This window comes from Argopecten irradians, chromosome 11 (genome assembly GCF_041381155.1).
Source record: "Argopecten irradians isolate NY chromosome 11, Ai_NY, whole genome shotgun sequence".
In the NCBI taxonomy this organism is placed as follows: domain Eukaryota; kingdom Metazoa; phylum Mollusca; class Bivalvia; order Pectinida; family Pectinidae; genus Argopecten; species Argopecten irradians.
In genome coordinates, this window is record NC_091144.1 from 23,903,970 (window position 1) to 24,048,148 (window position 144,179).

The 144,179-nt window shown below is 34.0% G+C and overlaps 8 protein-coding genes across 11 annotated transcripts in view; 7 read left to right on the forward strand and 1 right to left on the reverse strand.

Annotated features, from left to right (window-relative positions):
* Positions 1 to 7,857: 7,857 nt before the first annotated feature.
* Positions 7,858 to 18,940, reverse strand: LOC138335062 (uncharacterized). Of its 3 annotated transcripts, XM_069283965.1 has the most exons (4): positions 18,780 to 18,940; positions 15,581 to 15,704; positions 8,596 to 8,719; positions 7,858 to 8,035 (listed from the first exon to the last, which is right to left on the reverse strand). In XM_069283965.1, exons 2-4 carry the CDS (start codon positions 15,624 to 15,626, stop codon positions 7,873 to 7,875), a joined length of 333 nt encoding a protein of 110 aa, XP_069140066.1. In that variant the 5' UTR covers positions 15,627 to 15,704; positions 18,780 to 18,940; the 3' UTR covers positions 7,858 to 7,872. The 3 variants fall into 3 exon arrangements, 2 of the variants coding, with proteins under 2 accessions (XP_069140066.1, XP_069140067.1); XM_069283966.1 differs by lacking the exons at positions 15,581 to 15,704; positions 18,780 to 18,940 and adding an exon at positions 11,078 to 11,630; XR_011210228.1 differs by lacking the exon at positions 8,596 to 8,719 and having other exon boundaries at positions 7,879 to 8,035; positions 18,780 to 18,939.
* Positions 18,941 to 31,435: 12,495 nt separating this feature from the next.
* LOC138335063 (uncharacterized) lies at positions 31,436 to 44,089 on the forward strand. The gene is made up of 7 exons (XM_069283967.1): positions 31,436 to 31,629; positions 34,471 to 34,594; positions 35,826 to 35,968; positions 36,189 to 38,929; positions 41,303 to 41,426; positions 41,985 to 42,139; positions 42,813 to 44,089. Exons 4-7 carry the CDS (start codon positions 38,884 to 38,886, stop codon positions 43,004 to 43,006), a joined length of 519 nt encoding a protein of 172 aa, XP_069140068.1. The 5' UTR covers positions 31,436 to 31,629; positions 34,471 to 34,594; positions 35,826 to 35,968; positions 36,189 to 38,883; the 3' UTR covers positions 43,007 to 44,089.
* Positions 43,872 to 48,885, forward strand: LOC138335064 (uncharacterized). Its single transcript, XM_069283969.1, has 5 exons — positions 43,872 to 44,011; positions 45,473 to 45,566; positions 46,284 to 46,413; positions 47,536 to 47,642; positions 48,025 to 48,885. Exons 2-5 carry the CDS (start codon positions 45,521 to 45,523, stop codon positions 48,189 to 48,191), a joined length of 450 nt encoding a protein of 149 aa, XP_069140070.1. The 5' UTR covers positions 43,872 to 44,011; positions 45,473 to 45,520; the 3' UTR covers positions 48,192 to 48,885.
* A 3,409-nt stretch (positions 48,886 to 52,294) lies between these two features.
* On the forward strand, positions 52,295 to 65,911 carry LOC138335065 (protein shisa-4-like). Its single transcript, XM_069283970.1, has 4 exons — positions 52,295 to 52,452; positions 61,715 to 61,838; positions 64,360 to 64,511; positions 65,434 to 65,911. The coding sequence occupies exons 1-4, from the start codon at positions 52,404 to 52,406 to the stop codon at positions 65,694 to 65,696; spliced, it is 588 nt and encodes a 195-aa protein (XP_069140071.1). The 5' UTR covers positions 52,295 to 52,403; the 3' UTR covers positions 65,697 to 65,911.
* Positions 65,912 to 70,507: 4,596 nt separating this feature from the next.
* Positions 70,508 to 79,437, forward strand: LOC138335066 (uncharacterized). 2 transcript variants are annotated; one of them, XR_011210229.1, is made up of 4 exons: positions 70,508 to 70,998; positions 75,038 to 75,110; positions 75,818 to 75,966; positions 76,503 to 79,437. XR_011210229.1 is itself a non-coding variant. In XM_069283971.1 (4 exons), exons 1-4 carry the CDS (start codon positions 73,420 to 73,422, stop codon positions 76,646 to 76,648), a joined length of 414 nt encoding a protein of 137 aa, XP_069140072.1. In that variant the 5' UTR covers positions 73,309 to 73,419; the 3' UTR covers positions 76,649 to 79,437. The 2 variants fall into 2 exon arrangements, 1 of the variants encoding a protein (XP_069140072.1); XM_069283971.1 differs by lacking the exon at positions 70,508 to 70,998 and adding an exon at positions 73,309 to 73,465.
* Positions 79,438 to 90,059: 10,622 nt separating this feature from the next.
* On the forward strand, positions 90,060 to 94,001 carry LOC138335771 (uncharacterized). The gene is made up of 4 exons (XM_069284937.1): positions 90,060 to 90,194; positions 90,887 to 90,974; positions 92,508 to 92,656; positions 93,242 to 94,001. Exons 1-4 carry the CDS (start codon positions 90,146 to 90,148, stop codon positions 93,256 to 93,258), a joined length of 303 nt encoding a protein of 100 aa, XP_069141038.1. The 5' UTR covers positions 90,060 to 90,145; the 3' UTR covers positions 93,259 to 94,001.
* Positions 94,002 to 96,309: 2,308 nt separating this feature from the next.
* LOC138335067 (protein shisa-5-like) lies at positions 96,310 to 107,473 on the forward strand. Its single transcript, XM_069283972.1, has 4 exons — positions 96,310 to 96,518; positions 103,771 to 103,906; positions 104,420 to 104,571; positions 105,869 to 107,473. The coding sequence occupies exons 1-4, from the start codon at positions 96,473 to 96,475 to the stop codon at positions 106,090 to 106,092; spliced, it is 558 nt and encodes a 185-aa protein (XP_069140073.1). The 5' UTR covers positions 96,310 to 96,472; the 3' UTR covers positions 106,093 to 107,473.
* A 24,612-nt stretch (positions 107,474 to 132,085) lies between these two features.
* LOC138335068 (uncharacterized) overlaps positions 132,086 to 144,179 on the forward strand; it is a 14,145-nt gene continuing 2,051 nt past the window's right edge. The window contains exons 1-4 of the mRNA XM_069283973.1: positions 132,086 to 132,255; positions 135,008 to 135,143; positions 135,843 to 135,994; positions 141,164 to 144,179. The exon at positions 141,164 to 144,179 is cut by the window's right edge and continues 2,051 nt beyond it. Coding sequence (XP_069140074.1) covers positions 132,210 to 132,255; positions 135,008 to 135,143; positions 135,843 to 135,994; positions 141,164 to 141,348 — 519 coding nt within the window. The 5' untranslated portion in view covers positions 132,086 to 132,209 and the 3' untranslated portion in view covers positions 141,349 to 144,179. The remainder of the gene's footprint in view (positions 132,256 to 135,007; positions 135,144 to 135,842; positions 135,995 to 141,163) is intronic.

The following is a 144,179-nucleotide window of genomic DNA, read 5'->3' on the forward strand; positions in this document are numbered from 1 at the left end:
GGGGTCTCTGCAATTATCAGTGGTTTAAATGTTATATGTTAAATTGTTATATATTAGAATTGGCAAGTGAATGTTAATTAAATTTTGACCCCCTATATAATATGATTTATATATATATATATATATGCGAGTCAATATCGTTATGCTTAAAGAACACCTCTTTGCTGAACATTCAGCCCGTTGTTTTGGTAGGTTTTATCAATTTAAACGTACTATATTATCAACCCGGGTGATGAAAGATGTTGCCAGGTTTGTTGGTTAGGGAAAATTGAAGTATTCGGCGATAAAACCACCGACCAGCAGGTCATGTACCTGACAACTCGCAACCCAGAGATGGATCGCTGTGTAACATATGTCGGGCACATCGCGGCCCAAACTGCAGTTAATGGCTTCAGAAAACTGTTGGACACATAATTACTATGTCTTACATTTTTAGTTTGACTGTTGACACATTTAGTAATGATCTATGTAGGAGGGTGATTATGGTTAATTAAACATCTCAAACTCAAAAATATTACAAAAAAAATGTGAGAATATTTTTAATTAGCAAACGTTTGCGAACATCTTTAGTAAATCTTTATTGTAACATTACTCACTGAAACACATTTTTGAAAGAAAAAAATACTTAAAACATGACAACATGTTAATCGGCTTTTTCAGTAACGGAATCAACTCCCATGATATTGATATTAGGTTCTACTAAAATAAAATATACTCGGCCCCCCGTCCCCCCGCCCCCGCGTCGTTTCTTTGAAATCCGAGAGGTTCTAAGGGTAGTGTCAGCATCACGGAGGACTTTCTGATAGTTACCTATTACCATTGCGGGTACATGTAGGTTTTCGATTTGAGGTCTGCCATGTCTTTGTGAAGCGTATCGTCATAACATTTAACGAGGAAATCGACGTGGGTTTCACTCACTAAAATAATGACGTCACACTGGTAACATATTAGCGTAAGGGGGTTGTTATATGCTAAAGACGGAATATGCCAAACATAGCAGATTGGACAGTTCAGCTATTTATGAAATGCATGTTGCAAACAAAATCCCCTTTTTACATCACATTACAAATCACCACCTTCTGTTGAGTTACATAAGGTCATGTTTGTTATTTAAACTTATTTTTCTATTTACATCAATACACGCAATTGTATTTCGGATGTTTCCTCTGTAAGATCCATCTGTAGAATAGATTCGGGAACATAAATACCATCTTGTAAGATTAGACTCACTGTACTCAGTAATCTAACAACTATCAGTGACATTTGCAGTATATCTCCAATACACTAAAATCAACCATGACAACGTCAAAATAGACAATACTTACAAACACATGCTATGTCAAACTAGGTATCATATAAAGTTTTTGGATCGTATGGCATGATCTAACAAGGTCGTGGGTACGGGCCTGCTTTAGGAATAGCGCTGGTGGAGGCTCCAGTATGGGAAACTTGTTCTTCAAGAGTCGGCCGCTAAGCAAATCCCTAGACTCGGTACTGACTGGTCGGGTACCACAGGATAGTCATGGCCAGGGCGGGAGGGGTGTGCACTACAATTAAGGATTTAGCAATTGAGTTCATTTAGTTCATGGGACGGAATTCATATCTGGGTTCTACACGGCATCACAAGGTTGCCCGTAGATATGATTGAACATTGTAAGACCAATTTTACCTTATGTTTAATGTCATCAATTGTGAAATGATTATTTTAGTTAAAATCAATTTAATTTATTTAAGCCATCTTATTTATAAATATTTTTGATATTTACCTTTTTTATTATTCCTTTCATTTTCAAATTTGTCGTAAAATTGGTTTAATGCATATCATTTTTATTCTTCTCCACTAAAAGTGTATGTAACATCGATATTGGCTACTGAATTTGACACCACGCAATAGGAGGTAAAAGTAAGCATTTTCAATTAAAACATTTAACGATATTTAGATAAATTTACTTACTCAACTTTGTGTGTGGATTCTTATTGCAGGATCACACATACAAATATCCAAAAACCCAATGCCGATCAGAAAGCAATCAATGCCCCTCCGCAACGCAGCCGATCACAAGTGGATCGCTTGAAAATGGTAGCAAAGATAAGGATAACATAGATGAAAGTTATCATGATGGAAAGCTTTACATTGATTAGATGAAGTAATAGGAATAATTAATGCTAGTGTGAATATTCTCGAAACTTGCACTATTTTCTGAGTTTCCAGATGGTACAAATGTCGTTGGGGATTTTGTTGTTGTTTTGTTTTAAAAACCAGTCTAAATGCAATATTGTATGGTCCTGTCTAGTGGGCAAGGCTATCTCTACCCACGAGTAATAAATGGCTTTAGTCAAGCCGAGGCTTGCAGAGTGTTGATAGACAAAAATTTTTCACTAAAGTTGGAGATATCCTCTGTCCTCTTGGAATATATGTGTTTTATAGCATTTTCTTCCGTGACTTAAATAAGAAAATATACGATTTCATTGATTTTCAGCTTTTTCATCGAGCCCAATTTCACAATAACTGATGGGACGTCATTAACTATTTCACGACGCGGTTCGCGCAGCATGTATCAGTGAAGGTCACGTTGTTGTCGATGCGGCGGTGTGAGATGTTCTTACAACAACAACAACCCCGCACCCCTAGGTAAAATTGATGTAACCCATCATCACCCTTGGGGAGTAAGAAGCAGAATTCTATACTCCTATGGGATACAATTCTTAAAGTTGTAAAGCACGAGGTTAGCCGACTGTTAGACAGCGGAATATTCGTATCCTCGTGAGTGAGATCTGATGTCTCACTCTAAAAAAGGGGGAATGATTGTTTCTCTCTTTCCACTATGTGTGAGCAACTTTACCCTATTAGGGGTGAGATGGGAAAAAACTCACATCGAATAGCCCTGTCTCCAGGTATGAGTTTTCCGCAAAATTTACCAGACAGTCAGTCTGATATTTTTCTGTTCGCACCTTGGGATCTTTGCATTGCGCACACATTTAAAAAAAAATACCTCCTCTTTGCGGGTGAGAATAGGAGAATCTTCAACTTATGGCATGTAGATTATCTAAGAAACACTCTCGGTTTGATATTCTCCTGTCTCGCCCAACCAGGGATGAAAGCTTTTATCTTTATTTAGTAGATTTCTTTGTTTTTATTCACTGAATATTTTCAAAATCCAAAAACTTTTTTAAACTTCTATGAAATAATTTTGTTTTAGAAAACGGAAAATAGACAGCAAATGCGCGAGAAGCCAGTTGGATGATTCCATTTTTATAATTTACGTACTTTGAATCGGTACAACATGCCCTGTAGTAGTAATATCCACAGCAACCATGCTCACACTCCACCGTGTACCTGGAGTGGTAATTTAGATCGTAGGATGTGTAGCATATCTCGGCATAGACCAAACATTCACCTGAGTGAAAGAAAAACATGTATTTAATCTTTATAATGTGTTATCTTGTAAGTATTTTATTGGTAATCATTAATGGCTGACTCCGCCTTTACTGTATAACTCCTTTTTTTAGGGGGTTAGCTTTTTATTATTTATTTTTGTCCTTCTTTTACGTTTTTATTTTGTTTGTTAATGACTTATAAATCGCTTCCATTCATTTATTTGATTTTTCATACGTCTTTTATCGCTTTTAATCCCTGTCAAAATTAACACAAAGCATTTTTGAAATCACAATTTCAAAAAATTGAGGAAATCTGATAACGGCATAAAAACTCGATTCAGATAGCTGATTCTGTCTCTTCGGTTAAAAGACAACCATATTCTTACCTTGAACAACAAATCGTAAATAAACAACTTACTTTTTCTTTTCTCTGTATAATCTTTGCATCTTTCAAAGTTTGTTGGATGTGTGTACATTTAAAAATTCCATGTTTTCTTAATTATTTTGTAAGCAGAGTTAATAAGACTTCTTAATGGCGTTTTCGAGTAATGGACATTTTTATTTCCAACTAATCTATAATCACATATCCCTTTTTAAAATCGGACTTCGGAACTACAAACAGAAATTAGTGGATATCAGATTTCAAATAGAGTCTCGAATATTTTAGGTGTTTTGTACGTTAAAGTAGTAGCATTGAATATATTTTCTACATAAAATATCCATAAATTAAAATTACCTGTAATGGACAGGATAACAACAATAACACTCCAGGCCTCCCACATGTCGTTCAATGGTTCCGACCTCCGGTACCATGCGTAGTCTATATAATTCTATATAAATAGCGTAATTATCTTTACAATGCTGATATATTCTCTATGAAGAAAATTGTTCTTAGCCTTGTAAAATAGAAATCATCGTTAATCATTCAAATTGTAAATGTTTAAATCCTTACAGCGATTCCTACTCACAAGTCTTATGATTTAATAGTAATTAAAGTACATTAAACCTCCGGCTATCAGTGGTATTCAACTTATACGCTACAATACTTCTCCAGATAATTTACAGACATATCTAAAGCCTGTAACCTAATTAACTGACGGACCATGACTTGTGATACAATGGCTCCGAATCTAAATGCTCTGTTTTTACCTGCGGAGACAATTATGGGTTGACTTAAACAAGGCAATTTAAAAATTTGAATGGGTTTTTACATATTTTGTTTCAATAGCCAGAACTCGTGTTTTGTAATAGAACTACCTGACACATCCAACACACAGATGACCATAAATTGACTTTCCAAATATTTAGTATTCCGATGTGTTTGCGTTTCTGAAAACATTATGTTGATTACTGGTGCGTTCCTTTGAAGTCGTTTGAATAGGAAAATTCAGGTTCTTTAATTGGTGTCATAATTTGTATTATATCTAAAGTCTGTTTATGCACCGTAAATAGCGCAATTATATTATGCAAAACCATTTACGTTAACCAACACAAGGTTCGATAAAACATGTCTTTATCACATAACTGACTTATGAGATTAGTTATATCTCTAATGATGGAAAACACATTATTCAAGTATTCATTTTTACAATTTTTAAATCAAACGTACTTATAAAAGCATAAATATGTATTTCCTATAATCATTTTAATATATTTTGTTTAGAACATATTCGTGGGGAATTCATTTTGTTGCCTTTGAAAGTTGACAGGCTATACATATGTAGCATATAAAACTAGGAGTTTGATAGATTTCATGAGGTATTTGATATCGCGGATTTGAATGAATCTGCGAATTTAGCCCCCTCCCCCATGTTCCACGTATTGTAGGGATGACATGTTCAGATCTTTTCTTCTTACAAAGCTTGCGAAATATGCGAAATTTATTCGCATCATACTCTCGCAAAATTCGTTCGTTTTTGACAGCTACTTTTTCATATACACAAAAACAGTATTCAGTGTATAACTTCACACATTTAATAGCCGAATCAAAATATCATTGATTTATTAATTGGCACTAAAATTGTTATAGACAATAAATTTTCCTTTTGTTACTCATCTTAAAGTTTAAAATGTTTTCAAGCTATTATCGCTATTCTAGACATATTTTATTAACGTGATAGGATTTCAGGGTCCCTGATAAAAAATGTCAGTAACACAAACATAAACTACACGGAAAGCATATAAAGAATAATACTGTACTATTTCTGTAAAATTAAAAAAATACTAACGCGTCGTTTTTTTTTATGTAATTGAATGTATTAAATGTTAAATACCTTGAGTATTTAGGGGCGGATAAATCTCTATCCGAGGTGTCAACGATTCGTGATCATCTCTAGACTGTCCCAGTGAATCTCTCCGGGCTATAGTATTTTCCTTGTCCTACTCTCTAGGTAGGGGAATGATCCTTTTCTCCACCAATAATTACCCACAAAATTTTTAAAACGATTCTAAGCGATATAAAAAAAGAAGCGAAGACATTTATTTACTACACAGTATCAAATTGGATATTTTTCAGCATTGAAAAACTTTGTTAAGCTCGTTGCACTGTGACAAACAAGAATCAAAGAATCAAAATAATTTTGACATATCTAAATATCTAAATTATATTTAAAATTTATATTAGTTTCAGTCGAATAAATATACCATATATTGTATCAAAGTATTTAAATAGATCTTCAGATTTTCACTGGGAAAACATTAGAAAATATGCAATATGATGATCTCTTGGGGGTTTCGATCACGGGCACGCTCTTTTCAGTGTTATTAGCGAATCGGAAATGACGTTACAAACGGTGATTTTTGGACAAATGAATATTGTCGTTACAAGCAAATTGAATTACTTTAATTAAATTAAATCGTCTTCACACTGTCATTATGCTTAAGATAAACGTAATTTTCTAAATAACTTCAAGAATAATTAATGTATGGAATAGGGACTTTTCAATAAATCCAAATACCCGATTACCATTTTTGAAATTCCCAAGGTGGGTTAGTAGAAAACATGTTTGTGATTCGTACCAAATGTGTGGCTTAAATCACACATCTAGCAAACAACCATTTAATGGGATAGTTAATTAAAGTATAGAGTTTATACGAAATACTACTTCAGTAGAAAAATCTACATCTTTTATCGACTGATTCAATGACAAATTCTAAGTATTCCATTTTTATTCTCTTAACAAATACACTTTCCGATGTATCATAAAGATGTCACTTCACTCCACTACTCAGCACACAGAAAAAACAAAAACGGTCAAAACAAAATCTTTGACTTAAGAATAAACAATGCAATATCTTCTTTCGGGTTCGTCAGTTCTTTTTCGGTTCTTTCGGCACCGCTAGTTAATACGTATGTGTTAGTTCCAAAGGAGTGTCCAGGTCAGTCCCATAATTGCACTGAAGAAATGAAAACATCTAATGTTTCTCCCAGGTTTCTCCTGGTTCTGGTCGGTCGGGCGGGGGGGGGGTTATCTGGCACTCGGGGGGCGGATACTCGTAGTGTTGTAGGTTATACGGGGGGAGCGGAGTGATGGTTGGGGTTGGTTGGTTTTTGGTTGGGAGCGGTCAATTGTACTTATGGGTTTACGGCCCCCAAGGGTGCTCTGAGTTGTAACGTAATGGGGAGCGCGGGGGGGCGTTGGTGGGTGTGGTCAGAACGTGGTTTGATAACGTGTCCGGGTGTTTGGTAAGCCAGGGGCTGTTGATAGTAGGGAAACCGATGTAGTCAATCTGATCTACTAACTGTAAAAAGGAGCAAGATTGTAAATATTATCTGAGCACATTAGGATCCATGCATAATTTCTATTTCAAACACACTATCAATTATCATACATCAATGTCTATATCGTCCGATATGCTACTTTATATTCTGACTCACAATCATTTATGGACATCGTCTTCTACGTAATAAAGGTTTTCACTTCCCCTCTAAAATATGAAACACATGTCTCTTAGTATAAGGTTTTCAAAAATACAAGTGATCACGGCGTAACAACAATTCAGACTTTAATAAAATGATGTACTATATGTTCATGCCTGTGTAGACTTGTTCACGAATTTATGTAACGCAACATAAATTAGCGTTGTAGTTCAGCCCTCCAAGCAGCGTTTCCACGAAAAGGAAATTCTAATCTACGTACCTAACGTGATAGCATTAATGCTTGAGCGACGGAACTATTGTTTCGGATTATGATGTAAATTACGTCTAAAGACGATACCCCCGCGCTAACATCACTTTCGCCGGAAGATTAGCACACAGAGTACACGTTCCATGCACTGTGAGCTGGAGATACTTAGATCCCGCACAAACATTATCGGGAATCACGTGGTACGTGAATTAGTCCAATTATTCCCTTTTGTTTTACTTGTGTTTAAAACAATATTTCGATGATAAATATTCGCGATTCATAACGCCCGCAAAATAGGCGGAAACGTATCACACGCGAAAATAAGCTGGTTTACAGCATGTTTGATAAAGTAGTATTGGTTATTTGGTTACATACCAAAATTGACGTTAGTCCCACCAGGTTGAGCTGGCTGGGTCATGATCACACCGACAGTCTTCTTCTTGTTACAGTGGTGACATAGGCATACCAGGAAGATGATACCCCCGAAAAATAGGACTGCACCGATCACACATCCAACGATAAGGCCAGTGCTGAAATAATGATCCTTGTGTTATAAAGAACTATGTAGTAAGTTTTCTGTCATTGTTGTTGCTATTGTTGTGGTGGTGGTGCATTCATAACGTTTAAACATTGAACCAGTCTGAGTGAGCTCATTCTTACTTTTTTTCTTGACAATTACAAATGGCTATACTGTTGTGTATAGAACTAGCTCCAATATTATCTCATTCCGATACCAATGGTTATTGTAAACGAAAGAGGTATTTACAAAAATATCATGTGCTTGCTTTTTACCTATTCTCTTTTGTTTAAATAAAAATGGGATGGAGGAAGTTCAGTATATATTTTAAAGTTACATATATTACAGCTTCAACTGTATGTTAGATATGGATACGTCATGTACATAATCATTTGCATATACAAATGCATGCAAATTATTCTTGTGTATAGGTTTATTTTCAATCAGAAACAGATCTGAACATCGACCACCACGGACCCTAAAATGTATGTAATATGTTTATACAAATGAATTTAAAGTTGTAATGTATGATGCATACGTAAATAAACGGTTAACAATTATCTGACTACTTACAAGTCTGCACAGCACTCCTGATCATAGTAAGTCCCACAGCAGTCATGTTCACAGTAAATGTAGTAATGCCAGGTACTACTTCCGCCAAAAGATTGTTTGCATTCTTCTGCAGCTATGGCCCCGTCTGGTAAGGAAAAGAGTAATTTTTCATGGGATATGACAAAGTTATTTATTACATAACTGGCCCGTACAGCTATGTCATACGACCATGTTATAAGAATCGTAAGACACATATGTAATAGAAATATTATGACTTCGTATTAAATATATACTGTATGATGTTGCAGAATTGTCTCAGAAGACGGAAACGTCACATCCAAGCTGGATTTCTACTGTTTGATATAGAGACACAGTCTTACTTATATTTCTATTAATTAAAAAAAAAGTTATATGATAAATATAATCTTATACTCGTGACTATGTGATATAACATTATCAAACTCGTTAAATAATTGTATATGCCACCTGCCTAAAGGCTCATGGCTTATAATATTATTGGATTCGTTTTATAAATTTTATATCACATAGCCACTCATGTAAGATCCTCTACGAATACTTTGTATAGAAACTCAAACCACTACTAGATGTGACGTAGACATATCAACTAGCGTTAACTATTAGAGTGATCAGGATGGATGGACAGTGACCATCGAAACTCCCGGTAAAGGTATGTGACGAAGGTATAATTTAGGTATTTTATCAAACGGAAATAGTGTACCAAACGTTATAAGGATATCAAAATTCCACTGAAACAAAAATGACTGTAGCAAACTAAGTATGTCTCATTAAAGCAATCCATTTGATCCTGGTATTATATATCATTTCTTTAGTAAAACAATTGCATAAGGTTGGTTTCAATAATCTAAAGAACAGCCATAAAAAATGTTAGAATTTGTAATTGCACTGGTCTCGGATGTGAACTATTCTTTACCTTCTAAATGTAGTTCGTATTACCTTAAGGTTATTAGGGGATGATCTGATCATACAAATAACTTCATTCATATTTAAATAGAAAGTGATGCCATTGGCTACTCTCGGCGTCACAGATAAACCATGAAGGAGCAAATGTCAAACAAATTATCTCATCTTAAATGATTATCTGGTAAAGCACCATATCATCGGTGATTATTTTTCTTATTTCAATACTTGTGTTATTAATGCGTTCCATGTTTTACCTTGAAAACTATGTCATAAGATTTTCACGGTATTAAGTTTCTTGGCTTTTGCACGGATAGCCATGGTAGCATAGTGACAACATCTCTAATGTTAATAGCTTATCATATCCGCCATCATGAAAATGATAAAAAGCATAAAGTCAAGTTTAACCTTACCTGAAATGTTCAGATCAAAAATCAAAAGTAGGATGAAAAGTGAAAGTGTGTACTTGTGCTTGACATGGAATATAAACATTTTAAATATTTTTTTAGTAATTGAAATCTGGATATTAGTCTTTAGCAAAGACAATACTAGCACAACACACATAGGCAATAGTTTTAGCCTTTATTATAGCTACATAGACACGACAGGCTGTCGGGTACTTTGGGTGTTGTGTCTTTTGGGTCTAATGGTATTTTGTAGATTAGTCCTTCTTTTTGAACTCTTAAACAATTGATCGATCGCTAGGAAGCATGTAGCCACGCCTCGTGCTCGCACACGCACGTGTTTCCATTTAATGTTGGAGCAAATATAATCGTATCCACAATACAAAATTCAAAGTCACGTGCTGTTTGATTGACACCGGAATTATTCAGTCTTGCATATTATTGTGGCTGTATGTCCTGTGAGTATTATTGAAGTTATCGAAAACAGAAGACATACCACCATTGTCTCGATGTGTGTTGTATAACTGTTTTTGTTGTCGTTACCGTTCCGCATTGGTGTTGGTGGCTCATTGTGATAAAGATAAATAATATTTCCAAGGAATTGTGTAGTTTTATTTTACAAAAATCTACAATGTTTTTTAATCGTGATACATATTAACAACTAGTGTGACAAAAGAAGACTACAGAAACACTTAACTAAAACGAAAAACAATATTTCTTCACGTCGACTCAAGTTAACAACGTGTTTTTTTTCACGTGAAATTAACTTTTTTGCCCCGGTCCAGGTGAAAGAAATATTGCCTGTGTAGATAGTACTAAATTCATGATATGTTTTCAGTGTTAGTTATAGCTTAATTTGAGAATACTTCACAAACTATGAAAATATTAGAGGAATTTAAAATATGTCTATCACATGTCATGTAACTACAACATTTTTTGTTCGAAAGCAACATATATTTTTTGCCCTTTTTACGTGTTATCCTTGCTAGAACAACCTCTTCTCGATTACAAGTCTTGTAAGAAAAATGACAACTATTCGCATGTGTTCAACCTATCATCACGACACAAACTTAACCCATGCTTTATAGTGATCTGGTGAATTTCATTACGTTTCAGACATGAAATAGAAATAATTTTCCCAATTAAACATGTTTACTTACTTGCCAATATTCCCAGTGCAAATGATATAAAAAGTATATCAATCATTGTGATAGAATAAGATCCTTAAAAGCAGATTTAGTCCAGTGTTGTCCAAATCTTAAATCATATGCTAATGACGACGCACATGTATACTGCCAATAACAATTGAACTCCTTAACGCAGATTTAAACAATATACCAGACAAACGGTTGATTGATCTGACTTCACGTGACTGACGCTATTCACAGAATAACAAAGATGATATTTATATAAAGGCCCTGTCCCACTGAAGAGCGGATTAATCACGAATGAATTGAGTTTACAAATTTCAGCCGTTCGTTGTCATCCGCAAAAAAAATGGCCAAAGACAACAAATTTTTCAGTATAAATTACGGATATATTAATAACCTAGAGCACGTGGAGCAAATTCATGACAAACAAAAGCGGATATTGCACGAATAAAAATCGAATACGATAAGTGATGCTCTCCCGTGTGGGGCCCAATAGGTATTTTTTTCCAATATTGCGGACATGTAAGAAACAATTACGAATATATAACGCATATATTGAGGAAACAGGTAGGAAGTATTGCGAAATTCTAACGGTACAACATACGGATCTAATTGATATTGTGCTATTAGCGGCCAACTGTAGCGCGGAAACTGAAACGGTTGTGTTGACGCAGTACTTGGTATCTGAATTGCGGTCGGTGCACAGAAACTCTGCTTTCGATCCTTTCGATATTGGCTTTTCACACCTACATCATTACTTCAACAAAGACATCAGCAGACTGCAACTCCAATCCTACCTCCTTAAAAATACAAACAAGGTTCAGTCTGTTTCAAACTGCAAATCAAAACAGACAATTGTTTTCTTTTCTGTGCTTGAAACAATTACGTTGGCTTGAACATCTATGTTTGCCGAGGTCCCATTACTAACGACTGTACTTCCAGTTGACAGACTAAAAATAGATATACGGACCAAGGAGATATGTGATATTCTGCCATATTCTACAACAAGGTAGCTTTTGGTTTACGCAACACGTTTTGTTTTGTATTCCGCAAACATTACATCTTCGTTTGTTCTCAAATCAAATGGAAAAGCAGACGTAATATAAAACGCTGAACTCAATATGCATTCGCTACAAATTACATTAATTCGTGATGTCGACGTGAAAGGTACGCAAAAATATCAGTTTTACAAACTGTCCCCAGTTCGCTATCAAAGTTGTTAAAACCCTGTTCAGTTGCGGAATATCAGGCGAATAACAGCGGATAAATTACAGCGCATGGTAAATAAGCAAATAGTCGTATGTAAATCTGAATGATTTTCCACAATCAAAATTGTGTGCTGTTCAAAATCCAGGGAACGGACAAACATGCATTTTGCGGAAAATTGCGGACGAGTGCGATATTGAAACGGCCCGTTATAAGACCTGAGTACATTCAGCGAATACCAGCCAATGTTTGTGCGCAAAGCCCAGTTCGCGAAATCTTCATTAACTGCCAGTGGGTACCGGCCTGTTTTTTTAACAAAAACCCTGATGGCACAAACATAACACACCCAAGAAGATTTTTTTTTTTTTAACGTAATGTAACATATATTGAATTTTCTGCGAAAATTTAGTTCGTGTACTGTAAGTTAGTCCTACTTGATAGACGTCCATGTGTAATACACCTCTTTGAGTAGTACATACAGTACTTTACGGAAATGATATAATGGCCTGACAGGAATTGGAGATAACTCGCTATAGGTTAATCGCACAATTGTTAATGTATCCTTTGTGAATTATAATATATTATTATACTATAACTAGTAAGGATCAATCTTAACAATTAGATCAAGCGGTGACTACAGTAATAGTAAAATCATACACAACGAAAATACAATTCAGTCATCCAAAAATTGCTCCACTTGATTGTATAAATGGAATTTTATCTTTCAGAACTTTTAAATCGCTTATTATATGCAAATGCTGTCTATTGAAATATTTTGCACAATATGTGTTAATTCTAGTACGTACATTACATTGGATACTAATCTTCACTGAATAAAACCAAACTGTATAACGTTACGACTCGCAAACACATGACAATGAAAATGAATAAAATCGAGTAATTAATAATTTTTATTAAACATTAAATGTTAAAGGACCGCCTAAGTTCTAAATCAACACAGGTTACTTGAATATCACTGTCACAAGACGACAAAACAGCTAGATGGAATCATATATTACACATATGGATCCATTTTGTTAGGGGTTATGCAATCTCCATAAGGCCTTTGATATAGATCTTTCTTATGATTTAACTTTTAAGAAACTTTTAAATGTTTGTTTCGGGAAACATTGGGGGCCTTATACATTTATTGGAAAAATTGGAGGAAAATTGGAAAATCAATATCCATTTTGTTGAGCGGCCTGTCCCCAGGTTCTATTCTGATAAAAGATTTTTACATCATATCGCATCAGGGGGACGTCTTTAAGTTCCCTTTTAAACAGCACCGTAAAAGGATATTTTTTGTTATTATCTGTTGGAAACATTTTATCAGCGCGCCATTTAAATTATCACGTCTTACAAAACATTCAAGAGAACCACAAAATTAAAACACAAACAGTATATCTCACTTTATAATATACATAAGATATTGTCACAAAGTCACAGTTAGATAGTAAACAGGTTTATTTTGCTGGTGGCGCTCCGCCTCGTTAGCTTTCCTTATAGTGCACGGGGTGTGTATGAAGTCGATCATTGATTTGGGGTGAGGATAACGCTGGATGACTGGGTGTTGGGGTGCCCATGTGTGGCTGTGTAGAATGGTAGGGGTCCCATGGTTGTTAGGTAGCCAGGCTGTTGGTAGGTGACCTGGTTGCTACTGTAAAATAGCAATAATTTCAATGCATGCATTAGCTAAAGGCATTACATTGAATGTTTTTTATATCCTTATATAACGGGGTAATACTATTGTTTACCAAAATCAAATCGGTGAGTTAAAATTGCTAAAATTAATTAACCGTGAATTTGGTCAGTTTTAATTATATTTGTTCTAGTTTTTCTCTCTATAGTTGTCCACCATTTTGTTTAATTAAATAGCGAAAAGAACCATCAGTTACGTTACCCATATTGACGATTATTGCCTGGGGTTGTGCCATGACACACGACAGTCTTTCTTCTTGTTACAGTGGTGACACAGGCATACCACGAGGATGATACCCCCAAAAAATAGGATTGTGCAGCGATCACACATCCAACGATAAGGCCAGGTGCTGAAACCAGCCGTCCGAGTCTTATAAAAACTATATGATAAGTGACAGATAGTTGGCGTTGTTGATGGCGGATATGATGATGGGGTAGTAGTGATTTATGATATATGTATTTGTAGTTGTCGTTGGTTACTGTTGTTGTTGTTGTTGAGAGGACATATGTTTTTATAGTGTAAAAGGGAGCGGGTCGGTGTGGTTTGTACATAGTGTTAAAATAGGTCTCTTTCACTCAGCTGACTGAACATGCTCTACTTTGGCTCAGTCGGTAGAGCCGAAGTTTTTCTCACACGAAGACACTCGGATTCGATTCCAGGTCGGTGCACTCGGACAAGAATCATAATGTGCAGTTTCCCTGTTCTTCTACAATAATATGCGGTGTTAATTTGAAGAAGTTTATCAATGGAAAGGTTCAAAATATACTGTGAGGGTTCAAGAGGTTGTCTTTAAAAATAATATATCTAAGAATAAACGCAGCTTTTCTGAAGCTTTTCTGAATTGAATAAATTTTCAAAAAGATTATTATTCTATTATGGCCCTTTCCAGAGGAAATTGTTCTCCTATAGTGTTGTCCTGGTGCGGTTATAGTCCCCTCATCATTTCATTATGACGTCATATATTTGGGTCACGTGCTCATCTCCCCGGGGACTATTACTTAAGTATATTTCTCGTAGTCTGGTATAGTCTCCCGTAGTCAGGAAGTGAAAGAGAACTGTCGCAAAATATACCATGGCTATTATCCAATCGCATTCCTAGTTCATGTATTTACGTTACATATTTACGGTACGAACAAAGAAGTCGTTTGTGTGTTTATAGCGGGTGGCAATGGGCAAGAAGGACTTTTAAACAATCTTGTCTGTCCTGTTTGTTATAAACGAATAACTTCTATTGGTTAGATCTTTGAAGCTACTTCTATAGACCAAAAGAACAGTACGTCGATATTATGACGTCATACTTATATGATTTTTTCGCTGGAAATTTTATATGCAGCATAGTCATTGGCCAAACTAAACTATTGTATAAGATATCAATTCGCAATAATTGAATCTGTTCTATTGTAAAAGCAAAGTACAAACATGGAAATTAACGCCTTATAAGTATCACATAGTGTTAATCACATGAAATTATAAGCTTTAATCTCAATATTTTTGGGTTCGTGGAGTTTAGACTGAAAACAGGCGGAGATTCTTTTCACAGGACGATTCTCGTCTATGAAAGAATACCATTCCATGATTTTATGAAGTCTATACATACATATACTTACTAGTTTGCACAGCACTCCTGATTGTAATAGGTTCCACAGCAGCCATGTTCACAGTAGACGTAAAAGTGCCAGGTATCACTGCCTCCTAGTGAAGCTTTGCAGTCTTCAGCAGACACCAGACTATCTGTAGACACAAGCATAAATACTAATTCTAAAACACGAAGTTAACATGTCCTTAAATAACTGCTTAAGATCAAAAGGATAATTAGAAGAAAGAATTCTGTCTGAAAGACACAATCGACGATTTTGACGTGATTTAGGATTATCTTTTTTTAAATTACATAGAAAAGTATAATTTGATACATTATAATGACCAAATAAGAACCAATGGATTTTGAAACAACGTTGTTTTTAAGTTTTTTGGTTTGTTTCATTGATTTAAATACATAAAAAAATAATTTGATACGAAATTTGGACAGTCAGGTCCATTTAAGAATATAAATTGTTAATGGAGGAGGTAAAAGCTGGAATGTCCGGAGAAAGCAAGCTACCTATATTCAGAATCGAATGAAGATTCGAAAATCTTGTTTACTTGTTATATTATTTCATCAATTTAACCATTGATGTCGCTATTTTTTAACTTCATCGGGTATGAAAGAAATTATCGATTGCAAACTGGTGTAAATCCGCAAGGAATAACCCGATGAAGTTAACAAATAGTTACAGCAATGCCTCTAATCATTTTTCAGACTACTTGCTAACATAAATTATGTTTAAATGTACGTATGATTTTCGATTTTTTTTCCAATACGCAATGTCGACGTCCTCTATAGTGACGCCATGATAACGTTGAGTTTTCGTGCCATTCTCGGATATTTTAATAGTATGAAGAAAAAAGAATCTGCCAATTAGAAAGGCCGATTAAGTATGAACACATAAACTGATTATTTAAATTTGATTTTTAGTTTTTTCTTTCTTACTTTCATTCATTATTTTTTCTCGGTCCGTTAAGGGCATATCATTAATCTCTTGATGTACAGCAAAAGTGTTACAGTTCATCTACCATAGAGGGAGGAAACATTAAAAAAACTATTTAAGAGGGACATTTTTCCAAAGAAGAAACAGATAAACCCCTGTTGAAGGAACAATCTGCCACTTTATCTTTCTACCTAAAATGTCAGCAACTCTTTGTTTTACTTGAATGAATTGAAACAATATGTGTTTATTAAAGTCTAAGGCTCTATCTATTAATTCTGTCTTATTGTTTTCTATCCAATCAAATTATCGCTACAAATTATTATAATGTATCCGTCAACGGTCCCTCGATAACAACAAGTAGTCAATTAACAAAAATGACGATAAAAATACATAATGGCAAGTTTAAACCTTTTTCTGAAAATGTGAAATCAAACTTAAGCTCAAAACTTTTCCCAAAAAAAAAATCCGTATTTTTTCTACGTATTAGGGGCGTGTCCTTAACACGGTTTAGAGGGAATTACAGAACGCATTTGTAAAAGTTTCAAACTATTGTCGATTTCAGAAGTAATTCCCCATGTAGTACACATTTTCAATGACTGCAAGTTTAATTCACCAACAACGAACCCCCAAACAACAGTATTATTTCTTCATAAACAGTTTTGGACTTACGGCGAGACATCAGATAATGTAGCGACAAACGAGAAATGTTTATTATGACAACATTCAAGCATGATCATAATTGAAAGAGCTAATGTCTTTGTCTCACGCACATGAACTGATAAAGACGGTCATGCCGTTTGGATATTTCATTATAATACAATATAAATAGACTACAATGTATGCCAAATTTACGGTTTTGAACTTAAAAACAAAACGTATGTACCCGTGTGTTATAGTTTTAGTTCAGGACATTGTGTAATTCAGCGAGGATTTAATTATATACGTTAGGGATTTGGCGTCTGACAAATACAGACCTGAACATTATTCAGGTGGCACGAACCCATTGTCTCAAGACACGTTATATACCGGGCCTTATTATTGTTACCATTCTTTGGTTTTTTTGTGTATTGTTCTCGTACCGATAGAACGAACATACGTACCCGGCCTCCTATACCTTTCGGTCTTTTCTAAAGACGACACCATTATCTGTTTAGAAGTCTTTATAGTTACAATATTGCAGCTATCGTACCGATAAGAGCGGTTGTCCTACCCCAATGTTTTATAAAGGGACAACTAATAGACACTTTTGTGTTCAAATAGTTTTCAGACAAAAACGAAAAAATGACTTCCATTTTTTGAAATATCTCTTTTGGTTCCTAGTTTTCAGAATAAAAAGTGAGTTCCTCGCCTATTTGAAAAAAAAAGTTCTAAAAAAAAAAGGTTTGCCGTTCAGAAACAAAATAAGCATTCATATCGTATGGATATTTATAGTAATGTGTCTGAAACCCTACAAAGGCAATATAATCTGCAGGTCAAGTTGACCCCAGGTGACATGAAAAAATCTTGACCTTTAATTGACCTGAAATTGATCTGAAATGCAACCTGAAAACTGAGGTAAATTTCACATGAAGCTGCAGGTCTCACTTTCATTCTAGCAGTCCAATATAAAAACAAGAGGGGCAATGTTTTAAGTATTTATCGGCCTAACGGCCTCCAAGTGTTCTTTCTACACCAACAAACTGTATATGTTTGCCTTGTATCTGCTTATAATCTATACTTAATACCCTTGTTTTTAACTTAAACAGTAAAAAGTACTGAATAAACGGAGGAAATAAGCATTTACATGCTCTCATAATTCTATATTTCATAAATAAAGTGTTTTTCGTATTCAATCACAAGTCAAATGTGCCATCATTGTCATACTCACCAATCAAGAAGAGTTTTTAATATGTTATTCATCACCAAAAATTACAAACATTTTGTTAACCACAATACTTATAATGTAAAGGTTTCAATTTTACAATGTCAATTAATAGTTCAAAGTGAATATTTGCAGTACAGCCAAAAATCGTGGTATTTACTCCTACGGTGCACACAATCAAACTAAGAAACGTCTACCATTTCATTTCATATTTTAAAAATAATATCAGTAATTGCAAAGTGACCTAACATAAAGCATAAAAAACAAGAATTTTTACGGTCAATTAATTCTAAATTGCAACTCATGTCTATAAAGCATTATATATGCAGTGTCCATGTCGTTTTGAATGATTTCAATTGATTACTGAAAACAAAAAACAAAACATGTCAAACATATTTAAAATCACATAGTTCCACTTACTTGCTAAAATTCCACAAAACAATGAAATAGAAATTATATCAAACATGATGGCCGAATAGAATCAGTGCGATCACTATAATCCTAGCTATAATTCCGGCTAGATGTTTTATCTAAATGACCGAATACACGACCTACTCGAGCTGATCAATCCGACTGGGTTAACACGTAGTTAAATAGCCCACGAAACCCAAGGTTCATTGTCTCTTCAGTGTTGTGGTTACGTGATTGCACGTAGTCACAAACACATTATCAAACCCTATGGACATCAAAAGTTATGTTCTGTAATGTTCATACTCATGAATCAAGAAGGGCTTTTGATATTTTATTCGCCACCAAAAGTTAGCAACGTTTTGAGAACAAATAATGGTTGAAAATGTGTTTTAGCAGTAGTATCAAAAAGCAGTATGCTTATATTTACAGGCATAAAATAAGTACATATGGTCTGACCATAGTTGATCCAAAAAATCATCACATGTTGAATGTTGAATGTCGAATGTCGAGCTGCACAACATTCAAAAGTCCGTTCGTTAGTCAGTTATATGTAAGTTCTGAATGTTGAATGTCGTTTGTCGAGCTGCACAACATTCAGATTTTGTTCTCGTTGGCCAGTTATTGGTTCTTAATGTTGAATGTCGTATGTCGAGCTGCACAACATTCAGATTTTGAATGTTGAATGTCGAGCTTCGCAACATTCAGATTTGTTGTCGTTGGCCAGTTATTGGTTTTGAATGTTGAATGTCGTATGTCGAGCTGTGCAACATTCAAACTTCTGCTCGGTGGCCAACGATATTTGAAAGTTGAATGTCGAATGTCGTATATCGAGCCAACTTCACACAGCCGGCAAATTAGTGTTTGTCATGCTCGAAACAAAAAATGACATAATTGCCTCTACAATGTACCTTTAAGTTATATTTGGTATGAAAATAATGGTAAAGCATGCACTGAATAGATTTAATATTCGTGTTTTAAAATGTTAAGTTTAAAAAAGTTCAAATAACTGAACAAATACACGGGCATAATAGTGTCGTTTTTCTGATGTTATCTCCTTTGAGGCCATTGGAAATAAATACTTACAAATTAGGCTTGTTTTCCTTTGTTAGCTACAGTTAATGACCAATACGCCTCTCTTTTTGTGTAATGGTAGTTGAATTGTAGCCTTCTCTTTGGATGGTTACTTACACACTTCACTAATTTTACTACCTAGTATTTACTTGGGTCACATAATTCAAGAAATTAACATTCAGGCTACAGAAAGCTGCTTTAAAGATGCTCCACCGCCGACAGAGCATAAATGATATTCATCATTTGAACAATAATTGGTGTTTAATCGTGTATATATATATGCCTAATCAACACAAAAATAACATAAAATAATTTGTTTTGCCTTTGGTGCATGCGCAATCATTACTTTATTATATATAAGATATAGTGCCACGGAATTGTTTCGGGATGCAATTAATTATTTTTCATATTTTTAACTTGAAGTAAAATTAGAAGCTCAAACTTTTCAATGGTGGTAATGGTGTAAAGTAAGTAATTTTTTTAACTGAAGAAAAATACAAAATCGTCTGCTCCTGTTTTTGATAGTGTAAAAATACCATTTGTCAGCGGTGGAGCATCTTTAAAGTATCCAAATATTGTAATGATCATGTAAAATATCTATATGTTTAAACTATTTATTCTAAAATCATTATAAATCTTCCTATTTGGGTGACGATGCCTAGTAATGATGGCAAAATCTCTCCCAACCTTTAAGTTCTGTCCTTTTAGATATCATGATTTACGTTACTCTTCTTATTAGGGTGTTGTGGGGTATATATCTGGTATAGGCCTGGATTACAGGCTTTTGCTAATATTTAGCTATGGACATACATTTACAATAGGAAACTCATGTAGAATCACTGGATATAATTATTCAATTTCTTCTGCCTTACACAGTTATATTAAGATACATTGCTATTGAAAATGTATTATTTATGCATAAGAGCATATGATTCAGTAAATCTTTGTTCAATTTTATATAATAAATTCCTTTTGTTTCTATGCTAATCATGTATCTTAATTAAGTAAGGGGTGCCTTGGAATCTCGATTGACCTAGAAAATAAGCCTGTAGTGTTCTACAGTGTAAATGAAAGTTGGTGTAGTTGTTATCACTCTCAAGTGATACGAAAACTAGCTCGCTCTCCTCCGCCACTACATATTGGTGGGCCTGCATTGTAGGCCGAACCTGAATCTGCACCAGTGGAGTAAAACATTTTTGGCTAAAACTACTCCAATCACTGTAGTGTATTTTACATTTAAATTGTATGATAATAAGAGAAAAAATTAGCAATTTACAGATAGTTATTTATTGCTTTTGGCGTACCTTACGGGAGCCAGCATCTGACTTAGTATGCATTAGTATATTTTAATTTAGTTTTTTAATTTTAATTTAATTAGTATATATCTATATAATTATACACAGTTACATGAATACTATAATCTTGTAGGGTTTTGACCATGATGGCAGAATTATGGTCAAAACTCTACAAGATTCTATTATTCATGTCACAAGTGTAAGCGACCTTGAAATATTCCTGAAAATTAAACTCAATATCACAAAATCCAAACCAAGCTGGTCCCTCCATGTGCCAACTAACACTGTTACAGGTCCTCTGAAGGATGGCTTACCCTCTGATCTCAATGCTAGTGCGCCTAGCTATATCCCGTTGCCTGGTTCGATGACCTCGACACCACTGTCAATGCCTTAATGGTGAACTATAGACATTGACCTTCATTACTATTATACCACTCTACTATCTCAAAATGGTCGTATTAAGCAAATCGCATAATAAAAACATGTAATCTATAAATTTGATATATTATGCTACTTATAGAATGAGATCTTATTTTATCATATCCATATGATTTAATTGTAATTAGTTTAATATGTTATCTATAACTTATATGTAAATACCACCTGTTTACCATGACCATTATAGTTATAATAATCTTCTTCCTAATTGAAGTTTTATTTATTATATTACTTTTCCTATTTAGTACTTTCTACTAATATTAATTCATTTTTTTACTTCAGATATTTCCTGCAGCAATATATAGTAAGTACTATGCGGATAAGTATTCGTTTTGCAACAAAAGCATAAGCAAGACCTGATCTAATATCTATCTTAGCTTGCTTGTCTAGCCACTGCATGGACAGCTTTTTGTTTAATTGGTTTTTGTTGTTGTTTTCTTTTTGTTTTGTTTTTGCTCGCTTGTCCAAGCATTACTTATTGTTGGCTTGTGTGTTTGTCTTCCTTTATATTCAAGTTTATTCTTATTTTAGTTACTTACTTATTTATCAACTTATAATTTATTTATTTCCTAATTATACCTATATGGTTTATTGTTTATGGTTTTCTTTTCATTAGAATTTCTTTTTTTCTTCTTTTTTTCCCTTTCTTTATTGCTCTACTTTTAAATTTTATCTGTAATCATGAATTTAGTTTTACATTAATCAACAATGTTTGTCTTATATATATATAAGTATAATAAATAAGTTTTTAAATTTGTTTTGTAAAGTTGTAATGTTAATTGTATAGTTAATAATTGTTCATAGCTCGTCAGGTACACGTAGTCTTCGTTAGTTGGGTCCGTATAGCTTCTTGTGCGTGGAGAGTTGTTGAATGATGATTGACTCCGATGGTTTTGTCAACATTTTATTCTTTTGTACGTCATATGTTATATAGAGTCATCGTTGATATGTGGTCGAAAATTGGACCACACACCTTTGTGTGTTGTCCAATCTAGCTCCATCTCTCTCTCTCTAGCCTGTCTAGCTGTCTCCCTCTCGACAAACCCCGGTTATCTCTATTTATAATAGTTAACGTGTACGCATACATTATATAACAACGAGAGCAGGGAGATTAAAGATCACTATTTGGCCATGATACTATACCACATTGCAAGACCTGGGACACACACGAGTAGTTACGTAGTTGTAAGTCTATAACAATATATTGTGAAATAAAACTTTTTTATATTATACAAGCTACAAACTATTCTAGCTCCTCTATTTTATTTATTGATTGTCTCCCTCTGACTGTATCCAAATCAATTATTGCCAATTACAAGCTATATTATTCTATCTACTCTATTTTATTTATTCAATGTCTCCCTTTGACTGCATTCAAATCCGTTGTGGCTTTTTACAAGCTACATAAGACGGTTTTCTCCTTATTATAAGATGTTTTCTCCTTATTACAAGATGATTTCTCCTTATTACAAGATGTTTTCTCCTTATTACAAAGATGTTTTCTCCTTATTACATGATGTTTTCTTATTATTATAGATTTTTCTCCTTATTCAAAAGATGTTTTCTCCTTTATTACATGATGTTTTTCTTATTACAAGATATTTTCTCCTTATCAAAAGATGTTTTCTCCTTATTACAAGATGTTTTCTCCTTATTACTTTTTATTGCAAGATGTTTTCTCCTTATTACATGATGTTTTCCTCCTACAACAATATGTTTTCTCATCATTACAATGTTGTTTTCCTTAAACAGATGTTTTCTCTTATTACAAGATGTTTTCATCCTTATTACAAGATGTTTTCCTTATTATAAGATGTTTTCTCTTATACAAGATGTTTTTTCTCCTTTATCACATGATATTTTCTCCTTATAACAAGATGTTTTTCTCCTTATTACAAGATGTTTTATCCTTATTATCAAGATGATTTTCTCCTTATTACAAGATGTTTTCTATTATTACAAGATGTTTTCTCATTATTATAAATATGTTTTTTATTATTACAAGATGATTTTCTCCTTATTACAAGATGTTTTTTTCCTTATATAAGATGATTTCTCCTTATTACAAGATGTTTTCTCTTATTAGCAAGATGTTTTCTCCTTATTACAAGATGTTTTTCCTTTATTACAATGATGTTTTCTCCTTATTACAAGATATTTTCTCCTTATACAACGATGTTTTCTCCTTATTACAAGATGTTTTTCTCCTTATTATAAGATGTTTTCTCTTATTACATGATGTTTTCTCCTTATAACAGATGTTTTCTCCTTATTACAAGATGTTTTCTCCTTTTAATAAGATGTTTTTCTTATTACAAGATGTTTTCTCCTTATTAACATGATGTTTTCTCCTTATTACAAGATGTTTTCTCCTTATAACATGATGTTTTTCTCCTTATTACATGATGTTTTCTCCTTATTACAAGATGTTTTCTCCTTATTTCAAGTTTTTTCTCCTTATTAGAAGATGTTTTCTGCTTATTAACAAGATGTTTTCTCCTGATTTCAAGATGATTTTCCTCCTTATTACAAGATGTTTTTTCCTTATTACAAGTTGTTTTCTGCCTATTTCAAGATGATTTTTCCTTATTACAAGATGTTTTCGTATTATTACAAAGTTGTTTCTCCTTATTACAAGATGTTTTCTCCTTATTACAAGATGTTTTCTCCTTATTACAAGATGTTTTTTCCTTATTATAAGATGTTTTCTCCTTATTACAAGATGTTTCTCCTATATAACAAGATGTTTTCTCCTTATTACAAGATGTTTTTCCTCCTTATAACATGATGTTTTCTCCTTATTAACATGATGTTTTCTCCTTATTACAAGAGGTTTTCTCATCATTTCAAGATGTTTTCTCCTTATTAGAAGATGTTTTCTGCTTATAACAAGATGTTTTCTCCTGATTTCAAGATGATTTTCTCCTTATAACAAGATGTTTTTTCCTTCTTAAAGTTGTTTTCTGCCTATTTCAAGATGATTTTTCCTTATTACAAGATGTTTCGTATTATTACAAGTTGTTTTCTCCTTATTACAATATGTTTTTTATTATTACAAGATGTTTTCTCTTTATTACAAGATGTTTTTTTCCTTATTATAAGATGTTTTCTCCTTATTACAGATGTTTTCTTATACTAGCAAGATGTTTTCTCCTTATTACAAGATGTTTTCTCCTTTATTACATGATGTTTTCTCTTATTACAGAATATTTTCTCCTTATCAAACGAAGATGTTTTCTCCTTATTACAAGATGTTTTCTCCTTTTTATAAGATGTTTTCTCTTATTACAAGATGTTTTCTCCTTATAACATGATGTTTTTCTCCTTATTACAAGATGTTTTCTCCTTTTTATAAGATGTTTTCTTATTACAAGATGTTTTCTCCTTATAACATGATGTTTTCTCCTTATTACAAGATGTTTTCTCTCTTATAACATGATGTTTTCTCCTTATTACATGATGTTTTCTCCTTATTACAAGAGGTTTTCTCATCATTTCAAGATTTTTTCTCCTTATTAGAAGATGTTTTCTGCTTATAACAAGATGTTTTCTCCTGATTTCAAGATGATTTCTCCTTATAACAAGATGTTTTTCCTTCTTACAAGTTGTTTTCTGCCTATTTCAAGATGATTTTTCCTTATTACAAGATGTTTCGTATTATTACAAGTTGTTTTCTCCTTATTACAATATGTTTTTATTATTACAAGATGATTTCTCCTTATTACAAGATGTTTTTTTCCTTATTATAAGATGATTTTCTCCTTATTACAAGATGTTTCTTATACTAGCAAGATGTTTCTCCTTATTACAAGATGTTTTCTCCTTTATTACATGATGTTTTCTTCTTATTACAGAATATTTCTCCTTATCAAACGACGTTTTCTCCTTATTACAAGATGTTTTCTCCTTTTTATAAGATGTTTTCTTATTTACAAGATGTTTTCTCCTTATAACATGATGTTTTCTCCTTATTACAAGATGTTTTTCTCCTTTTATAAGATGTTTTTCTTATTACAAGATGTTTTCTCCTTATAACATGATGTTTTCTCCTTATTACAAGATGTTTTCTCCTTATAACATGATGTTTTCTCCTTATTACATGATGTTTTCTCCTTATTACAAAGTGTTTTCTCATCTTTTCAAGATGTTTTCTCCTTATTAGAAGATGTTTTTTCTGCTTATAACAGATGTTTTCTCCTGATTTCAAGATGATTTCTCCTTATAACAAGATGTTTTTTCCTTCTTACAAGTTGTTTTCTGCCTATTTCAAGATGATTTTTTCTTATTACAAGATGTTTCGTATTATTACAAGTTGTTTCTCCTTATTACAATATGTTTTTATTATTACAAGATGTTTTCTCTTTATTACAATATGTTTTTTTCCCTTTATAACAAGATGTTTTCTGTTTATTATATGATGTTTTACTTATCACAAGATGTTTTCTCATTATTACAAGATGTTTTCTCATTATCCTAAGTTTTTTTTTCCTTATAACAAGATGTTTTCTCCTTATAACATGATGTTTTCTCCTTATTACATGATGTTTTTTCCTTATAACAAGATGTTTTTCTCATTATTACAAGATGTTTTCTCATTATCCTAAGATTTTTTTCCTTAGAACAAGATGTTTTCTCCTAATAACAAGATGTTTTCTCCTTATTCATGATGTTTTCTCCTTATTATAATATGCTTTCTAATCATTGCAAGTTGTTTTCTCCTTATAACAAGATGTTTTCTACTTATTACAAGATGTTTTATCCTTAATATAAGATGTTTTCTCCTTATTACATGATGTTTTCTCCTTATTACATGATGTTTTCTCCCAATTACAAGATGTTTTCTCCTTATTACATGATGTTGTCTCCTTATTACATGATAATTTCTCCTTATTACAATTGTTTTCTCCTTATTACAAGATGTTTTCTCAGTACTATAAGATGTTTTCTCATTACAAGATGTTTTCTCCTTATTACATGATGTTTTTCTTATTATTACAAGATTTTTTCTCCTTATTACAAGATGTTTTCTCCTTATTACATGATATTTTCTCCTTATTACAAGATGCTTTCTCATTATTATAAGATGTTTTCTCCTTATTTCGAGATGTTTTCTAATTATTACAAGATGTTTTCTCATTATTACAAGCAACCCTCTACGTAGTACCCTAGAATTGAGTTTGGTAGCTTCATTGACTCTGGTTCAAATACATTGTGACTAGATTAATGTTGTACTTGAGTGCATACAAACATGTAATTTGATACTGTATATTTATTTATATGACACAATTGATCATCTGCTATATTATTTGATTTTTAAAAAATATATGAAAAGTTAACAAATTGAAAGTTATACAGTACATGTAACGATATTTTTTGTTTTATCTCCTTTGTCAAAATAAGGACAGTATGATGACTTATTGTTCGTCGTTGAGTGTCAAAATAAGGACAGTATGATGACTTATTGTCCGTCGTTGAGTGTCAAAATAAGGACAGTATGATGACTTATTGTCCGTCGTTGAGTGTTAAAATAAGGACAGTATGATGACTTATTGTCCGTCGTAGAGTGTCAAAATAAGGACAGTATAATGACTTATTATCCGTCGTTGAGTGTCAAAATAAGGACAGTATGATGACTTATTGTCCGTCGTTGAACACTGTGGGTAACATTCCCTTTTGAACACGATTAAGAAAATATTGATCCCCCTTCCCTGTTATCCTGATCAAGATAATCCAAGATCTAAGCTCAGTGTATATTGCTCTGGACACAAGGTTTGATTCTGGTACCTTCATGGCCAGATTTAAGCTCAGTGTATATTGCTCTGGACACAAGATTTGATTCGGGTACCTTCATGGCCAGATCTAAGCTCAATGTATATTTCTCTGGACACAGGGTTTGATTCTGGTACCTTCATGGCCAGATCTAAGCTCAATGTATATTGCTCTGGACACAGGCTTTGATTCTGGTACCTTCATGGCCAGATTTAAGCTAAGTGTATATTGCTCGTGAAATTAAATCTTAGCAACCTTAAAAATTGTAATTTGGCTGTAAGAGTATGTATATGCCTAAACAATTTCTCAACATTTCGCAAATCAAATTTTCACTACCATAGCGATGGCTGCTAAAACGACTGTTTTAATAGTTTGTTTGTTTGTCTCAGTATTGTTTAGTAAGCTATTTTGGCGAATTACTAATTTTGCAATTTTAACAAAAGATCTCAGAGGGATCTTGGCGCCCACCAAAGAATAATCTATGTCTGACAATGGAAAGAGGGATCTTTTCTCTGCTTTTCAAACTTTTTCAAACATACTACATATAAAATTTGAGACAGATCGCTTCAATACTTTCTGAGAAATAGCAGTAACAAATTTCAACTATCAAAATCCAAAATGGCTTCTTGGCGGCCATCTTGTTGACCGATCAGTCCCAAATCGAAATATGCATAACTAGGGTCCTAGGGGAACCTACATATGAAATTTGAGAATGATTCATTCAATTTTTTTGAGATAAAGCGATAACAAACTTTAACTATTAAAATCCAAGATGGCTTTCTGCCGGCTATTTTGTTGACCGATCGGTCTCAAAATGCAATTTGCACAACTAGGGCCCTCGGGGAACCTACATATGAAATTTGAGAAAGATCCCTTCAGTGCATTGTGAGAAATAGCGATAACAATCTTTAACTATCAAAATCAAAGATGGCTGCTTGGCGGCCATCTTGTTGACCGATTGGTCCCAAAATGCAATATGCACAACTAGGGCCCTAGGGAAACACACATACAGTACTTAATGCGTCTAACATTCCCTCAAACGCGTTTTAGATTCGTTTGCGTTTCTTTCGTTTAGTTTCGTTTGCGTTTTGTTTCGTCGAGCGTTTTTCGTTTGCGTTTCGCGTTTTCGTTCGTTTGAGTTTTGATTCGATTTCGTTTGCGTTCGTTTGCGTTTTGATTCGTTTTGGCTTTCGTTCGTTTGTGTTTGCGTGCGTTTGCGTTCCAATTCGTTTACCGGATGTTATTCATTGATATTTGATTAGGAATGGTTGAGTGCGCATGTGTTGGCTAAACTAAAAGTGGAGTCAAACGACGGTGTAGGCCGATAAATTTACGTGTTCTGGACAATGTAGTAAACATACACAAATAAATTTTAAAAAAAAATCCTTTTGTATCTAGACATTATTTACATTTGATACATGTAACCTACACACATTGTTTGATAGTAAGGATCATGTGTATACCTTTCTGCAAGATCTTATATAGTACTAGCTACATGTATACACGTGTATGTGCTACAGGGGGACAGGTACATGTACAATATACACTTGTAACACCCGCGGGGCTCGATAAAGTGGACTGAAGGATTACAGACAGGTGTGAACTCACGCCACAGGACGCCGTACTGCTGGTCATAATATATATATAACTCACTGGTGCATACATTATAAAAAAAATATATCCGACTCATCACTGTTAGCACTGGATCGCATTATTTTCTAGTGATACACACTATTCTAATAATAAAATAACACAATTAATAATATCTCAACCATAAAACGAATACTTTTTTTTACATATTTTATGTGAAATTAAGAACGTTCCGAAGTCAATAGATATCAAATCATAATTGACTTATATATATATACATAATCGTCCAACACGAACTGACAGTTGATACATGTACATTCAACTGTATCTCTGTATTTACACGTATTCGCCATTGATATACATGTACGCCAAAAGCAATAAATAACTATCTGTAAATTGCTAACTTTTTCTCTTATAAAAAAAATACTTTTCACACATTATCATACATTTTAAATGTAAAATACACTACAGTGATTGGAGTAGTTTTAGACAAAAATGTTTTACTTCACTAGTGCAGATTCAGGTTCGGCCTACAATGCAGGCCCACCAATATGTAGTGGCGGAGGAGAGCGAGCTCGTTCTCGTATCACTTGAGAGTGATAACAACTACACCAACTTTCATTTACACTGTAGAACACTACAGGCTTATTTTCTAGGTCAATTGAGATTCCCAGGCACCCACTTACTAAATTAAATATATGTTAGTATAGAAACAAAAAGGAATTTATTATATAAAATTGTAACAAAGATTTACTGAATCATATGCTCTTATGCATACATAACTAATTTTCAAAGAGCAGTGTATCTTAATATAACTGTGTAAGGGAGAAGAAGTTGAATGATTGGATCCAGTGATTCTACATCAGTTTCATATTGTAAATGTATGTCCATAGCTAAATACTAGCAAAAGCCTGTTATCCAGGCTGATACCACATATATACCCTACAGCACTTAATAAGAAGAGTAACGTAAATCATAATATCTAAAAGGACAGAACTTAAAGGCTGGGATATATTTTGCCATCATTACTAGGCATCGTTACCCTACTAGGAAGATTATAATGATTTTAAAATAAATAGTTTAAACATTTAGATATTTTACATGAAAATTACAATAAAGCATCTTTCTGTAGCCTACATGTTAATTTCATGAATTTTGTGATCCAAGTAAATTCGCGAAAGTTTATTTCCACAAATTAATATCTTTACATACTTATATTGCTTATATTGTATGAATGTCAATTCAATTTTTAAACCCTCGAATCTTTATCTTCGTGAACTTGTTTTGAAATGGAAATCGCAAAATTTAGTAACCGCGAAAAAATTGGTTTACAGTACATACATTTGGAAGATTTTATAATAACATATCTTAGGTAAGACGTTTTCTACTTAATAAATCATATAACTTTCCAAATATATTTATATTAACCTCTTCGGTGCCATGGGGTCACCATATATACAACCACTAGGTACTAAAATTAGAGAAGTGTGTAAGTAACCATCCAAAGAGAAGGCTACAATTCAACTACCATTACACAAAAAGAGAGGCGTACACTGTATTGGTCATTAACTGTAGCTAACAAAGGAAAACAAGCCTAATTTGTAAGTATTTATTTCCAATGGCCTCAAAGGAGATAACATAAGAAAAACGACACTATTAAAGCCCGTGTATTTGTTCAGTTGTTTGAACTTTTTTAAACTTAACATTTTAAATAACGAATATTAAAACTATTCAGTGCAAGCTTTACCATTATTTTTATACCAAATATAACTTAAAGTTAGAGGTAATTATGTCATTTTTTTGTTTCGAACATGACAAACACTAATTTGCCAGTCTTTTCCTATAGAAATGTCTTAGGTGTTCAAAACATGCCCATGTAAAAGCCTTTGAAGAAGCATTATACACTATACATAGACCGTAATGTTATGAAGTACCCACACAATACCAAATTGACAATTAGGTAATATAATAGTATAATATGTGACTTTTAATTTTTTTTAAAGCATCACTGGCTGTTCTAACCTCACAGATTACAATGAAAAATCGCTGCATCTGCCATCAACGTCTGACTTATTTACTTCACAGATTTTATTCGCCAATGGTTTGCCTAGTTAATTAGTAATCCGATTGTAAGAAAATGTGTGTGAAGTGGAAGTATCATATAGAGATCTATATTGACTAAAATGTGATGATTTTTGGATCAACTATGGTCAGACCGTATGTACTTATTTTATGCCTGTAAATATAAGCATAATGATCTTTGACACTACTGCTAAAACACATTTTCAACCATTATTTGCCCATATAAAATAAACATTTATGCATTGCAAATGTTGAAGTTCTCAAAACGTTCCTAACTTTTGGTGGCGAATAAAATACCAAAAGCCCTTCTTGATTCATGAGTATGAACATTACAAAACATAAGTTCAAATGTCTATTGAGTTTGATAATGTGTTTGTGACTACGTGCAATCACGTAACCACAACACTGAAGAGACAATGAACCTTATGTTTTGTGGACAATTTAACTACGCGTTAACCGAGTCGGATTGATCAGCTCGAGTGGGTCGTGTATTTGGCCATTTAGATAAAACATCTAGCCGGAATTATAGCTAGGATTATAGTGATCGCACTGATTGTATTCGGCCATCATGTTTGATATAATTTCTATTTCATTGTTTTGTGGAATTTTAGCAAGTAAGTGGAACTATGTGATTTTAAATATTATTGACATGTTTTTGTTTTCAGTAATCAATTGAAATCATTCAAAACGACATGGACACTGCATGTATAATGCTTTATAGACATGAGTTGCAATGTAGAATTAATTGACCGTAAAAATTCTTGTTTTTTATGCTTTATGTTAGGTCACTTTGCAATTACTGATATTATCTTTAAAATATGAAATGAAATGGTAGACGTTTCTTAGTTTGATTGTGTGCACCGTAGGAGTAATACCACGATTTTTGGCTGTACTGCAAATATTCACTTTGAACTATTAATTGACATTGTTAAATTTAAACCTTTACATTATAAGTAATGTGATTAACAAAATGTTTGTAATTTTTGGTGATGAATAACATATTAAAAACTCTTCTTGATTGGTAAGTATGACAATGATGGCACATTTGACTTGTGATTGAATACGAAAAGTACTTTATTTATGAAATATGGAATTATGAGAGTATGAAATGCTTATTTCCTGCGTTTATTCAGTACTTTTTACTTTTTATTTAAACAAGGGTATTAAGTATAGATTATAAGCCGATACAAGACAAATATACAGTTTGTTGGTAGAAAGAACACTTGGAGGCCGTTAGGCCGATAAATACTTAAAACATTGCCCCTCTTGTTTTAATATTGGACTGCTAGAATGAAAGTGACCTGCAGCTTCATGTGAAATTTACCTCAGTTTCAGTTGCATTTCAGATCAATTTCAGGTCAATTAAAGGTCAAGATTTTTTCGTGTCACCTGGGTCAACTTGACCTGCAGATATATTGCCTTTGTAGGGTTTCAGATACACATACTATACATATACATACGATATGAATGCTTATTTTGTTTCTGAACGGCAAAATAAATTTTTTAAAATTTTTTTTTCTGGCGAGAACTCAAGTTTTATTCAAATAGGCCACCAAAGGAGTCACTTTTTCAATTGTCTGAAACTATGTGAACACAAAAGAGATATTTAAAAATGGACAACGCTCTTATCGGTACGATAGCTGCAATATTGTAACTCTAAAGACTTCTAGACAGATAATGGTGTCGTCTTTAGAAAAGACCGAAAGGTATAGAAGGCCGGCTACGTATGTTCGTTCTATCGGTACGAGAACAATGCACAAAAAAAACCCAAATAATGGTAACAATAATAAGGCCCGGTATATAACGTGTCTTGAGAAAATGGGTTCGTGCCTCCTGAATAATGTTCAGGTCTGTATTTGTCAGACGCAAATCCCTAACATATATAATTAAATCCTCGCCTGAATTACACAATGTCCTGAACTAAACTATAACACACGGGTACATACGTTTTGTTTTAAAGTTCAAACCGTAAATTTGGCATACATTGTAGTCTATTTATATTGTATTATAATGAAATATCCAAACGGCATGACCGTCTTATCAGTTCATGTGCGTGAGACAAAGACATTAGCTCTTTAAATTATGATCATGCTTGAATGTTGTCATAATAAACATTTCTCGTTGTCGCTACATTAACTGATGTCTCGCCGTAAGTCCAAAACTGTATATGAAGAAATAATACAGTTGTTTGGGGGTTCGTTGTTGGTGAATTAAACTTGCAGTCATTGAAAATGTTTGCTACACGGGGAATTACTTCTGAAATCGACAATAGTTTGAAACTTTTACAAATGCGTTCTGTAATTCCCTCTAAACCGTGTTAAGGGCACGCCCCTAAGCGTAGAAAAACGGATTTTTTTTGGATAAGTTTTGAGCTTAAGTTTGATTTGACATTTTCAGAAAAGGTTTAACTTGCCATTATGTATTTTTATCGTCATTTTTGTTGATTGACTACTGTTGTTATCGAGGGACCGTTGACGGATACATTATAATAATTTGTACCGATAATTTGATTGGATAGAAAACCATAGAAGACAGAATTAATAGATAGAGCCTTTAGACTTTAATAACACATATTGTTCAATTCATTCAAGTAAAACAAAGAGTTGCTGACATTTTAGGTAGAAAGATAAGTGGCAGATAGTTCCTTCAACAGGGGTTTATCTGTTTCTTCTTTGGAAAGATGTCCCTCTTAAATAGTTTTTTTTAATGTTTCCTCCCTCTATGGTAGATGAACTGTAACACTTTTTCTGTACATCAAGAGATTGATGATATGTCCTTAACTGACCGAGAAAAAATAATGAATGAAAGGAAGAAAAAACTAAAAATCAAATTTAAATAATCAATTTATGTGTTCATACTTAATCGGCCTTTCTAATTGGCAAATTCTTTTTCTTCATACTATTAAAATATCCGAGAATGGCACGAAAACTCAACGTTATCATGGCGTCACTATAAATCAATGGAATCGTACATTTAAACATAATTTATGTGAGCAAGTAGTCTGAAAAATGATTAGAGGCATTGCTGTAACTATTTGTTAACTTCATCGGGTTATCCTTGCGGATTTACATAGTTTGCAATCGAAATTTCTTCATACCCCGAAGAAGTTAAAAAATAGCGACATCAATGGTTAAATGATGAAATAATATAACAAGGAAACAAGATTTTCGAATCTTCATTCGATTCTGACTATAGGTAGCTTGCTTTTACCAACCTCCTTAACAATTTATATTCTTAAATGGACCTGACTGTTTATTTTCAATGAAACAAACCAAAAACTTAAAGTCCAAATTAATTCAGTATCAAATTATACTTCTCTATGTGTTTAAATCCTTTCACGTCAAAATCGTCTTGTCGTCTTCATCATTCTTCTAATTATCCTTTTGATCTTAAGCAGTTATTTAGGACATGTTAACTTCGTGTTTTAGAATTATTATTTATGCTTGTGTCTACAGATAGTCTGGTGTCTGCTGAAGACTGCAAAGCTTCACTAGGAGGCAGTGATACCTGGCACTTTTACGTCTACTGTGAACATGGCTGCTGTGGAACCTATTACAATCAGGAGTGCTGTGCAAACTAGTAAGTATATGTATGTATAGACTTCATAAAATCATGGAATGGTATTCTTCATAGACGAGAATCGTCTGTGAAAAAGAATCTCCGCCGTTTTCAGTCTAAACTCCACGAACCCAAAAATATTGAGATTAAAGCTTATAATTTCATGTGATTAACACTATGTGATACTTATAAGGCGTTAATTTCCATGTTTGTACTTGCTTTTACAATAGAACAGATTCAATTATTGCGAATTGATATCTTATACAATAGTTTAGTTTGGCCAATGACTATGCTGCATATAAAATTTCCAGCGAAAAAATCATATAAGTATGACGTCATAATATCGACGTACTGTTCTTTTGGTCTATAGAAGTAGCTTCAAAGATCTAACCAATAGAAGTTATTCGTTTATAACAAGACAGACAAGATTGTTAAAAGTCCTTCTTGCCCATTGCCACCGCTATAACACACAAACGACTTCTTTGTTCGTACCGTAAATATGTAACGTTTTTAGTACATCACATGATTATTACTAGGAATGCGATTGGATAATAGCCATGGTATATTTTGCGACAGTTCTCTTTCCTTCCTGACTACGGGAGACTATACCAGACTACGAGAAATATACTTAAGTATAGTCCCCCGGGAATGAGCACGTGACCAAATATATGACGTCATAATGAATGATGAGGGACTATACCGCACCAGACAACACTATAGGAGAACAATTCCCTCTGGAAAGGGCCATAATAGAATAATAATCTTTTGAAAATTTATTCAATTCAGAAAAGCTGCGTTTATTCTTAGATATATTATTTTTAAAGACAACCTCTTGAACCCTCACAGTATATTTTGAACCTTTCCATTGATAAACTTCTTCAATTAACACCGCATATTATTGTAGAAGAACAGGGAAACTGCACATATGATTCTTGTCGAGTGCTCCGACCTGGAATCGAATCCGAGTGTCTTCGGTGAGAAAAACTACGGCTCTACCGACTGAGCCAAAGAAGCATGTTCAGTCAGCTGAGTGAAAGAGACCTATTTAACACTATGTACAAACCACACCGACCCGCTCCTTTTACACTATAAAAACATATGTCCTCTCAACAACAACAACAACAGTAACCAACGACAACTACAAATACATATATCATACATCACTACTACCACCATCATCATATCCGCCATCAACAACGCCACAACTGTCACTTATCATAAAGTTTTTATAAGACTCGGACGCTTGTTTCAGCACTGGCCTTATCGTTGGATGTGTGATCGCTGCAATCCTATTTTTCGGGGGTATCATCCTCGTGGTATGCCTGTGTCACCACTGTAACAAGAAGAAGACTGTCGGTGTGGTCATGGCACAACCAGGCAATAACGTCAATATGGGTAAGTAACTGATGTTCTTTCGCTATTTATAAACAAAATGGTGACAACTATAGAGAGAAAAACTAGAACAAAATAATTAAAACTGACCACTTCACGGTTATTAATTTTAGCAATTTTACTCACCGATTTGATTTGGTAACAAAGTATTCCGTAAAAGGATATAAAAACATTATGTAATGCCTTTAGCTAATGCATGCAATGAAATATTGCTATTTTACAGTTAGCAACCAGGTCACCTACCAACAGCCTGGCTACCAACAACCTGGACCCTACCAACAACCAGCACCCATGGGGTCACCAGCGTATCCTCCCCCAAATCAATGATCGACTTCATAACACCCGTGCACTATAAGAAACTAAGAGGCGGAGCGCCACCAGCAAAATAACCTGTTTACTATCTAACTGTGACTTTGTGACAATATCTTATGTATATTATAAAGTGAGATATACTGTTTGTGTTTTAATTTTGTGGTTCTCTTGATGTTTTGTAAGACGTGATATTTAAATGGCGCGCTGATAAAATGTTTCCAACAGATAATAACAAAAAATATCCTTTTACGGTGCTGGTAAAAGGGAACTTAAAGACGTCCCCCTGAGTGCGATATATGTAAAAATCAATATCAGAATAGAACCTGGGACAGGCCGCTCAACAAAATGGATATTTTTTTCCTAATTTTCTCCAATTTTCCATAAAAGTATAAGGCCCACAATGTTTCCGAAACAAACATTTAAAGTTTCTTAAAATTAAATCATAAGAAAATCTATATCAAATGCCTATGAGATTGCAACACCAAACAAATGATCCATATGTGTAATATATGATTCATCTAGCTGTTTTGTCGTCTTGTGCAGTGATATTCAAGTAACCTGTGTTGATTAGAACTTAGGCGGTCCTTTAACATTTAATGTTTAATAAAATTATTAATACTCGATTTATTCATTTTCATTGTCATGTGTTTGCGAGCGTAACGTTATACAGTTTGGTTTATTCAGTGAAGATTAGTATCAATGTATGTAGTACTAGAATTAACACATATTGGTGCAAAATATTTCAATAGACAGCATTTGCATATAATAAGCGATAAAAGTTATGAAATAAAATTCCATTTATACAATCAAGTTGAGCAATTTTGGCTGAATTGTATTTTCGTTGTGTATGATTTACTATTACTGTAGTCACCGCTTGATCTAATTGTTAAGATGACTTACTAGTTATAGTATATAATATATTATAATTCACAAGGATACATTAACAATTGTGCATTAACCTATAGGAGTTATCTCCAATTCTGTCAGGCCATTAAATCATTTCAGTAAAGTATGTACTACTCAAAGAGGTGTATTACAATGGACGTCTATCAGTAGACTAACTACAGTAAACGAACTTAATTTTCGCAGAAATTCTGAATTAAATCGCCGTGAATTGCAGTTGATTTGAAGTATTTCTTATTAATACTGATGTTTATTTCAATATATTTTACATTACGTTAAAAATAAAGAAAAAAATATTCTTGGTGTGTTATGTTAGTGCCATCAGGGTTTTGTTTAAAAAAAAGGCCCGGTCCCACTGGCAGTTAATGAAGATTTGCGAATGCATTGCGCACAAAATTGGCTGATATTCGCTGAATGTACTCAATCTTATAACGGCCGTTCAATATCCGCACTCGTCCGCAATTTTCCGCAAATGCATGTTTTTCCGTTCCCAGGATTTTGAACAGCACAAAATTTTGATTGTAAAAATCATTCAGATTACATACGCTATATGCTTATTATATGCGCTGTAATATATCCGCTGTTATTCGCTGATATCCGCAACTGACAGGGTTTTACAACTTGATAGCGAACTGGGACAGTTTGTAAAACTGATATTTAGCGTACCTATCACGTCGACATCACGAATTAAAGTAATTTGTAGCGAATGCATATTGGGTTAAGCGTTTATATTACGTCTGCTTTTCCATTTGATTTGAGAACAATTTGCGAATACAAAACAAACGTGTTGCGTAAACCAAAGCTACTGTATAAATATGGCAGAAATCACATATCTGTCTATTATTTCTAGTCTGTCAAGAAGTACAGTCGTAGTAATGGGTCCTCGGCAACATATATGTACAAGCCAAGTAATTGTTTCAAGCACAGAAAAGAAAACATTGTCTGCTTTGATTTGAGTTTGAAACAGACTGAACCTTGTTTGTATTTGAAGGAGGTAGGGTAGGAGATGCAATCTGCTTATCTTTGTTGAAGTAGTGATGTTGTGAAAAGCAATATCGAAAGGTCGAAAGCGTTTCTTGCACCACCGCAATTAAGATGCCAAACATGCGCAACTCAACCGTTCTTTCCGCTACACTTGCGCAATGCATTATCAATAGATCCGTAATGTTTCCGTGAAAATCACAATACTTCCTACCTGTTTCCTCAATATATGCGTTATATATTCGTAATTGTTTCTTACATGTCCGCAATATTGGAAAAAAATACCTATTGGGCCCCACACGGGAGAGCATCACTTATCGTATTCGATTTTTATTCGTGCAATATCCGCTTTTGTTTGTCATGAATTTGCTCCACGTGCTCTAGGTTATTAATATATCCGTAATTCATACTGAAAAATTTGTTGTCTTTGGCCATTTTTTTGCGGATGACAACGAACGGCTGAAATTTGTAAACTCAATTCATTCGTGATTAATCGCTCTTCAGTGGGACAGGGCCTTTATATAAATCTCATCTTTGTTATTCTGTGAATAGCGTCAGTCACGTGAAGTCAGATCAATCAACCGTTTGTCTGGTATATTGTTTAAATCTGCGTTAAGGAGTTCAATTGTTATCGGCAGTATACATGTGCGTCGTCATTAGCATATGATTTAAGATTTGGACAACACTGGACTAAATCTGCTTAAGGATCTTATTCTATCACAATGATTGATATACTTTTTATATCATTTGCACTGGGAATATTGGCAAGTAAGTAAACATGTTTAATTGGGAAAATTATTTCTATTTCATGTCTGAAACGTAATGAAATTCACCAGATCACTATAAAGCATGGGTTAAGTTTGTGTCGTGATGATAGGTTGAACACATGCGAATAGTTGTCATTTTTCTTACAAGACTTGTAATCGAGAAGAGGTTGTTCTAGCAAGGATAACACGTAAAAAGGGCAAAAAATACATGTTGCTTTCGAACAAAAAAATGTTGTAGTTACATGACATGTGATAGACATATTTTAAATTCCTCTAAATATTTTCATAGTTTGTGAAGTATTCTCAAATTAAGCTATAACTAACACTGAAAACATATCATGAATTTAGTACTATCTACACAGGCAATATTTCTTTCACCTGGACCGGGGCAAAAAAGTTAATTTCACGTGAAAAAAAAACCACGTTGTTAACTTGAGTCGACGTGAAGAAATATTGTTTTTCGTTTTAGTTAAGTGTTTCTGTAGTCTTCTTTTGTCACACTAGTTGTTAATATGCATCACGATTAAAAAACATTGTAGATTTTTGTAAAATAAAACTACACAATTCCTTGGAAACAGATAAAAATATTATTTATTTTTATCACAATGAGCCACCAACACCAATGCGGAACGGTAACGACAACAAAAACAGTTATACAATACATATCGAGACAATGGTGGTATGTCTTCTGTCTTCGATAACTTCAATAATACTCACAGGACATACAGCCACAATAATATGCAAGACTGAATAATTCCGGTGTCAATCAAACAGCACGTGACTTTGAATTTTGTATTGTGGATACGATTATATTTGCTCCAACATTAAATGGAAACACGTGCGTGTGGGAGCACGAGGCGTGGCTACATGCTTCCTAGCGATCGATCAATTGTTTAAGAGTTCAAAAAGAAGGACTAATCTACAAAATACCATTAGACCCAAAAGACACAACACCCAAAGTACCCGACAGCCTGTCGTGTCTATGTAGCTATAATAAAGGCTAAAACTATTTCCTATGTGTGTTGTGCTAGTATTGTCTTTGCTAAAGACCAATATCCAGATTTCAATTACTAAAAAAATATTTAAAATGTTTATATTCCATGTCAAGCACAAGTACACACTTTCACTTTTCATCCTACTTTTGATTTTTGATCTGAACATTTCAGGTAAGGTTAAACTTGACTTTATGCTTTTCTATCATTTTCATGATGGCGGATATGATAAGCTATTAACATTAGAGATGTTGTCACTATGCTACCATGGCTATCCGTGCAAAAGCCAAGAAACTTAATACCGAGAAAATCTTATGACATAGTTTTCAAGGTAAAACATGGAACGCATTAATAACACAAGTATTGAAATAAGAAAAAAAAATCACCGATGATATGGTGCTTTACCAGATAATCATTTAAGATGAGATAATTTGTTTGACATTTGCTCCTTCATGGTTTATCTGTGACGCCGAGAGTAGCCAATGGCATCACTTTCTATTTAAATATGAATGAAGTTATTTGTATGATCAGATAATCCCCTAATAACCTTAAGGTAATACAAATCACATTTAGAAGGTAAAGAATAGTTCACATCGGAGACCAGTGCAATTACAAATTCTAACATTTTTTATGGCTGTACTTTAGATTATTGAAACCAACCTTATGCAATTGTTTTACTAAAGAAATGATATATAATACCAGGATCAAATGGATTGCTTTAATGAGACATACTTAGTTTGCTACAGTCATTTTTGTTTCAGTGGAATTTTGATATCCTTATAACGTTTGGTACACTATTTCCGTTTGATAAAATACCTAAATTATACCTTCGTCACATACCTTTACCGGGAGTTTCGATGGTCACTGTCCATCCATCCTGATCACTCTAATAGTTAACGCTAGTTGATATGTCTACGTCACATCTAGTAGTGGTTTGAGTTTCTATACAAAGTATTCGTAGAGGATCTTACATGAGTGGCTATGTGATATAAAATTTATAAAACGAATCCAATAATATTATATGCCATGAGCCTTTAGGCAGGTGGCATATACAATTATTTAACGAGTTTGATAATGTTATATCACATAGTCACGAGTATAAGATTATATTTATCATATAACTTTTTTTTAATTAATAGAAATATAAGTAAGACTGTGTCTCTATATCAAACAGTAGAAATCCAGCTTGGATGTGACGTTTCCGTCTTCTGAGACAATTCTGCAACATCATACAGTATATATTTAATACGAAGTCATAATATTTCTATTACATATGTGTCTTACGATTCTTATAACATGGTCGTATGACATAGCTGTACGGGCCAGTTATGTAATAAATAACTTTGTCATATCCCATGAAAAATTACTCTTTTCCTTACCAGACGGGGCCATAGCTGCAGAAGAATGCAAACAATCTTTTGGCGGAAGTAGTACCTGGCATTACTACATTTACTGTGAACATGACTGCTGTGGGACTTACTATGATCAGGAGTGCTGTGCAGACTTGTAAGTAGTCAGATAATTGTTAACCGTTTATTTACGTATGCATCATACATTACAACTTTAAATTCATTTGTATAAACATATACATACATTTTAGGGTCCGTGGTGGTCGATGTTCAGATCTGTTTCTGATTGAAAATAAACCTCTACACAGAATAATTTGCATGCATTTGTATATGCAAATGATATGTACATGACGTATCCATATCTAACATACAGTTGAAGCTGTAAATATATGTAACTTTAAAATATATACTGAACTTCCTCCATCCCATTTTTATTTAAACAAAAGAGAATAGGTAAAAAGCAAGCACATGATATTTTTGTAAATACCTCTTTCGTTTACAATAACCATTGGTATCGGAATGAGATAATATTGGAGCTAGTTCTATACACAACAGTATAGCCATTTGTAATTGTCAAGAAAAAAAGTAAGTATGAGCTCACTCAGACTGGTTCAATGTTTAAACGTTATGAATGCACCACCACCACAACAATAGCAACAACAATGACAGAAAACTTACTACATAGTTCTTTATAACACAAGGATCATTATTTCAGCACTGGCCTTATCGTTGGATGTGTGATCGGTGCAGTCCTATTTTTCGGGGGTATCATCTTCCTGGTATGCCTATGTCACCACTGTAACAAGAAGAAGACTGTCGGTGTGATCATGACCCAGCCAGCTCAACCTGGTGGGACTAACGTCAATTTTGGTATGTAACCAAATAACCAATACTACTTTATCAAACATGCTGTAAACCAGCTTATTTTCGCGTGTGATACGTTTCCGCCTATTTTGCGGGCGTTATGAATCGCGAATATTTATCATCGAAATATTGTTTTAAACACAAGTAAAACAAAAGGGAATAATTGGACTAATTCACGTACCACGTGATTCCCGATAATGTTTGTGCGGGACTAGTATCTCCAGCAGTGATGGAACGTTACTCTTGCTAATCTTCCTGCCGAAATGACGTTAGCGCGGGGTATCGTCTTTAGACGTAATTACATCACTAATCGAAACAATAGTTCCGCTCAAGCATAAAGGCATCACGTGGTACGTATATTAATTTCATTTTCGTGAAAACGCTGCTTGGCTGAACAACGCTAATTTATGTTGGTTACATAAATTCGGAAAAGATCAGGCATGAAATATAGTACTACATTTTATAAAGTCGAATTGCTGTTAACGCCGTATCACTAGAATTTTGTACCTTATAATAAGAGACACGTGTTTCATATTTTAGAGGGAAAAAACATCAGTCAAACGATGTCCATAATGATTGTACAGAATAAAAGTAGCATTCGCGTATTATGGTAATTGATATTTGAATAGAATATTATGATCCTAATGTCTCAAGATATACAATCTTGCTCCTTTTACAGTAAGTAATCAGATGACTACATCGGTTCCCTACTATCAACAGCCTGGCTACCAACAACCCGGACCGTATCAACCAGTCGGCGCCTACGTACAACCAGCACCCATGGGGCCAAACCAAGTACCAATGACGGCCCAACCATCTCCCGTAACCTACAACACTACGGTCTCCGCCGACCAGAACCAGCAGAAACATTAGATGTTTCTTTCTTCCATTCAATATTGACTGACCTGACCTCATTCGAACTAACACATACTATTAACTAGCGTCCGAAAGAAGCATATTCATTGTTTTTCTAAAGTAAAGATTTGTTTTGACGTTTTTGTGTGCAGTGACATCTTCTGATCGGAATGTTTTAAAGAAAATGTATCCTGATTTGTCATGATCAGTCGACAAATGTGTTTTCCTGCTAGTATTTGTTAACATATACTATAATTACTATCCCATTAAATGGTTGCTAGATGTGATTAAGCCATTTGTACAATCACAAACATGTTTTTCTACAAAACACCTTGGAATTTCAAAATGGACGGGTATTTGATTTATTGAAAAGTCCCTATTCCATACATTAATTATTCTTGAAGTTATTTAGAAAATTACGTTTATCTTAAGCATAATGACAGTGTGAAGACGATTTAATTTAATTAAAGTAATTCAATTTGCTTGTAACGACAATATTCATTTGTCCAAAAATCACCGTTTGTAACGTCATTTCCGATTCGCTAATAACACTGAAAAGAGCGTGCCCGTGATCGAAACCCCCAAGAGATCATCATATTGCATATTTTCTAATGTTTTCCCAGTGAAAATCTGAAGATCTATTTAAATACTTTGATACAATATATGGTATATTTATTCGACTGAAACTAATATAAATTTTAAATATAATTTAGATATTTAGATATGTCAAAATTATTTTGATTCTTTGATTCTTGTTTGTCACAGTGCAACGAGCTTAAGAAAGTTTTTCAATGCTGAAAAATATCCAATTTGATACTGTGTAGTAAATATATGTCTTCGCTTCTTTTTTAAATCGCTTAGATTCGTTTTAAAATTTTTGGGTAATTATTGGTGGCAGAAAAAGGATCATTCCCTACCTAGAGAGTAGGACAAGGAAATACTTAACCCCGGAGGAGATTCACGACAGTCTAGACAATCACGAATCTTACCCTCGGATAGAGATTTATCCGCCCTACCCTCAAGGTATTTAACATTTAATACATTCATTACATAAAAAAACGATGTTGTATATTTTGACAGAAATATACTGTATATACTTAATATTTTGTGTTGTTTTGTTTGTTAATACATTTTTTTATAGGGACCCTGAAATCCTATCACGTAAAATATCTGAATAGCAATAATAGCATGAAACATCTAAACTTAAGAAAAAAAAAAGAAAATTATTGTTATAACAATTTAGTCCATGTATAAATCAATGATATTTGATTCGGCTGTGTTACACAAACTTTGTATAAATACTGCAAAACAACGAATTTTCGAGTGCGAATAAATTTCGCATAATTCGCAAGCATTAAGAAAAAACTAACATTAATCCCTACAATACGGAGCACATGGGGGGAGGGGCTAAATTCGCAGATTAAATTCGCAGATTCATTCAAATCCGCGATATCAAATACCTCATGAAATCTATCAAACTCCTAGTTTTATATGCTACATATGGATAGCCTGTCAAATTTCAAAGGCTACAAAATTCGCAGATTCATCCGCGATATCAAATACCTCATGAAATCTATCAAATAGTTTTATATGCTACATATGTATAGCCTGTCAACTTTCAAAGGCTACAAAATGAATTCCCCACGAATAAGTTCTAAACAAAATTTATTAAAATGGATTATAGAAATACATTTTATGCTTTTATAGTACGTTTGATTAAAAATGTAAAATGAATACTTGAATAATGGTGTTTCCATCTTTAGAGATATAACTAATATGATAAAGTCAGTTATGTGATAAAGACATGTTTTATCGAACCTTGGTGTTGTTAACGTAAAATGGTTTGCATGAATATAATTGCGCTATTTACGGTGCATAAACAGACTTTAGATAGAATATAAATTATGACACCAATTAAAGAACCTGAATTTTCCTATTCAAACGACTTCAAAGGAACGCACCAGTATTCAACATTATGTTTTCAGAAACGCAAACACATAGGAATACTAAATATTTGGAAAGTCAATTTATGGTCATCTGTGTGTTGGATGTGTCAGGTAGTTCTATTACAAAACACGAGTTCTGGCTATTGAAACAAAATATGTAAAAACCCATTCAAATTTTTAAATTGCCTTGTTTAAGTCAACCCATAATTGTCTCCGCAGGTAAAAACAGAGCATTTAGATTCGGAGCCATTGTATCACAAGTCATGGTCCGTCAGTTAATTAGGTTACAGGCTTTAGATATGTCTGTAAATTATCTGGAGAAGTATTGTAGCGTATAAGTTGAATACCACTGATAGCCGGAGGTTTAATGTACTGTAATTACTACTAAATCATAAGACTTGTGAGTAGGAATCGCTGTACGGATTTAAACATTTACAATTTGAATGATTAACGATGATTTCTATTTTACAAGGCTAAGAACAATTTTCTTCATAGAGAATATATCAGCATTGTAAAGATAATTACGCTATTTATATAGAATTATATAGACTACGCATGGTACCGGAGGTCGGAACCATTGAACGACATGTGGGAGGCCTGGAGTGTTATTGTTGTTATCCTGTCCATTACAGGTAATTTTAATTTATGGATATTTTATGTAGAAAATATATTCAATGCTACTACTTTAACGTACAAAACACCTAAAATATTCGAGACTCTATTTGAAATCTGATATCCACTAATTTCTGTTTGTAGTTCCGAAGTCCGATTTTTAAAAAGGGATATGTGATTATAGATTAGTTGGAAATAAAAATGTCCATTACTCGAAAACGCCATTAAGAAGTCTTATTAACTCTGCTTACAAAATAATTAAGAAAACATGGAATTTTTAAATATACACATATCCAACAAACTTTGAAAGATGCAAAGATTATACAGAGAAAAGAAAAAGTAAGTTGTTTATTTACGATTTGTTGTTCAAGGTAAGAATATGGTTGTCTTTTAACCGAAGAGACAGAATCAGCTATCTGTATCGAGTTTTTATGCCGTTATCAGATTTCCTCAATTTTTAGAAATTGTGATTTCGAAAATGCTTTGTGTTAATTTTGACAGGGATTAAAAGCGATAAAAGACGTATGAAAAATCAAATAAATGAATGGAAGCGATTTATAAGTCATTAACAAACAAAATAAAAACGTAAAAGAAGGACAAAAATAAATAATAAAAAGCTAACCCCCTAAAAAAAGGAGTTATACAGTAAAGGCGGAGTCAGCCATTAATGATTACCAATAAAATACTTACAAGATAACACATTATAAAGATTAAATACATGTTTTTCTTTCACTCAGGTGAATGTTTGGTCTATGCCGAGATATGCTACACATCCTACGATCTAAATTACCACTCCAGGTACACGGTGGAGTGTGAGCATGGTTGCTGTGGGTATTACTACTACAGGGCATGTTGTACCGATTCAAAGTACGTAAATTATAAAAATGGAATCATCCAACTGGCTTCTCGCGTATTTGCTGTCTATTTTCGTTTTCAAAAAACAAATTTATTTCATGAAGTTAAAAAAGTTTTTGATTTGAAATATTCCATGAAAAAAGAAATCTTCTAAATAAAGATAAAATCTTTCATCCCGTTGGGGCGAGACAGGAGAATATCAAACCGAGGTGTTCTTAGAGAATCTCATCCATGAGGTTAAGATCTCCTATCTCACCCCAAAGAGGGTATTTTGTTTTAAATGTGAGCGCATGCAAAGATCCCAAGGTGAGACAGAAAAATCTCACTACTGTCTGGTAAATTTGCGGAAAACTCTTACCTGGGACAGGGCTATTCGATGTGAGTTTTTCCCATCTCACCCTATAGGGTAAAGTGCTCACATATGGAAAGAGAGAAACAATCATTCCCCCTTTTTAGAGTGAAACAGCAGATCTCACTCTCAGGATACGATTCTTCAGCTGTCAAACAGTCGGCTAACCTCGTGCTTTACAACTTAAGAATTGTATCCCTGGAGTTTAGATTCTCTTCTTTCACCCCAAGGGTGATGAAGGGTTACATCAATTTTACATAGGGTGCGGGGTTGTTGTTGTAAGACATCTCACACGCGCTCGACAACAACGTGACGTCACGGATACATGCGGCGTAACCGCGTCGTGAAATGTTAATGACGTCATCAGTTTTGTGAAATTGGCGCGATGAAAAAGCTGAAAATCAATGAAATCGTATATTTTCTTATTAAGTATCGGAGAAAAAGTATAAAACACAGATATGTCAAGTGGACATGGATATCTCAACTTTAGTGAAAAATTTTGTCTATCAACACTCTGCAAGCCTCGGCTTGACTAAAGCCATTTTTTACTCGGGTTGAGATAGCCTTGCCCACTAGACAGAGCCATACAATATGCTTTTAGACTGTATTTAAAACAAAACAACAACACAATCCCAACGACATTTGTACCATCTGGAAACTCAGAAAATAGTTCAAAGTTAGAGAATATTCAAACTAGCATTATTATTCATATACTTCATTAATCAATGTAAAGCTATTCATCAATATATCTTTCATCTTGTTTCTTATTTTGCTACCATTTTCAGCGTTCCTCTTGTGATCGGATGCGTTGTTGGGGGCATTTGCTTTCTGATCGGCATTGGGTTTTTGATATGTGTATGTGTATACTGCAATAAGAAACCACACAAAGTGGGTAAGTAAATTTCTTAAATATCGTTAAATGTTTTAATTGGAAATGCTTACTTTTACTCTCTATTGCGTGGTGTCTAATTCAGTAGCCAATATCGTTATTACATAAACTTAGTGGAGAAGAAAAACATGATATGCATTAACAATTTACGACAAATTTGAAATGAAAGGAATAATGAAAAAGGTAATATCAAAATATTGATAAAATAAGATGGCTAAATAAATAAATTGATTTAACTAAAATAATCATATCAAATTGATGACTTTAAACATAAGGTAAAATTGTCTTACATATCAGATCATATCTAGGGCAACCTTTGATGCCTTGGAACCCAGATAATAATTTCGCCCTGACGTAATGAACTCAATGCTATCCTTACTTGTAGTGCACCCCTCCCGCCCTGGCCATGACTATCCTGTGTACCGACAGTCAGTACCGATGCTGGTATTTGCTACGCCGACTCATATGACAAGTTTCCCTACTGAGCCTCCACCAGCCTATTCTATAGCAGGCCCGTCCACGAACTTTGATCATCCATCGTCAAAAACTTGATATGACCTATTTGACATATCATGTGTTTGTAGTATTGTCTATTTGACGTTGTCATGGTGATTTTGTGTATTGGAGATATACTGGAAATGTCACTGTAGTTGTATAATACTGTGTACAGTGAGTCTAATCTTACAGATGGTATTTATGGTAATCTTCTACAGATGGATCTTACAGGGAACATCCGAATTACATCTGCGTAATTGATGTAAATAAGAAATAAGTTAAAATAACATACATGACCTTATGTAGCTCAACAGAAGATGTGATTTGTATGTGATGTAAAAGGGATTTGGTTTGCTATATGCATTTCATAAATAGCTGACGTCCAATTCGCTTGTTTGGCATATTCCGTCTTTGCATATTACGCCCCCCTAGCGATTATCTATCCAGTGTGGCGTCATTATTTATTGAGTGAAACCCACGTCGATTTCTCTTAAATGTATGACGTTACGCTCACAAAGACATGGCATCAAAATCGAAAACCTACATGTACCCGCAAGGGTAATAGGTAAATATCGGAAAGTCTCGGTGATGCTGACACTACCTTAGGTCTCTCGGATTTCAAAGAAACGACGCAGTATTGTTATTTATAAAACTAATATCATATTCTTGAGTTGATTCCTTACTGAAAAAGCAGATGAACATGTTGTGATGGTTTTATTATTATTTTTTTTCCTACAAAAAATGTGTTTAAGTGAGTAACGTACAATATAGTTTACTAAAATGTCGCAAACGTTTGTTAATTAAAAACTACATTTTTTATATTTTTGAGTTTGAGATATTTATTTTACCATAATCACTCTCTCCATAGATCATTACTAAATCTGTCATCAGTTTAACTAAAAATGTAGACTAGTATATTTTGTCCAACAGTTCTGAAGCCATTTACTGCAGCTGGGGCCGCGATGTCCCGACATATTTACACAGCTATCCATCTCTGGGTTGCGAGTTGTCAGGTACTGACCGCTGGTCGGTGGTTTATCGCCGAATACTTCAATTTTTCCAACCAACAAACCTGGCACATCTTCATCACGCTGGTTGTTAATAGGACGTTAAACTGATAAAACCTACCAAAACAACGGCTGATTGTTCAGCATAGAGGTGTTATTTAGCATACGATATTGACTTGCATATATATATATATATATAATATTATATAGGGGTCAAAATATTATATACATTCACTTGCCAATTCTAATATATAACAATATAACGTATAACATTAAACACTGTTAATGCAGAGACCCCAAAATGAGTTACTTATGTAAATATAAATATTTATGCTAGAGCGCATTATGAAGATTGTCTGCAAAGCTTTTGTCATTTACTAAAACATTAAACTGTCTTCCTATGTCATATATGGTCTATATAGCTTTTGCAGACCATCTTTCTAATGCGTGCTTGCGCATTATTAGATGATTTTCTGCAAAGCTCTGGCATCTATATAATTCATAGATGTCATAGGAAGAAGATTGTCTGCAAAGATCGGTAATATATATAGACCATAGATGCCAAAGGAAGACAGTTTGATACGGATACTTATATTTACATTATTAAATCATTTTGGGGTCTTTGCATTTACGCTGTTTAAGTTAGAAAAGGAAAAATGTTTATCAACGACAATTCAATCCACGAGAAGCAACAACCATTTTGACGGTGATCAATGACGTAACCATGTCAACGTTAGTGACGTCATAATGGTCACGTTTAAGGTGTCGGTTATGCCTCCATAGACTTTACTTTGCTTTGGTTAGTTTCTATAGTAGATACTGAAAGTGAATGTTAATATCATACCAGACAGAAAGTGCCTCAGGAAGTTGCTAGTATACCATCTGCTGTATGTAAGGATGGTGCTATTGAAATAATTTGGAGTAGAAATATAGCAAGCTCCAACTCATAACAAAAGCAGACTCAAGTTTAGACTTATCCAATCACAGCTGATGTCAAGCAGTTCATCATTTTATTGGCTCAGCAAAGTTAAGCTTAAAGTCTAAGATAGTTTTATTACCCTGCAATCTTATCAATATAATTCATTATAGTTACAATAATGAAATATCATATTTAGCTGGCTGTTTTCTTTGGTCTTTGATCTCTACTACGAGTTGTCGTTCCTTTTACTTACACTTATTGGAGAGAAAAAAAATCAACTAATAAATATTTCGGGACAAGAAGTTAAATGGGTCAAGTCATTTTAAGTAAAACTAAAAGAATATAAATTTCATTAACAACTTACCTATTTAAAATGGACAATGATTATCGAAATACTTCGAAATACATTATGTAAGCATGACTTTCACGTTACTTCAAATATAAAATGCTATTCCGTCCGCTCCTTTGGTGCACAGTTAGATTATGCAGTTGTGTTATATTTACCTACTTTCCCAATCGCGCACGCAAATAAACCATATAAATTTTAGTAAAAAACATATTTAAGACGTATCAGATACCTTATTAAGTAAAATATATCAGATATTGTGCAAATGTGTCAAAAAAATAATTATAATAGAAGTTCCATCTTTCTGTATTTTGGACCGGCCCTGTCGAATTTTGTCGACTGGGTGTGATAAAAATAGTAGTAAACAAAAAAATATGGTGGATTAAAAACGTGGGTGAAGCGAACACAAACGAATTTTAATAGAAAACAGAGTACGTCAAGAGTCAGTAACGTGCGCGATTGGGAAAGTAGGTAAATATAAATGGATCGCTGAAATGCAAGAGACGGGAGCAACTTCCCCCTTTATACTTGCGTGATGTACATATGTGCAATAGGTCAAGAACATCCCGTATCAACGGTATGTTCTGGCCTACATATGACCCTTACAAACGTATGTTTGTAGAGATTGAATTACTTCAAACAGAAAATATGGGACAAGGAAGTAATTCCAAACGTGCGGATTGTCGAATTAACACGACAGCCTTCCCCTTAATCAATACACACTTAAATCCAACATATATTACATGACATAGTATATAATTGATAATAGAAAGTACAAGAGGACAAATTATAAAATATAATAAAGTTGAACGCAATTTAAACCTTCGGCGAACGGAGGTCGAAGGCGGAATATAGCGGACTTTTGCCAAGATGCTAAAATGAACACAACCATGTTGAAAAAGGCAAAATGTTTCCGAACATTTGACAATCCATTTTGTCTACACGTTTCGATTTATATGGGGTATAACACAGTTGCATTATGTCTATATGTCCTTTGGTTAGTTGCACTATTCCAACCCTCGATAATCGTAAGTGGAAGTAAACCGTTTCAACATAATAGGTGAAATATGTTATGTTAAACATTTGCCTCTTTTCATTTCTTACATTAGTCAGGAAATATATCGAGTGCGCCATGCTGCTTCATAGTTCTATTGGCACAACAGCTCCAGTATTATATTAAAAAAAAAAAAAAAAAATGTTTGCAAACTGTGTGAATCCGCGTACATCCTCACGTACCACTTAATGTACAAAACTGTTAAATAATTTACACGAGCTTTTCGTGATTAGGAAGCCGGGCATGGTTAGTATGACCCGTACCGTAAATTAATAATATAATAAAAATAAATAGAAGAGAAAGAAATCAATATCATCAAGACATATAGCTCTATTTCATGCTAATATACTGGGAAAAAGTAGTATTGTTTTCTATGATAAGTCTACATTCAAAATGACATTCCTGCTTTTATCCTGTTTTATTTTTAGATGTGTTGAAATAACTGACATATTTTAAGTATAATAATAATTGTAAAACTTGTCCAATTTCTAAACAAGATTGTTGTTAATTAATGTCATTAAAGCAGGAACTAACCCCCCCCCCCCCCCGACTATATTTGTACTATAAGAACGCTTGCACTTTTCCTCCAGATCCTCGTGGTAGATGACATTACACACTTCTACCTGTACACATGTATTCAGGCCATCAATCAAAAGCCTTTTATGGGGCAAGCGTGTACCCAGACCAAGTGTGGGGTTTTATTTACAATGTCTAATGTGCCATACAATCATGCAACAACATAAACAATCATCTATGGGGTCATATTTTGTGATGTTTTCTGCAAGTGTTTTGTGTTCAAATGATGAGATCAGCGATACTATTAATAGAGCTAGGTATTTCGACATCCGATAAACAGACATATGTGTTAAAACGTATCCCTGGAGCAGTTCAGCAGCTTTTTAAGCACAACACATACTAGTGTGGTAGCGTCATAACGTCCAACATGGCGGACTTACTGCTGCTTATATTATGTATTCTCGGCTTTTTGACAGGTAAGTCACCGAATATTTAGATAGGATATATATTCTTCCACGATATGTATTTGTACTAGTGATCTACAATTCATCAATAGACATTATCTGGTAGAAGGCTACCTGATATAATTTTCTATCGAAAGTGATACATAATCGGTTTTATTATATCAATTAAGTAAAAATACATATTATATCAAAACAAAAGAATGATAATCTAAGTAGGTAAAACTAAAACACATATTTTTCTGATAAAACGCATATTCATATAAAATCAATATGTATAATACTTAGATTGATAACAACAATGGTGCAACTGATCATTCGTGAACCGTATCAGGAAAATATTCGAATAGGAACTTTAGTCTGTAGGGTTTTGAAGAAAAACAATATATTTCTCTTTTGTCAGTTATGTACTTCCGGGATGAAACGAAATGTATGTTTTAATATTTGCTTAGCATTGTACAGCATTTACATTTATATATATATCTATTTCTTTCATACCCACGGGTGTAATACTGGCTGGTCTAGGGCAATACACTCATGTTGCCTGCGGCTGTATTGCATGGCTACCCATGCAATAAAGGCTCGTGACGTCACGGCGTTAACAAAATCTCTTTTTGCCTCGGTAAATTTTTTACATTTTTAACAAATATGACTGGTTTTACTATAAAAGATGCAAATAACAGAATATGTGTTGAAAATATCACGTTATTTTTCATGTATGAAAAATTTACTTCAAGTCGTGGATTTCATCGAATTTATTTCAAAAATGGCGGGATATTATAGTTGTAAAATTGCAATAAAACGTCGAGGTATGAAAGAAAAATACTCTTTCATAAGTGGATATGAAGGATAGGGATATTCTACCCTCGGGATCACAAAATGTTGCAAAACCCTCGGCAAGCCTCGGGTTTTACTACATTTTGTGACCCTCGGGTAGAATATCACTATCCTTCATATCCACTTATGAAAAAGTCTTGTATTCTTAAGTAGGGTAGATGTGTAGTACTTGCCGTTACTCGTTGCCTTTGTATCTTTAACAACATATACCTAGAGAGTATATGACCCTGATGTCAATTTAAAATATATTTGACGTCAAACACAATCAACTACAACCATCAAATAAGTTATTTAAAGAAAACGAGTCCATACTTGAAAGGAGTCGTGATGACGTTTTAAACTGACTGTACACAAATGTTAAACAAGGCGATTGTAAGTACTTTTGTTTACACGTAAGTTAAAATACGTTTGGCCTAGAACCGGAATCCATTTACTGACTCATTGATCAATCACCACACAATTCGAAATCGAAAAGAGTGCCGGTTTTTGACATTTAACAAGCTACACTGTATTTCAAATATTCTGAGTATTGCTGTAGAGCAATAATATATTTTTTATCAATCTTAAGTATTAAATATTATTTCGAAAAGAATAACAACTACATTTTATCGATAATTACTATTTGATATTGCTTCATCATGATTATTAGGGGCTCCAGTTGCCGGGTGGTTCAGATGTCTCGACATATTATCACAAGCCCTCCATCTCTGGGTTGCGAGGTCGAATTTAAAATGGGGCAGTTGCCAGGTACTGATCGCTGGTTGGTTTTTTTTCTCCGGATACTCCAGCTTTACTCCTCCAACAAACCTGGCACGTTCTTAAATGACCCTGTTAAACTAATAAAACGAACTCATCAAACAAATAAGGTAATTTAAAGACGTAAAATTTGAATCGATGCATTCACAATATAATATGTGTATCGAAATACTTTTTTTATTTTGTAAATCGTATGCAAAATTCAACCATCTCATGCTAATTTAATGACTTTGAATAAAATTATTTTACTTGAAGTTTCATATTAGACAAGAAATAACGCAATACATTTATTGTAACAATAACGGTAACAGCAATATTTAATCACAATATACCCAGAGTTTAACGCGTTGTTGAATCCAGGTCAATATAAAATAACACAGCCGTGACGTAGTGATAAGAGACCTTGTAGATCAATAGCCATATACAGTCCTCCAAAATCGATACCTCTGGGCTTTGAATGAAGGAAGTACCCCAGCAACTCTACCTTCTCCGTAACGGTACTCCGGCCACACTATCGATTTGTGATATAGCATGATCTCATTAAAAACATATTTAACGCAAACTAATTTTCTCTCTTGGTTCATTCTAAGTTTAACAATATTATTTGTGGTAAAAATATTCACTGTATGCGCACTATGGATCAACCACTTTCCCTTTATACAAATGGAACAACTTGATAATCATTAAGTAACAAGGAATCAATAAGAACATTCATTTGAAGTTTAAATGAAATACCGTACAGAATTACATATAACTTAAACTAAATATGCCTCATCAATGCTTCTTTGAAGAAAAAAATACAGACAAATAAAAAAGGAGAAAAACTGAAACGTTTTCGCCGATGTTAATACGAACTTAACCTTAATTAATATGACAAACAAAACATAGTAGTTTTTGGAGAACTGTCAAGTTTGAGAGCCCTGGGATCAGCCCTCATACAACATAGAGCCCTGCACAGGAGGTCATTCTGTCAATCCTTCGTCTCCACTAATAGCTATCCCATACCTTTTTACACGTCCCGTCTTTATACCTAGGTCTAGAAAGCGTGTAAGAATTCATTACTAAAGAGTACTGTTAAGCAGGTGGTCTTTAGGCAGTTTTTAAGGCAGGATTGACTGTACGTATTGCACAACTTCTGAATGCTTATATTTTCAATTGTCTTGACTAGAATTTGTCATTTACATGGCGAATGTTGTCGATTGATAAAATCCGCTTACTCACCTGAAACTCCTGGTTCTGCTGGTACCGTTATAGGAATTTTCTTGTAATTAGATGCCTATTTTTGCGCTTGATTGAAAAGGTTTGAGTTTAGTTAACAGTATTGTTCTAATGTTGGTATTATTGCTATACCAAAAGATGGATAAAAAAGAGAAACCAAAAGCTTTATAGACTTTTATGATGTCTAATAGATATTGGGTCGATAAATCAATTCTGTATGTATTTTCGATTTTTATAATGTTTTGTATACTGGCAGTAGTCAAAGCCCTATACGTTTTCTATTTTAACCTCTATCGATACGACTCCTCGGCATTAAGCTCGCGCGTTTAAATGCTCTGTGCTAGAACCATTAAGTTCGCACGCTGGATGTGATAACATGTTTATGATTTGTTTACAAATAACATTGATGCCATTATAATAAAACTAATGACTTAAGGAAATACTTACGTTTGAAAAGGACAATACGTAAGGTCAAGTCAAGTCATCAACCTTATGTTTTGTCCAAAATTCTCTTGTAGTTGATATATTAAAAAAGTAATATGAAAATAGTATATAAAGTATATCAGGTTGTGTGAAAAAAAAGTATATTAAAAGAATATGGTTATATGAATCTTCACCTGTGTGAGGATATTTATTTCGTTTGTCTTTGATTTATTAAACTTTCAGATATTGTGAGCATTTAAAACTAATGTACATGCAGGTAAATGTTTACATTGCCGCTGCACAATACCTATATGTTGCTGCTAAGCCCGTTGTATGATAATTTCCAGTATTTACATTGGCTGTTACGCTCTGGCGTACTAATAACACAATCAGATTTCAAGAGGTCAAGAAAAGACTCGGTTTTGCGTCAGTGTGAGCGGTCACTGAAGAATATAACATATCCTAAAAATGAACAATATGATAATATATTTTAACAAAATTATTGAAATTTATTGAAATCTATTCCTAATCGTATTAATCGTTGTATATCCTGTTTTCTTTCATACCTACACGTGTAATACTGGCTGGTCCAGGGCAATACACTCGTGTCGCCTGAGGCTGTATTGCATGGCTACCCATGCAATAAAGCCTTGTGATGTCATGGCGTTAACAAAATCTCTTTTTCCTCGGTAACAAATATGACTGGTTTTACTATCCAAGATGCAAACAACGGAATTTGTGTTGAAAATATCACTCAATTTTTCATGTATAGAAAATTGACTTCCAGTCATGGATTTCTTAGAATTTATTTCAAAATGGAGGGATATTATAGTTGTAAAATTGCAATAAAACGTCGAGGTATGAAAGAAAAATACTCTTTCATAAGTGGATATGAAGGATAGGGATATTCTACCCTCGGGATCACAAAATATTGCAAAACCCTCGGCAAGCCTCGGGTTTTACTACATTTTGTGACCCTCGGGTAGAATATCACTATCATTCATATCCACATATGAAAGAGTCTTATATTATTTATGGGACTGTTTCGTCTACTGTTATTGTTAAGTCGGTTGTCCGTGGCAACACACCGGAAGTTGCTAGAACTCAACTCTTTCGTTTCAAATCAATGGCTGTTTCATCGAATAACATTTAAAGGCGTATGTGTATTGAGTAAACCACTAAACCAGCCTTTAATAATACAATGCCGTCCCGGATCAGATGGCAATACCTCCTGTACATTAAGATAGACTTTTATTACGTTTCCTCCTGAATAATGTATAAAGTACAGGTGTCTTGTGAATTATTATAATTTCACCGCTTCCTTGTCCGGGTATTCATTTATGTGGATATGAAGAATAGGGAAGTTCTATCAGAAGATTAAAAACGTTATCAAACTCGAGGCATGCCGAGGGTTTTACATCTTTTGTAATTCTGAGTATAGGATGTATCTATGATTAATATTCACATATGAAATACTATTTGTCTCTCATATCTACATGTTTTTATTACAATTGTACATCAATTTAGAATAACTTACAAGAAAACAACGACTGTAATTCAATTATCCGCACATAGAAATCCCGCGATATTTTTAACGCCGATCCTATTGTTTGCTTTCTTTATAGTTAAACCACAATAGTTTCTGAAAATAACTTATACCTTTAACTAGAAAATAGTAATAGTAGATGCCACAAAGTATCGCATGGATAGCCATGTAATACGGTACCAGACGACATCATAAACCAATGATACACCAGTAGGTATGAGAGATAACCATATTGATTATGTGTCATGAAATGTGAAAAGTTCGTTAAGCATCGTTAATCGATAGATTACCATAGTTTCTTTTTATAACAGTTATGAAATTGAATGCGAACTAAACCCAAAATCCTTAATTGTACATACGTAGTGTTTCGTCATGTAATCCCCAGATTTTCTTTACATCTATTAGGACATATTTAATTGGAAATAATGACTAAATCACCACAAGCTTTCTATACACAGTGTAAATGTGTAAATTGTTATTTTAACAATGTTCTTTTATATAACATTATTAACATCTGCTTTTGATATCACCCACATATCCATTCACCTGAACGATTCCCTTTTTTAGATAACTGATATGATTTTTTTTATAATCTTTGTATCCACAAACGGTGTTCGTTGGAATGATGCATTAATATGTTAGCAATTAACAAAAAGGCTTATATTTACTTTTTAACAGAAATAGACCGACAATGAATTACATATTTAGTTGATGACATCATAATATTGGTCTGTTTTAACCCCTTTACTTTAAAAAATGTAAAATGCCAGGTATTTCGTAATCACATAATGTGAAATTTTAAACCACACACTGCATTCTATTATAGTACATGTCTATATTTGATGCGTTATATTTTTTTATAATGTTTGCAGTGTTGTATGGGAACATCGACCTAGTGTGTAACAAAGGCTGATCGTGACTAATATACGTCACATGCTGTGCCATTTTATAAATTAATGGTCCGCTATGGTATAATGTCAAACTTCCTTCTTGTCAATCATAACGAGGTCAAATCATACAAATTATTTGGCTATTTACTCCGATTTTTGTCTCAGTGATGAATGTTGTCATTTAGATTTATGTCGGTTTTCGATTTAAAAGAAAAGGCAAAGTGCTTTGGAAAAACTACCGACCCACATTCCGTTTTAGGGAATTATTAATCATGAATTTAAAACTCAAAATATTTTCTTTTTTATTGATATCTTAAATTTACTACATATACATATGTGTTATATATAAATAAATATCATGACTATTCAAAAAGTCTTATTTCCAGCAAAGATGGATGTATCGAGAGAAAATATACCTGTCGTCCACCTGACTATAATGATACTGAGATTAATAAATGATTAAGTACAGAGGATTGTTTCCAATACATTCCGATTTTTCCATTATATAAATCTAGTGAGATAGACACGCCACGCCATGCTTAGATGATCGTTTGTGATATTTAGGTCATGATGTTTAGAGATAAACTTGGATATCACATACTATCAATATTAATCATGCAATCGAATATCACGATGCCATGTTATTAAAAGGCTGCCACAATGCCATGAGGATAATCTAATGATGTAATCAATAAACATGAGGATTTGTATAGAATAGGTAACACCACCAGGGATGGTCAAGAACACAATCGAAAACATTTCTCTCAATATGAATATTTAATAAATAATTCATAAAAGGCTTCACAAATCGATTCGTACAGAATTCTTTGACAGTGCAAACACAATATTGTCGTTGTTATGTGAAGGTTTGGTTTTAATTTCGATTATAAACGTCGCTGTTATGAAATAACGGTGTTGTTGCAACTGAACGATGGCCCATATCAGCCGACATGGCAACTGTTTTACTAAACTGTAGTTGTAGACACATTTGTGGTGATTTTCATGGCAACTACTTTAGTAAAAAGCACTTGCCAACATGTTTTGTCATTTTACTCGTTTGACAACTGCTTTACTAAAGTCACTGTTTTGTCACATCCTTCCCGTGGCCTATATCAGCCGTATTGGCGAATGTCTGGTTTTAAGACAATTAACATTCCACGCTGATATCTAGCCGAGTTTGACGCTGTACACGTGTGCTGATTAGAGCACAACGTTACAGCCTAGGGTCATTTTAACACTTTCCTGACCACAGTGTTAAACTTTGTTAAAGTTTTGTACTGTATTATTAAAGCAAAGGAATATTAGTTAGCTGTTGTGTTCTATAATTAAAGTCTAGGTTCTCATATAACACTAAATAGAAAAAAAAGTTTGGGTCCTTCTGCTCAAACCCCAACCGGGTTAAAATTCTATCCTGGGCTCAATCTTGTATAGGGATCAACCAACTAAATAAAAAAAAGACCTTCGAAATGGCCCCTGTGTATACAAGATTGAGCCCAGGATAGAATTTTAACCCGGCCGCTGATTGGCTGGCTAATTATGAAATTCAAAAGTAAAAATGTTTTCGGATAGGTAATTATTCCTAGATAACCATGATATGAATTTGGAAATTCATATTGAGATTTAGGTTCAAAATATCAACTTTGATAATGAATAGGTAAAACCATTAGAATTTCCGGATTTTTTAGTGCAAAATGCGCCTGATTTCAATAAAGCTACCCTGGTTAGAGTTTGAGCAGAAGGACCCAAACTTTTTTTTCTATTTAGTGTGTTATATGAGAACCTAGACTTTAATTATAGAACACAACAGCTAACTAATATTCCTTTGTTTTAATAATACAGTACAAAACTTTAACAAAGTTTAACACTGTGGTCTATGTAAAATCATTTAGTTGGTTGCTCTCATTAGAGCACAACGTTACAGCCTAGGGTCATTTTAACACCTTCCTGTTCGGGTGTTTTTGATGTGCTAAATAAGTAAAATTACAATTTTTTGTATATCTTAATTTCCACATTGACGGATCGCCAGCTGTCAATCAAACCGCACGTGACTTTGTATTTTGTATTGTGTGTGCTACGATGTTTGCTCCGACATTGAATAGAAACACGTGCGTTTGTGTGCACGAGGCGTGGCTATATTACACCTGGCGATCGGTCAATTTTTGCTGCATAGAACCATAAAGTGTTATACATCATTGAATAGTATATCACCTGCAGTTCATTTTTCTAAATAAAGTTTTCACCTTTGACCTTTATGGTAGTAAAGGTCAAAGGTCAAAGATCTAAAAAAAATCACCTTTTTATTTAACAAAACTTCACACTTTTGTACCGATATGACTTTGATAACGTAGAAACGAAATATTTATATCGACAGAATAAGTGATTTCTCTATTTTATGGTGATATCAATTTCACAATTTGGTTTACTAGTATAAATTAGTCCGCTTTAGGTTTCCGTCAAAAACACGTCCGTTAAAAATATCCTTGAGATAAAGAAAAGTAGGTTGACTAATGTTCTTAAAAAACCGTTTGTGACACATTTATTGGCAGTTTACCAGCGTTGTAATTAATTAGATACTGAAGTAATGACATATCTTTCTTCGGTCATGATAATCGTTTCCATGTATCGGTGTGTCGCTGTTTTTTTACATATGTATCTGTATAAGTATACTTAGCCCCCTCCTTCTGTGCTGCTTTCTATCTACCTACGTCTCTTCTTCAAAGCTTTAGAGAGCAAAGACCATCAGAAACCAACACCGTCATAAGTAGCACTGTAATCGTCGGGACCGGTCTTTAATGTTCACTCCTACAAGCTCAGTCATGTAATCCTTCAAAATATTGACTAATGCAGTTTTGACAAGAAAAACAAAATTTGCTTATGTTTTGTTGAACTCTCATACAGATGCTGTTTATTTGATTGCAATCACAAACGTGATAAAGTCGTCTATCAGCTAGGATTACCCCTTGGACATTCAGTATCGCCAAAATGTACTTTTTAAAAAAGTTTATGTGTTATAAACTTGTCTCTGAGGTATCAAATATATTTCTGTTAAGAACCTAAAGCGTCTTTACAAACAGGATAACTGCATCATTAAAGCGCAAACAGTTCCCTTGTAGTGTTGAGTTTTCATTGTTGATCCCATGGCGTAAGATTATCTATCTTTGATATATTCTGTCGGTTAGCAACATATATCCTCATCTATCAGAGTTATTTCCCTTCGTTTCACGCCGTCATAGTGATTTGGTTTTATCATTTACCGTCCTATTAACAACTGGGGTCATGTAAGGACGTACCAGGTTTGTAGGTGGAGGAAAGCCGGAATACCCGGAGAAAAACCATCAACCTACGTTCAGTACCTGCCAAATGTCCGACATTGGATTCGAACCCGCATCTCAGAGATGGAGGACTTGTGGTACATGTAATATATCGGGACATCTTAACCACTCGGCCACCGCGGTTCCAAGTTACGAAATTCAACGAAAACAAATGAGTGAGACAAATGGAATAAAATAGAAATGAATTTACAACCATAATATACAAAAGAACAAAACTTTATAAACTTCTTTACAAATATATTACAAAAATTTACCAATACTTTCCTTCTCAACAGATTTTGCTACGGGCGGCGAGATATGCAGTGCCAGTTTTTATTATTCGCAGTGGTATAAATATACGGTATACTGTGAACACGGCTGCTGCGGTAGCTACTATAGCAGGGAGTGCTGTGGTAGTCTGTGAGTATATACTTAATCCAAAATATACAAAACTTATTCATGAAGACCATGATAATTAATTTTCACTTGTAACAAGCATTTTCATTGACTTAAAAATGACGTCACGATTTGTAATGTCGCTTATGGTTCGCTGCGGCAACGATGTTATGATTCGAATCTCGGAAGAGATTATCTTTTAAGGATGTATTCTTCTGAGGTTTCAGTCCCGTTGAAGTCTCGTTTCGACAAAGATCAAAGAAGTTATGAGATTTTCAAATACAATTTATCAATATCTGTAGCAAGTTGCCAGTTGCAAATTTTGTCAAAAAATTACAGTTCTAACTTTAGCAGATTTTTTATACGGGAATTTTAAGAAATGACCCATTTGGCGGCCATTTTGAAATTGTGTCTTTTTTCGCTTCAAGTAGAGCCACAGTTTTACCATTTTTTACTGAAATTGTTTTTATTAAATCATCACTGCACCAGCATTTTTAGCTGTATTGAGCTAATTTTTGCTGTAAATCTTTACTTGGTTCGTGATAATTAAAAAATTGAGCATTAATGTATGAAATGATTCACTTTTTTCACTTTATTTTTACATTTAATGGTAATTTGAGCACTTTTAATTTTTACTCTAAAATTACAGAAAAATAACAAATATTCAAGTGGGGCAAAAAAGTAAGCACACGGACCCCCATTTTTCTGTCTGATTCTGAAAGAACAACCCTTTTCCTATTGATATGCAAAAATATTAACAAAAGTTTAATACCAGAACTATTTCTATAAAGGGTTAGATTTGGCAAAAATGACTGAAAATGGTGCATTTTGTAGCTCAAAATTAAGGGGTAGGGGTAGCATATCTTGTTATTCTGAGAAAAAATATTAGTGTTTTTGATCAAAACTGGTATATTTTAAAAGAAGACTACTGGAAAATAAATTCTACAAACATAAATACATATCAAACACCTCATTAGGAAATTATGGCTTTAATATCTTGTGTAATTGGTCAAAACGGCAAAAATTCCCATAAAATCCAATATTTTGTCAACTAGGTATCTTTGAGTGACAGTAGCTCAAAAACGAGCACAAGGACATATGTTTTTTCTTTCATTTTCTTCCATGGTATGAACTCCTCTTTCCAAAAATATATATGAAAAAAAAGTTTAATACAAGAAAATTTTGACTTCTCAGAGGAGTACATCCTTAAGTAAATTGAATCATAAGGATTTATTTTAACAAATGTTTTTGATATGGAGATATAACACAAAAATTTCAGTGTGAATATTAAAACTAAAAAGACAAAATCGTAAGCGTACTTTCTCTCAAACGCGACTTATGATTTCCCAAATCCAAATTTTTTATCCGAGAATAATTCACTTTTACTAATTGGCTTAATGAAGGAAAAATGTCGTCGCAGTTTGTGACGTTGTTTCTGATTGGCTGAGATGACGGCGTAATGATTTCATAGACAAAAGAGTCCTAAAATGAATTTTGAGTATTGAAGAGATTATGTCAAGTAAATTGAATTATAAGGATTAATTTGAATATATTTTTATGTTATAGAGATATAACACAAAAATCTGAGTGTACTCCCATCATAAACCGTTTCGCGGTTTATTTAGAGTACAATCAGATTTTTGTGTTATATCTCCATAGCATAAAGAATCTATTCATGTCAATTCTTAAATAAATGTAAATATCATTGAAAGTTAATTGTGATCAGGTTTATTCTTATCATATAATTTTTATTATATAGTTGTTAATATTTGAGATAGTACATGTACAAATTTCGCTAAATTCTCGAATCGAAAGGCTTTCAAATGTAATTTGCGAAAATAACTCCCACGAAAAATTATAAAAAGTAAATCGCGAATTTGTTTTCTCCCGATATATAACAACTAAACAGTAATTATCTGTAAATTTTCATTTCTCCATTATGAACACACAAAATATTTATATGAGAAAACGAAAAGGAAACAAGGGGTAGAAAATCACATGTATATATTTACGCAAAGTGAAATCTTTTGCATGATCTATAATCTTTCTGTAAATTAGTCTCAACCTAATTTATAAATCATTAATTTCAAACGATGTTTACACCCACTAAAGTATTTTCGCACAAAATGAATAAATTAACAGATAAATAAGTTTGGAGGAGATGGACACCGTTTTATTTGTTTTAATATGCTCCCCTGCCTACAGAGCATAAACAATACTCATTATTTGAAGAATGATTTGGGTTTACTCATTCATATGTAGGTCTGATATAAAATCATTTTTGCTTTTGATGAATGCGCAATCGGTGATTCATTCCATATAGGACACAGTGCCGTGGACTTTTTCGGGACGCAAATGATTATTTTTTTAAAATTATATTTAAATCTTAAAATTAATGTAAAATTAAAAAAGATTCAGACTTTTTCAATGGTGGTAATTGTCTAACTTAAGTAACTGGAGTAAACTACTATTTCGCCTGTTTGTGTTTGTAGATAGATAAAACAATATTTGTCAACGGTGTACCATTTTTTAATTTATTTTTCAGGGTTGGTCTCATTATAGGCGCTGTCATTGGCGGGCTTTGTTTCATCGGGGGTATAATATTCCTGATATGTCTCTGTCATCATTGCAACAAGAAGAAAAAGGTTGGCGGAGTAGTGGTGACCCACAACCAAGCCAATGCAAATGTCGCAGTTGGTACGGAATTTGATTTGTTTTATTGTGGTCCTTTTACAATCTTTATATTCTTTCAATAGTTGAAATAAACAAACAAACATTGATTTGCCAGGATTGGGAGCCCTAGGGCCGGGTCTCTTACAACATATAGCCTTATATACATACAGTAAAACCCCTCTAATTTGAACTGCAGGAGACCAAATCAATAGTTTGAGGAATACAGGGTATTCGACTTATCCGAGGTCGGTCACGATCGATCTGTATATACCTAATTAATATAAGTATGTCTGGTAATCTGTAGCTTCTTTACGTACATGTACAACTGAAGAAGCCACAAGCTCTGGTGACTACAGAAATCAGAGCCTACAAAAGACTCGATGTGTAAACTTTTGTTAAATCGAATCCGGTCAAACCATGCTATAAACAGTAGTAAACATAATGGCATGGTGATGTATTTGATGAAATATGTACTGAACCCTGTGGAATCACAAAACTAAAATGGACTGTTTTTTGCATATTTTTTTTTCCAAAATTCACAACAATCTGATGGTCAGTAGTAATATCTAAGGGTAGCATGCATGGACACTTTTTAATACTAAGTTATGTTCAACTGCACTTAAGAAATAATATATAAATAGATGAAGGCTTGCAAAATCACTAGTTTAAACAGAGTCTTAAACCTTAAACCCGATTTTAAGCATGTGAAGGAGTAGTCGAGGAGATCTGATAACCTTCTATGAAAAGAAAATCAGGAGAGAGATTCTCAAAATGAGTTCATAAGGAGCAAGGGAACAATTGTTTGATGATTTTAATATTAGCAAATTTTTATGTAGACACTTCCAATCATTACATTTTCAGGGATACAAATAGAATAGATAATACCTAAGTATTGAAATATGAGTGTTTAACCTATATATGCCATTTCTATCGTATCCTTTTTCAGTTAATACCACTCACCAAGGCGTTCCTGGTGCGTATCAACAACCAGGTGCGTATCAACAGCCGGGTGCATACCAACAGCCTGGAGTCTACCAACAGCCAGGAGCCTACCCACCACCACCTGGTTCTAACCAGCCACCAATGGCCGCTTACCCAGCTCCCGTAGTGTACGGCAACCCATCGGGTCCACCACCAGCGTATCCTCCCCCGATGGCTGGACAATCCAACCCGTCTGAGAGAGCCGACCCGTTACCACAGAAGACTTAAATCAGAAATACGGAGACGATGTAAAGTTTACGGCGATTGATATTTTCTCCTTTTAGAAAGAACATGTTTTATAAAAGGACAAATATTCATTTACAAATACTTATCTGTGATAATCATATTTCGTAGTGGTTAATTAGTTTGAAACTAGTTTGAAAATAGGGATTTTCGCGTTCATAATATTTTGCCAATTATTGGTAGTATTTTGGGAGTTATACATTTGTTTAGATTTTTTCTGGTGTTTATGTATCGACTTGATAACGTTTCACGTTAGAATATCACAGCAAAGGTATGTGATCGTCAGTTCTACATTAAACAGGCAAAAATGACCATTCTGGAGAAAGGCTTATTATCTTATTTTCTAAAACTGTGACGACCAAATAGCATTGTAGAATGGAAATAGAATGGAAATATTTCGTTTCTGCTTTCAAAGAAAATATATATGTATTTGTGTGATTATAAAAACATCTTTAGGAGTGTTTGCTTACTTTATTTTAAAGCAAGTCATAAATATTTGGTCACCTTCCATACACGTTGTTTTTAAGCAGTGTTTGTATCAGCATCTCTTTTAAAATAGTACAGGAGTGGAATTTCTTCAATGACTTTTTCTCAGTGGATCGGTAAGACGATAAATTTGCAGAATATATATTGAATGCATTTTTACATATGTCCTGTTGTAACCCCTCTCAGTTTGTTTGTTCTAAGTGTAGACTTTTGACATTACATCTGTGTTGTATTAACTACTACGTGTGAATTTGTCGTGCAATAAGATAAAATAATAAGTATCGCTTGTATAAAAAGTGAAACTGTCAAAACAATATTATTTAATTCTTAACATGATTAACACGTAATTATTTATTAATATAATTATTTTCTATTATTATAACTCTACACAATATTGTAGATTAATTTGTTCTCGGTAGCTTTGTTTAAGAGAAAAATTGGGGAAAAAACTTAAAACAAAGATCAGTATTGATATCTGTCTTTTTACATAGATCAAGGTAATCTACAACATGATACTGACATTTAATTCTTTCTGTGATATTTTTATTTGATAAACCATTAATATATATCATTTGTCGAATTCCTTTCTACATGTGCCATATCTTAATTTCTGAATTTAAAAAATCAAATTTATTGCTGACTTGTCAATTCTTAACCAATTCTCAATTATGAATTATGTGAAAGATGGTTTTTGGTTGTTCAAATTATAATTTTGAGGTTGTACTTCTGATTAAGGTTCCGTGTTTACAGGTAAAATAGCAACATTGATAATTGCTATCCGTCATTGCAATATGCAGAGTTATCTGTCCTTACTAGTATCGTATGTATTGTAATTATTTTCTGTGATAAAGTTGATCCATTTTCATTAGAAAAAACAACATGATACCACACTCATACCTACAACAAGGGCAGATAACTCAGTAATAAGCACAAAATATTATCAAATATACATACTGTAATGTTAATATAAATGTTTTTGACATTGTAGCATTGTTCTTACACTCAAAATGCTAATAAAGCTGATGTTTTCACCAACCATGCAATGTTGTGTAAATGAAACTATATTTCTTTATTCTTGACATAATATTTAAAGTATATCAAGGACATCACCATGTATAAACTGAAATTTCATTGCAATACTGCTATATGACACAAACGTATTCAGTAACATATTTATAGTACCCATAGCGAAACCATAATCGGAATATAATCGTTAAAGTAACAACCTTCTCCTCCCCCAACGCACACACATAACATCGTCAGAATGTGATGATGAATGCAAGTCGATTGTCAAAGTACATTCACTACATAATTCCACTGTAAGTGAAACTCAGAGTAAAAATAACATTTTGAAATGTCGTTTATAACTGATGTTTCTTACACATTTTTTTTCATTTCTTTCACGTTTTAACAATCCAAATTGACTCCCTGCGCCCCGCCAGTTGAAGCACTACGCCCGCTTTCGACGACCTATCATATAATATCTCTATATATAGAAAGGATATTCTTTGTTGCTTAATATATAACAGTTGTATTTCAATCGAGTGGGATAGAAACTTTGATATTTGTCACTATTGACAAAACGATGTTTCATTGTAAATGATGTGTTCTGATTTGTGAATATTGAATGAAAATATTAACACTTTTATATTTATACTTTGTATAATTATATGAAAATAACTGCGCGAAGCAGTAGTTCTAAAGGAAAACCGTTTACCTACTGGCATTACCTAGCCCTAAACCAATCTACGAACAATGACCCACTCATTCACGTCTAAAAAGACAAAAGCAGTGGTGTAACTGTTCTTAGTAATCTTACGTTGGGATACGCGTTCCTCGCAAAAGGAATCAATAACGTCAAAAATAACAAATGGTATATTTCAACATTACAGACAGGTTTCACGGATGAATCACGAAACCAGCCAGGTGTTACAACAACATACTTAATATATAAAATATCTACCGGTACATGTAATAAGAAAGGGGGCGTTATTTGTGCGTGGGAGTCCATGTAAATCTATTTTATAACTTTCAATTCCAATTTTCTTTTATCTCTCCTGACACACAATCCGTGTGAAACAGAAGGTCAATCAAGGAAATACATTTAAGATGACAGAACAGAAATGCATCAACAGAATCATACATTTTTTTGTATATTAGAGAAATTGGCAACACCGCCATTTTTACGGTAGACAAATATACCTCTGAACGTGCTTAGGTTTTTTTTATATATACTTAAATATACTAAAATAGTTAAATACAGCAGAACAACGTTGATATGTTATAAAAGTTCAGTGACTTTCAGATAGCTTGAGTACGATTTTGTAAAAAAAAAATACCACACCAATATTTTAACTTATATATTATTAACACAAAATGCACTTCCGGTTTTTAATGTTTGATTATCGAAAAACCAAGTAAAATTCAAAAATATACAAAATAACATCAATCAGGAAAACTGGTCACATCAAACCATGATACAACGTTTAAACTTTGTGTGCATGCCAGAATATTATATTTAAAAGAACACACATAAAAGAAGTTGGCCAAGGGAAAATGCCTATAAACCGAAGGTCCCTCTATATAACCTGTCAAAGCTGGTATTAAAATTCCTACAGTAGCAATGAGAATAGGTACTCATAGATAGGTTATACGTGATTGTAATGTTAATGAGCTACAACGAATAGCACTCAGTAAAGACAAAGAAGGAGTTTCAAAGCTCTGTACATATATGATTCTGGCATCAATTACATAATCAATCTGTTTATATCGAATTACAAAACACAATAATGTAATACACTTATTACCATAAATATTCTGTATACTATACCTACTCTACCTTGTAAAACTTCAGTTTGTACTTAATTATTTTTCACTATTTCGAGAAATGGCAACACATTATCTTATTTCTTAACTACATTTCATTAAATAAGTATCCAACAATACCGAATTACTCTGATTGAACATGTCAACCAATAGACTGATCGGTATTACAATAATATCAGAACGTAGAACTTATATTCTATAACTTGTTATGCCTTCAATAAATTGCAATGCCAACTACAGGTTAAAGTAAAACATTCTAACAAATAAACAAACAAGCGTCAATACTTTTGGTGTCAATATTTAAAAAACCAGACTTTCGGATCGACTGCACTACATAAATTTTCAAAATTGACCTCATTATGCTCAAAATAGATTAAAAAATATATGCCTCATTGACCAAAATACTTATATCGTTATGCTTGAAATAAATAAACCGATATGGTTCATTGAGCAAATTAAATCAATAAACACAAAAATCATTTAAGCACTCAGTCTGTAACAGAAATTGATAGGATTTTGATACTGAATCCATCGCTAAAATCCTATGTACAGTACTATATTTTCAGAAATATTACACTTCTTAATACTTAAATATCAAACAGTATGCATTCCACAACAAAAATTTTTAATAAAACCTAACCTGATCAAATGTCGCACACAGCGAGTCTACCCTACGCTCAATCATCATTTATATATGAACAACACTAGGCGATATCAATACTTGGAAAAATTACATTCATAAAGCTATTATAAATGTAAAACAACACATACTGATAAGGAAAAGCTCAATATACCAGTGCCTCTGTCGCCGTAAAATACATTTCATGTGTTTGTTTTATATATCCTATTGGATAGTTAAATGGTGAAAGATAAATCAATACATATTCAGAAATACAAGCTCAATATGATCAAAAGTGTACCTTACAGGGTTATATATTTTTCTTCAAGATATAATGATAATTAAATCTATTGTTAGTTGTGCTCTACCGACACAATGCTGTATTGTGAAAGCACCGAGACAAAGTTATAATATCTTCTCAAGTTTCCACCCCTTCTCCAACCGCATGGAACCCGTCTACACACCGTCTTCGGGCTTTTCAACTTTTTACATATCACCTACCCGCCGACAAGCGAATACACCAACAACCTTACCACCATAGGTGGCCATGATTTACGCACCGCTGACTGTATACCTGGTCACGCTATAGCTAGCTGATCGTTAACACGAAATATTAATGTTCCTTTAGAATTACCCCAATACAATCCCATGGTTGTATTCAAATGTATGTGTATACCGAGTATTGAAACCCAAATTTTACTTGCGTTTCACGAATAGAAAAGAGGAAAAAATATATACGTATGTGTAGCGGGATTGGACTGGATCGATCATCGGTGACCAGGTAGCTCAGTCGGTAGAGCACTCGGCTAGTATTCGGAGGGTCCCGGGTTCGAATCCCGGTCTGGCCGCTACATTTTCTCCTCTCCTGTTACTGAATTGGCGCCCAACTAAATAACCCACGGTGGTGGTGTTTGGAAGGGTCTCGTGTGTCTTCGAGGGCGAAGACTTCGAGAAAGGAGGGAGGAGTGTAGCGGGATTGGACTGGATCGATCATCGGTGACCAGGTAGCTCAGTCGGTAGAGCACTCGGCTAGTATTCGGAGGGTCCCGGGTTCGAATCCCGGTCTGGCCGCTACATTTTCTCCTCTCCTGTTACATATGTATGTGGTTATGTCGCAATCATTGAATCATAACTGCATACAAACCCGTCATCTTTTGTTCAAAGTGGTGATTTAATCTGTTCGATCAGGTCAGGAAATTCACGTCGGGCAAAATATATACCTATTTGAGTACACCAGTACTGGCTTGTGGTATAATGTCGTAGCTATTCAAGTCTATCTAACAGTGTATTAGTTAAGGAGCTTGGCATCATGGAGAAGATTTGGGGGGGTTATTGTTCTACTTTCCCTTTCAATAGGTAGGTGTTTATGTATTAAGTGGCATTCTTTTGTAAACATATTCACGTTTTGTAATACATATATGTATATTGATTATGATATAATTGTTTTGATTATGATGGATACTGTGAGTTGATTAACCTGAGATTTACCTGTGATCTAGCAATGAGAACAATTCTGAGATAGACTATAACTCCGTATCAACACACCTTAATCCCTATGTAAACACCCCACCCTATCCAGAGTTGGTGTTCGGGGAAGACCCCAACCTAATGTGCATGGTAAGTGTGGGATATACCTACTTCAATCACATTGACATGCCGTTTAATCACACCAGCTTATGAATGGGCGATAACTGATATTTTTCAAGGTTCAAAATAAACTATATCGTGGCCCTATAGAATCTGTATTGTTTCTTGAATGCACAGAATAAGCAACCAAGTAACTATAGTCGTACACTAGTCCGGAGATTGTGAAGTGTGTATTTCAATCGATGGCTGATTGTGTAGTCGTTTATGCTTTATTCCTAGTAGTGCAGTTGGGTCTATCCATCTGATGCTTTACTGGTCAGGCCAACATCATGAACACTTGGACCATTTAGAATATTATGCTATCTGTATAATGTAGTGTTTAAAGATATGCAATTTCAAATTTCATCAGACACGATTAATCTTTCAAATCATTTAAGGCCCACTATCTTTTCGAAACAAGTCTACTTGCGTAGTATATGTTGCTTTGTTTAAAAATCATGTAGAAAATTCCGAAGTATCATACTAGCATCTACCTACAATCATCTAATGCTTGGATGCTAGTTACTAATGACTTAATTATTTGTAGATGATGCCATTTCTTGCATCTGGAACCAAAAGTATCAATCTCGTTGCTTAAGTATTTTACATGATACTGAATATATATATATATATATATATATATATATATATATATATATATATACACACATATATGTGTTTTGAAATAAGAAACTACAAAAATATTGAAAACTGTGATATGTTTTTCATAATTAATGACGAATGAGTAGTTGTGTTGTTTGTAGCGGTAGGGTGTACAGGTAACTTACACATTGTATGTGATTTAGTGTATACTATATATAGAATCTTAAATTAGTGTTCATTTCATAAGATATTATCTGAAACGAGGATTTTATTTTCCGAGTTAAAAAAAGATCATAAGAAATAAACAAACATAAGATAAACATACAAATTGAAAATGTATGGCTACAAGATAATTGTTTTCACATAGCTACTAAAATCTACGTTTTGAAGGATTTTAATGCCCAAATGTACTGTAAAATTCCAGAGGACGCGGTTATTTTTTGAGCCGCCGGCTTCGATTGCTGACGTCTCTGTCATCACAATGAAATCCTAGTGAATGAAATAATACGATGATATTATCCAAGTGTGATTTAAAAAAGGCGACATGAAGACGGCGAAGTCAGTAGATATCAGGCGGATTTTCTACATAGCCAAATAACTGTACTATGATACATATATGATCTTAAATAAGTGTTCATTACATATCTTCAGATTTTATGTAAAAATGTTTTCAGCCTTGACGATCAAAAATGAAAACTTCGAATGAGCTTCATAGAATATCATAGAAATGATCACATATTTAAGATACTTTTACCGCGTAACTACAATAACCTTTATCTCGAAGAATCTCGCGTTACATTTGTATGTAATGCGAACATTTAATAAAGCGTATTATGTGATAAAATGCATTGTCTTTGTGGTAATGGGGCTAAAACGTTTTGTACATATCACATACAACCTCCTTCAAGTGTAGGACCTGCAGGGCCTACATACTTAGTAAAATTCATCATTTCTCTAATGCTTTCCTATCCAAATTGAATGTCCGTAAAATTAAGAAACCTTGAAGAAACCGGATCCTGATCTTGCTAGCCGTCTGAGACAAAAATAATATTTATGCTTCCTTTAGAGCCATCACAAGTTCGATTTCATTGTTCGTTTCCCCAGCCATTGTCGCGATCGACATCTGATAATATGGACGCCATATTTACCGGCCTAAACGTCGCAATGACAACGTCATATATTATACGACTCAAACAGGGATTACGAAAATGAAACTAATTCAATTAAAAAAAACTGGAGTTAAATCAGCATTTAAAAAAGAAAGTTCTAACTAGTTTAGAATAATTGCGTAATTCTAATTTCCCAAATAGGTTGTGTTATATTGACATTGCAATACACAAATACATGCTTCTGTCGGAGCTGTCGCTGTACAGCACCGCCATTTAAATGCCTATTGTTCAAATTCTAAATGCACCACTTCGCTCAGGTTACAAAATATATGTCAAACAAAATGTATTATTGCGTAATATAAAGAACCAAGCTGGTGTAAAGTTACCCAAGTCTATCTAACAGTGCAGCAATAACATCAATATTAGCAGTCTTGGCAACATGAAGACGGTTTGGGGGATTATCGTTCTTATTTTCCTTTTAATAGGTAGGTGTTTATGTATTAAGTGACATTTTTGTAAACATGTATACACTCTTTGCATTTGCCGTAACTATGTTATGGACTGTTGACCAACGATCGAGCTAACTTTGGCATTTAGTACTCTCTCCTCAATCACATTAATGTGCCAGCTTGTACATAGCCGATACGTTAACATTTTTTCAATATTTAAAACAAGCTAGAACATGGCTTAATTATAGCTACATTGTTTTCGGAGTATAAAACATAGCCAACCCAGTAACTCTAGCCGTACACTAGCCCAGAGAGTGTGACCTAACTCATCTTGTGTATTTCAATCGATTACTGTTTGCTCAGGTTTTTTGTCCTCTATACTTATTGTGATGTAGATGCGTCTCTCTATCAATCACATACTTTTCAGACCAATATCTGGAACACCTTAGCGTATTATTCTGTATAATGCAGTGTTCGAATATTTGTTATTGATGATCTATTTATTTCTTTAATATTATTCATATAAACTTAATCCTACTTCAGTTCAGGCATAAAAATCAATACAAAATGAGTTAATGCATAGATCAATCCTGTGGCATTGCGTAATTCCTTTAGGCGTCAATTGTGGTTGCAAATGTACCACGAAAGCAGACACCTGGCTCATAAAAAAATTGGATCAAATTATCAATTCTCAATTCTTTCAATAATATAATCATTTATGTTAGATTAAATTTGAATATTAGTATGTTTAGAGCTATAATACAAAGGATGTGAGTGTACTTTAAGTAAACCATGAAGCGGTTTATGATGAGTGTGTACACCGGTTTTTATGTTTTAACTCTGTAACATAAATATCTATTCTAGTTAATCCTGAAGATTGAATGTGATCTCAAGAATTTCCCTTTTTCTTGATGAACTTTTTTGTTCATGAATTCATTACGCCGTTGTTTTTAACCAATCAAAGGAGGCGTTACAAATGGCGACTTCATTTTCTCACTTTTGAGGTAATAACATAATTTTTGAGCCAATGAAAATGTTCGTTACCACGAATTATACAATAAAGATATAAAGCAATTCCAACAAACATAACAGGGCAAAGTTTATATCACAAAGGTGAGATGTGTTAAAAATGACGTTCCTTCATATTAAGACGTCCGCAAAACATCCTTTTCTCCTGTGTTCTCGACCTAACCATACAACATTGTCTTAGAATTAAAAAAAATCAAATAAATATTGAATATCGCTAGATGGATCCCATTTAGTCAAATAACCCGAAGTCCATTGTAACGTCGTTGCCAAGAACGTCATGTGACTATCATGTCTATGTAACGTCTGTCCAAACTCTTCCGAACACCGGTCGTGACCTTTCCGACTTCCGTTCGGCAATAATCGTAACTTATATAGCGACCAGTTTAAAATGAAGGCATGTTTACAAGTATTGACTTTCAACAACTGATGTACCATAGTTATTAAGAAATCATTATAAATATTATTTTATATAACTTAATTTTACCTACATCTACAAATACTAAGAATATCGGGTTCGAATCTAATTGGATATTTTGTTGATAGTTACGTATAATTTGACTTTAATTCTATGTTTGTTAGACAATGTGGCACATGCTCGGTATGGCGGTTCTTATTACGGACGATATGGAGGAGGAGGGGGTTCGGGAGATCCGTGAGTAATATCTCGTTTTATTATATTTTTTATTAATCATGAATTTTAAAGAGGTCCATATAGCGTTATATTTACATTTTGCCACAGAGCCTCCCATTACTCTACTGGTAATCATGATCTACATTACAAGTGCAGCCTAGAATAATGACCGAGGGCATAGTCCGATGTCATTATTTTATATTCTTTTTAGGTGGTATATAACACCAAGCGGACCAAATCAAGGACTGTAATCTTTATATTAGAACAGTAGTTTCTTTGACAAATGTCAAACCCTTCCAGATGTATATGTAAAATTGAAGACGACCGACTGCATATTTACCCTGAGAACTCAACGTAAGTGTATTGACGTCACAGAAAGTAAGATAGACAACGACAGATTTTTTGCCCGTAATTGTAACAACCGATACCAATATGTAGTTCCTTCGAGAAATGTCAACAGGATTATCCGATACAAACACTAAGATGACGAAGATGACAGAAGTAAGGCAAGACATGAAGGAAAGATCGCTTTATGAAGCCACCTTAAAGAATTCAACGTAACGACATCATGAAAGGAATATTAACTTACTGTTTCTAAAAATGGAAGAATCATGTCAATATGCCGAATTTAAAATCCATTGTGACCATGTATTAGCCAATGCGAATAGAGGAAAATCAGAGCATAGCTAATATTTACATTATATTGCACGATTACTTCTATCTCACAGGTTGGTTGGGATAATTATCGGTTCAGTCATTGGTGGTTTGTGTCTGATTGGAGGTATCATCACCGTTATCTGTGTGATCCATTGCTACAACAAAAAGAATACTAAGGTCTCTGCCAACCAGCAAAACGGTACAGGCAACTCCACTATGGGTATGTATACCACGATGCATTATGTGAAATATTCTGTATCTGTACAGTTGCCTGCCCCTTCAAGAAGATATTGTTTGTGACGTCATTTGTTTACGAGTGAATCGTCGTAATATTTAGACAAAATGACGTTAATTTCGCTCACAAAATAATGACGTCATAATTGATACCTACCTACAATAGAGGAAACCGTGATATATAAAGACTGAATATGACATTAATATGTAGTATAGTGATATAAATAGGCTAATGTACACTATTTTGTTAACTTCTAGCAAAGGAAGTTACCATCGTCTCGTCTCTTAGATTCGAATTATGCGGTCAATTAAATGCCACTCCGAATATAGATATTAGAATTTTAAATGTTAGTATATATATCAATTACATTTCCCTGTCGATAAGTGTATCTAGGTATAATTTTAAATACTATGTTTCACATATAAAATGAATTTCAAAGGCAATTTTTGAATTCTATCATCTAATGCATAATCCATGTTATCAATACTATTTATCACAATATGGTTTTTATTTTGAAACAGTATCTACAACTCAACAGCAGCAACAGAAGGGTGCCTGGCAACAACCAATAAATCCTCCTCCCCCTCCATCACCACCAGCCTACACGTACGGACCGCAGGGAGATAGCTTTCCCCCACCTCCTGCATACCCGTCATCAAGGTCATGAGGAACTTCTAACGGGCACTAGTATCTGTGATCAATTACAGTCTATATTTGATGGTTACTGATAATATATATATTTGTGTTGATGTACTTATCTTTCAATTACTTCAGGTAGTGAAATTTTTTACATAAAATCAGCATTAGATATTTTTTGTATTTTCTGGGAAGTTTTACTTTTGGTTATTTAGTTTATTTAGTTTTCCATTTATGGTCAACATATTAACTAACAGGTTTATTAGTTTGAGAGAAAACCTTATCAAATACGTTTTGGATTCTTAGCTCATTTTATACTGTAGTGAAAGCAGTATATGTCTTTGTTAATGTTATGCGACCTGGTAAAGTGTATTCTTTGCTATATTAGAACATATGTATATACGGTTGTAATTCGATTTAAATGACAAAATCAACTTTGTGAAACTATAATTTGGACATTCTGTGATACTTTTTATTAAGGTTGACTGTGATATATAGTGTGGTTTTTTTCATGTACCTACTATTTTACAAATTATGCATCATTAATTTATGAAACAAGGATTTTAATAATGATATATCTTGCTAGTCGTTGTTGGTTAATGTGACATACAGATATAATAATTGCTTTTTGCATTATTATGGCATAAAAGCATTAAAAAGTAAAATATACATTTATACCGCTAAAGTTTTTGACGCGGCATGGCATACTGGCCTACTTTGCAAACTTAATGAAAGTGGTTTGAATTCCAAGGTATGAAAAATTATATATAAAGTATACATTCTGGTGTAAGAAGTAGTAATGCTTTTGATGGTATGGAGCTAGATATGCACATATGGAAAGAGGTATATTACAAGAGAGTGCGCTCTCTCCGAAAGTGGTATTTATAAATGAATTGAATATGACGAAAATAGTGGGACAGGATCGATGTTAAGTGATGTTCCTACCCAAGCCGACGATAAATGTCTCATTAATATTAAAAGTAATGGTCTACAGTTTACGATTATTATGTTTGAAGAATACAATATTCAATGGAGGGTTTTGTTCTCAGCAGATAAAAATTAAATTATGTGCTTCAGTAAACACAGGAATTTCAAGCAATGTTTTTTCTTTATTATAAAGTTATACCGGTAGTTGAAAATGTAGTACATGTAGGTATGTTGTTATACTGTACATTTAACTCAAACGAGTGCACTAAGCGCGTTTGCAATAGAATCCTAGCGCACTATTATGCAAAATATGTATACGTCAGCACTGTATGGATGAGAGACTGAGAAATTGGGATGGAAAGTTTAATGTTAGGGCGAGATAACAGATTTATCGTAAACGTTATTCAATGTTTTAATAAAAGATCCCGGACTGACATTCCTTTAGAATTAGTTTGATGGACCTCAATGGAGGGATACATAGATAGCATTTATTGATACAAATACATTAACGTCTAGGTCGCAATTGAAGAAATTATTTAAGAATTCAGTGATTTCGAAAAGAGAAAAAAAAGAGTGGAGAGAGAGAGAAAGAGAGAGAGAGAGAGAGAGAGAGAGAGAGAGAGAGAGAGAGAGAGAGAGAGAGAGAGAGAGAGACTGCACAGCGATAGCCATTTTGATAGATTTATAAGAAATTAGAATCACATACATTATGACAGACAATGTATTTCAATGAAATATTCACATTGCAAAAATTCATGTTTGCATGTATTGATTATAATTGTTATAATTGTTTATTATTTGTTCAGTGATTTTACAGAGTTATGCCAGAAATGCGACAAGTTTCGCAAGATATTCTTCTTCATACAATCTATTTTGTTAAACTGTGTCTATAACGGTAATATTCGTGATAAATCTATTGAATTGGCTATCACTCTGCATTCTCTGCCTCTCTCTTCACTCTTTTTCTTCTTTCGACATTACTAAATGCTTAACTATTTTCATCCATTTTCTATAGAGTGCAGATGTCATTTAGATATGCCATAATGCATGTATTGGTTTTATGGTAATTGTGTATTTACACTCTCTCCAGGAAAAAGGAGCTATTGAACATTTTAATTGTTGGTCTGGTTGAATATGATTTAAATGATATAGATGTTGATAAATATATTATCAATAGCTTGTGACAAGCCTACGGAAGCCTGTTAGGGTCACATTGAAAAAATATAATGTCTTTATAACGACTTAGTATGTCGTAATACAACTAAGTTATGTCGTAATAACGACTTAGGTATCGTAATAACGACATAGTATCTCGTAATAACGACTTAGGATCTCGTAATAACGACTTAGTTATGTCGTAAAAACAACATAGTACATAACTAAGTTGTTATTACGACATAAATAAGTCGTTATTACGACATACTTAGTCGTTATAACGACATAATATTTTTTGCAATGTGACCCTAACAGACTTCTGTACAAGCCTACTGTAAATGAATTGCTTATTTTTGTAAATATATACATTGTATACAAAATGTAAATTATAAATATAACTCTCTTCACATGTAGCATATTCATAAACTATTTGCACGAATTTAGCATGCATGTTATGATTAAATGCTAATAATTTATAGATATATATCTGTATAATTTATTCTGTTCATGAAGGAATATTCGTATTTTGGAGGAAATAAAGAGAATAACAAAATTCTGTTTTTTTTTATTATTACTCTTTGCTATGTTGTCATATGCAATAGAAATACAATTAAAAAGCACAAAAAATTTGTGCGCATATCGTTTATACAATCTGTGTTACTTGTAATAAAGGTTCAAAACCCTGTTAACACATCGATTCTTAGGTGTATTTGAACATTATTGAGATGATTTTAAGTGTCAATGCATCCGTCCTAACCTTAAATATCACTGTTGACTCGTAGAGTATTGTGATGTTTGAAAAAAATATGCAAAAAAACACACAAAATACCCAATATATATACGCTTTTTGTGTTGCACAGAGTTCAGTACATTTCTCTGTCACCTAAAAACCATGTCATTATGTTTTCTAGTGTTTACCGGTATTGTATCTAGTACGAACGCTGATTTGACAGGATTCGACTTTTTTGGCCTTGTCAGGAAAATGGTGACTGTAGATTATATGATGAAAATAAAGCATATAGGTAGGCATTTCAATCACCTCAAATACGTTTATTATATTCATATACTTTTAGGAACACTTAACATGGCATGAAGTCTAGTTTTGAAAAAAAGTTTTACTGTTGTATTTGGGGCAAAACATACAGATTTATGTAAATGCACTTAACCCCTTAAATTAAACTTTTTTTTTTCTTAACAACATTTTTTTTCTTAAAAACATTATTCCCACTATATTCAGATGGCATTATAACATTGAATATGTATATTGATATTAATCGGAACGTCTCATATATGCCATACTTGCATGTTATAGTCTACAGAGGAATCAACGGAACTGTAGTGATTAAGACCTTTTAAGTAAGACAACAGTGAATGTTTTCATCGGGGAAACAGGGACACAAAAATATTATTTTATCCAAACGTAAGAAAACTGCAATGTTTTTATTTAGCTAGATTTCGGAATAGTTTGGTCATTGCTGATATTAAAGTGTATGTTTGTGTTGTGTATTCTTATTTTATCTCTCAATTTCTTCAAGTAGTGGATGATAGTACATTAAAGCTGTCGTAGATCATTTTCATTTTCCGATAAGGTATGATATGCTCGCCTGCAAAACATCCAGCGGTATATATGGTCAACAAGTCATTAGCCATACCTGTGAGGTTATCTCATCTCGAAATACATTTCATACGTTTTGGTTAATTTGTTTTATACCATATAATGGTATATAACTCTCGGTTCTATGACATTACCTCATTTTAGACAAAAATAGATAATTGCATTGTTATATATTTACACTTGCTAGGCTTTGTCACTATACGCTAATACTAGCCGATTTTGTTTACCATAACTGCATGGTAACATTGAACTTTGAACTTGCGTAAGGAAATGTTCTGTGCAACGTAAAAGGACTACTTTTTTTTTAAAGAAACACATGGCTTTGTTTACATTTTGACGAAACATTACGTGTATATTGTTGTTTTTCATAGAATTTTGGAAAAATGTAAACAATATATACATGTTTTATATTAATATATGATTCAAACAATTTTTAAATTAACAATTGTATAAAGAAACGGAAAAATATCCCGACCGGGGCGACGTGCTTTCATTTTTGTTAAAAATGATGGGTGTCAAATGTAAACATTACCTCTGTGCCTATGTTCGTCCTACGATCGAGCCTTTGGGGTGGACGGGTGTGAGACCCTCTGATAGAGGTCAGTTATAAACATATCCTCTTGTCTTTGTTCTTTGAGTATTTAATCATGTGTATTATAAAACATGCAACGCTAATAATCCACGTGTTGACAGTTCCGCGTCACCACAAATACATTGTATCCATCGAACACAAGTGAATTTGTTTCATCTATCGATGGCGATATGGATCTAAGCGTAGATTATATAATCACATGGCTCCCAAGGATGTAACATCGTCAAGTCAGACGACATCTCAAACACATTGAGCTACTTGAAAATCGGTGTTTTGACAACTTGGGCAAACTAAAGTGTGTAAGCGTGCGTCAGGTTCGCCTCGCTGCACAATAACGGTCACCGAGTTCACACATGTGTCCGTGTACAAATTCTTTATGTTATTTCGCTATATATTAACTTTCAGCAAAATTGAATATATTAAAGTTCTGATCTGATTAAATAAAATTATCTCTGAAATTTACTTTGTTTGTCCTGTTTATTTTACACTAAAATATTGAACTTTTTTGTCGTCGCGGATGAATAATTCTACCTTACGTGAAGCGTCATCATTCGCTGTTCAATTGGGTAAGCTCCTCACACTTTTGACCGACTTTTATTGAATAATTACGTCACTTTCAAATGACGATTTTATTGCATAAAATATAAATAAAAAGTCGTGTGAGTGTAAATATAGGGATTGTATATCGTTTTTATGTGAACCATGCTTGTATGGAGCAATTCCTCTAAGAATATATTCAATATGGGGCGCTAACGCGCCCCATAGAATATATTCTTAGAGGAATTGCTCCATACAAGCATGGTTAACATAAAAACGAAATCCAATCCCTATGTATTAACAAACTGTTTACGATAATTTGTGTTTAAATTTAATACATGATGCAGCGTATACTATGCCGAGGGCATTTTACTAGACATCGTGAAATATATCGGATTCTATACTTAAAAAAAAATTGTATTTTTTTTTCTGAAATTAGTTTATGCCATATGACAGGCAGAGTTATCTACCCTGACCTAGTAAACACATCGAGGTGTTTGTTTGTATATAATTAACATTGTAGATCAGCTGAGTTCAGCAATATTTTTATATGATATTTATGTTATACAGATATTAGTTCGAAAGTAGTCGAGATTCACCAGTATGTTAGCTTGCAGATAAATTGCAGGTTGCATCTCCAGTCCACAAACGTTGCTTCCTTTGCAGTTATTTTGTTCATGATCTAATTTCCTAGAAATACATCATCGTCAAAACCAAAATAGCAGACAAAAATGGGATGAACATATTGTAATTATGATAGTCTTCATTTTTAATCAATAACATTACTGAAAAAGAAAATATAGAAATAAATCATGTTCAAACCTATTCAAACATAAGAAAATGGAGTATTTACTAGAAAAATAACGTCTGATCTACGATACTTATCGTTTAATATAATTATTGCAAGTTTTGTATTGTTTAAACGAAGTATATGCTGATTTATTTTGAACGAAATTCAATGAATGGGTTGTGAAAAAGTTGCAAAGGTATTAAAATACATTAAATATGGAAAATGGTGCGAAACTCTTCTTCCGAAAGGGACATATATTGTTATTTTATATTATTAATTGAAAAAAAATGTTTTTGGTGAAAACAGAAACAATGTTTTTATAGATTTATTTGCTTCAGCAAACATCTAAAAAGGTTTTACGTACTTTAAATTTTTACGGCAGTGGTTTTCACAACCTGTTTTATTCTTATCACCTAAATACAATCACTGGATTGCAGCTCCACAGACGTCATCAGCCAGGTCAACTTCTCCCTGAACGTTTCGTCTCCTTACATGGAACGTAGATGGCGAGTCGACAGTGATTGGCGAAATCACTGCCAGTCTGTGGATAGCTTCCAGTTCATATCTTGTTGTCTCCACCACAGCCAGCTGGACGACTCTGCTGCTCTCCTGTCTCTGCCCTTCACACCCAGAGCTACAAACATTCTCAATGTTGAATGTGCAGGAAATCCTCTGCATCCGATCTCCACTGGGAAGACCCATACACTCTACCCTAGGGCCCTGACGTCTCCTGCCAAATCTTCATACTTCCCCTTCTTCCGTTCAAATGCCGCCTTACATCTTTCTTCCCATAAAACTGTCAATTCCACCACGACCATATTCTTTCCCTGCATTGACCATATGAGGATATTTGGACGCAGATTGGTCTGTATGATGTTTAGGAATACCAGTGTCCTGTCTAGATTGACCTTCATCTCCCAGTTCTGTGCGCCGTCAAGGGTTCCTCCCTAGTGAATAGTTGAAGAACAGTGTCCTCCCTCCCCGCCTCATACAAAGTCGTCCTGAATTGTGTGATGTTCTTAGAATCCTTCTCTTTCGGAACAAATATTCTCTCTGCTTTCTACCAACTATCCGGTATCTTGCCTTTCCACAACCGTCTCAGGAGTTTTGGACACATCATGTAGACCTTGTATGATATGCCGCTAGGTCCAGGTTCTGATGCTGTTCGTGTCTTCCTGACCACTTCTGTGATCTCCTTCTATGTTGACAACTTCATATCCAGTGGAATTGGTGGCTCTTCAGAAAAAGGGATTCTGGATTCTGGATTCCAAGGGGTGAGTTCCTATCTGCATCAGAGTGCGTCTCCTGCAGGTGTTCTTCATTTCTTGTCTATTGGCCTCTAGCTTCCCCGGTCTCTCTCCCCCAAGAAGTACAGACGAAATATGTAGGGGGTTCCTTCAAATGCAGCCCTCTTCTTCGCTGCCTCTCGCCTCTTTCATCTGGTGTTCTCGGCGTTCCGAAGAGATTTCAGTTGTTTCCTGAGGTCGTCTCGCAGCTGTTGCAAACCGATCCTCTCCGTGTTGTTTGACCTTCTGAACCGATTCCTTAAACATCTCAGCTTCCGTCTCAGTTTGCTGATCTGGTGTTTCCTTCTGTTCGGTTGGTAATTATTACCTTGCCTTTTCTGCTCCTCTCTACCAAATATTTCATACCCCAATGTGTACACAATTGTTGTCAAAGACAACCATTTCTCTCCACTCCACTTTGCAGTGTTGTCTCCAGCATCGTATGTAAGTCTTCGTCTAGTTGTTTCCATGTGTCCTTGTCGTTTATGCGAGGCCACTAACCTTTCTCCTCCTTTCAGCTGTAGGTTCATATGCTCTAGTCCCTCGACCATCTTCTCCCTAAAGTGAACTCGCGTTGTCTCGCAGTGACGACACAGCAGCGGCGAGGTCCTCAGCACTTTGGTGTAAATCCTGGCTGGGAACCTTCTGCGTCTCACCAGAGGTTATATCTGTGCACTGCTGCCGTTTCTCCTCAGTTTGGCACTTTGCTTTCGCCTGGTGGATCCGTAAGCCTCGAAGATTTTTGCAGACTTTCCCACAATGGCACTTGATCTTTACTTCCTTTTCTAGACAAAGTCCTTTGGATGAACCTAGTCGTTGCCGTTTTGTCTGGCCACTCGAGTCTTTCATCCCCCCTTCTCCCCTTTTCGGAAGACTCTGGGGGTGTTTTACGTACATTTTGTAGTGTTTCGATATGAAATTTGGTATATTTGGGTAGAAGGATTTTACTACGTAAAACATTTCTTTTATATAAAAGGTCTCACTGGTCGCTGATATCATTGCAAAGCACACCACAACGTTTACGCAATTGATGAACGTTTTACGACAATCATACAAGTGATTTCTAAGGAAGTCTAAAATAAGAACACTTCAGCTTTCTAAAAGCATAAGTTGAGATATCTTTAAACGTGATAGCAAGTATTAAAAATCAAAAATAGATAATTCCAAAAAGCATGTAACCTGTTGAATACGTTGAGTACAAATTGAAATGTCTATGTCTGGTAAAGCAAATTTTAAAGAAATTCCTTATCTATCTACTGAAAAATACAAATTATAAAATTGATTATTTGAAGGGATAATTCAGTCTAAGAGAACATTAAAATTTGTAAATATATCGGAAAAAACCCATTTCTAATGGAAATTAGATCAGTGGTTTTACTGTGATATGCCAGAAATGCCCATAGTGGTGAAATGTTCAAACTCGCTCGCTGTCCGCCATTATACGTGTATACACATTGAGGTCGAACATCTTGTATGCCGAACCCTGTCCCTTGCTCGTAGAGTAATGCTACTTTTGTCTAGAACTGCTCAAATCGCTCTGCCAGTAGTGTGTTTACCTTATTAGATAAATTGTCTTTCATAAAAAATAATTTTATCACCTCCTCAGTGGTTATATAGTTCATTTGTATAACGTGCGTGACTTTGACTCGGATATGGGTACAGCGTACATATTGTACCTGCTTAATCGTATTGATCAACGATTTGTAATAACAACGGTATCAATTAAAATACTAAACAATGGCGTGGAATTTGTCAATATTTTATTTTGTATGTTTTATAAGAAATGTAAAACAATACACCCTAATTTTCTTTTTGGTTATGTAAAAGAATTAGCCTGAGTGAATGGTCTCTTTAAATATGTTTAGTCCAATTGAAATAAAATCTTCCAACGTTGAACCATAATAATAAATAAATGCTTTAAAGAAATAAATTCCAACTTTAACACACATATCTTGATAATTTAGGGAAAGGAAAAGTTCCTCAATTTAAATACAAGACTACAATGGAATTGTAATCATCATTAATCAAGAAGTCTACGCTATGATGACATTTTTGCCAAAAGATATTTTATAACCAATGTAGTACTAAAAAAAATTGTGGTTCAAATTTATTGGTTATTTTTGAAGATTATACAAATTGTCACCAAATGAGCTTTTCATAGGCCTGAATTACATCAATACTAGTAGAAACCATCAATAAAGTGTCTTTTTATAAATTAAGAATAAACTACATAGACAATAAATCAATACATATATTAGGATTTTGTAATAGTGATTTATAGATATTTCATGCTTTAATCCAAACCCTGTGCATTTTTTACTTCATAACAGTCAAAATGAGATCAGGTGACCTTATCATAATTTAGGATCTTATCATTTCTCTTCTACCTGACTGACTTTGTTCTTTCTAACGTTTCCCTTGACACCGCCTCACTTTTGGCCTTTTTTGAGCAGATGTGAGGTAGGCTCTGTCCCCTGGCTGAGACACATCAAAGTTTATAAAAGTGTTGGTTGAGCGTTCAGCATACAGGGAGTAGGACGACTGGTTCGCCCATTGTCAGTATAATGTGACCGGGTGGGGTGTTGCTTGGTTTCCTTGGTTACATGCTTCAGTGATATAGCACTATAAAAAGGGCAACAGTTCCACAATACAAGAAGACACAACATGAATATACCGCAGTCTCCCAAAACACACATGGGAGGCCGACCTTACATGACCATGGGAATTAATAGGACGTTAAAATAATTAAAAAACAAGCAGAATGACCCTATACTCTAAAGGATGCATTTATAGCAATTTGAGGTTACATATATAGTGTTAAGATAGTTCCATCTGAGCATTTGTGAAAAATGTTTGTACATAACATGATTTTGGAATACCATTGATTTCTTCATTTTATTGTACAGAGCGGAAAGTTATTAAATTACAAAGTTGGTCCATTACGCATTTCTCTTTTGATTCCTTAATTGTTATTCTATATCAACACATACTTCATTTAAAAAAAACCTTAATTTTATTGCATCTAGTTTGAGGTTAAATGTGGCGATACAGTACACATAAAATACATGGGCAACAAGCGGAACTAAAGAGCACTATCGTATAAAATATGATTTAGTCTTTAAATATATTCTTGTATTTAAAAGCAGATGGCATGTTTTTTATTAATGCAATCGACAATGAATTTGTAAAATTGTATTTTTATACCATAATCGTGTATTTGCCGTCAACATAAATCTCGTGTTACAGAAGAGGGTTTCTGTCTTATAAATAGCCTTTAGAAAAATCATGTAAATGTGTCTACTTCAAGCTAAAAAAACATGATTGTATGGAATCCTCGTCAAAGTACAAGGTTGTTTAGCATACATGTGTAACTACACGGCTCACTAAGCAAATACACCAGGGCCCGGTTGTTCAAAGCATGATTAGCTTAATCACATGATTAATAAAATTTTCATTTCTCATTTGCTGGAAAAGTTGTGACTTAATCCTCACTAAAGTAAAGAATAGAGTTTTAAAGATTCTTATTAAATTTTCTAAAATTTGTGTTGCCAGATATCATTTTATCTTCATTTGAATATTGCCGTTAAAGTGTGATTAGCCTAATCACCTGTTGAACAACTGGACCCTGGTCTTACTGTAGAGCAACAGACGGGATTTAAATAGTGATCTTATCGCTTAAATCTTTTTACATATACTGTATATATATGTGTGTGTGTACATGTGTGTTTTTGAAATAAGACACTAAAACGGGGACCCGTATTTCACAATTGATAAATTATACATAAGCTATAAAGTCTACCCAATGGCTACCTTATCATGAACAATGAATAGTTGTGGTAGGGTGTACAATGTAAGCTTTAGTTTATAATATATATATGTATAATCTTAAATAACTGTTAATTTCATACGAATGTATGTTACAAAAGTCTCAGAAGTTGTTTTTTTATTTATTTTAGCAAACCTTGGTGATTCTCTTATGAAATAAACAAACATAATTATCAGATAATTGTTACCACGTACATGTAACTACAAACACTTATATTTTGAAAGAATTCAATGTCTAAGCGTGAAATAGTGTCTCAACTTCAGAAATGGTTTTCTATTCAAAGTGGGAAAACTTCCTTAAAATTAAGAAACGTTGGAGAAACCGGAGTCATACCTTGCTGGCCTTCTGAAATATTTTTGGGGCCGCGGTGGCCGAGTGGTTAAGATGTACCGACATATTACCACATGCTCTCCACATCTGGGTCGCGAGTTCTAATCCCATGTGGGGCAGTTACAAGGGGTGTATCTCTGAACGCCAACATTTTGGATTTACCTGTGGGGTAGTTTGTTGTGACAGTGGTTATAGTCTTTTTCCTAAAAGCAGTCCCAATGCCAACAGGTAAATTTACCTGTAAAAGTTACCTGTGTTGATACTTATCTAAATGTATATTGATTAATTTTTACTTCAATAAGTGTTCAGATTTAATATCAGATACATATATACATAATATATGTTCCTGGTAATATCTATGAAAATATAACAATAGAATCTATGAATGAAATTGAATTAAATTCGCAATGATTTCATTTCAAGAATTTTAAAGATTTCCTTGATATATCTAAAATCTCTGGTATCAATCTCATTAGATTTTCAATAGATTGATACTAAAATCAAGCAAAATTCATTGAAACTTATTTCACATGGAAGTAACTTTCCCATTCAGTAATATCAAAGAAAAAAATCCAAAAAGGAATTATCCTATTTCAACTTAGTTTTACACCAATTCGATTAAAAGTTTGAAATAATATAAGCCTTTTGCCAGTTGAAACGTGATATTTTTCAACAAGGTCTTCCATATATGTCTGTTAAGTGACCTTATATACATATATAGTACATGTACATGTATCATCTGCGTTAATAACCTACCAAAGAGTAAGGGAATTTATGTCAAATATGATTTCAAAACTTTAAAAATGTATTACTTGTACTTGACTGACCTTTTTAAGTTAACAGAACATACAATATATTTTGAAAGTTGCAATAGGATGAATAATTTATCATAATTATATAATTTTCCTGCTTTCTTATCCTAAGATGTCTAGATCAGCGTGATGTTACATTATAATGTAAATGTATGTCATTATAGCATAAGAGCACCCAATAATTAAACTGTTGTCGGTTAACAGTGAAGTAATATTATATATTTTTGTGCATGTTAGAAATAATTTATAAATTTCTTTCCTATGGTTGATTTTCGGTCAAACATTGTTGCTAGATACAAATTGGTATATGTACTGTAATCTTTAAATAGAAAAAAATAAGAAAACTGTTAATTTGGTATTCTGAGCACTAAAAGTTTGCAACATTTTGAGAATTACAAGACCTACAACATTTCGACTTGAAATAATTTTGCCAGTATTGCAACATTATATTAACATCAATAACGTGTATTAAAATGAATATGGTTGAGACCCTAAGTAACAGTCTTCAATTTCATTTCATTTGGTATTTTTATTAAGTTACTTCTAAAAATATTTTGTATCTAAAATACATATAGCAATGATATATTATTACCAATGTTTATAAAACATCATATATGTGTGTTTGTGTCGGCTTTAATAGATTACCAACTGAAACTATAATAAACAGGTCAAAATTTCCAACAAAATTAATTTAAACTTTTATGATATTGTTTTTCTCCACTCATTTTCAAACCAAATACTTAAAGGTGTATGTCTCTGCGATAAAAGAAATCAACTATGCACGGTCACAAGAAATGAAAGTTGGCTAAGACTGTAGCCCTGGAGAACTCCTATGTCAATACAGAATACTATTACATTAGAATATACATTGATCAAGAAACCTGTTTTTCTGATAAAATTGAGATATGGTTTTTGTAAAAAAAAATATTTCACCTGGAACTTAAAATGCATTGTTCTTAATAATCCGCATGTAGCTCCTTATTAATTCTTAGCATTTGCAATGTTTATGATTTTATGTATATTAAAGCACCGATTATCTTTAATTAATAGTTTACATTGTATATTGTACAGAATATATTGAAGGAATTATTTTCCAAAATCCACAAATGTTACCTATAATACTGATTGAAATACAGGTAAATTTCAGGTGACTTTACAGGTGAAAACAAAGACAGCTTATATGAAACAGTATATAATTGCCTTCCTATTGTTTCCTAAAACAACACCTACCTATTGTTGATAAATATGTTGGCGTTCAGAGAACACCCCGTTACAAGGTACTGACCGCTGGTCGGTGGTTTTTCACCGGGTAATCCTGCTTTCCTCCACCAACAAACCTGGCACGTCCTTAAATGACCCTGGCTGTTAATAGGACGTTAAACTAATTTATAATCAAACCAAAATCTGAAATATTAAATATTATCACTTCCTCTAGAGTTATCTCTGTGCGGCACCCCCATTTAAATGTATATTGCTGAAACTCATGAACATATCTTTTTGATCAGGTCACAATTAATACGTAAGACAATGTATACACCTACACGAGTACGTCATTGTAGCAGGTGTTTCGTAATACAAAGAGCCCGAATGCCGCAAAGTCCTCAGAAATAATATATAACTGTGTATTACTAGCATCTAGATAAAACAGTCTTGGCAAAATGGAGAAGATTTGGAGGATTATTATTGTTCTCTTTTTTCTTTTGATTGGTAGGTGTTTATGTAATAACTGACATGACTTTTAAATTGTTCACATTTCGTATTATATCTTAATTAAAATTTGACTATTATATGTACTGTTGACATGTTCACATTCCGTACTATCTAAATTAAAATGTCACTGTTACGTGCTGTTGATCAAATGTTCAGATTATTTTTTTTAATTGTTTTCGTTCCTCAGTAATACTGCTACACTATCACCAAACTGTATATGACCGATATATTTAATCATATTGACGTTAATGACAAGCTAGAGTATAGCCCTGACAGGATTTGCATTGTGTGTACATAGTCATCCTAGTAAATGTAGTCACAAACTATCACAAATTGGCTGTATATTTAAGTCGATTGTTGTTTTAACATGTTTGTATAACATATTCCTTTGTAGTCTATTATCAAATTTTTTATAAACTTTAATAACTTTAACAAAAATATGTGAAACTGTTCAGTGAAAATAAAAAAATAAATATATATTGTGTATATATATATATATGTAAATATAAATGAATAATAATTAACAATTTTCTATAAGTCATTATAAAATCGGTTGATGCCTACCAACTATTTACCTATTTTAAACAGTATAACTATCTCTTACTTATACCGTTTAAAGTTATATATATATTCTCCCTTTGGGGGGACTACTATTTGGAAGTATTAATTATTATTTCTATTCTTGTTAGACAATGTGGCGTGTGCTAGCTATAGAAGAGGGAGATACTATAGTTATAGATCGTATACGTATTATTCCGGAGGAGGTTCGACAGATTCGTGAGTATTTTCTCATGTTATTACATATCTATGTTACGTCAGAAATTTATTTACATAAACATTATAAACAAAAGAGGTATGGTCACTTTCCGACTGGCACGACCGAGGCCACGCAAATGTGTTTACAAAGTGTTTGCTATGTTTAAAAGAAACCAACAACAGGATTTGCGTTGGAAATATCACGCAATTTTCATGTATGGAAAATTGATTTACTGTTGGTTTTTTTTTCGAATTTATTTCAAATTGGCGAAAAATCATATAGTAAAATTGCAATAAAACGTCGAGGTATAAGAGAAAAATACTCTTTCATATGTGGATATGAAGGTAAGAGATATTCTTTCCTTGGTATCACAAAATGTTGTAAAACCTTCGGCAAGCCTAGGGTTGAACAACATTTGGTCACCCTCGGGTACATATAGAATATCCTTATCCTTCATATCCACTTAATCTTAATTGTACATGTAATGCGATATTATATTTATTGTAATACAATATCTCAATCTATGATAGCAACTTATTCCCCTTTTCCTACCGGGGTTGACCTGACACAACTTTTACAATTGATATTGAACATATACAAAAAAATGAATTGTTCACGTCAAAACATTTTTTTCTAATATTGGTTAATCTTATTTTTAATTAACTTTTTTGATATAAGATAAAATTCACTATTTGAAAATCTATATCTACAAAACAAAACAGAGATGTTATTGCTTATCAAAATAAAAGTAAAAGGCGCTATGTTGGTGAGTCCTTCGGATTGCAGTACGTAGACTCAATAGCCATAAAGACTAACACTTAGGTTGTTCTGGTTTCAAATGCATACGCAGTATAACTGGTATTAAATCAGAATATTACATCAACTTCGTTTTTTAACATATTTCGCTACGAGCGCATCGAGGACCTTTTTCATGGAAGATGGACCTTTGATGCGCTCTATGTAAAAGTTATGAAAAACCCTTCCCAAAAGTAGCAAATCGCACGACTGTGCAACTTCAAGGCTCGTTGATTAATTTGATACTGTATTTAACAGCTCTTTTTTCGTAAATAAGATCTTTTTTTATGTTACATTTAAAGCATATGTATTGAAACAATATATTTTGATATCTACTTTTGGATTTTAAAGATAGCCACTTTTAGATCGAAACTGTCCGATATGCGTCATACCTTTTTAATCTACGCGTATTCATCGTTGGGCTGATTTGTTCGATATTGGTTTCGCGATGATTTGATTGCCCGAAAATAGAAAAGTTTGAAATATAAAAATTTAAAAAAAATCCTAAATATGCGGTTTTAGTGTTTCCATTCTTATATTATAGAGTTGGTAATTATCTGTGTAATTGCGTCATGTTTGTAAATAAAACGACATATTTTTCACCTGCAAACACAAAAAACGATACTTCTTTCACACGGTAGATAACTCTAATTTTGAAATACGGAATACATACGGAATTTATTTCCATATTTCCCCCACCTCCTTCTGTTTCATATTTACATGTACGTATGATACGATTACCTGTTTCTATCCGACAGGAGTGTAGGGATTATTGTCGGTGCAGTCATCGGAGGTTTGTGCTTGGTAGGAGGTATCATCTTCGTTATCTGTCTAATCAAGTTCTGTAACAAAAAGAAAGGTACTGTGGTCGCCAACCAGCCCCATGGTACAGAGAACATCACAATGGGTATGTGTACCTCAATCACGTTATGTAAAATATTCACATATTACTGTTATCTGCCCTTGCAGGTAGGTATTGATTGTGACGTGATGTGTTTATCAGCGTTTCATATAATTTTCAAAGAAAATGACGTGAGTTTCGCTCACAAAATAATATGACGTCACAATAAATACCTACTCACAAGGGGGTAATTCTGTAGTGTGCGTAGGGTATCACTGCCTCAATATATTGTAGGATGATATAAAACAGGTTTTTCTAAGAAACTTTCAATAATGTTAATAGTGGAGTTTCATGTCGCTGTTTTGCTGTCTGATAGTCAACTATCGTGCAGCAATTTAGGACGATAAGACATATAAAACACCAAGCGTTTTGAAAATAAGCAATTAATTCATTTTGATTTAATTGATCAAAAGGTGATGAAAAGGATTTTGTAAAACTTTCCTCGAATCTACTAAATAATAAATTTAGTTTTAAATTTATATTCCGAAATTATAAGTGGTTCGGTTTCAGTATGTACCTTCAATGCAGTTTTGAATCATAATCAATGTTATCAATACTACTCATTGCAAAGCGATGTTTATTTTTAAACAGTATCTTCAGACCAATAACAACAACAACAACCGAATGGTGCCTCGCAACAACCCGCTTACCCTCCCCCTCCACCAGTCTTCACGTACGGACAGCCGGGAGATAGCTATCCCCCACCTCCTGCATACTCGAAACCAAGTTAATGAGAAACTTCTAACTGACGACATTAATCTGTAATCAATGACATTCTACCTATGACGGTTACTGATAACATGTATGCTTTTGTTGTGTTTTCTTATTTTAATCACTAAATTTCTTCACATAGTGAAAAATTGTACATAAAAACAGTATTTAGCTTAATGTATACATCAGAAACAATACAAGTTTCATTTTATTAAAGTTATATATGTAAGAATTTGTTTGTGTTTATTATGCCATTGACTATAGCATATACATTTGAATTTTACTTTATGACCGTAGGATTTATGCCCCTTGAGGATAGAGGAGGGGCATTTGATAAATCAATGTATCCGAAGGGGGTCCCAGACCCAAAATATTTTATCAGAACCCTTAGCGTCAGGCAGCCATATTGAAAATTTCCAGCATCGACAGTTTTAATCTGTTTTGAATTTGGCTTTAAAACTTTAATTTTGAAATCCCCGCCACCTTTCCACTCGAATAAAAGTTTTTTTACTTTGTATATCCCACGTATTATGTTTTTGGTGGTTTACTTCACGGAACAAATATATTTTTCATGTATTTACCAGGGTTTTTACATTGTAAATCCAGTTATTTTGGCGATGTTTTTTTAACTTTATACCCTAAGCGCGGTCTTTCCTTTGTAAAAGCTACATTGGCTTTTTGGTTTATGAATTCTTGAAATAAATATTGTTTTATATATATTTCACACAAGTTTTGTCATGTATTATATTGGATTATCATTTACTGTTAATATGATAATACCCTGTGATCCTCTTTGAGGGTGGCCTTATTCATTCTATATGGTTGTTGAGTTATTAATTGTAAGTGTGTAGATGCATAAATATTTATTTTATTTTCTGTCTGAAGTGGTTTTTTTTAATTTACTTTATTCTAATTTGCATGCCTGCATAAAATTCAGCGGCAAATATGGACAACAGGTTAAATTACAGGTTTTTCAAAAATAACAACGATTATTATACTCCACTTTCATTAAGATTTTTTTTATTTTTTTTTATTTTTTAGACTTGATCATGTGATATTACTAAATAAGTAATATATTTTACCGGAAGGTGGAGGAATAAACCCCATGGAAGCTCGGCACGTAACCGGAACTGGAAGTCCTCTGCACTTTCAACCATTTTGTATAACAAAGATGCTACAAACAACAACAAAATCTATCAATTATATCTTTTCGACTTACTTCCGCTCTTGTTGATTTTGAATGTAACACATTGATGGATTAGATTAATTTTGTTTGGTATATAAGTATGTCTCTATGTGTCGGGCTACATCATAAATTGTCCACATGGAAATGTTTATTTTCATTGAGGTTCCGGCCTCGAGTAAACAACCAGAGAGACAATTCTAAATGTATCACTACACAGAGGGTCATAATTGTACAATATGTTTATTGTTTTTCAATGTCTATTGTAATAACTGATATGATACCTTTGACGGAAGTCTTTCCTTATATGTAATAAGAGACTAGATAAAATTATTCACGAGGACCATTTGCCAAACTACATAATGAATATATTGACAAATCACAACAAACGCAATATCAAGAACCCCTGTTTGAATTTGATTATCAGAAAAAAGTGTCAGCATACTTGATAGTTAGAATTCTTAATGAATTAAAAACCAACACGTTTTATATTAAAATTTGTTTGGTGATCATGATCGCAAACCATTTATTGATACAATATCTCGCACGCGTATTGATTCGCCATATACTCTTTAGGTTTCTGATGTTGTTTATGTTGAATAGGCGTAATGTTTCTTTCTTCTTAACTACAGATTGATTTTGAATGAAATTTTAAGTATTTGTTTGTTATACATGTATTATATAACCGGCTAAAATACTTCATTGTGTTTTAACTTTATTTAAGTTCTACATATTTTTCTCCGCCTGTCTAGGTTTTATACTGTACAGATGAACCAACTTTTGTAAATTTCGTAGTCGCAAAAATATCAATAATTCAGTATATTTAAATTACTTTTGCTCGTGTACACGTTGAAAAGAGCTCGGAAATGCCCGAGCTGTTCCGATCTATTCCGATCTGTTTTACAACAGTTTGTTAGAGTAAACATTACATGAAATATAAATTCACAAAATAAATTATGAAACGAGGCGTATTACTATGGATTTTTTATTTGGAACATTCTAAGTCATCGTCAAAACAAACGTTGTTTTCATAGTCCTTACATAACATCCGAATTATACGTACTCACTATCATCGGGAAAATGTTTTGTTCATAATGTAATTTAGCGAAAAATTCCAGCTGTAGAAATAGAGTCTCCACAAACACTGAAACCAATTGATTACATGGCGAATCAATACACGTGTGGGATTCTGTATCAACCAATCGATTGGCAGCGATGTTGATCCATACGCGTTGGCAAAACGAAAATTCGCCCATGGAGTCCGTTATTACCTCCCTTCGCAATAACAAGTAGACAAAGGCTGCTATAACATTCATCTAAGAGTAACATACACCATATATACATTTGTATTTTTGAAATGGAGTGAACGTGAACTATCTACCAATGTAGATAAAAAGGCAAGAAACTGTTCTAGAGGAATGATTAAATGAGGTATGGTGACCCAGCAATTATAAACCACTGATATATATTTCTATATTTTTCATAGTCGACCAATACTCAATTCTTCAATTCAAACATGGGAAACATTTAATTGTAATGTTTACACCAAAACATTGCGAATAGATATATTCGAGATTTCTTCCGGCAAATTTCTTTGTGTAATGTAAACTTAATATTTTAAAACGTCAAACTCATACGTGTAAATTATGTAAGAATATTTTTAAATACACGACCGCAGCAGTACAATGTTAACGGTCACTATATATAACACAGTTAATTACAAAGCTACACGACACACTCTAGTTATTGAGTTGTGTATTGGTTCCTTTGTCATACGATCATTCGCGAATACAGTATACGTTATACCTTGTTGTCGGTGTTGCATAGGGATTCTATACAATACTTGTATGACGAGACGGACCAATTACTGTGTTAAATATTTATCTAATACTTATCTGTTATAAACACTTAAAGCACTGGACAACAACATGGCGAGGCTTTTAGGAATCCTCGTCTTTCTCACCTACATTACAGGTAAAGATTTTTTTTCAAAACATTCAAATATTTTATTTTGCTGTTGCATGTGAATCTTCGGTTTTAGATTTTACGAAAGCCATTAACAGTAATTACGCCATTTCTGTAACCATAAATTCCGGAATGTTGCCAAGTTTTGTTCAATTTCGAAATTATTTTTATTACAATTATACACTTCATATTTAGATTGATGCATAATAAACGTTATAAAGCTTAATGTAAGTAATCGTAATGTATAGATGTTGTACTAAGCTATAATCTATTTGGCAAATGTTAACAAATGTAATAAGATATAATTCATTTGTATATGAACCAACGTCATTATTGATACCCTGTAGGGAATGAAGAGTTTTATCAAATTCTAGAGACTTTAAGTATTATACGATCGCGAAAGTTAAGACTTGCGATGTTGTACAATAGAGAAAAACTTTTATAAGAGACATACAGGACTACCGGCCTGTATGGCAGCTTCAATGTTCTTCAATTCCTTGGATCGGCATCCATTGTTTAGATTATAAGACGACATGTAAACGACAGAGCAATAATGTCTTTACTATTCGTATTAAGTTTCATTTAATTTTTTCGATTTCATCTTAAAAATGTAATTTTGCTTGCCATTCCAATGTCGTTGTGATCGACATCTCGCAATATGGACGCCGTGTTTTTACACCAGTGCCAATGTCGCCAACTTTACGAATTCTATTAATCCAAAATGAAACTAATCCAATTCAATCAAGCATGGGCGTTATATCAAAATCATTTTAGAGAAAGTTCTAGACGGTACCAAATTAAATATTGTATTTAAGAATGATTATGCATTTTTACTTTACAAATATATAATGTTATTAACGCTAAAATACACAAACACACGTGACCACGGTATTGATACATTTATATGTATTTTGTTCTGTACAGTATTTAACGGCACCAACAAGGAAAAATATTTCCATTCAGAACTAACTGGGCCTCTACTGATTGTATGATTACATGTATATAAAACATATATATATATAGCACAAACATTAACATGCAATTCCGAATTCCAGATTTTTATTTCATTACCACCACAGTGAACACGCTGAAATATTAGAAACAAATCTAGATTGACAGGAATACTCGTGATCAGAATAGTTTACGACTGTTGATTTATCCTTGTCCATCTGACAGACCCATGCAGGATTCTTTCTTCTAGTTCATTAACAAAAAGGACAAATAGTTGTTACGAAACATGTTCATAGTGCCGTCATCAAATGGACGTCACAGCGCCCAAACATTAATGAAGTCGTTGACAATAGTTGTTGCATGTAGATGACGCCACCTCATTGTCTAGCGTGAAAGAGCTGACTTTTCCTATGGTAAGCGATAGTGATCTTATTACTAGCAACTGTGGGATTATTTGGATTTTTCCCTACCCAGAGAAGAGGAGAGAAATCTGTTATCGAGGAGGAGATTTAGGACTGTCTAACTCGAGGTTTGCCTAGGGTTAGACTGCCGTGAAACTCCTCCGAGGGTAGAGATCCCCCCTTTTCTACCCCATCAGACAGAGATATCCGCACTTCCGGTGAGGGAAAAATTCTCTGTCTTACCCAGGACAAGACAGCCTACACGCGTAGGACATATTCGCGTGATAAACCGGTAGTTGAAAAACGTCATATACAAATAAGGAGGAGATCCAGGACAGTCGAACCCTCAGCCTAGGGTTAGACAGTCGTTAATATCCTCCTCGGGTAGAGATTTCTCTGTCCTACCCTCAAGGTAGGGAAATATCCTATTACCTATAAGTCTTACTGTCTTAGTAGGAAACTATCCTTTTTTTCTGCTCCTTTTTTTCTAAAAAATGTTAAAAACTACAAATACGACAAATATTTTTTTACTAAACTGTATTAAATTGATTAATTTCGTAATAAAAATCTATGTTTAATTCGTTGTACTGTGACAAACAAATCAATATTAATTTGAAATACTTTTTGTATCAAACCTATTTAAATGCAGTCTTTTCAACGGGAAATCATCAATGAAATATGTGAAGACAGGTTGACTTCCGACTTCATGATCATAAGGTCAAATTCAGCATGCGATTGAAACACGAGCTCGAAGTCAAAGGTGATATAGAAGGACTTGTTGGACTTTACAGGTTATTATTTATTTACATATGCCGTTTTACAGCGTCCATTTTATCACAGGAATATTCTACGCGTGTAGGCTGTCGTGCACTGGGTAAGTCAGAGAAATCTTACCCTCACCGGAGTCTAGATATCTCTACGCGCTGGGGTAGAAAACTCAATTATAGGATAACTAGTGATATTTCCTCTTGCAACTACGGAATTACCCTTTTAAGTATGAAATAAGTACATTTCTTATTTCTCACTTCTCTGAGACCTGACCCAAGATCTTGAAACAGTCTTAAGTTTAGACTTAGCCAATCACAGACGATGATACAAAAGCGTACGTCATTTCTAAAAGGCGAAGCTAAAACTGAAGCCTAAGACAATTTCATTATCCTGGGATCCGCTGTGTTGAAAATGTATGATTTCTCTAAGTTTGACATGTTCTCCACCAGGTACTTTTCGGCCTAACACCTGATCACTGTAGATTGTGATTACTCAGTATAGTCGAACTTGTTTGATACGAACTCGGATAATTCGACAACATAGGCCATTGTCTCACGTTGTCTCATGATCAGGTTCATCCCAATCCCAAAAATACATTGTGATATTATACGAAATGAATCTGTCATCGAGTTAGGTTAGGTCGAGTTACGGTAACTCGACTTTGATCAGATAGTTACGTCGGCAAGACGAGTTATAACATGACTTGTTGAGATAGTTATGTCGGTAAGATGAGTTTTAACACGACAAATCCACATATTTATATGAGACAAGGACGTAATCACATGTGGACACAATATTTTATTGCATTGTGAAGTTAGTCTGTCTCTTTATCACACATACACATAAACAGTTACGATATATGATTGATGATAGAAAATACAAGAAGACTGTGTTGAAAATGTGACAATCCATTTCCTCTATACTGTTAAAATTATTTTCTATACAATGTTCAATACATAAAACATCAACACACAATCACATCAATTAACAACTTAAATGTGTATATACTGGTACGGTTCTCTAATAACATGCATATCACACCAATATAAACGCAACACATAACGAAGAAATTCAAAAACCTCATTTTATAAAAGGGGAATTACACCGGTTATTTCCGAGGGAGAAAAACAAAAAAGGAGATTTTAACTAAATAAAGTTTCGCGATAAGACTCTCTAAGAACATTATTTTTTCTTTTTACAAGAATGCAATTTTCGCGTCCTTTTTATGTCCCACAAAATCTATTAAAACGTCCGATATCTCAAAACCAATTTCCATTTATAGCGCGAATTGCTAGAATCCCTACTTACTGTTGTCATTGTTACGGATGTGTTAGCTGGTGAAATCTGTGCTCCCTACTAACTGTTGTCATTGTTACAGATGTGTTAGCTGGTGAAATCTGTGTTCCTACTAACTGTTGTCATGGTTACAGATATGTTAGCTGGTGACATCTGTGCTCCCTACCAACTGTTGTCATGGTTACAGATGTGTTAGCTGGTGAAATCTGTGCTCCCTACTAACTGTTGTCATGGTTACAGATGTGTTAGCTGGTGAAATCTGTGTTCCCTACTAACTATTGTCATTGTTACAGATGTGTTAGCTGGTGAATCTGTGGTCCCTACTAACTGTTGTCATGGTTACAGATGTGTTAGCTGGTGAAATCTGTGTTCCCTACTAACTGTTGTCATTGTTACAGATGTGTTAGCTGGTGAAATCTGTGTTCCTACTAACTGTTGTCATGGTTACAGATGTGTTAGCTGGTGAAATCTGTGTTCCTACTAACTGTTGTCATGGTTACAGATGTGTTAGCTGGTGAAATCTGTGTTCCCTACTAACTGTTGTCATTGTTACAGATGTGTTAGCTGGTGAAATCTGTGCTCCCTACTAACTGTTGTCATGGTTACAGATGTGTTAGCTGGTGACATCTGTGTTCCCTACTAACTATTGTCATGGTTACAGATGTGTTAGCTGGTGACATCTGTGCTCCCTACCAACTGTTGTCATGGTTACAGATGTTTTAGCTGGTGAAATCTGTGCTCCCTACTAACTGTTGTCATGGTTACAGATGTGTTAGCTGGTGAAATCTGTGCTCCCTACTAACTGTTGTCATTGTTACAGATGTGTTAGCTGGTGAAATCTGTGTTCCCTACTAACTGTTGTCATTGTTACAGATGTGTTAGCTGGTGACATCTGTGCTTCCTACTAACTGTTGTCATGGTTACAGATGTGTTAGCTGGTGAAATCTGTGCTCCCTACTAACTGTTGTCATTGTTACAGATGTGTTAGCTGGTGAAATCTGTGCTCCCTACTAACTGTTGTCATTGTTACAGATGTGTTAGCTGGTGAAATCTGTGCTCCCTACTAACTGTTGTCATTGTTACAGATGTGTTAGCTGGTGAAATCTGTGTTCCCTACTAACTGTTGTCATTGTTACAGATGTGTTAGCTGGTGAAATCTGTGTTCCCTACTAACTGTTGTCATTGTTACAGATGTGTTAGCTGGTGAAATCTGTGCTCCCTACTAACTGTTGTCATTGTTACAGATGTGTTAGCTGGTGAAATCTGTGCTCCCTACTAACTGTTGTCATTGTTACAGATGTGTTAGCTGGTGAAATCTGTGCTCCCTACTAACTGTTGTCATTGTTACAGATGTGTTAGCTGGTGAAATCTGTGCTCCCTACTAACTGTTGTCATTGTTACAGATGTGTTAGCTGGTGAAATCTGTGCTCCCTACTAACTGTTGTCATTGTTACAGATGTGTTAGCTGGTGAAATCTGTGTTCCCTACTAACTGTTGTCATTGTTACAGATGTGTTAGCTGGTGACATCTGTGCTTCCTACTAACTGTTGTCATGGTTACAGATGTGTTAGCTGGTGAAATCTGTGTTCCCTACTAACTGTTGTCATTGTTACAGATGTGTTAGCTGGTGAAATCTGTGTTCCCTACTAACTGTTGTCATTGTTACAGATGTGTTAGCTGGTGACATCTGTGTTCCCTACTAACTGTTGTCATGGTTACAGATGTGTTAGCTGGTGAAATCTGTGTTCCCTACTAACTGTTGTCATTGTTACAGATGTGTTAGCTGGTGAAATCTGTGCTCCCTACTAACTGTTGTCATTGTTACAGATGTGTTAGCTGGTGAAATCTGTGCTCCCTACTAACTGTTGTCATTGTTACAGATGTGTTAGCTGGTGAAATCTGTGTTCCCTACTAACTGTTGTCATTGTTACAGATGTGTTAGCTGGTGACATCTGTGCTTCCTACTAACTGTTGTCATGGTTACAGATGTGTTAGCTGGTGAAATCTGTGCTCCCTACTAACTGTTGTCATTGTTACAGATGTGTTAGCTGGTGAAATCTGTGCTCCCTACTAACTGTTGTCATTGTTACAGATGTGTTATCTAGCTGGTGAAATCTGTGCTCCCTACTAACTGTTGTCATTGTTACAGATGTGTTAGCTGGTGAAATCTGTGCTCCCTACTAACTGTTGTCATTGTTACAGATGTGTTAGCTGGTGACATCCTGTGCTTCCTACTAACTGTTGTCATGGTTACAGATGTGTTAGCTGGTGAAATCTGTGTTCCCTACTAACTGTTGTCATTGTTACAGATGTGTTAGCTGGTGAAATCTGTGTTCCCTACTAACTGTTGTCATTGTAACAGATGTGTTAGCTGGTGACATCTGCGTTCCCTACTAACTGTTGTCATGGTTACAGATGTGTTAGCTGGTGAAATCTGTGTTCCCTACTAACTGTTGTCATTGTTACAGATGTGTTACTGGTGAAATCTGTGCTCCCTACTAACTGTTGTCATTGTTACAGATGTGTTAGCTGGTGAAATCTGTGCTCCCTACTAACTGTTGTCATTGTTACAGATGTGTTAGCTGGTGAAATCTGTGTTCCCTACTAACTGTTGTCATTGTTACAGATGTGTTAGCTGGTGACATCTGTGCTTCCTACTAACTGTTGTCATGGTTACAGATGTGTTAGCTGGTGAAATCTGTGCTCCCTACTAACTGTTGTCATTGTTACAGATGTGTTAGCTGGTGAAATCTGTGCTCCCTACTAACTGTTGTCATTGTTACAGATGTGTTAGCTGGTGAAATCTGTGCTCCCTACTAACTGTTGTCATTGTTACAGATGTGTTAGCTGGTGAAATCTGTGCTCCCTACTAACTGTTGTCATTGTTACAGATGTGATAGCTGGTGAAATCTGTGCTTCCTACTAACTGTTGTCATTGTTACAGATGTGATAGCTGGTGAAATCTGTGCTCCCTACTAACTGTTGTCATTGTTACAGATGTGATAGCTGGTGAAATCTGTGCTTCCTACTAACTGTTGTCATTGTTACAGATGTGATAGCTGGTGAAATCTGTGCTCCCTACTAACTGTTGTCATTGTTACAGATGTGATAGCTGGTGAAATCTGTGCTCCCTACTAACTGTTGTCATTGTTACAGATGTGTTAGCTGGTGAAATCTGTGTTCCCTACTAACTGTTGTCATTGTTACAGATGTGTTAGCTGGTGAAATCTGTGCTCCCTACTAACTGTTGTCATTGTTACAGATGTGATAGCTGGTGAAATCTGTGCTTCCTACTAACTGTTGTCATTGTTACAGATGTGATAGCTGGTGAAATCTGTGCTCCCTACTAACTGTTGTCATTGTTACAGATGTGATAGCTGGTGAAATCTGTGCTCCCTACTAACTGTTGTCATTGTTACAGATGTGTTAGCTGGTGAAATCTGTGCTCCCTACTAACTGTTGTCATTGTTACAGATGTGTTAGCTGGTTAAATCTGTGCTCCCTACTAACTGTTGTCATTGTTACAGATGTGTTAGCTGGTGAAATCTGTGCTCCCTACTAACTGTTGTCATTGTTACAGATGTGTTAGCTGGTGAAATCTGTGTTCCCTACTAACTGTTGTCATTGTTACAGATGTGTTAGCTGGTGAAATCTGTGTTCCCTACTAACTGTTGTCATTGTTACAGATGTGTTAGCTGGTGAAATCTGTGTTCCCTACTAACTGTTGTCATTGTTACAGATGTGTTAGCTGGTGAAATCTGTGCTCCCTACTAACTGTTGTCATGGTTACAGATGTGTTAGCTGGTGAAATCTGTGTTCCCTACTAACTGTTGTCATGGTTACAGATGTGTTAGCTGGTGAAATCTGTGCGGCTGCCACCTACGACTACAGTGACTATCACGATGACACGTACTACTACTACAAGTACTGTGACCAGGGTTGCTGTGGATATGAATACGACAGGGAATGCTGTTCGTCGATGTAAGTGACATGCACACACATTCTAATTCCATTAAATGCAATTCAACACGTCGGCGTAAGTGATATGCACACACATCAGAATCCTAATTCAATTAAACCCGTCGGCATAAGTGGTATGCACACATATCAGAATAATAATTCAATTCAACACGTCAGCGTAAGTGGCAGGCACACATATTATAATCATAATTTAATTGAATTTCATTCAATTCAACACGTCGGCATAAGTTGATGGCGATATATTCACAGCAAAAGAAAATATGGTATTAATTCCATATGTTGAATGTGAAATACAAATATATTAGTTACCATGAGAAAGCCAATATCATCAGCTCGGTGATGTGGAATAACTAATTCATTACATTAGTAGACGATACATGGATCAAGATTTATAGATTTTTCCATAAGAAATACATTATATTCTCGAACTGAAATTCTCACGAAGTTATTTAAGTGTTTTCTTAAATGAAGGCAAACTAAGAATAATGGCACTTATAACCTTGGGATTCACAGTTCAGGGGCTGTCGCCGGGGCGGTCGTAGGTGCTGTCGTCTTCATCATTGTCTGTGTCGTCATTGTTTTCTGCATAAAGAAGGGCTGCACGAAGAAAACTGGGGTCGTGGTGAGCACTGGGCACACTGGACCAGCAAACAACATTAATATTGGTAGGTAATGCTATCCTGGTCCGATATGTCAGGTTCAAACAAAACAAAACTGGTCGGTTAGTTCGGCGGCTTAACCTTCATTACCAGTTTAGATCATTTAAGTACGTCATCCCCTGAATGTGTTTTTATTTACTACATTTATTTTTTATTTTCATTTTTTATTCACATTAATTTGTTTACATACATTTGTTTGTTTACTACATTTATTTATTTACTACGTTTATTTGTTTATTTACTACATTTATGTATTTATTTACTACATTTATTTATCTTATTTACTACATTTATTTATTTCAATTGAAATTGGCCGTTTATTGATTAAAACACAATTGAAATAGACTTGCTGTTCGCAAGTTGATATAATAAACAATAAACAAAGGTATGATATAAACTTTTGGTACAAGTTGGGGATACAAAAACGTCACACCATCAACTAAGAACTATTAAGATGTATAAAAGCAGAGGTCTTTATATAAGATCACACAAACAAGATACTGACTTGATATCAACGCAATGTGTTAATAAATGTAACCTACACTCAATAATTTAAAACATACTCTCAACTCTAATACAAGGAGGATGTAGGGGAGGAGGTGGGCAGCTTCAATTCCAAAGTAAACGGTACAAATTACTGACCGTGACTTATGTCAATCTCAAAACAGACACCTGTTACAATGACTGGTCTGTGTAGATAGATAGTCCGCTATATTACATAAATCGAATTAGTGCGCATGACCTTTTCACCTCTGTGACCTTGCGCCCTCCATCTATTAATTAACGTTGAGTAGGAACTATATCTTACGATAAAGATTGTAATAAAATACCTTCAGAATGTATAAATTGTATTGAAATTGCATTTTAATTACCTATTATTTATTTACATTAAATATTTTTTTTATTTACTCCATTATTTTTTTGCTACATTTGTTTATTAATTTATTTATTTCCAATTCAACAGACCATAAGGTTCACTTAAATAATGGATAACAAATATACAATATATAATACAAAATGAGTAGAACATAGAAAAATGTCAGTCTGTGATATGTATATTTTTTGTATGCCTCTTGTACTATTTAAAGTCCGTTTGATGACGATCTTACATATATTGCATTCGGAACGATATTTTATGTGAGAATGTGTTTGGAAAGATAAAGAGAGGGGAAGAGAGAGAGGTAGAAAGAGAGGCAGATAGACAGAGAAACAGAGAGAAACTTTACAAAGGCGAAGAAAAGTAAAATGTTGATATATATACAGTGTATATTTATTTATGACATGATGATGTGTGTATTTACAGTTAGTAACCAGACTTCTTTCAACCAACCACAGCCTGTCTACCAGCCACAACCAGTCTACCAGCCCCAGCCAGTCTACCAGCCCCAGCCAGTCTACCAGCCCCAGCCAGTCCACTACGGAGGGGCTCATCCACACGGCGGACAGCCCTACCCACCACCACCACCAGCCTATCCCCCGCCACCCCCAATGAAGGCCCCGGGACAACCTACACCTATTTATCATTAATACACGACGACCTGAGCTTCTGGATCTGTATATAGATTTCCTGATTTTCGTTTGATACTTTTATATGATTAGAAACAAAAATCATTTGTTTATAATATGCATAAAGAAATATTTAGCTGAATATAATTATATCGTTGTCATAACTTATATATCATTTTGCCGCACAATCTGGATGATACCCGGTGACTTTGCCAATTAATTTTGCATACAGTAATAGTCCAATAGACCTTGAAGATATTGCCATTGGCTGTGCCTGACAGGAAGTACATTTATTGCCACGTCACGACATAAACAATGACGTATCGACAGACTACGTCAGCTAGGACACGAGGAAGGCAGGATAGTAAAATGACTACCCGTTCTTAATTCAGCAACACAATGTGACGTTCGAACTGTTATAATTATGTTATAAGAAGTACTTTGATTTGTGTGCCTCAAAAACATATTGAGCAAAAGAACATATATATGAAACGAGTACTTGCATATTATCATAAACATATATTTACACTTGCTAGGCTTGGTCACTATACGCTAATACTAGCCGATTTTGTTTACCATAACTGCATGGTAACATTGAACTTTGAACTTGCGTAAGGAAATGTTCTGTGCAACGTAAAAGGACTACTTTTTTTTAAAAGAAACACATGGCTTTGTTTACATTTTGACGAAACATTACGTGTATATTGTTGTTTTTCATAGAATTTTGGAAAAATGTAAACAATATATACATGTTTTATATTTATATATGATTCAAACAATTTTTAAATTAACAATTGTATAAAGAAACGGAAAAATATCCCGACCGGGGCGACGTGCTTTCATTTTTGTTAAAAATGATGGGTGTCAAATGTAAACATTACCTCTGTGCCTATGTTCGTCCTACGATCGAGCCTTTGGGGTGGACGGGTGTGAGACCCTCTGATAGAGGTCAGTTATAAACATATCCTCTTGTCTTTGTTCTTTGAGTATTTAATCATGTGTATTATAAAACATGCACCGCTAATAATCCACGTGTTGACAGTTCCGCGTCACCACAAATACATTGTATCCATCGAACACAAGTGAATTTGTTTCATCTATCGATGGCGATATGGATCTAAGCGTAGATTATATAATCACATGGCTCCCAATGATGTAATACCGTCAAGTCAGACGACATCTCAAACACATTGAGCTACTTGAAAATCGGTGTTTTGACAACTTGGGCAAACTAAAGTGTGTAAGCGTGCGTCAGGTTCGCCTCGCTGCACAATAACGGTCACCGAGTTCACACATGTGGCCGTGTACAAATTCTTTATGTTATTACGCTATATATTAACTTTTAGCAAAATTGAATATATATTTAAAGTTCTGATCTGATTAAATAAAATTATCTCTGAAATTTACTTTGTTTGTCATGTTTATTTTACACTAAAATATTGAACTTTTTTGTCGTCGCGGATGAATAATTCTACCTTACGTGAAGCGTCACCATTCGCTGTTCAAATGAGTAAGCTCCTCCCACTTTTGACCGACTTTTATTGAATAATTACGTCACTTTCAAATGACGATTTTATTGCATAAAATATAAATAAAAAGTCGTGTGAGTGTAAATATAGGGATTGGATATCGTTTTTATGTTAACCATGCTTGTATGGAGCAATTCCTCTAAGAATATATTCAATATGGGGCGCTAACGCGCCCCATAGAATATATTCTTAGAGGAATTGCTCCATACAAGCATGGTTAACATAAAAACGAAATCCAATCCCTATATATATACTTATTAACGATAACAGAAACACATACTGCGATTAAGGTCACGGCTTTATTTGATGCACCGTCCCATCAATGGGTGTAATTGGCAACATCACAAAAAATTATTAATATTCCAAGAAATCAATAGAGATGAATGAGGATACCAGCACTCACTCCATTATGTTAACATCACATTGTTTCTTTTTGACCAAAATTTATTCAAAAGTCATAAAATTCTTTGATCGAAAGAAATTTAGTTACTTTAATCAATAAAAGTTAAATTACTCTCTAAATGTAGAATTTGCCCTTAGGCATTTACTTAAATTTTTCAAATTAATTCCAATCACATAATTAATATAATATTCATTTTCTTTTCAAATAAAGGCAAACAATGTGAATATAAAGCACTATCAATGAGTGCAAACAATTTCAATAAACTCTATCAATGACTGCAAAAGATGTCAATAAGCACTATCAATAAGTGTACTCAATGTTAATAAGCACTATCAACAAGTTCACTCAATGTCAATAAGCACTATCAACAAGTTCACTCAATGTCAATAAGCACTATCAATAAGTGCACTCAATGCCAATAAGCACTATCAATAAGTGCAACTGGTATCAATGAAGAACTATCAATAAAATGTCAATAAACACTATCAATAAGTGTAATCAATGTCAATAAGCACTATCAATAAGTGCAACCAATGTCAATAAGCACTATCAAGAAGTGCAGTAAGTGGGGGAGAGATTCACGACAAACAAGCCGTGACCTATATTGCCCTATTTGTAACTCAGGGGTAAATACCTGACCCCATATAAGTAAGTTTCTCTATAGCCCCTTGGATATAGTTTAAGAAAATATTGTTTCCCAAATCACATAAATGTACTCCATCAGGCAAAAACATTTCTGGAGAACTCAAAGAAATTCCAGTGTATGTTGCATAACACCCGCCAAGCTCGTGCAAGGTGGTATTGGCAGCAGCTCGGTTTACCCTTAACCTGGCTATAATATTACAGTCCAAATTAAATTCACTCCTCCAATTGTAACGTGGTAAAATCTGCGACCATATTAACAGGGTGTCAGGTTTATGAACGTCAATGTTCCTTTAACTAGCTCACATATTTCAAACAGAGTACCACCTTGACCAATATCATTACCTCCACAATGTATGAATAGTGTATCAGGTGTGCCATTCAACTTCTGTAATTCTTCCACATGAAAGGCTAGATTATCAAGAGTCATGCCACCCTGTCCCCGCCAATACAAGTCATATCCACGACTATCCAGACAGAGCTGACTCCCTCCTGGTTGGTTCAAAGAATCATAATATGCTCTTCTTACTATTGATGAGCCAACCAGAAGTACTTTGACCTTCCTCCCTGAAAAAAAACTTTAAAGTGAACAGTCGGGCAAGGATGGCTAAAGCCGGTAAAAATGGTGTGAATGTATCCAGTATAATGTCTTATGAAATAGAAAAATAAAATTTCTCGTCAAAATCTGTCTGCGTACGAAGAAATTAATTTAAAGTATTGGAATCCTAAAACGTCCTCCCGGCTGACTATGTCCGTGGTTTCATTTCCACGCAGCCTTGCTTTCAATGCTTTCAACTTCTCGTTATTTCAATGGTCAGAACTATTAATTTGTGAGAACTCTTGGAAGGCCAATGAACGCATTTAGACTGGTTTTCTTTGCCCGACTATTCACTTTAAACTTGTGTGAATGCAAGTTTTTTTAGTTTTTTTTATTGCAACCTTGGAAGAGTTATCCTAGATGGTCTAACATAACTTTCATAAGCTAATGATTTCAACCTTCCCATATTTTGGATTTCTTGCTCACTACAACCTACCATATCTGCCCGAGTAGCCCCCCTCCCCCCTATTCTGAAGGAATGAGTTTTGATATTGCTACAGATAAACCCTGCAAACTCCAACGATTTCTTTAGTACTGAACTAAATTGGTCCATGTGGATGAAAAGTGAACTCTGAATTTTTGGACCTAAAATAATATACCTTGCCAAAGCCTGCACAGGACAAATAACAGCAGAAGCTGCTCTACGTATTGATAGAGTGACTGAATTACCCATCTGATCAGTTTTGGAATATTTAAGGGTTAATTGAATATGGGTACTAGACAGCTCGACATCATTAAACTGCACCAATTTTGATCTATTGAACCTAGTTACCGCAAGTTCCTGTACTCTGAGTAGACCATGAAAGGCTAACAAAAAGGCAGCTGAAAAAAGTTTTGCCTCAAAATCTGACGTACAGACATATTTAAGAGAGTATTGGAAAGACATCAACATTTCTACTGTTATTAGGGCACGACAATTCTTGGGCCCTTTACGCCTTTGCATTCCTATAACCAGTTTTTTTCACAATAAAATTGCTTGTATGGTCAGTTCTATTGCTAAGCTTCATGAAAAAACTCAAACCTCCCAAGTAAGTCGAAACTGTTGAGCATGCTGTATTGGTGCTTGACAGGTGTAGTACAAAATTTATGATATGATGCACTTGTGGAAGCCAAACTAATGGATAATTAACAGTTTTCTGATTAAATGCATTCAGCGCATTGTCATAAGTTGACCTGTGTTACTAGAAATAGATGAGTTAATTAAACAATGGAATTCATATCGAAAATTCTCCAGAACTCCTGTGGAATTACACAAGGATATGCCTCGGCATGTGGCGCCAGTTTTCGAAACTTCTGAAAGTGAAATCGCGACAGTGCATCAGCAATAGAATTGTGTAGCCCCTGAACATGAATAGATTTAAACTGAATGTTACTCTTCAAGGATGTGAATACTAGAGGCCGGATCAATTTCATCACCCTGTTTGACTTAGAAGTCTTTTTGCTCAGTATTTCTACCAGTGCTGGATTATCACAATGGAAAATCACCTTCTTATTCTTAAACTGTTCCCCCAAATGACCATTGCTAGTGCTATTGGAACAAGCTCTAGAAAAGTGATGTCTCGGATCAAATCAAATTTTCTCCAAGCAAAAGGCCATTGCAAACAAACCCACTGATATATTGCAGCACACCCCAAGTTTGGGTTACCTGCACTATCTGTATACAACTCCAATGTTGTGTTTGTTGTCCAATCCTTGTCTGGTATAAAACACACCCCGTTAAATGAGGAGAAAAACTGCAATAACAGTTCCAAGTCCTCCTTCAAAGCCTTAGTGAGCCTAACGTAGTGAAAAGGTTTAGATGCACATGCCATGGACTCGTGTAGTCTCCTGCAAAAAGCTCGAGCACCAGGAATTGCTCTTGTACAAAATGCTACCTTTCCTGTCAAAGACTGCATTTATTTTAAACTGACTTTCGACCTGTTCAAAAAAACTCCCAATTAAGTTTACTAGCGACACTACTTTTTCTAATGGAACCTTGATTAACATCTCCTCTGTATCAATATCTAGACCTAAAAATGTCACAAAAGTTGTAGGACCCTCACATTTGTCTGGAGCTAATGGAACACCTAACTCATTACATGCCTGCAAAAAGAAAATCATCCAAATAATGATCTATACATTTTGAATTAGATTTTTCACACACTTACCATTCCAAAAAAGAAGAGAACTTTTCAAACAATGCACAAGAAATGCTATAGCCCATAGGCAAACATTTATCTATATAATACTGTTCCTTAAAACGAAAACCCAAAAAAATCGAAATCACCAGGGAGAATTGGGAGTAACCTAAAAGCAGATTTTATATCCTTTTTTCCTAACAAGGCCCCCTTTCCCAGTTTTTGTATCATTTCTACTGCTTTATCAAATGAAGTAAATTTGACAGATGCTTTGTCAAATTAATCAATGAAATCATTAACACTATAGTTCTCCGGATAAGATAAGTGAGTTATCATTCTCCATTCTCCAGACTTTTTAGGAACAACACCCACCGGGGAAAGGCGCAAGTTATTTAAAGGCTTGTCAATGAAAGGACCTGCTACTCTTCCTAACCTAACCTCCGATTCAATTTTCTCAGCCAAAGCTGCTTGGTGGTCTACTGCTGATTTAAGATTAGTACAATCCAAAGGAATACGGGGTCCTAAATATTCCAAACGAAAACCAAATTCAAATCCTTTTGCTAGCTCTGCACCCTCAACCCTCAATGGGTAATTCTCCAAATGAACCTTAAGATGATGTAACCTAATTGGGGTTGCCCCTAGGTCCCATATTTTGACCTTTGGGTCTGGTATTGCCTTGCCCTGTGAATCTATGGGGATTGTAATAACGAAAATTTGGATTATTCCCCCTTATACCTTGTCCTTGGAACCTAAAATTCCCTGGACTACTATACTGATGTTGCGGATTTGCATTAAACCCACAGCGACATGCTGGATGAGCACCATTACACTTGATGCTGGTGTGTAGATATTGGCAATTATTTCTCCTACACTGCCCTTGATAATTGAAGCTGTAACATTTGCTACTAAGGGAAGGGTTAGGTGTTTGAATACTCCTCGGTGCACCAGACACCAAAAGCTGCCATAATTCAGAATCTATTTCGGCCCAAGATCGCATAGGAGTGCGCACTTGTTTTAACCGAAACTGAATATCATACATGTAATTCCTCCAACCAACACCCTCAAAATGCTCAGCTGCAAACCTAACAATACTCATATATTTGAGGAGCTCTTGGTGTCTTTCTGGGCATTTGCATAAATAGACACTGGTAAAAATGAGAAATGCCCTTGTCCACTCTTCTATATTGTTAATTTTTCGTTTGCTTTGGGTAGATTTGACTTGTAATACCCCATTTACTAATACCAAATTCTGCCTACAAATGTAACAGCTGACTGTGATTCTGGATCAAGTAAGGCCCCTAATTCTATGTATTCATTTTTCCAAATCTTTTCTTTCAGTGTTTGATGAATATTCTCACCTAGACATGACGATACACTAACCATAGAAAGGGGGGAATCAAAATCAGCAAGATCCATACCTAGATCTCCAGAGACTTGTTCTGGACTTGTTCCAGTGCTGGAGCTGGTGAGGGTGTCGGGGGTCAGCGAGGATGCATGTGATAAACTCCTTGGGCTTGCAATTGGAACCTGGTAGGGTTGATCTCAGGAAAGGCTTGCGTGCTGAGGTACAGGTGTTGTCAATGGTTCCTCTATGGTAGATGGTACCGACACTGTTGAACGGTATGGCCTCGCCCTCTTTGACCGAGGGTTAATACCTTTCGCCCTGGGCATGCTGATTATCTGTAGATCATAAAAACATATATAATTCAATACATTATCCGTGCCATAGACACCACATTATTTATTCAGCTCCCAAAACAATAATAAACAATATAATTTTAAAAGATGTGGTTCGTAATTAAGCATTATTATATTTGATGAAATATCCGTTTTTTATCAAAATTGTATTTGATAGCTATTTATTATACTAATTACTAAAAACACGTTAATAACTTTGTTACAAGAGAGGCCGTTTAGTCGGCCATTGCTGGACATCGCTACTCCATGCGGTCTCCGGCACCCGAAATTAAAAATCCAGCGTAATCACACTTGACTCAAAACATCGAACTCCGAGACCGCTAGACAATCATCTCAGTATCATCAGGTTTCTAAAGTATGTAGAATTGCAACGATAACTTGATACCTTACCAACAATACTTACGAAAACCTTGCTTGAATTTTTTTCCTTGCAGATTTGTTCAAGCCGCGACGAAGAAGGAAGTGTTCACCGCGCATGCTTACTGAGAGAGAACGCGTTATACTAAATGCTACTACTTCCGGTAGAAATGACGCACACCGGCTGTAACGATTATTATGGCCCCAAACCTGCACAACTTAACATTCCATCGAAACTGAACGAAATTTTTGCTCCTTTAATAAATTGATTTATTCGTTACACAATAAATCTTAATATATTTACATATGCCTCTATATAGTCAACGGGAGGGGAGTTGCGTACAAATTAGCGTAAACGCAACGACGTATGAATACAAACCCAAAGTAGGATCGGACTACTTTTAGTTCACGCTTCGGTAAGATTTTGCGTCATATGATAATCTAAATAAACTTTAATTACTTAATTTACATTTTACCTTTTCACAGATGACAGATTTGATTTGAATTAATAATAAACTGAAAACGATTTCGGTCTTCTGTCTCAAGACTGATCCTTTGGCTGCACAGACAATAAAATGCTTCTCGTTATCGGATTCAAAATAATAATAAAGAGTTATTATTAGATCCAATTAAAATGTATTTGACATCAAAACAGAATATGTGTTCAAGCATTGTAACGGTAATAAACAACAAAAAGAATCGCTGGTCGGGCGTACAATAAAATAAAAGTCGTGACTATGAAGAATTTAGTCTATATCGCGTACGTAGACCGATACATACATTACAAACATTCAGCAGCTCAACAGTCATACAATTTGATCAACAGACTATTTCACAGTTACTTTCCTCGGTTGAAAATCAAATATGGCGGCTAGCTCCACTTCGGACCGCATTACTACCCTGACAACGATACCGGTAGTCGCTCCGCCTCGGTTATCTCAATTTTTATTCGAAATGGACATTATTGTTACATTATCAGATTGGGAAAAAAATATAATTTAAAAATAATTAAAGGTGTCATTGTTATATTTCAAATCAAACTGCAGCTATAATATTCAACAATCGGAACTATATCTTCGGTCATCCTGACTACCGTAGTTACCCAACTTAGCAACCATCACTGTTTTAAATTTGACGTAAAAGTAGACTTATTTATTTAAATATAAAGATTGAGCAGTGTTTTGATTGCGTTAAATGTGGTATGAACGCAATGGGATATGTCTGTATCCCATTGCGTCATACCACCTTCAACGCAATCAAAACACTGTTCAATCGCTATGTTTATATAATCATGTTATTGACATAACCAATATACATATAAGGTGTTAATCAAATTTAGTACATCACATGATAATTACTATCAATGCGATTAGATAATTTAACATTGCTTAGCACTTCCTGATACAGTGTCTATCCTTATACGAATCCAGGAATGTATTGTTAGAACATGTTGTACATACGTTAAAGGGACAATTCATTCTAAGAGAACATTAAAATGTGTACATATATCGGAAAACCCCAGTTATAATGGAAATTAGATCAGTTGGTTTTACTGTAATATGTCAGAAAATCCCATGGTGGTGAAATGCGTGTGATGTGTTTAAACTCGCTCGCTGTCCGCCATTACACACTGTGGCCGAACATCATGTATGCCGAGCCCTGTCCCTTGCTTGTAGAGTAATGTTACTTTTGTCTAGAACTGTTCAAATCGCTCTGACAGTAGTGTGTTTACCTGATTAGGTGAATTGTCTTACCTAAACAATCATTATATAACCTCTGCAATGGTTATGTAGTTCATTTGTTTAACGTGCGTGACTTTGGCTCGGGTATGGGTTCAGCGTACAGATTGTACCTGCTTAATCGTATTGATCAACGATTTGTATTTACAACGGTATCAATTAAAATACTAAACAATGACGTGGAATTTGTCAATATTTTATGTTATATGTTTCATAAGAAATGTAGAACAATACATTTATGCCATATTTTGCTTCTTGTTATGTAAAAGAATTAGCCTGAGTGAATTGTCCCTTTAAAGGTTAGTGACTATGTGAAATATGACTTACTCGAAGATGATGATCAATATTTGTTTCTTCTGGGTAGTAGACTTTGCATGGAAATAGAAGATGACGAGTGGGAAAGCTGCAACATCGGATTTGCCCGAAACGTAGACCTTATGCTGTTTTAAGTCAACTCTCTTTAGCTGAAACTCCAACCAGACAGACATTTGGATAAAAGGTGTCTGTTGCACTAAAACTCCTGAAATTCTAAAGTATTTTTTATGAGATAAATTTCTAAGTGACATTGACCTTCAGCCCTGAATACTAGTAAGAAAGATCTGCATGAAGTTTGATCAGTCCACAAGAACTCTCATGCAAATCTTATTGATTCTATTTCATATTTCCAAATCCTTTCGACCAGCTGTTGAGTTTCGTAAGTGTTGTCTTCGACTACGTTGAAGCAAATGATAACGAGACACTCAATAGGCCTTAACGTTCATCTGACTTTCAATTGGGTTTTATAAATTTAATGTATATGCTAACTCAGGACTCCTGTTTATCAAGACTTGTTGTTTTGGTTATTAAGAAGCATTCTATATACCTTTTATCCTTAAACATCAAAAATATTTGCTGTATCTCAATTTTGTAAAATATTAATTGCGTCCAAAATATATATATATATTAGGTAAATCCGATCTTAAAACTGAAAATACCACAATCGTTAGGTGGACATACTGCATACGGATTAAATGCAAAAAACATAAACAAAACAAAATAGAAATAAAAGAATTTAAAAAATAATCTAAAAATTGCAACAATTGGTAAACTCTAACTAGCTTTCTAATGAGACATTTTTTGTATTAGCATGTATAAAAGAAATTTAGATATGGTAATTCCCTACAACAATATATCTTCAGATTTTAAATAAATATCATACTCTCTGAGTTATAGCTGTTTTGTGATTTAAGCATTTACGTCATGGCGGCCATATTGGATTTTTTCTCTACTTGATTTTATTCACTACACATCTTCGGATACATGGCTTTAATATTCTGAAATAGTTTGTATCCTATATCTTTCCATTTTACTTGTGGAGCGTAAACAAAAACACAACTATATGTTAAACATTTTGGCGGGAATTTAGCAAAGATCTAAGGTTTGTTTTCCAATATGCCATAAAACCTTAACCGGAAGTGCTACCAAGAAATCATAGACATCTAATTTATTAGAATGCAAGCTGCACAAATCTGTTAAAAAAAACTGAAAAAAAAATAAATGGGTGAACTTTGACCCCATAGCGGACTTTTTTATTTGACCTTGGCCTAATAACGATACATGAATGTATATTAAAAAATTAGTCTTGGATACGATCTACATAAAACATCCAACAATTTTCTGTATCATGATATCGGATTTTTAGTTAGAGCTGTTGTAAACTTTTGAGGTATGACGTCATAGCGGCCATATTGGATTTTCGACCAAAATGAAAATTTGGCGGTCATCCCTTCGTGCTATACAACATGACTATAAGAAGCATATATCTCTATATTTTGTACATAATTTTAAATGCATAAAATAATACTTACATTTACATTATATATAATAATAATAATAATACTCTTCAAGGTATCTTCATAATTTCAACTGTTCCGAAATAAGAATAATTTTTTTGTGTTCAAGCAAAATTTATAGAGAGCGCAGCGAACTCTTGTGATAGAGTTGTCTCGGTAACGTTAATCTATGTAAATCATCCACTTATGTAAAGTTGGAAATCTTTCTCGTAAACCAGAAACCGAAAGTCAAAACAAGATCCTGTGTTGCGCAAGACAGTATCCAAAGTCACACTCACGCGTGATTTCAAACAATATTTTTTTTAATCAAAATAAAACATCAGTGAAACTAACATTGACATTTTGTGTCCTGAATCTTTTTTACGTGGCAATTTGCTTCGGAATTTTTTCGCCTGTCAACGAAGAATGACGCTGAGACATATTTTGTAGCCGCAGTCACGTATTTTTGCATTAAGTGAAAGTAGACGTATTCTGTGCTTAATATCGTTTTTCTTGTTATAAACTCAATAGCAGTAACTCATTATAAGCAAGAGGCTATGATTCTTGTATAAAAATGGTTTCTAGCAGTACAGTAAGTCAATGCACACAATAAGCATTAAAAACAGAACACATGACATCGATCGCCTAATTAGCAGGATAGATATTACGCTGTCGCCGTTGGAAATCCTTTATTTATTTAAATGACATCTTAACTGCATTCATAACAGTTTAAAAATAAAAAAAATAAAAGAATGGATTAACTGCTCCGCTCTCAGATAGGCTTTGCCTTAAATTATATTACATATATATTGTAACATACTTACTTTTGGAGAAAATCTATTTTTTGTGTCCCTGTTCCCCTGATGCAAATATTCACTGTTGCCATACTTGGAAGGTCTTTATCAATACGGTGCTTTTTTCCCGTTGAAAACAAGCGTTATGACGCCCTTCGACTTTGCGAATTTAAACTCAACAAAACAAAAAAAGTGAACAAATATCAATAAACAATGCATTTTTAGCACCAATAACGACATTAGTCGGGCATAGAACTCGATACCAGATAATAAGAGGTTAATGTAAGAGTTGCGATAGGAAAACATATTTGAATGTCAGTAAATAAATGTCCAATTTCTTTATTTTGATTCCCAATTCTAAATTTGATGCTTTGATCCCAAACATTCCAGTGACGTCACTTTTTGCAGGAGTGAATGAAACTTCAGTCAGTTCCGCCAAACAGTGACGTCACAATCACCGGAATGACGTCGCGTACACATTTTCCACGGTAGTAAAAAGGAAAACACACTCAGTCGGTTTAGTGAATGCATCTTTTCTAGATCATCAAAGAAGCGTCTCGCTTTGAGCGAAATCATGTAAATAACCAGCAATTTGCTTTCGTTTTGAATGCCATCCGCCTGCATAATGACAATTAATGCAGGATAAACAGAATGCACGGTCAGTATCTTACAATACAAGCTTTATTTTGGTTTCGAACGCGGAAAGACGAGATGACTCGGCAAAACCTCATCATTTCATCTTATCGCACAAATGATTCTAGCATCGATATTGATTATAGCAAATTTAAAATATGTAACGTTGGAAATATGGGTTTGTACATTCATTATTTACGTAAACCAGTAATTAAAACTAACAATTTATTTCATCTTGACAAATAATAATTTGCAAATTTCATACACCATCGATTTTAAAGTTGTTGAAATATTCCAAGATAGTAATTCAATTACATTTCTAAATAAGCATTATTTACAAAATATCATGTTCTATTGTTTGTGTAAGATACTTCGCCGGACCAGCGACAGCGTGATCAATCAAAATCACGATATTAAACGATAGATATCTTTGAAGTCCGTAAGCCTATATTTTGGTCACATTATCAATTAACCAATTAACATTACATATTGTATCGACTACCGACGATCATTGAGAAGTTGTAGACCTCATGGCCGAGGCTATTTCGGGGGTTTGGTGCTTTCACTCTGGCATCAAATTCTCGCCGTAAAAAGTGGCATGTGTCGTCGGTTGGCTATCCTATATTTTGCTGTGATATTCTTGGCATGATGAAACATCAACGACAGGGAAGTTTCGCTCTCCGATGGAGACAGATTACATCGAAAAAATTTGCACTGCCATAGACTATACAGATGCATGGGGTCAAAAAGTAAAACAAGCATCCAAGTCAAAGAGACGCTTAAGATAACTGTAATCCTATTCATAAACGCTGTAACAATCTGAGTCAGTGAGATGCTTAACTTTATAAAATCTTAAAGGGACTTGTTTTGTGGATATGAAGGACGCACCCCCGCTAGTCTGGGAGAGCTAATCGACGATCAGCTGTCCCAGAGAATTGATTTTTTTATCTGGCATTTATCATTTATAATTGGATAAATGCATTTATATTTATATGAATATGTTGAAGGAACATGTGTACAAGATAAAAACATTCCATCTCAACTACTATTCCGGGACCATAAAATGTAACCTTGGTCACATCGGCCCAAGCACACGGGCACGCAAATTATTCATCATGTATAAATGTATCTTATGTCCAAATTATCGAAAACTGAATTATTTATATATATATTAATATCGGATAGCTTGTAATAATTATAAATAGAAAAAAAATGTATTTTCATTTCATCCAAAGGTGAAAAGCCCTAATTAGCCATAGTAGAAAATGGTCCTCTGATTCGCTCTTTGTAAAAAGTTGTTTTTAGTTATGTACATGTAAGACCCCACCCAAAAAAAGTAAGCCACCCGGTTATGTAACTTCAAGCCCATTTGATTAATGCATAACAGACTACGTTTTCGCATATAAGATAATTTTTATGTTACATGTAAAGTTCGATACTGTATTTAACAGACTACTTTTTCGTAAATAAGATATTTTTTATGTTACATGTAAAGCATTTGTATTCAGAAACATTATATTTTGATATCTGCTTTTAGTCACTTTTAGATGGAAACTGTCCGATATACGTCATACCTCTTTAATCTACGCACATTCATCATTGCGCCGATTTGTTCAATAATGGTTTCGCGATGATTTGATTACCCTAAAATCAACAAAACCTAAACATGCTATTTTAGTATTAACATTCTAATATTACAGAGTTGTTAATACCTTCGGAATGGTACAATATTATTTAATGTTTCATCTGTATAATTGCGTCATGTTTGTAAATAAAACGACATATTTTTCACCTGCAAACACAAAAAAGATACTTCTTTCACATGGTAGATAACTCTAATTTGGAAATACGGAATAAATATATAAATTTATTTGCATATTACCCCACCTCCCTCTGTTTCATATATACATTTGCGTATTATCTGTTTCTATCCGACAGGACTGTAGGGATTATAGTCGGTGCAGTCATCGGAAGTTTGTGTCTGATTGGAGGTATCATCTTCCTCATCTGTATGATCAGGTTCTGTAACAAAAAGAAAAGTACTGTGTATAATAAAATGGTTTTTGAATCTTGTTTTGTAAAGTTGTATTATTTAGCTGTTGTATAGGTGGCCATCAGGTATATGTAGTCTTCGTTTGTTGGGTCCGTATAACTTCTTGTGCGTTGAGAATTGTCGTTGAAATGATGATTGACTCTGATGTTTTGGTTCACATTTTATTCTGCTGTACTTCATACGTTACATAGAGTCATTGTTGATACATGTGGCCCAAAATGGGACCACACACAAGGTGTGTGCTCCTCTATGTTTCTCCCTCTCTCTTCTACAATAAGTGGTCAGCTCTATTTATACATAACAACGAGAGCATGGGGATCAGTATTTGGCCATGATATCTAACACCTGAAACATCTGATACATGGATAGCTACTGCATAACATAAGTAACACGCTGAACCAATTAATACTGACCAGTTTCACAATTAGCATTACATATAAGATGTTCAGGCACCACATACCATTACACAACAACGAGAAACTTATACCTATAACCCAGACTATTATGTACAGACCTGGCCAGCTATCGCATGGCACTGATAACTGATAGTATATATACGTTTAGACCTGGGACACACACGAATAGCTGTAAGTCTATATCAGTATCTTATGAAATAAAACTTATTATATTATATGTGGTAGCCAACCAGCCCCATGGTACAGGGAACATCACAATGGGTATGTGTTCCACTATCACGTTATGTGAAATATTCGCATATTACTGTTATCTGTCCTTGTGGATAGGTTTTGTTTCCGAAGTTATAACTTGCAAAGAATTTGTGTAATAAAACTTTAGAAACTGGAGTTAATCCATTATCTTGGAAAACAACTAATATCAATGCAATTTATAAAGGAAAAAGGCTTGAGAGTAATGCTTCAAATTATAGACCAATATCTGTAACACCATGCTATAGTAAAATAATAGAAAAAGTAATTTTCAAATATATGTTTAACTATATGAAAGAGTGTGATATTATAACAAAGCACCAATAAGGATTTTTGTCTAAAGACTCAACAGTTAACCAGTTACTAGATATTTATGATAAAGTAGTGCATAATTTGGATTAAAACAATGAAATAAAATTTATATTAGCGATAGTAGCAAAGCTTTCGACAGAGTCTGGCACGAAGGATTATTATTCAAATTAAAGTCTTATGGTATAAAATGTAGAGTGTTACAGTGGTTTCGAAATTATCTTTCTGATCGAAAACAAAGAATATCTACAAAGGGTTTCCGATCTTCTTTTAAAAATGTCAATGCCGATGTACCACAAGGTTCTGTCTTAGAGCGATTCCTATTTTTATTATATATTAATGACAAAACTGAATGTGTAAATAGTAAAATTAAACTCTTTGCTGATGATACTTCACTTTAGGAAATAATAACTGATAACCATGTAGAAATAGCAGATAATCTAACCAATGACCTAAGTAATATCAATAGTTGAGCAAAGAAGTGGGACATTAATTTTAATCCTTCAAAAACAGAAACTGTACTTTTCTCAAGAAAAAGACATATATTCAATCCTGATATAATCTTATTTCACAAACATTTGAGGGTAACTTTCAATAGTGATGGTAAATGGTCCAAACTTATTAATAATATGTATACTCAGGCCTCTAAAAGACTAAATATTTTAAGATTACTAAAACATAATGTAGATAGAAAGAGTCTTTTTAAAATTTATATATCCTTTAAAAGGCCTGTTTTAGAATATGGTGATGTCATTTGGAATAATTGTACAAAACAAGAAAAAGACTTCTCAGAATCTGTACAGATAGAAGCAATAAGAATTATAACAGGCCTGAGAAGAGGAACATGCATAATATACTTTATGCTGAAGTTGGACTTGATTCACTTGAATTCAGACGAAAACTCCATAAATCAAAAATGATGTTTAAAATTGTAAATAATGAATCCCCTAGATATCTTACTAATTTGATTGAACCATTCTTTAATGATAATAATAATACTCCTAACACATTAAGGAATAATCGCCTGTTTAATCCCCCTCTGTAGAACTGAATTATACTTCAACAGCTTTATTCCCTCAATGCTAAGAGAATCTAATCAAACAGATATAGAACTCATATTTAATAATTCATTAGAACAATTTTAAAAAGTATCAAAATAGATAATGATATTCCTACTACAGAAATTTCTAATATCTTTAAATATCATGGCGACCGTAAATACAACATTTTTCTGTGCCAGCTACGAAACCAAGCAAGTAATTTAAACTCTGATCTTTATCACGATCATTTAAGAGAATCTCCAGCCTGTTCCTGTTATTATACCAATGAAAATTCATATCCTTTTTTCTTTGACTGTAGGCACTTCTATGAACAGAGAGCAATTCTTATACAGGGAATACAGAACTTAGGTTTACCAGATAATCATAATCATTTAAACATTGAAACACTATTATATGGATGTAAATTTTGCAATAATGATATTAACAAAGATATTTTACAATGCGTGATAGAATATATCCGCCATGCTAAAAGATTTGATTTCTGATAAACATATATTTTATATACATGTATCATAGCCCTCTGCATATATAAGCAAATAACAAGTAACAAGTACCCATATCTAATTAATTGATAGTCAAAATACTACTTAGCAGTGCAATTAAACAATTAAACTATCGTATATGTTGATATTTATTTCTAATTTACTTTAAACTATTCTGGCTGGGTGGATACTGAATACTGATTATCGAATATTGTGAATCTTTTTTACTATACTAATTATCTAATTGAAAAATCAAACTATGTAAATATTAGAACCATAAATGATGGTTAACTCCAATTATGTAAAAAAACTGCATTCAATCTCCTACCATTTTTTTTTCTTATTCAACTGAAGACAAAATGGTCATTTGTTGTCAGACTCTCATACATATTCCAAGGGATTGGTCAGTGTGCATAAGCACAGGGACTTTTTGGCCTAATATCTCATGGAGTGTATGTATGTTAGTCTGTCAATAAATCAGCATGATTCTTATCCCTATTCAAAAACTACAATCATTAGGAATATGAATTCCAAATGATAACTTTTTCTAAAACATTTTCTATTAAAAATAAAATTGGAATTATCCCCCTTTAATTAGCAATTATTTATATGATTATCACTATACTGTAACTAATTCAGTTTATATGTTTATGTAAATATATGTATTTATACTTTAAAATATAAACTGGAGAGGACTTAGATAAGCGTAGCCTGATGTCCGATCCTATTTATGTACATAATACCAATAAAATATTGTTGAAATGATAAAAAAAAGAAAATAACGTGAGTTTCGCTCACAATATAATGACGTCACAAAAAATACCTAGCCGCTAGGGAGGTACTCTGTAATATGCCAAGACGGAATATAATGTATCAGGACTTCATTGTTTCATTATATTTTGTGATAATATAAATAAGTTATTTTTAGAGAAACTTTCAACAATGTTAACGTTAACAGTGGAGTTTCAATTCGCTGCTTTATTGTCTGGCACAGTGATACCAGTCAACTTTCAGGAATTGCAATGCGGGAGAAAGCGCACGAGCAATATTTTCAACAGCCCAACTGAGACGCTACGCGTCGCTGATCATTTCTTACTTGTGATGTTTTAGCATAAACCTTGTTTATCTTTGGAAAATAACATGGGATGGAAACATTTCAATATTTAATGAATTTATATCCTGTAAATTAAAAAGTTGTGTCTTTAACATCAAAGGTTTTTAACATGAAAAAACAACATTTGTGTAATAAATCAAGAGTAGAAAGAAAAGGAGAAAATGTTCTAATGATAAATTCATGTTGCGACTGCATAATACTGAAACAATTTGATCTATGTGTTAAAGTAACGACATCAGAAAATATGTTTCGTCTGTACCGGTACTTTTCTACTTTCACTTCCAATCTCCTTCTGAATCATTATCGCCTTTACATTATACTTACGTTAACCAAACCAAGTACAAAACTTTACTGAAACATTTCAGTCTGTTAATATTTAGATAAACTAAGATCTGGCGATGTGCCGAGGGAATCTACCTACAATCGACGGCACTATTAGATTTAAGCCATTCTGTAGTGATAGATCAACTAGCATGCAGCAAATAGGACGACGATAGGACACATAAAACAACCCGCGTTTTCAAAAGCAGCATTAATTAATCTTAATGTAATTGATCAGGTGATGATAAGGATTTTGTAAAACTGGCGACTCTACTAAATTATAAAATTTGTTTCAAATTCATATCCAAAAAAATATAAGTAATTCGGTTTAAGTATGTACCTTCATTGCAGGTTTGCATCTGATGCATAATCAATGTTATTATATGACTGCTGCTTTTGCTGTCTTTTGATTGGCCGATACGCTTCTCAGAAGTATTCATCAACTGCGATATCAACCCCGAAATCAGCGGCGAAAAGCACGCGAGGTTACTGGACTCAGTCCAGATACCTCTCGCGAGTCCAGTAACCTGTGTCAAAAATAGATCGAGGAAAACTCCCTTGAGATGTGACGTCATAATCACTTTTGACGTCGAGTCGTACCCAAATATAGCGTAACGGGAGTTTCCCTCATTCAATGACGTCGGGATAGTCTATTGTGACGTCATTATTATGGCGGAAGGCAGCAAGTTTACTGCGATCAACGGTTATCAACAGAAATGAACTGCAAACTTCAATCAGTTGATACAATATTCCGGTTCTACCAGTCTACACCATTAGCAAGGAGCATTTGGATATTTACCATTAATACTACATGCAACTACTTTTGTAAACAGAAAGTTTGCAAATACCATCCTGTTTTTGTAGTTAATTCTTTTTGAAGAGTCGGGTAAATATATGTATGTTTCATATAATAAAACAGTTATCGACCTATTTTCAGGTGGATACGGTGAGTTATCAACCCTCGTAAATGATATGGTTTAAGTATGTACCTTCATTGCAGGTTTGCATCTGATGCATAATCAATGATATCATTACTATTCATTGCAACGTGATATTTATTTTGAAAAAAGTATCTTCAGCCCAACAACAACCGAATGGTGCGTGGCAACATCCCGCTTATCCACCCCTCCACCGATAGCTATTCTCCACCTCCTGCATTCACACCACCAAATTCACGAGGAACTTCGAACGGACGACATTATCTGTGATCAATGGCATTCTACCTTTGACGGTTGCCGATAAAATGTATATTTGTGTTGTGTATTCTTATTTTTATCGCTAAATTTCTTCACATAGTGAAAGATTGTACATTAAAACAGTCCCTTAGGATAGAAGAGGGGCATTTGATTGGTCAGTGAGTGCGAAGGGGGTCCCAGACCCAAAATATTTCACCAGGGCAGCTTTATTGAAAATTTCCAGCATCGACAGTTCAAAATATATTTATAATTTGGCTTTAAAACTTTAATTTTGAACTCCCCCGCCCCCTTTCCATCCGAATAATAGTTTTTACTTTTTACATTCCACGTATTGGGTTTTTGGTTGTTTACTTCATGAAACAAATATATTTAACATATATTTCCCAGGTTTTTTACATTGTAAATCCATGTAGTTTGGCCGGTTTTTCTTTCTTTTAATCCTAAGCGCGGTTTTTACTATGTAAATCCAAAATTGTTTTAGGCGGCGGTTTTTACTATGTAAACCCCACATTGTTTTTTGGCGGCGGTTTTTACTATGTAAACCCCACATAGTTTTAGGCGGCGGTTTTTACTATGAAACCCCACATTTTTTAAGGCGGCGGTTTTTACTATGTAAACCCCACATTGTTTTAGGCGGCGGTTTTTACTATGAAAACCCCACATTGTTTTAGGCGGCGGTTTTTACTATGTAAACCCCACATTGTTTTAGGCGGCGGTTTTTACTATGTAAACTCCACATTGTTTTAGGCGGCGGTTTTTACTATGAAAACCCCACATTGTTTTAGGCGGCGGTTTTTACTATGTAAACTCCACATTGTTTTAGGCGGCGGTTTTTACTATGTAAACTCCACATTGTTTTAGGCGGCGGTTTTTACTATGTAAACTCCACATTATTTAGGCGGCGGTTTTTACTATGTAAACTCCACATTGTTTTAGGCGGCGGTTTTTACTATGAAAACCCCACATTATTTTAGGCGGCGGTTTTTACTATGAAAACCCCACATTGTTTTAGGCGGCGGTTTTTTACTATGTAAACTCCACATTGTTTTAGGCGGCGGTTTTTACTATGAAAACCCCACATTGTTTTAGGCGGCGGTTTTTAGTATGTAAACCCCACATTGTTTTAGGCGGCGGTTTTTACTATGAAAACCCCACATTGTTTTAGGCGGCGGTTTTTACTATGTAAACTCCACATTATTTAGGCGGTTTTTACTATGAAAACCCCACATTGTTTTAGGCTGCGGTTTTTACTATGTAAACTCCACATTGTTTTAGGCGGCGGTTTTTTACTATGAAGACCCCACATTGTTTTAGGCGGCGGTTTTTACTATGTAAACTCCACATTGTTTTAGGCGGCGATTTTTACTATGAAAACTCCACATTATTTTAGGCGGCGGTTTTTACTATGTAAACTCCACATTGTTTTAGGCGGTTTTTACTATGTAAACTCCACATTATTTAGGCTGCGGTTTTTACTATGAAAACCCCACATTGTTTTTGGCGACGGTTTTTACTATGTAAACTCCACATTATTTAGGCGGTTTTTACTATGAAAACCCCACATTGTTTTAGGCGGCGGTTTTTACTATGTAAACTCCACATTATTTAGGCGGTTTTTACTATGAAAACCCCACATTGTTTTAGGCGGCGGTTTTTACTATGTAAACTCCACATTGTTTTAGGCGGCGATTTTTACTATGAAAACTCCACATTATTTAGGCGGTTTTTACTATGTAAACCCCACATTGTTTTAGGCGACGGTTTTTACTATGTAAACTCTACATTGTTTTAGGCGGCGGTTTTAACTATGAAACCCCACATTGTTTTTGGCGGCGGTTTTTACTATGTAAACTGCACATTGTTTTAGGCGGCGATTTTTACTATGAAAACTCCACATTATTTAGGCAGTTTTTACTATGTAAACTCCACATTGTTTTTTGGTGGCGGTTTTTACTATGTAAACCCCACGTTGTTTAAGGCGGCGGTTTACTATGTACAAGTGTAAACTCCACATTATTTAGGCGGCGGTTTTTACTAAGAAAACCCCACATTGTTTTTGGCGACGGTTTTTACTATGTAAACTCCACATTATTTAGGCGGTTTTTACTATGTAAACTCCACATTATTTAGGCTACGGTTTTTACTATGAAAACCCCACATTGTTTTTGGCGACGGTTTTTACTATGTAAACTCCACATTATTTAGGCGGTTTTTACTATGAAAACCCCACATTGTTTTACGCGGCGGTTTTTACTATGAAAACCCCACATTGTTTTAGGCGGCGGTTTTTACTATTTAAACTCCACATTATTTAGGCGGTTTTTACTATGAAAACCCCACATTGTTTTAGGCGGCGGTTTTTACTATGTAAACTCCACATTATTTAGGCGGTTTTTACTATGAAAACCCCACATTGTTTTAGGCAGCGGTTTTTACTATGAAAACCCCACATTGTTTTAGGCGGCGGTTTTTACTATGTAAACCCCACATTGTTTTAGGCGGCGGTTTTTACTATGTAAACCCAACATTGTTTTAGGCGCCGGTTATTACTATGTAAACTCCACATTATTTAGGCGGTTTTTACTATCAAAACCCCACATTGTTTTAGGCGGCGGTTTTTACTATGTAAACCCACATTGTTTTTTGGCGGCGTTTTTTACTATGTAAACTCCACATTATTTAGGCGGCGGTTTTTTCTATGAAAACCCCACATTGTTTTAGGCGGCGGTTTTTACTATTTAAACTCCACATTATTTAGGCGGTTTTTACTATGAAAACCCCACATTGTTTTAGGCGGCGGTTTTTACTACGTAAACTCCACATTGTTTTAGGCGGCGATTTTTACTATGAAAACTCCACATTGTTTTAGGCGGCGGTTTTTACTATGTAAACTCCACATTATTTAGGCGGCGGTTTTTTTATAAACCCCACATTGTTTTAGGCGGCGGTTTTTACTATGTAAACCCCACATTGTTTTAGGCGGCGGTTTTTACTATGAAAACCCCACATTGTTTTAGGCTGCGGTTTTTAATATGTAAACTCCACATTATTTAGGCGGTTTTTACTATGAAAACCCCACATTGTTTTAGGCGGCGGTTTTTACTATGTAAACTCCACATTGTTTTAGGCGGCGGTTTTTACTATGAAAACCCCACATTGTTTTAGGCGGCGGTTTTTACTATGTAAACTCCACATTGTTTTAGGCGGCGGTTTTTACTATGAAAACCCCACATTGTTTTAGGCGGCGGTTTTTACTATGTAAACTCCAAATTATTTAGGCGGTTTTTACTATGTAAACCCCACATTGTTTTAGGCGGCGGTTTTTACTATGTAAACTCCACATTGTTTTAGGCGGCGGTTTTTACTATGAAAACCCCACATTGTTTTAGGCGGCGGTTTTTACTATGTAAACTCCACATTGTTTTAGGCGGTTTTTTACTATGTAAACTCCACATTTTTTAGGCGCGGTTTTTACTATGAAAACCCCACATTGTTTTTGGCGGCGGTTTTTACTATGTAAACTCCACATTTATTTAGGCGGCGGTTTTTTACTATGAAAACCCCACATTGTTTTAGGCGGCGGTTTTTACTATGAAAACTCCACTTTATTTAGGCGGCGGTTTTTAATACGTAAACTCCACATTGTTTTAGGCGGCGGTTTTTACTTTGTAAACCCCACATTGTTTTTTAGTGGCGGTTTTTACTATGTAAACTCCACATTATTTAGGCGGCGGTTTTTTTATAAACCCCACATTGTTTTAGGCGGCGGTTTTTACTATGAAAACCCCACATTGTTTTAGGCGGCGGTTTTTACTATGTAAACCCCACATTCTTTTAGGCGGCGGTTTTTTATATAAACCCCACATTGTTTTAGGCGGCGGTTTTTAGTATGTAAACCCCACCAACTATCAGGGCGATTTGCCAAACTAAATGATATATATATTGACAAATTACAACAAAGGCAATATCAAGAACCCCTGCTTGGATTTGATTATCAGAAAAAAGCGTCGGAATATTTAACATTTTTAATTCTTTATGAATTAAAAGCCAACAAATGATTTATATTTAAATTTGTCTGGTGATCGGAAACCATTATTGATACAGAAACTCACAAGCGTATTGATTCGCCATATACTCTTTAGGTCTCTGTTGTTGTTAATGTTGAATATGCGTAATGTTTCTTTCATCTTATCTATAGATTTATTTAAAAACTGTTATGGTTTTGTTTGTTTTACATGTATAACATAACCAGCTAAATTTTTCTCTGCCTCTTTACGTTTTATGCTTTACAGATGAACCAACTTTTGTAAAGTTCGTAGTCACAAAAATATCAAATAATTCAGTATATTTAAATTACTTTTTCTCGTGTACACGTTGAAAAGAGCTCGGAAATGCCCGAGCTGTTCCGATCTATTCCGATCTGTTGTACGACAGTTTGTAAAAGTAAACATTACATATAATATAAATTCATAGAATAAATGATGAAAGAAGCATATTTTGATGTTGTTTTTTATTTAGAACATTCGAAGTCTTGGTCAAAATGAACATTGTTTTCAGAGTATCTGCATTATGTCAAAATCATACATGTACATACGCAATGTCGTCGAAAACATTTTCTGCTCACAATAGATTTTTTTCGAAGAATTTCAGCTCAAGAAATCGATTCTCAAGTCTGCACGATGTATTATTATGACATTTGTATCAAAAAAACATTTGCCATGGTCAATACAGACAATAGCACCGCCAATCTAAAAACGATGAGAAAGTATTTTGTAAAAATTTATTGATTTTCATGAATGAACAAATAAGGATTTCCTTTATTTTTAGATCATATTCGGTATTAAACCCTATTCCAAAATCAAAATATACCACAGTTTTCAAATAATGTATATCGACAAAGCAAAATTATTATCGGAAACTGAAGTTAAACTAAAGGCAGTGAAAACGAGACATACATTTGAAAAGAGACGACTGAAATAGGACCAGGTGTGCCTTGAGCAATAGGATCATTATTGGCTATTAACAACATGGTCAGACCCCGAACATCCACCAACAGGATGACCAGACCCCGATCATGAATCAGTATTGTATTTCATTTTTTACAAACCAGTAAAAACAGTTGTTCTATAACAACTCCTAAATCTGTCTATATTTTAGAAAAAAAATAAAGTAGTTATTTGTTGAACATTTAAAAAGTACACAATTTCTATAAAGTTATTCGATATTTTTACTACAATCTAAATATATCTGATATCCATACACCCAGTCCTAATATCTACTGTCAACCCTTCATTCTTCGCCTTCTTCCCATCAAATGTATCTTCATATCATTCGTGCGATGGTACTGTCAAATCTCAATGATCACCCCTTCAATAGCTGTGAACAGATGAGAACATCATTTGTATTGGTAATATCTGGGAACATCGTCCTCTTTCCTAAACCGACCATATTATATACTCATGCGTGTCCACCTGTAGAAAATTGTCCTATCCCGATCTTACATCAGGTTGATGAAGACGACAGTCAGTAGTATGAGCACTATGACATACCTGTCTGGACTCACTTTCAACTCCTATGTATTGAGGTTAGTATGTAAAGGGGAGTTTGTAAAGGGGGTATATCGACAAGATCACAGAAGCTAGATTTCTGACCTAGATGTACATCTCTCTCCCTTGCCAGTACTCAATTGGGCTCAATAACTTCAATTTCAATATTGTTTTTCTTCTTGGTTTCCTGGTTCATCTTCATGACGTCAGAAAACACTATTTTGCATCCAGTGAAAATCTCTGTCTCTCACCCCTTTCACTCTAAAAGTATGTCTCCCAATGACCATCAAAGCCCGGTAGATGCTAAATACCCCCTGTTAGTTCCGTCGATCTGTATTGGAATGTGGCAGCGATGTTGACCCATACGCATTGGCAAAATGAAATTTCGCCCATGGAGTCCTTTATTACCCCCCTTTTCAGTTACAAACAGACAATGCCTGCAGTAACATTTGTCAGGCATACATGTAGGAGAAACATACACCATATATACATCTGTATCTTTAAAATGTAGAGAACGTGAACCATCTACCAATGTAGATATAAAGGCAAGAAACTTTTCTAGAGAAATGATTTAATTAATGAGGTATGATGATCCAGCAATTATAAACCACTTATATATATTTCTGTATATTTCAAAGTCGATCAATACTCAATTCTTCAAGTTAAAAAAAAAAGAAATATATAATGGCGATGTATACACCAAAATAGCCCCAATTAAATAATTTCGAAATATCTTCCCAGCAAAATTTCTTTGTGCGATGTAAACCTTTTATCCTTTTAAAACGTTACACTCACGTGTGTAAATTGTGTATTTTTAAAAATATACGACCGCAGTAGTATAACTATTGAGTTGTGTATCGACTCCATTGTTCTCGATGTGGCCGACATAGTTTGAATACGAGCATTGTGGCGACGCTTGAACACTATGTAAGTTAGGCCTTTTTTACCTTATTGTCGGCGTTGCATAGAGATTGTACACAATACATGTGTGACGAGCAGACTAATAGTTGTGTATAATATCCGTCTTTATCTCGTACTTATCTAAAAGCATAAAATCACTGGACAATAACATGGCGAAGCTTTTAGGAATCCTTGTCTTCCTCACATTTATTACAGGTAAATATTTTTTTCTAAATATTCAAATATTTTGAAATATTTTGTTTTGCTGCTGTATGTGATTCCTCTTTTTTTAGATTTTACGAAAGCCATTAACAGTAATTATCGCCATTTCTGTAACCATAAATTCTATTCGGAATGTTTTGTTCTATCTGGTAATTATCTTTTTATTAAAATTATGCACTTTTCATAATTAGATTAATGAATAATAAACGTATAAAATTTAATGTAATTTATCATAAAACAGACGTTTTAACAACACGATAATCTATTTGGCAAATATTAACAAAACGTTATACGGTATGATATATGAAATAAATTCATTATGGCCCTGTAAATTATTAAGACAAATTGAGTTTTATCAAATTCTAGAGATTTTAATCATTTACGATCGCAAATCTTGAGGCTTGCGATGCTGTACAATGGAGATAAACTATGATAAGAGAAATGCAGAACCACCAGCCTGTATGGCAGCTTCAATGCTCTTCAATGCCTAATTGGATCGGCAGCCGTTGTTTATACTACTAGACGATATGTCATGTTCAAGTACTAAAATTAATTGGCAGAGAAATGTTGTCTTTACTAGTCGTATTTAGTTTCATTTTATTTTTTCAATTTCATTTAGAAAATGTCATTTTGTTAGCCATGCCTATATCGTAGTGATCGACATCTGGCAATATGGATGCCGTGTTTATACACCAGTGCCAATGTCGCCATGCCAACTTTACAAATTCTATGAATCCAAAATGAAACTAATCAAATTTAATCAAACACGGGCGTTTGATCAAAATCATTTTAGAGAAAAATGGAGATGGTACTAAATTAAATATTGTAGTTAAGAATAATTGCGCATTTATACTTTAAAACAGATAAATGTTAATAACCCTAAAATACACAAAACCACGTGACCATGTAATTTATATGTTGTCGTGTACAGCACCAACAAGGAAGAATATTTCCATTCAGAACTAACTGGGCCTCTGCTATATATAGATACTATTTAAGTATGTAAAAAAATCCAAAGAATGTGACAATGAATTATTTACATGCGATATATTTTTATTTCTTGGTACTTGCCGTACCGAATGATATCATTTTTGCCGAATGATATGATTTATACGATATTGATGTGATAAGAACTTTAATACACTATGAGTCGTAATGGAGATGGGTTTAAGTTACATTAAGTTTTTCACTTAGTTAAACCTACCTTGGCGACCACTTCTGTATTAAGTCAACGGGTCTAATAAGAGGATTTGGTCCTTACTTGTCAATATCAACACAATCCGACCTGTGTTTACATACATCTTGACTATAAAGACCGTTTTGTCTTGGTTGCCTCGATGGTCTTTATAAACAGATTTATTATATTAAACATGTATTTAAGAAGTATTGCGCATATTCACTTGAACCCCAAACAAGTAATGTTATCATCACTGAAAGACCACAACACGTGGTTATGAAATTAATACGTCGCTGTACAGTAGGCAGCACCAACAAGGAAGAATAATTTTCAATGTTTAAAGGTACGTTTACTGATTGTAGATATTTAGTATGTACGTACACAGCATATAAAAACATCAGGGACAAAGAACAAATATCAACGGTGTATTCCTGGTAACATGAGTTCCTTACAAACGTGTGTATGTAGGATACGAATCACTTCAAGGAGATTATATTAAACAATGAGGTAATCCTAACCGTGTAGACAATATAGAGTGTCGAGTTTTTGTCAAGACAGTCTCCTTTTTTTGCAAGACATTCATAAAACTTTGCCATGATGTAAATTAACAAATAGAAATTACAGGAGTCTTAAGATATAAATATTAAAATAGAGTTTAACATAATAAACCCCTGACGAGGTCGGAATCTAACAAGGTTGAAAGAATGCTAAGATGGAAACTGCTGAAATAAATGCCTTGAAAACACAGCAATCGATTTCGTCAATACAGTTCAGGTTACTTCCTGTAGACGTGCAACACGACCACGTCATTACAGGCTTAAAAGGATGTAAATAAATCAAATAACAAGTTAAATGTGAATATATCGGTAGGTTCCCTAATAAAATACAATTCACGCCAATAAAAACATAAACTAAGGGGGATTCAATGTAAATGTAACAAACACATCATTTTATATAAGGGAAATTACACCGGTCATTTTCGCGGGGCAAAACAAGAAATACATTTTTCGTGGTTTAAGTGGAGCGAAGTAGACGGAAACTTTTTCCCCTCAGGTTGCAAATTCTCTCATACATTTGTATGTGGCATCATGGTGTTTTAAAGTGCAGCTGAAAGTGTTAGGTACAACGTGTGTCATTCAGTTAGGGTAGACCAGAGGCAACACACGTGTATCCGAGATTAAAAAATTGCTTATTTTTATTCTTTAAGATGAGATACATGTATGCAGTATTAAATGGTTTGCATTTCATAATCCTTATGAATTTCACAGTTGGTAATGTAAGTCTTTAGCACGACGTGAATGAGAGTTCTGTAAAATGTGTCGGCGTATGCATATCGCTAGTTATCAATAATATAAGTTAATTCATTGATACAAGAGTTAGAGTTTTTTCCAATGAGAAGTGATGCAGTGGCTAAATGAAAATAAGATTTTAACGAAATGAATTTTCGTGATATGCCTGTACGTGAACATGATGAAAATGTATCTAGTATTTGTTTAAAAATGGATGTAATTTTCATGTCTATTCTTATATCCGAAGGCCACTACTAACTGTTTGTTGTTACTGTTACAGATGTGTTAGCTGGTGAAATCTGTGCAGCAGCCTACTACTATTACGGATACTGGTACTATACCACATATACCTACTACCAGTACTGCGACGAGGGCTGCTGTGGCTATTACTACGACAGGGAATGCTGCGAGTCGACGTAAGTGACAAACACAAACACACCAAAATCCTAATTTAATTGAATTCAATTCAACAGATCGGCGTAAGTGACATGCACACATATCATAATCCAAATTTAATTGGATTCAATTCAACATGTCGACGTAAGTGACATGTACACACATCAGAATCATAATTCAATTAACACGTCAGCATAAGTGACATGCACATATATCAGAATCCTGATTTAATAGAATTCAATTCAACATGACGACGTAAGTGACATGTACACACATCAGAATAATAATTCAATTCAACACGTCGGCATAACTTTCAATAACATGCATACACGCCAGAATCATAATTCAATTAAATTCAATTCAACATCTCGACGCAAGTGACACGTACGCACATCAGAATTATAATTCAATTGCAATTAATTCAAAACTTTTATCAAAGATATTAATATAATTAATGATTCTGTATATGATGGCGATATATCCACAGCAATAGCAAAGATGATATTTATTGCACATGTAATATACAATTTTACAAGTTACTGGGAGAAAGCCAAATATTGAAATACTATCAGCTCTGATACCTGGATCAAAATCTATAGATATTTCCATAAAAAAATATACTGATTTCCAAACTGAGATTCTCACGAAGTTATTCAGGTGTTTTTTAAACGAAGGCAAACTAATAATAATGATACTTATAACTTTGTTTTTCCAAGCAGTGCAGGGACTATTGCCGGGGCGGTCGTAGGTGCAGTCTTCTTCATCACTGTCTGTGTCATCATTGTCATCTGCATAAAGAAGTGCAACACGACGAGAACTGGGGTCGTGGTGGCGACTGGGCACACTGGACCAGCAAACAACATTAATTTAAGTAAGTGACGCTACCCTGGTCCGATATATCAGGTTAAAAAATACTGATCGGTTAGTTTGGCGGATCAACGTTCATTACCAATTTAAGCATAGCCATGTGTGAGTTATGTTTATATATTATTTATTTATTTATTTGTTTTCACTCCGTCGCATCACAAAGACGACTTACATTATTGGTATTATATATACAATATATAATACATACGTAGAACATAACGTAGATAAACTACTGTATCAGTAATAAATGTCTGTCTGTGATAACTGTATCGTAGATAAATGTCTGTCTGTGATATATACTGTATCAGTAGATAAATGTCTGTCTGTGATAATACTGTATCAGTAGATAAATGTCTGTCTGTGATATACTGTATCAGTAGATAAATGTCTGTCTGTGATATACTGTATCAGTAGATAAATGTCTGTCTGTGATATATATACTGTATCAGTAGATAAATGTCTGTCTGTGATATATACTGTATCAGTAGATAAATGTCTGTCTGTGATATATATACTGTATCAGTAGATAAATGTCTGTCTGTGATAATACTGTATCAGTAGATAAATGTCTGTCTGTGATATATATACTGTATCAGTAGATAAATGTCTGTCTGTGATATATATACTGTATCAGTAGATAAATGTCTGTCTGTGATATATATACTGTATCAGTAGATAAATGTCTGTCTGTGATATATATACTGTATCAGTAGATAAATGTCTGTCTGTGATATATATACTGTATCAGTAGATAAATGTCTGTCTGTGATATATATACTGTATCAGTAGATAAATGTCTGTCTGTGATATACTGTATCAGTAGATAAATGTCTGTCTGTGATATATATACTGTATCAGTAGATAAATGTCTGTCTGTGATATAACTGTATCAGTAGATAATGTCTGTCTGTGATAAACTGTATCAGTAGATAAATGTCTGTCTGTGATATATATACTGTATCAGTAGATAAATGTCTGTCTGTGATATATATACTGTATCAGTAGATAAATGTCTGTCTGTGATATATATACTGTATCAGTAGATAAATGTCTGTCTGTGATATACTGTATCAGTAGATAAATGTCTGTCTGTGATATATAGTACTGTATCAGATAAATGTCTGTCTGTGATATATATACTGTATCAGTAGATAAATGTCTGTCTGTGATATATATACTGTATCAGTAGATAAATGTCTGTCTGTGATATATATACTGTATCAGTAGATAAATGTCTGTCTGTGATATATATACTGTATCAGTAGATAAATGTCTGTCTGTGATATATATACTGTATCAGTAGATAAATGTCTGTCTGTGATATATATACTGTATCAGTAGATAAATGTCTGTCTGAGATATATATACTGTATCAGTAGATAAATGTCTGTCTGTGATATACTGTATCAGTAGATAAATGTCTGTCTGTGATATATATACTGTATCAGTAGATAAATGTCTGTCTGTGATATATATACTGTATCAGTAGATAAATGTCTGTCTGTGATATATATACTGTATCAGTAGATAAATGTCTGTCTGTGATATATATACTGTATCAGTAGATAAATGTCTGTCTGTGATATATACTGTATCAGTAGATAAATGTCTGTCTGTGATATATATACTGTATCAGTAGATAAATGTCTGTCTGTATATACTGTATCAGTAGATAAATGTCTGTCTGTGATATATATACTGTATCAGTAGATAAATGTCTGTCTGTGATATATATACTGTATCAGTAGATAAATGTCTGTCTGTGATAAACTGTATCAGTAGATAAATGTCTGTCTGTATATATACTGTATCAGTAGATAAATGTCTGTCTGTATGATATAATAAACTGTATCAGTAGATAAATGTCTGTCTGTGATAACTGTATCAGTAGATAAATGTCTGTCTGTATATATACTGTATCAGTAGATAAATGTCTGTCTGTGATATATATACTGTATCAGTAGATAAATGTCTGTCTGTGATACTGTATCAGTAGATAAATGTCTGTCTGTGATACTGTATCAGTAGATAAATGTCTGTCTGTGTATACTGTATCAGTAGATAAATGTCTGTCTGTATATATACTGTATCAGTAGATAAAGTCTGTCTGTCTGTGTATAATAACTGTATCAGTAGATAAATGTCTGTCTGTGATTATACTGTATCAGTAGATAAATGTCTGTCTGTGATATACTGTATCAGTAGATAAATGTCTGTCTGTAATAACTGTATCAGTAGATAAATGTCTGTCTGTGATATATACTGTATCAGTAGATAAATGTCTGTCTGTGATATAATACTGTATCAGTAGATAAATGTCTGTCTGTGATATATACTGTATCAGTAGATAAATGTCTGTCTGTGATATATATACTGTATCAGTAGATAAATGTCTGTACTGTCGAGATATATAAACTGTATCAGTAGATAAATGTCTGTCTGTGATAATATACTGTATCAGTAGATAAATGTCTGTCTGTGATATATATACTGTATCAGTAGATAAATGTCTGTCTGTGATATATATACTGTATCAGTAGATAAATGTCTGTCTGTGATATATATACTGTATCAGTAGATAAATGTCTGTCTGAAATAAACTGTATCATAGATAAATGTCTGTCTGTGATATAAACTGTATCAGTAGATAAATGTCTGTCTGTGATATATATACTGTATCAGTAGATAAATGTCTGTCTGTGATATATATACTGTATCAGTAGATATATATACTGTATCAGTAGATAAATGTCTGTCTGTGATATATACTGTATCAGTAGATAAATGTCTGTCTGTCTGTATCAGTAGATAATATATACTGTATCAGTAGATAAATGTCTGTCTGATATACTGTATCAGTAGATAAATGTCTGTCTGTGATATATATACTGTATCAGTAGATAAATGTCTGTCTAGGATATACTGTATCAGTAGATAAATGTCTGTACGGGATATATTGTATCAGTAGATAAATGTCTGTCTAGGATATACTGTATCAGCAGATAAATGTTTGTCTGTGATATACTGTATCAGTAGATAAATGTCTGTCTGTGATATACTGTATCAGTAGATAAATGTCTGTCTGTGATATACTGTATCAGTAGATAAATGTCTGTCTGTGATATACTGTATCAGTAGATAAATGTCTGTCTGTGATATACTGTATCAGTAGATAAATGTCTGTCTGTGATATACTGTATCAATAGATAAATATATTTCTGTGATATACTGTATCAATAGATAAATGTCTGTCTGTGGTATACTGTATCTGTAGATAAATGTATGTACGGGATATATTGTATCAGTAGATAAATGTCTGTCTAGGATATACTGTATCAGTAGATAAATGTTTGTCTGTCTGTGATATACTGTATCAGTAGATAAATGTCTGTCTGAGATAAACTGTATCAGTAGATAAATGTCTGTCTGTGATATATATACTGTATCAGTAGATAAATGTCTGTCTGTGATATATTGTATCTGTAGATAAATATATGTCTGTAATATACTGTATCAGTAGATAAATGTCTGTCTGTGATATACTGTATCAGTAGATAAATGTATGTCTGTGATATACTGTATCGGTAGATAAATGTCTGTCTGTGATAAACTGTATCAGTAGATAAATGTTTGTCTGTGATACATATACTGTATCAGTAGATAAATGTCTGTGTGTGATATACTGTATCAGTAGATAAATGTCTGTCTGTGATACACTGTATCAGTAGATAAATGTTTGTCTGTGGTATACTGTATCAATAGATAAATGTATGTCTATAAATAGATAAATGTAGTCTGTCTGTGGTATACTGTATCAATAGATAAATGTATGTCTATAAATAGATAAATGTATGTCTGTGATATATTGTATCAGTTGATAATTGTTTGTCTGTGATATAATGTATCAGTAGATAAATGGTTGTCTGTGATATATTGTATCAGTAGATAATTGTCTGTCTGTGATATATTGTATCAGTAGATAAATTTCTGTCTGTGACATAATGTATCAGTAGATAAATGTCTGTCTGTGATATATGGTATCGGTAGATAAATTTCTGTCTGTGACATAATGTATCAGTAGATAAATGTCTGTCTGTGATATATGGTATCGGTAGATAAATGTCTGTATGTAGTATATGGTATCAGAAGATATATGTCTGTCTGTGATATACTATAACAGTAGATAAATATCTATCTGTGATATACTGTAACAGTAGATAAATATCTGTCAGTGATATACTGTATCAGTAGATAAATATCTGTGATATACTGTAACATTTGATAAATATCTGTCTGTGATATACTGTATCAGTAGATAAATGTCTGTCTGTGATATACTTTAACAGTAGATAAATGTATGTCTGAGATATACTGTAACAGTAGATAAATGTCTGTCTGTGATATACTGTAACAGTAGATAAATGTCGATCTGTCTGTGATACATGTATACTTTAAAAGTAGATAAATGTATATCTGAGATATACTGTATCAATAGATATATGTCTGTCTGAGATATACTGTATCAGTAGATAAATGTCTGTCTGTAATACACTGTATCAGTAGATAAATGTCTGTCTGTGATATACTGTATCAGTAGATAAATGTCTGTTTGTGATAATACTGTATCAGTAGATAAATGTCTGTATGTGATATATATACTGTATCAGTAGATAAATGTCTGTCTGTGGTATACTGTATCAATAGATATATGTCTGTCTGTGACATACTGTATCAGTAGATAAATGATGTCTGTCTGTGATAATACTGTATCAATAGATATATGTCTGTCTGTGATATACTGTATCAGTAGATAAATGTCTGTTTGTGATATATTGTATTTGTCTCTGGTAATTAGTCCGTTTGATGCCGATTTTACATAGATTGCATTCGGAACGGTATTTTCGCACACAAATTCTGCAAAGCTAGGTACATTGCATTTGTGAATAAGTGGAGAGAGAGAGAGAGAGAGAGAGAGAGAGAGAGAGAGAGAGAGAGAGAGAGAGAGAGAGAGAGAGAGAGAGAGAGAAACAGAAACAGACAGACAGAGAAACAGAGAGAGAGAAACAGAGACAGACAGACAGAGAAACAGAGAGAGACTTTACAAAGGCGAAGAAAAGTAATATGTTGATATATATATATTTATTTATGACATGATGATGTTGTGTATTTACAGTTAGTAACCAGACTTCTTTCAACCAGCCACAACCAGTCTACCAGCCCCAGCCAATCTACCAGCCCCAGCCAGTCCACTACGGAGGGGCTCAACCACACGGCGGACAGCCCTACCCACCACCACCACCGCCACCAGCCTATCAACCACCCCCAATGAATGCCCCGGGACAGCCTATATATCACTAATCCATGCCGAGCTTAGCTCCTAGATCTGTATATAGATTTCCTGATTTATGTTTTTTATTTACTTTTATATGATTATTAATGAAAATTATAAATCACAATATCTGTTAAGAAATATATAACGAAATATACGCATATTGTTGGTATATCACTCTGTCTCATTATCCACCTGATACCCGGTGAATTATTTCCCCATACAGTAATATTCCAATAGACCTTGAAGATATTGCAATTGGCTGTGCCTGACAGGAAGTATATTTCTTGCAACGTCACGACATAAGCAATGACGTATCGGCAGTCTACGTCAGGACTCGAGGAAGGCAGGATAGTAAAATGACTACCCGTTCTTAATTCAGCAATACAATATGATGTTCGAACTGTTATAATTATGTTATAAGAAGTATTTTTGATTTGTGTGCCTCAAAAATAATAAATAACAAAAGAAAAACCAATCTTCAATTCATATCTTATATAAAATGAATACTGGTTAATTATCATATACATATTATATATATAATCAAGTATACCTAGAAGGTGTTAATCGAATTTAGTACATCACATGATAATTACTAGGAATGCGATTGGATAACAGCCATTATCTATTTTGCGACAGTTCCGGATCCCTGTCCTTTTTGACTACGGGAGACTATACCTGACTACGGGAACTATACCAAAGAATACCCCCTTGAATGAGCACGCGACCAAATATATGACGACTCGGGGACTATACCTCGCCAGACAACTCTATAGGAGAACACTTCCCTCTGGAAAGGGCCATAATAGAACAATAGTATTAGATGGGGTTTTTATGTGCCTGAAATGCTATAGAAATTAGAAGACTTTGTATTCAATGAAATAATCATACCTGCTACATTGGAATTCGTAACTTATTTTCTGTATATAGAGAGCGGTAAGCCTAAAAATATAAACAAAGACATTGTTATATCTCTCAGATAACCTGTACACTTTATCGAGGTATAGAAATACACAAGCGTAAATACATATAGACATTTTTACCTGCTTATTAGACGTTTTTTTAATCATTTGTTTTTTCAATATTAGCTTCAACAATATTTTATTGGTATTATGTACATCAATAGGATCGGACATCAGGCTACGCCTACTTAAGTCCTCTCCAGTTTATATTTTAAAGTATAAACATTAATTCATTCTGCAATTCATTACTACATATATTTATATTAACATATAAACTGAATTAGTTACAATATAAATAATTACTAATTAAAGGGGGATAACTCCAATTTTATTTTTAATAGAAAATGTTTCAGAACAAGTTTAGTTATTTGGAATTCATATTCTTAATGATTTTAGTTTATGAATAGGGATAAGAATCATGCTCATGTATTGACAGACTAACATACATACACACCTTGAGATATTAGGCCATAAAGACCATGTGCTTATGCACACTGACCCATCCCCTTGGAATCTGTATGAGAGTCTAACAACTAAGAATTTTGTCTTTAGTTGAATATGAAAAAAAAACATTTGGTAGGATATTGAATGCAATTTTTTATACAATTGAGTTAACCAACATCTACGGTTCTAATATGTACATAGTTTGATCGTTCAATTAGATAATTATTATAGTATAAAAGATTCTCAATATTCAATAATCAGTATTCAGTATCCATCCAGCCAGGATAGTTTAGAGTAAATAAGAAATAAAGATCAACATATACAATAGTTTAATTGTTTAATTGCACTACTAAATAGTATTTTGACTATCAAGTAATCAGATATGGGTTCTTGCTATTTGCGTAGAGGGCTATGATACATCTATATAATATACATGTTTATCAGAAATAAAATATTTAGTATGGCGGATATATTCAGTCACGCATTGTAAAATATCTTTGTTAATATCATTATTGCAAAATTCACATCCATATAATGCTGTTTCAATGTTTACATGATTATGATTATCTGGTAAACCTAAGTTCTGTATTACCTGTATAAGAACTGCTCTCTGTTCATAGAAGTGCATACAGTCAAAGAAAAAGTGATATGAATTTTCATCAATATACGTAATAACAAGAACAGGCTTGAGATTCTCTTAAATGATCGTGATAAAGATCAGAGTTTAAATTACTTGCTTGGTTTCGTAGCTGGCATAGAATAATGTTATATTTACGGCCGCCATGATATTTAAAGATACTAGAAATTTCTGAAGTTGGATATTATTATCTATTTCGATACTTTTTTTAAAAATGTTCTAATGAAATATTAAATATTAGTTGTATATCTGTTTAATACAATTCTCTTAGCATTGAGGGAATAAAGCTGTTTGAGTATAATTCAGTTCTACAGAGGGGGATTAAACAGGCGATTATTCCTTAATGTGTAAGGAGCATTATTATTATCATTAAAAAATGGTTCAATCAAATTAGTAAGATATCTAGGGGATTCATTATTTACATTTTAAACATCAATTTTGATTTATGGAGTCTCCGTCTGAATGCTAGTGAATCAAGTCCAACTTCAGCATAAAGTATATTATGCGATGTTCCTCTTCTCAGACCTGTTATAATTTTTATTGCTTCTATCTGTACAGATTCTAATAACTCCTTATCTTGTTTTGTACAATTATCCTAAATGACATCATCATATCCTTAAACAGGTCTTATAAAGGATGTATACATTTTTAAAAGGCTCTTTCTTTCTACACTGTGTTTAAGTAAATTTAAAATATTTAGTCTTTAAGAGGCCTGGGTATAAATATCATTAATATGTTTGGACTATTTACCATCACTACTGAAATTTACCCCCGAATGTTTGTGAAATAGAACATAATTTACAATACCATCTTCAAT

Bases quoted from the DNA above. Each gene is read 5' to 3' on its own strand.
- LOC138335064 (XM_069283969.1), top strand. From the start codon at position 45,521: ATGTGGGAGGCCTGGAGTGTTATTGTTGTTATCCTGTCCATTACAG. The intron at 45,567-46,283 runs GTAATTTTAATT...TCTTTCACTCAG, and splicing joins TGTTATCCTGTCCATTACAG to GTGAATGTTTGGTCTATGCC. The intron at 46,414-47,535 runs GTACGTAAATTA...TACCATTTTCAG, and splicing joins GCATGTTGTACCGATTCAAA to CGTTCCTCTTGTGATCGGAT.
- LOC138335066 (XM_069283971.1), top strand. From the start codon at position 73,420: ATGAAGACGGTTTGGGGGATTATCGTTCTTATTTTCCTTTTAATAG. The intron at 73,466-75,037 runs GTAGGTGTTTAT...TATGTTTGTTAG, and splicing joins TCTTATTTTCCTTTTAATAG to ACAATGTGGCACATGCTCGG. The intron at 75,111-75,817 runs GTGAGTAATATC...TCTATCTCACAG, and splicing joins GGAGGGGGTTCGGGAGATCC to GTTGGTTGGGATAATTATCG.
- LOC138335067 (XM_069283972.1), top strand. From the start codon at position 96,473: ATGGCGAGGCTTTTAGGAATCCTCGTCTTTCTCACCTACATTACAG. The intron at 96,519-103,770 runs GTAAAGATTTTT...TCATGGTTACAG, and splicing joins CTTTCTCACCTACATTACAG to ATGTGTTAGCTGGTGAAATC. The intron at 103,907-104,419 runs GTAAGTGACATG...TGGGATTCACAG, and splicing joins AGGGAATGCTGTTCGTCGAT to TTCAGGGGCTGTCGCCGGGG.
- LOC138335063 (XM_069283967.1), top strand. From the start codon at position 38,884: ATGATTGATATACTTTTTATATCATTTGCACTGGGAATATTGGCAA. The intron at 38,930-41,302 runs GTAAGTAAACAT...TTTCCTTACCAG, and splicing joins TGCACTGGGAATATTGGCAA to ACGGGGCCATAGCTGCAGAA. The intron at 42,140-42,812 runs GTATGTAACCAA...CTCCTTTTACAG, and splicing joins TGGGACTAACGTCAATTTTG to TAAGTAATCAGATGACTACA.
- LOC138335062 (XM_069283965.1), bottom strand. From the start codon at position 15,626: ATGGCTGCTGTGGAACCTATTACAATCAGGAGTGCTGTGCAAACTA. The intron at 8,720-15,580 runs GTAAGTATATGT...TTTCCTTACCAG, and splicing joins CAGGAGTGCTGTGCAAACTA to ACGGGGCCATAGCTGCAGAA. The intron at 8,036-8,595 runs GTAAGTAGTCAG...TCATTATTTCAG, and splicing joins CAGGAGTGCTGTGCAGACTT to CACTGGCCTTATCGTTGGAT.
- LOC138335771 (XM_069284937.1), top strand. From the start codon at position 90,146: ATGGAGAAGATTTGGAGGATTATTATTGTTCTCTTTTTTCTTTTGATT. The intron at 90,195-90,886 runs GTAGGTGTTTAT...TATTCTTGTTAG, and splicing joins TCTCTTTTTTCTTTTGATTG to ACAATGTGGCGTGTGCTAGC. The intron at 90,975-92,507 runs GTGAGTATTTTC...TCTATCCGACAG, and splicing joins GGAGGAGGTTCGACAGATTC to GAGTGTAGGGATTATTGTCG.
- LOC138335065 (XM_069283970.1), top strand. From the start codon at position 52,404: ATGGCGGACTTACTGCTGCTTATATTATGTATTCTCGGCTTTTTGACA. The intron at 61,839-64,359 runs GTGAGTATATAC...TTTATTTTTCAG, and splicing joins AGGGAGTGCTGTGGTAGTCT to GGTTGGTCTCATTATAGGCG. The intron at 64,512-65,433 runs GTACGGAATTTG...ATCCTTTTTCAG, and splicing joins CAATGCAAATGTCGCAGTTG to TTAATACCACTCACCAAGGC.